The 139,116-nt window shown below is 40.9% G+C and overlaps 3 protein-coding genes, 1 long non-coding RNA gene and 1 other non-coding gene across 6 annotated transcripts; 2 read left to right on the top strand and 3 right to left on the bottom strand.

Moving 5' to 3' along the window:
* Window positions 1–19,631: 19,631 nt before the first annotated feature.
* Window positions 19,632–34,482, bottom strand: LOC124881816 (calmodulin-1). Its single transcript, XM_047387627.1, has 6 exons — window positions 34,353–34,482; window positions 29,150–29,180; window positions 28,277–28,420; window positions 22,704–22,810; window positions 22,075–22,210; window positions 19,632–20,742 (listed from the first exon to the last, which is right to left on the bottom strand). The coding sequence occupies exons 1-6, from the start codon at window positions 34,353–34,355 to the stop codon at window positions 20,714–20,716; spliced, it is 450 nt and encodes a 149-aa protein (XP_047243583.1). The 5' UTR covers window positions 34,356–34,482; the 3' UTR covers window positions 19,632–20,713.
* Window positions 34,483–39,138: 4,656 nt separating this feature from the next.
* Window positions 39,139–49,587, bottom strand: LOC124882358 (26S proteasome regulatory subunit 4). The gene is made up of 11 exons (XM_047388697.1): window positions 49,525–49,587; window positions 48,980–49,033; window positions 47,933–48,029; window positions 47,576–47,700; window positions 47,311–47,496; window positions 47,025–47,153; window positions 45,211–45,307; window positions 43,627–43,816; window positions 40,964–41,115; window positions 40,243–40,397; window positions 39,139–39,484 (listed from the first exon to the last, which is right to left on the bottom strand). The coding sequence occupies exons 1-11, from the start codon at window positions 49,525–49,527 to the stop codon at window positions 39,350–39,352; spliced, it is 1,323 nt and encodes a 440-aa protein (XP_047244653.1). The 5' UTR covers window positions 49,528–49,587; the 3' UTR covers window positions 39,139–39,349.
* A 50-nt stretch (window positions 49,588–49,637) lies between these two features.
* On the top strand, window positions 49,638–49,710 carry trnak-cuu. Its single transcript has one exon. It is a non-coding gene; the product is annotated as a tRNA-Lys (tRNA).
* An 11,948-nt stretch (window positions 49,711–61,658) lies between these two features.
* Window positions 61,659–96,091, bottom strand: kcnk13b (potassium channel, subfamily K, member 13b). Of its 2 annotated transcripts, XM_047387513.1 has the most exons (4): window positions 95,090–96,091; window positions 67,796–68,256; window positions 67,484–67,714; window positions 61,659–62,215 (listed from the first exon to the last, which is right to left on the bottom strand). In XM_047387513.1, exons 1-4 carry the CDS (start codon window positions 95,763–95,765, stop codon window positions 62,060–62,062), a joined length of 1,524 nt encoding a protein of 507 aa, XP_047243469.1. In that variant the 5' UTR covers window positions 95,766–96,091; the 3' UTR covers window positions 61,659–62,059. The 2 variants fall into 2 exon arrangements, with proteins under 2 accessions (XP_047243469.1, XP_047243468.1); XM_047387512.1 differs by having other exon boundaries at window positions 67,484–68,256; window positions 95,090–96,088.
* Window positions 94,804–122,574, top strand: LOC124881753. Its single transcript, XR_007041735.1, has 3 exons — window positions 94,804–94,935; window positions 121,000–121,065; window positions 121,221–122,574. It is a non-coding gene; the product is annotated as an uncharacterized LOC124881753 (long non-coding RNA).
* Window positions 122,575–139,116: the final 16,542 nt, after the last annotated feature.

Here is a 139,116-nt window from a genome sequence, read left to right as displayed (position 1 = left end):
GAAAAAGAAGAGGAAAGACTCACTAATGGAATTCTCCATCATCCAATAATTTCCAGGACCAAATTATTCCTGTAAAACTGTCTCTGCCTCTGGGGTTATTATATTCATGCACAGAGTGATGTAACTATTTCTTATTATGGCATAATAATGGGAGGCGCTTTCAAAAATGGTGGTCGGATTTTCCAGTGGGGTTATTAAGAGGACACCTGCCCTGATTAATATTTAATTGGGTCAGGGCTGATAGAAGCAAATCCAGAAAATTAAAGCCAGCCTCCTGAATTCTGTTGTTTGAGCAAAACAACAAAATATAAGAGGTCAGTTTGGGTTTACAGTAAAACAGAACATTTTTCTATAAATGATTAATCTGACAATTACTTTTGAAGTAACCTTATCCACCTAACCAGTAATTGTAAGAGATGGTGCCAATGAAAAAAAAAATATTTTGCTGAGGATGATCCTAATTGCACTGGTCAACGCTTGATTTTCAATTATCTTTTACCATCAGAGACGGGCAGCTTCCACCACAATCAAATTTACTACAGTCATGATCAGTGACATAAAAAGAAGGAACTGATGTTAAGGAGCAGGCCTGAGTGGTCAGTATCTTACTGTTGTGTACTAAGGCTGCTACATGTACCTTGTCATAAATTTGAAGGTACTTGTAATGCTGCCAATTTAATTCCAAATAACAGCAACTGATGGCAAGATAAGCAAAGTGGGAAGTTTCAGTGGTTCACCAGCTAACTTAGGTTACTTGCTCTGCAATTTTGGAGCACACAAAATAGAGCTATGCCTGGAAACTGCTGCTGGAGTGGCAGCACAAAGATGTTGTTTTTATTCTGTTTTAAACTGGGAAAATTTTGGATAACTTGCCTTTATCCTTTCTCATCCATTATCACACACACACACCAAGGAGATAAAACAGAGGAATTAACAAGAAAAAGAGGATTTATACCATCAACAACATGTATTAACCATGCTAATATGTATCTCTCATATTTACAAAACCTAGACTGCTTCACAATGATGTCCTAGTCCATGGCAGTAAATCTGAACAGTAACTGACAAGTGATTTACTTCTGGGCTGGGTACATTTTGAATGTTGGTTTGCTGCAGCATAGGTTACAAAAGGGTGGCTATTTTGAAGAATCTAAATTATAAAAACATTGAGTTATTTCACACCTTTTGTTTACTATATAATTCTATTTGTGTTCAGTCACAGTTTTGATGCCTTGGTAAGAATCGACAATGTAAATAGTCATGAAAATAAAGAGACCTATTAAGTGAGAAAATGTAGAAATATAGAAAACTAGGGTCCTTCTGGTAATTTATCTGGCTTCGCATTGAAATCGACTTAAATTGTAGAAACTGTCCTACTAAAACAATTTGGCAGTTTTTGAAAATGTAAATTGTTTCCTCAGAACTGGGAAATATAAGCATGTAGCATATTTCTAAAAAAAAAAAAAGTTGCTCAAAAAGAAATTCAGAAAACTTCCAAATCTCACCTTACTTGAACGCGCTTGCCACCATATATGGTAGGGGTGATTAATTGCGACATTCGACTCTCCGTTAGATTTAAACTGAATAGAATTTTAGATATGTGTTAATTCTAGATGTTCTTGTTAATTTTTTTCTGGTGAAAAAAAAACAGCCTTTATATAATAGGAAGAGTAAGATGGTAAATTTTTGTTGTTTTGAAACTCCAACCCCTTGGTATACATTGGTAGTGGTAACTGGCCCATGCCTTCAGCTAAGTATGTTGTTGTGTGCCGTCACCACTATTGACCAGCAGAGAATGTGTTCTTTGTCTGGGTGTTTGCACCTCTTGACCTTCATTTGGTGCTCTCTCTTGTTGCTTTTCTCCCCGTCTAAACATGGGTGTGTAAATATTAGCCTGTAGCTGCTCTGCTCTTATGTTGAACTCTGACAGCAGCGGTGTGAGTTCATCTGTCTACACTCAATAAAAGCGCCTTCATTATTCTCATATCACCCTGGCATACCTGACATTACTGGCAGATGCACCACAGTTGATGGTGTTCAGGTAGACTTACAATACAAAAGGTCAGTACGACCTTGAAAATATAAAGTACAGTTAGCTCAGCAGGCTGAGCCTCTTTGTTCAAAGTCTCTGACCTTTCGTTATGTCTGCTTTGGCTTCAGTTGCCCAAACTGTTGTGCACTGAACACACAGCACCGGCCAGTTTCCCATGATGGCATAACTAAAGTATGCTTTGATACTTTTAAATGGAGGCACTTAACAGGTCTCTGAATACAGTGCAAATTATTCCACAAAAATTCTCAACACAGCACAGCCTCTCTAAATCGTAGTCCTGGTTTGTGTCTTAAGCCCGCTTCTGTTGAGCTCACCCCACCGGTTTTCTAGACGATTTACATCTGTTGACTGAGATGGCCATGAAAGAAGGTTGATTTTGTGTCTGGTAAACTGTGTGTTGATTGGATCATTTGTTTTGGATCAATATTATGCTCAAACACCCAATGACGAAACATTTTCATTATTCAAGCAGCGGCCAGAAGAGTTTGAATAAAACATCCTGGTATTTCAAAGAGTTCACAATTCCCTGTACTGGGTTTAAGGAAAGAAACAGGCCCACAGCACCATAACTAACTAATCATCCTTAGTTTCACACCAAAACCACCTGGAGTGTTTGTTGGCAAGAAGCTCAATCTCAGTCTCATTTGACCAAAGCACACACTTCTAACAAACTTTTATTTCTGAGGGGGACAAAAACAGGTTTTACCCAGCATACCTCGTAAATACCTGGTTGGGATAAACAGTAGACTGCATCTAATTGGACTCCATTTTTAATAAAGACTTGGAGAAGAAGCCAAGAACCCACTCTTTGATGTTATTCACTACTGATAAGAATTACTGGATTTTTGTTTTACCTGTCTTGACATCTCGCTCTCTCTTTGTGGTGGCAGAATAGACTCGGGCCCTCATTCAGCCTCGTTTGTCACATTTCCAGTTGTTTTAAACTTTGTATTATTCCTCTGGCAACAGATATGATCAAGTTTAGGCAAATAGCCATTTTTTGGATTTTATGATCAGCTTACACCTGCCTTAACTACATGTTCTCTTGCCTTTCCCATTTTTAAGTCAAATTTATATCCTAGGGAAACAGGGAGGCATGGATTACTGATTCAGTTACCTATGTTTAATCTGGAATTGTTTGGTCGGCCTGTGGTTTTGTAAGAAGTAACAACTGTTACTTTACCTGGTATATTTTTAACCACTAAATAAATGCAGTCAAATAGGTTCGACTTTTCACATTTTTTCAGTGTGAGTCGATGCTATTGCAATAACAGATGAATGTATCTTTTTATACTTCTTCACCAAGGGTGCCAATATTTGTTGAGTTTGCTGTAACTTTAGAAAGTCCAGTTGCCTTTGAACAGTCTGGGCTATTCCCACTTTGAGTTCTGATGACTACCACTAACAATTACTAACTTTACAGTTAGTATTGTCATAGTAAATGGGGCCAGTAAGAATAATTAAAGTATCAGTTAAAGGTGAAAGATCCAATGACAGTTGTCTATGCCCCCCAGTCTGATAATGTGTGCAGCCAAATTTGTCCTACTACATTCTAGTCAACCAAATTCAAGTTTAAACTTAATTCTTGTTTTTTGTTTGCTCCATTTGATATTTTTTTGTTTTTCAAATGTGATGGTTTCACACTTTTCCAACTTTTGTAACTGTCAATCCATCCATCCATCCATCCATCCATCCATCCATCCATCCATCCATCCATCCATCCACTGACCCACCTGGAGGCAACTGTCCACCTTTTTCCAGTTGGTAACCATGGCCTCAGGATTGGAGGAATGTTTTGAGCATTAAGTCAAAGGTTAAGATTCATTAGCTATTTTTCCAACTTGGCTCACCTTTCCTCATATTAGATTTGAATGGATTTCATTTCCCTTAATTATTTTTCACCTTTTGCAGGAGTACCAATATTTTATCATTTCATCCAATAAATGGACATTTTTCAAAAAAGATCTACTAGCAGTAGGTTTCTTGGTGTTATTAGTGTTAGTGTAAATATATTTTCACCGGTGTTCTAATCTGTCAAATTGTATGAGTTAGTTAGTAAAACAGGGATCAGAACTAACATTAACATCACTGTGCAAAGTTTGCAAATGTTAAACAACTGAATGAGATTTGAGCATTTCCACGATTCTTCAACCCTTTGGAGCACATGTAGAAGCTTGGTCTCTTTTTAAAGGTGACGCTCTGAATATTAAACCTGAGCAGTCAATGCTATTGTAACTGTAACTATTTTGTAGCTATTGAAGTTGGATTACACAAAATGTAACTTTTTTTTCCCTCGTCTGTATTTCTTGTTTCTTTTTTATGTAACTATATGGAGGGCTAAAGATATGGACTCAGAAATCAAGGTATCAAATACAAGTCCTACCTACTAAGTTCAAATTTGGTAACAATAGCAAAACAATTATTCTTGTGTAGAGTTCCTGGCATTTTCCAAAAGGGTCATTTCTCCAAACATTTAACTACAATGAAAACTAGAAACCTGCAAGCAGCTTTGAAGGCCCTCGCACCCATCAGCGCAACTCGGGCTGTTGAGCGACCGCGGGAGCCTGGCATCACCTCATACACGCCACCGACGATGACACTGCTTCACTTCAACACGTCGCCAGTAGATGGCACTTTGAGCAAAATGTCATATGATCTTCGGTCATGCAGAGTTTCAGTCTGGCAAAAAGCATTCAAAATTTGGAGTAAATCGGACCTTCCAGATGGAAGCTGCACTCACTTGTTTGTTTGTGGGTGGGGCTAAAACGACATCATCAATTGACTGTGTCAACATGTCCATCATTAAGTCATGATCATGTATACTACATGTGAAATAGATCCAAGGATGTATGAGGGAGATATAGCCCTTGAAGTGTCCTTGGGGGCGCTGTTGATCCAAATTTAAATGTAATCCAATAGAGCTGTTTGGGGGCTGACAAAGATCAAGCATATTCAGTTTTGAGTGAATCGGACCATGCATGTGTAATTTAGAGCCAAACGTATGGCCGTGGCGTGACATCAGAATTCGCCACGCCATCATATTCACACCCTCCAGCTAAAGCAGTAAGTACTGTCGACTGTCTAAGAGCATCATGTTATCTGTTACTTGGGACAGTTTCACATTGATTAGGTGAAGAACATCAAACATTGAGTCTGTAAAGGAAAACGTGATACTTCCTGTTCTGAGGGGGCGGGGCATCAATGATGTCAGCATCTGATCAGTGAATATTGTTCAGGCCTAGAGGCAGATCAATCCCAGAATGTTTCATGTGTCTGTGACTTTCCTTGTAGGAGCTATGTCAATTTAGTCTTTTATGGCGAGAAGTCATATTTTGAGGCGTGGCCACTCCCACACGCTTTCATGTATCAAAAAGCTTTTGATAACTTTTAATCCCCAATCCCTTAAGAGTATACTGAGTGATTTTGATGTCTGTAAGTCAAAAGCTGTAGGAGGAGTTCGCTCAGATATGCGTGCTAGAAACGGTCAAAACTGGGTCAAAATGGCAACTTCAATCCAAAATGGCCGACTTCCTGTTGGGTTTGGACCAATGCTCCAACAGAGTTTTTTGTAGGTCCTGAGAAGTTACATATGTGTACCAAATTTCAGATTCCTCGGTCAAAGCATGGCTTGGGGCTGATTTTTTCTAATGTTGTAGGGGGCGCTGTGGACGAATTAGGCCACGCCCACCGAATATGTCATCAGATCTCTGTTGGGGACTGGACAAGGATCAATCACATTGAATTTGGTGCAGATCAGATGATCTATGTGGAAATTAGAGCCAAACGTATGGCCATGGCGTGACGTCTGACTTCGCAGTGCCGCCACGGTCACGCCCTTTTATGAAAAGTTACTGTGCTTCAAACAAAGTTAGACCCACTAGTTATCTGTCTTCTGACACAGATTCAAGTTGATTGGGTGAAGAGGGTCAGAGAGGCACCTTTCCAAGTGAAAAAAGTGACTTACGGTTCTGAGGGGGCGTGGCTTTGATGATGTCAGCATATGACCCCATAGGATCGTCGGGAAGCCGAAGGCCCTCCTTCATGCCAACTTTGGTGTGATTTGTATTTTTTTTGGGAACGTTATTGCAATTTTTCACTTTCGGCGCGAACGCCAAGTTCGTGGCCCGGCCACACCCCCTAAACATGGCCAAAAACTCACGATTTTGATAACTTTTAATCCCCCATCCCTTAACTGCATGTTGACCAAATATGAACCCGATAGCTCAAAATCCCTAGGAGGAGTTTGTTAAAGTCCAAGGTGAGTAAAAGTGAAAAACGTGCAAAAATCGGCCTTTGACCCAAAATGGCCGACTTCCTGTGCATTTTAGGGCATACCCCCAAGAGACTTTTTTTCTTGTTTTGAGGTGCTCTAGCATTGTGCCAAATTTCAGATCTCTACGACTTACGGTTCGGGCTATCTCACGTTTGGGGGCGTGGCTAAGTGGTTAGACCACGCCCATTGATGACGACATTAAGGATCAAGAATTTTCGTTGGGGGACAATTTTGGGTAAAAGCGTGTGCATCTAGGGTCTTGGCAAAGTCCCCATATTGCCCCGCAAAGACGCAACGGAAAAAAGAATAAGAATTTGAGCGATTACAATAGGCCCTTGCAGTTTTCCTGCTCAGGCCTAACAAAATCCTGTGCCAATGTTTATGTACATGGGTACAAAACAGTTGGTACACAGTAAGGAAACAGAAGTAAGAAGGCATAATATTGCAACCCTTAGGGGGTTTGAATAGGTCAGGGCTCCGTCTCACTCATTTTGTGGTGGTTTTCAATGTTCTTGGTCCTGTGCAATGATGTGTTTTGTAGGGTTTTTAATATGTTTTAGTCTTACATTTACATTGAGTGCACTTGCTTCCATTAGTTTGAGCAGTTCTTCCAAAGACTCATGGGCACTTGTCAAAATCCTTCTTTTGGCTGAAGTAACTACACTTTTCCAGTTGCCAGTGGACAATCAGCTACAGCAGGCCAGAGAGAGTGGACCACCCACCGCCCACCTGTTGACTGGACCTATAGCTTGCACGGTGAAAAGAAAACTGCTGCTTTTCTGCGGTTTAAGGTACAATTCAGACACACTCTTTTTCCAGCAAGTTGTGATACAGTTCTATGCTATTTAAAACAACATCCAGGGTTTATTGGGCTTCTTATTTATAATAATACACACATTAAACTGAGCTGGTTAATTACTAAAGGAGTATTAACGTCATTTTCACAACGATTCTACAAGAATGTTCTCAGCTTCAACTGCAAACATGACCATCTAGCTCAACTGACAAGCCAGGAAATGAGAGCATTTATCAGAAAAGCAGCCATGAGGCCCATGGTACCTCTGGGGGACCTGCAGGGAAGCACACCTCGGGTGGGAGAATCTGTTAACAGGACAATTATTATAGTAATGCACTTTACAAATCTGGCTAAAATGGATGATAAACTATAGAAAGTCCTGGCCACAGTCAGATAACATTCCTTTATATTTTATTTTAATGCGTCTTGTCACTGTATCTCAGGGATACCACATAGAGCAGATGGTTGCCTACATGTGCCTTGGTCTACAGAAAGGATATCTCAACACAGAATCTTAATTGCATAATTAACTTTATTATTTCCAGATTCAATCCAGCATCAAAGGCAGGCCACATTGATGCTATAGTAAGCTGTGTTTGTATGGCCTGAAGTTTGAGGGTATTATGTGAGAAAGTGTGAAAAACGTTTCAGGTGTATGAAGACTCTAGGAACACACTGTAAGTAGTCAAAACCTGCCAATATATGCTCGCACAATTGAAAGTAATACATTTTCTACAAGTTATTCCTTTAATTCACTCTTGAGTCCACACACAATGTCAAAAAATACAATGCCAATCCCTACAAAATTAGCAAAGCAGTCTGAAAAATGTTCCCATTGATGTTAACCTCTTTTTCTGATTTAATAATTTAGCAAAGCTAAACATAAAATGGCCTGTGCGCTCTTGTTGCTGCCAGGAACGATTTAATTTTCCAAATAACATGTTGTGACAGTCTGGATTATGCTTAGATCCTGTATTAATTCTACACTAAGTGCATATCTGCGCGCCAAGAACGCTGAAACAACCATGCAACTCAGACATTTTTTTTTTTTTTTTTTGGCTGTCACAATCCGCGGGCAACATTTTTTGCTGTGGGGGTAGTAAAAAACAACCACAACAACAAAGAAAAACCTGCTTTCGAGGAGTTGCTCAGAGGCACAGCAGGGAGATATTTGATGGGAATGTAGAGCCTCTGTGTTTGTGTAGTATTTTAGGGGAAAGACGCTGACAGGCAACAGTAGGGGAAAGGCACAGCATTCGTTCCCTGGATGGGTCAGTCAGCCAGCCAAACGTCAGCTGTGATCCAAAGCTGTGTTGACTGACAGAAAGTCAACTGTCAGCAAGTAAAAAAGAAAGGGCTTTGTTCTCCTCAACAGAAAATAAGCCCTGCTGCTCAATGACACTGCCTGGCAGGACTTCAACTCATGACCTGAAGCAGAAATGGGAGTTATAGAGGACCAGCAAAACATAAACTCTGAATTAAAGTACCTTTATATAGTATTCACACTCCTTAAACTTTTTCATATTTTGTCATATAACTAGAAAGTTCCATGTATTTTAATGGGATTTTATGTGCTAAGCCAACACCAATTAATGCATAACTGTGTAGTGGAAGGGAAACCATTCTTGGTTTTAAGAAACCTTTACAAGCAAATTTGCATTCGTGCCTCTGAGTGAATACTTTGTAGAACAATATTTTGCTGCATTTACAGCTGCAGGTCTTTTGGGGATTGGTCTCTACCAGCTCTGCACATCAAGACTATAAACTGTGACTAGCTTTGCTGCCTGAAAAGAATCCCCACAGCATGATGCTGTGGTAATAGTGTGTTCAGGCTGATATAACGCCGAAAGGTTTACCTTTGGTCTTATCTGTCCGTAGCACCTACTTTAGTGTTTTCTGTATTTCCTACCAGGCTTGTTGCAAACCTTAAAACAGCTTCTTATAGCTTTCTTTAACAATATCATTCTTTTTGCCACTCTTACACAAAGACCAGATTTGGGGACTGCATGACTACTACATGTCTTTACAACGTGAGATGTAAAGACATGTGAAATGTGACATGTGAGATGTGAATCTCTGCAGCTCCTCCAGAGTCACCATGAGAAACATGTATTGGTAGATTTGCATTTTTCCCATACCACTTCAAGTTTTGGAAGGTGTGCTTGCCATCAACTCTGACCAACTTCCCTGTTTCTACTAAAGTAAAACATCCCACAGCATGATGCTGCCACTAACTTATGTGGTCAGTGTGCTCAGGTTGATCTGCACTGTTTTTTGCCACAAATAGCATTTTTCCATGTAGGGCACAAAGTTAGGTTTTGCTTTCATCTGACCAGATCACCTTCTTCCACATGACTGGTAAACTTTAAGGAGACTTATTATGGCTTCTTACACTTTCTTTATTGTCACTCTTTCAAAAAGCCACACATGTTGAAAGCACAACTAATAGTTCTTGTATCAACAGATTCTCCCACATGAGCTGTTGATCTCTGCAGCTCCTCCAAGGATACCATGGACCTCTTAGCCACTTCTCTGATTAATGCTCTCTTTGACCAGCTTGTCGGTTAGGGTAGGCAGCCATGCTTTGGTAGTGTGTGATTGTACCATAGACTGAACGGGGCTCCAATAGATGTTCCGAGCTTATTTTGTTTTATAACCTAACCTAGTTTTAAATCTCCCCAAAACGAACTGTCTAATGTGTTCCTTGGTGTTCCTTTTGCTGTTTATTTATTAGTGTTCCCAAACAAAACCTCTGAGGCCTTCACTGAACATCTTCACTGAACATCTGCAGCAATATTACATTTTCTTACCCACAGAGTAACACTCTTTTCATATCAGGTGACTTCTGCAGGCAACTAATTGCACTTGATTTTACTTAGAAGAATCAGATTGAACAAGCTAAATGCAAGTACACACCAAATTTTTGGGATTTTTATTAATTAGAAAATAACAATTAACCTTACAATTTTGTACTACCTTTGTTAGTCTGTCACATAAAATCCTAACAAAGTACATTAAAATTTGAGGTTATTATGAGAAAACCCTTCCTGTGTTTTGCATGAATGGCTTGCTCTGTGAGAGGTACATTTAAGCTCCTTGTATGTTGTTCAGATGGCGGTAATAAATAATTAAGGCAGCATTTTAAGAGCTGATGAATGTGGGTGCGTGCTCCGTTTGTAGAAAGGAGGGTTGTTGTTGGCTCTGATATCATGTCAGACCAGTCTGTCTTCTTCGACTGATGGGGACAAGCTTCGCCATTCTCACTTTTATTTTCAGCTTCTGTTGTAAATTGCGATTACATATTAATAAGGAGTTTATATTATCATATATTATCTTTTAGAATCCTCAAGGTCAACAGCCAGACACCTATGGGGCCTTTAGTAAGGAGTTTCCTTCTCCCTCCCACAGAGCCCCTTATGACCTATCAGGCATAAGGGGAAAGACACTGCTAGGCTTGTCTGCAAAGGTAGCAGTGCCAGTGTATTGGGAAAAAAATACGGGGGGGTTGGGGGTGTCGTCATAGAGAGAAATCCCCAACAGGAGGATCCCAGCTCAGCACTTTCACAGTGTCACACTCCTCCTCCTTCTTCCCGTACTCAGCCTCATTTTCTCTCCCTCCTGTTTCTGAACTGCTTCTTTTTCCTGTGCTTTAGAAGTGCAGTCGGATTGATCTATACATTTGGGATGGCAATACTGCTGGTGAGCCTTAGATGTCTCTTAGCACCATCACCTCCAATTTCGTCCATGCACATATAAGTCGTGTATTTTCATGCTACATTTCCTCTATTTTTTTTTTTTGCATGTATGTGAATGTAGTTTGCCCCATATTTCGCGCTATTGCCTTGGAGCAATAAGTTTTAGGGGTCCTGTTCAGTTATATATGTGATTTTACCTGCAAGAATTCACCCACAAAAATTCACCTGCAAATGTGTTGACCTTGTGGTGGCACATGCCAAAGCAATCAGCACTAGATCGAGTCAAGTGGCTGATAATGCATCTTAACATTGGATGCCACCTGCCAAAAAAAAGTCCAAGAAGAAGAAGAGTCGAGCAGCTTTTAGCCAATCAAATTAAGCTCATTTGATCACATGACTTACCAGTTCGCTTCTGCAGAGGCTCTTCTTTTGACACAGAAGGAAGTGACGAAGCTGACAACCATTGTTTTACAATAATATATTATGTTTGGGGGTATGGCCATGCCAAGAATCCTTTTCCTGTCTTTTGAAAATGGCTGCCATCTCGACAAGCACATTTTATGGAACAAGGAAAAGTAAGTATGCTTTTCATATCTAAAATCTTTTTCAATGTTATACTTTGTTTTTAGTGAGTAAACATCTAAGGAACATTTTGAGTGAGTTTCCAGAGCTCAATTTTATTTTCATGGGCAAAACCACAATTCTTTTCATGTTCATTGTAGTGTACATCAGGACTTACTTCATGTTTGCTTCATATTATTTTAGTAGACAGCTCTATGACAGAGTGTGAGAGGATTTTCAATGGAATCACTGAGGGAGACTCAAACATAGACCTTTCAGAAGAAGAGAGTGAAGAGAGAAAAGCTGAGACAGGAGAGGACGATGCAGATGAGGAGCAAGATGAATTTGACCAAGACGCAGAGCCAGAGGAAGCTGAAAAAGACACAGAGCCAGCTGAAGTGCGCCGTCGTCCATCATGGGACAAAATCAACACCTAGGCTTTTAAATCAAAGCTATTGTTCAAATGAATAAACAACACATGTTCATAACTTAAATCAATCGAGTGTGTTTTGTCTTTCCCCTAGGTTCATGCCTGTATTGGAAGAATGCAGAATTGCAGATGATGGTACTCAAATGAGCCGTAGAGACTGGAGCCCACAGCAGTACTTCCAGCAGTACATTGACCAGAAAATAATTGAGGATCTGTCCTTCTTCACCAACCAACACATGGTACTTGATTCGGGCAGCAGCATGAACACAACACCAGAGGAGATCAGAACCTTTATAGGAATGTCCGTGTACATGGCATGTTTTGGTTAGCCCAGAATTAAAATGTACTAGGCTGGTAAAACAAGAGTCCCACTCATAGCTGACTCCATGCCAAGAAATCATTTCTACTAGATCAGGTCTTCACAGAAAGTGGTCAGTGATCTGGAATTGCCAGAAGAGGAAAAGAAAAAGGATCCCCTCTGAAAAGTCAGACCAGTTCTGGAGAGAGTCATCCAAGATTGCCTCAACCTACCCAGGTCAACAAAGTTCTTTATTGATGAACAGATGGTGCCATTCACCGGCAGGTGTCCAATCCATCAGTTTGCACCTGGAAAATTAAATTCAACAGTATTAAGGGTGTTTGTTCTTTCAACTCCAGACGGCCTAGTTTTGGACTTTGAAATCTATATAGGTAAGAACACCTTTGCAATGTGTTCTTTACCACCCCAACACTTTATATAAAAAAACCAAAACTTTCTTTTTTCCTGGGTCTCAGGAAGATACACAGAAGGCACGATGCTACTGCTATCAAAACAATGACCAGGAGGTCAAATCAACACACAGTAAATTCATTAAATAAAGTTTGTTGTCATTTTAGCGTTATTTGCAGCTTACCACTTTGCTGTGTCCAACGTTTCAAAAAGGGAACAGAGAATAGAGAAACCCGAACGGATTGAAAGATACGACTTAGACAGTATATATTGATATCTACGCTGCACCTGGAGAGACTAAATTCAACTTTTTTGCACGCCTAGAGACTCCAAGTACACAACAAAATGTGTTTAAGGGCTAAATAAAATTGCATATGTCCCCTTTAAACCATTACACTTACTCTAGCATGCCTTACAATGGAAGAGAGGAATTTGTGTCAAACAGAACATTGAATATTGGGTTGTGTTTTTTGTAACTTGTAACCTAATGTTGATGCATGAGTTTTTTATGAATTCTTTTTAAGGTTTACCCATCTTTGTATGAATGCCTTGTAAATATAGGTTCCTTCTTTTGTTGTGATTGACATTGATGCTCAAAGCAAATTTATGCTTGCCTTTGTTAGCCTCATGACTGGCATTGTTCCACTGAAACAATGGCACAGTGTTCTGACGTTTGCCTGTCATACACGTCCCCATTTTATCAGGATGTCGAACTTGACACAACTTGGCTGGGGCACTCCATATTGACTAGAATGAAGATGATCCATCATCTGTCAGATTCTGATAGACGACTTTTGTTTTTTCTATGGGTTGCCCTATGTCACAATGGTGCCCTGGACAGTGAGCCATACAGAAAGCCTGCCACTTCTTCATTTGTCACCACTTGTTCAAAAGAGGCAGATATTGTCCGTACTGACATCTGCTGTCCAAAACAAAAACTGTAGTAAAAATCGGTGGTCTGAAAAAACAGTTTAAAAGGCAATTCGATTCATGGATCTATGCTCGAGCATAACCACCGCTTCATTCATCCACAGAGTCCTTCCTAAGCAATCTGTGAAAAAAATTGTTTCAAATACACCTTTCTGATTTTACCTCCATTATTGAACCAGTTTGAACAGGAAGATCAGACACCTCTCCTGGCCAGATTACGCTATGTTCTGCAGTTGCCTGTCCTTATTCAAAATGCATTTCTCAGTAACTGTCACATGTAGTACTTGTCTACATTTTGGACCAATAGGTTTGATTTGTGGTCAAAAAGAGCAGACAGGTCGGTGAATGGTGGTGCCCTCACAACAGGCACCCGTCGCTGAGTCACGGGGACGCTCAGCTTCTGGCCAGCGCCAGTTAACTGCACTCCTGAGATCAACAGAGAGCAGGCTGTTCTGCCGGGCTGTTATTAAAGAGCTGTTTGTATTGCCTGGTGTTTTTTTCATTAGCAGGAATCTTATATCATCGCCTCTGAATATTGCATGAGGCTTGGAGAAGCTTGGTTGTCGTGGCACCACTGTAATTTTTCACAACAATCAAAGATGGATGAGCCTATTCTTCTAGGTAAATAGAGTGAGGCCTGGCACCAATGAGGAGCGGCTCTGAAGCTGGTGACGCTGACGCACCATAAAGCGGGCTGCAGGCCGAAGAGTGATTGGAATCCATGAAAATACAAAGTGCACCATTAGACAAATAGAGCAGGGCGAGATGAGGGAGCAGAGTAAACGAGAGGGAAAGAGGAAGGGATAGAACAAGAGAGGGAAGCAGAGCAAGGAATGAAGATAAACAGAGCAACAGCAGGCGGATAAAAACACAAACACATGAAAACAAGAGATGGAGCTTTTAAAGGGTGTGTTTGGGAGAGAGCAACGCTACTGTCAATTATTAAAAAGGTAACAAGACTGATTTAAACAGGAGCTTAGCTGAGTTTGTCGGAATGGAGGTGGAGGTGGAGGGAGCCACGCTGCATTGCAGAGTACGAAAAGCAAGACGTGCCAAACTCCCTGCGGTGCCATGCTCTACCACCTCTACAGCTGTCATTAGCGCAACATGGAGAAAACGACTCTCCAAGGTCCATAAGAAGCTGTGAGGCTGCAAGATCATCATGACTTAATCCATACAGGCTAACTACTGTCAGTGTCTCTGAGTCTTTGCTTTTCTTTGGGCATGAATGATGAGGGATAAATACAGAAACAGATCATTTAAAACATGCTTTAAAATATGATAATCATGTCAGGTAAAGTTCTCGTTGCAGAAGCTGAGGTGAAACTAAAAGGTTTTTTGGCAATAAAGATAAACATTTAACACCAAGTCATTGACGGGATTATGTGAGGGCTTGCAACTGTCTTTATTCATTATACAGGCCCTTCTCAAAATATTAGCATATTGTGATAAAGTTCATTATTTTCCATAATGTCATGATGAAAATTTAGCATTCATATATTTTAGATTCATTGCACACTAACTGAAATATTTCAGGTCTTTCATTGTCTTAATACAGATGATTTTGGCATACAGCTCATGAAAACCCAAAATTCCTATCTCACAAAATTAGCATATCATTAAAAGGGTCTCTAAACGAGTTATGAACCTAATCATCTGAATCAACGAGTTAACTCTAAACACCTGCAAAAGATTCCTGAGGTCTTTAAAACTCCCAGCCTGGTTCATCACTCAAAACCCCAATCATGGGTAAGACTGCCGACCTGACTGCTGTCCAGAAGGCCACTATTGACACCCTCAAGCAAGAGGGTAAGACACAGAAAGACATTTCTGAACGAATAGGCTGTTCCCAGAGTGCTGTATCAAGGCACCTCAGTGGGAAGTCTGTGGGAAGGAAAAAGTGTGGCAGAAAACGCTGCACAACGAGAAGAGGTGACCGGACCCTGAGGAAGATTGTGGAGAAGGGCCGATTCCAGACCTTGGGGGACCTGCGGAAGCAGTGGACTGAGTCTGGAGTAGAAACATCCAGAGCCACCATGCACAGGCGTGTGCAGGAAATGGGCTACAGGTGCCGCATTCCCCGGGTCAAGCCACTTTTGAACCAGAAACAGCAGCAGAAGCGCCTGACCTGGGCTACAGAGAAGCAGCACTGGACTGTTGCTCAGTGGTCCAAAGTACTTTTTTCGGATGAAAGCAAATTCTGCATGTCATTCGGAAATCAAGGTGCCAGAGTCTGGAGGAAGACTGGGGAGAAGGAAATGCCAAAATGCCAGAAGTCCAGTGTCAAGTACCCACAGTCAGTGATGGTCTGGGGTGCCATGTCAGCTGCTGGTGTTGGTCCACTGTGTTTTATCAAGGGCAGGGTCAATGCAGCTAGCTATCAGGAGATTTGGGAGCACTTCATGCTTCCATCTGCTGAAAAGCTTTATGGAGATGAAGATTTCATTTTTCAGCACGACCTGGCACCTGCTCACAGTGCCAAAACCACTGGTAAATGGTTTACTGACCATGGTATCACTGTGCTCAATTGGCCTGCCAACTCTCCTGACCTGAACCCCATAGAGAATCTGTGGGATATTGTGAAGAGAACGTTGAGAGACTCAAGACCCAAAACTCTGGATGAGCTAAAGGCCGCTATCGAAGCATCCTGGGCCTCCATAAGACCTCAGCAGTGCCACAGGCTGATTGCCTCCATGCCACGCCGCATTGAAGCAGTCATTTCTGCAAAAGGATTCCCGACCAAGTATTGAGTGCATAACTGTACATGATTATTTGAAGGTTGACGTTTTTTGTATTAAAAACACTTTTCTTTTATTGGTCGGATGAAATATGCTAATTTTGTGAGATAAGAATTTTGGGTTTTCATGAGCTGTTTGCCAAAATCATCCGTATTAAGACAATAAAAGACCTGAAATATTTCAGTTAGTGTGCAATGAATCTAAAATAAATGAATGTTAAATTTTCATCATGACATTATGGAAAATAATGAACTTTATCACAATATGCTAATATTTTGAGAAGGACCTGTAGACTGATTTAGTCATTTAGTCACCTTACAATCAGTAGAAGGAACCAAATGGAAGAAAATCATTTATATTGGGAAAAAAAAAAATAATAATTATGGTTGGCATTTCATTTTAGCCGCCCTGAGTCAATAGGTTGTAGAACCACCTTTCACTGTATTTATAGGAGCAATCCTTTCTTGGTTTATCTCTATCAGCTTTGCACGCCTAGAGTCTGACGTTTTTCCTGTTTTTCTTTGCAAATGAGCTCCATCTCAGCCACTGAGTCTGATTCGGTGGAGAACATTAGTAAATGTCAGGTGTCTCAACTGGATTTAGGTCTGTACTTTGGGCCATTTCAACACGTAGATCTATATCATCCCTTTGAGGCTTGGGATGTGTGTTTAAGGGGAACCTCCACCTAAGTCTCACATCTTCTGCCACCTCCAGCAGTTTTGTTTTTCTGTATTGCTTGTATTTAGCTCCATTCATCTGCCTAAGAACTCTAACCAGCTTCCTTGTCATTGCTGAAGAAAAGCATCCCTTCAGCATTATGCTGCTACCACCATATGTTCCTTCTACACACAGCATTTTGCATGGGGGCCAAATTTAGGTCTAATCAGGCCAGATCACCTCTTCTGCATGTTTATGTGTCCCCTGTGGACAGTGGTAAAGGACTAATTGGACTTCTTATGGCTTTCATTCAGCTTCAACCTTGTTCACTAAATGCATAACTTCTAAAGACACATGGTTGTACTGCATTTTATTTAGCTGCATCAGTGTAAAGCGGACTAATATGAATGCACTCCATGCTTTTTTTTTATTTGTAAAATATTATGTAAGCTGTGTCATTTTCTTTGGTTGGTGGTTCCCTAAAATCCCAATATATTGTGGAAAGGTCCATAAAGTATGAATACCTTTGCACAAAATGTGCTTATTTAACTTTTTGTTCCCCCATCTTGCATATATAATCATGCTGCTAAAAGACTTTTGCAAATCAATTCAGCCCAGTTGTGTTTTGTAGAAAGTGCCAGAAGCGTTCTCGTTTTGATGTGCTGGCTATATCAGATCATCTTTATCTACTGCCTCGGCTTGCTACAGCAACTCAATGCTACACCAACAAACAGGGCTGCGTGGCTCTAACACAAACTACCTGTCTCCTCCTCTTGCACATGTGTACTATGTACATGATACACACTGTGTCATACACAGTCCCACCGTATGTCATCTCCAAAGCGGGCCTGTTCTTTCCAGGGTTGCTGCTACGTGACACCCCCTGCCCGGTCAATCCCTCTCAGGTTCCCGCCTCCGCAGTGTGCTGCTTCATTTACACATGAAATATTGATGTTCTTAATTTAACCCGCAGGGTGCTCAGGTGACGCCTTTTCCCGGGAGCCCGTAGCCTCATCAACCAAACCACACCCGCTCTGAACCGTGATTGGTTGACAGGCTGTGTTTGGGGTTTTTTATGCTTGGCTACTGCTCAGTGTGAGCAGCTCTTTATTGAGCTGGATGGCCCACCTTTTTTTGTACACGTTTTAGCCTGTGATTGTGTTTGTTGGAGCCAACAGGTAACTGTATACTCTATTCTCACTCGAGCCTTAATGTTGCAGAACAAATATCTGAAATGCCTGTAATGTCTTTGCACCTCTTTAAATTGGCATTGTATTCACACTTTAACAGGCTAAGTGGATCCAGTTAAATCAGAATCTTTAGGAGTATAGGTGTGTGTGTGTGTGTGTGGGATAATAATATTGCACGCCACACTTTTCAGTTTTTTATTTGTTAAAAAAGTTTGACACATCCAATAAATTTCATTCCACTTCATGATTGTGTCCCAGTTGTTGATTCTTCACAAAAAATTAGAATTTTATGTCTTTATGTTTGAAGCCTGAAATGTGACAAGAGGTTGAAAAGTTCAAGGGGGCTGAGTACTTTCACAAGGCTCTGTAGTTCCTCAAATACTTCAGAACCTTGTTAGTGACTATTTTAAAAATGAGCAGCATTTTGAGATAGATTAAGATGTGGGTCAATACAGAAACAAGAGGAAATGCATGATTGGTTTCACAGCGCTGAATGTAGGTATCCTGTTAACTTTGCGGAACAATTACAGGTGGTTATCCAACTTGCTAGCAGAATGCTGTTAAACTGGGATTGACTTTATTTCCTAATCTAACTTCCAAGTACTGAGGCAAATGGAATAATCCAGCCGTATGGTCCACACATAACTAATAAAGATGAGTATATTTTATGTGTAACCATCTAAGTTTTTCTACTTGTGTATCTGATCAGCAGGAGTAGCCAGAGGAATGCAGGTTCAGGCCAACCGGTCAGTAAAAAGTGTGCTCGTTGCTATTGGTTCCTCTGGTGCTGCAGGGAGGAGCCAGAAGGAAAGTTTAGAGTGTTAAGTCTTGTCATTCAAATTACAACACCATGGCTGAAATTGCTGGATGACAGCTGAGCGCACTTTCCTTCACTTTGATTCATGCCAGCAAGACTGTCCACAGGGGCTTGTTCAGTCCATTTTAAAAAAGACCTACAGAGATATTGAAGGACCCAAATTTGTTTCCTTGAAAGCAGAACTCCTGTGTGTCTCTTCTTTCTCTCTTAAAGACGTATGTGTAAGTGCTTCCTTCGTGCTGCAAAGTGGGTGAAGAGCCATCCCACACACAAATAACAAAATGATCCAACTCTTTAGGTTTGTAGATGTTTAGGTGTGTTGTGCTCTGCAGACCTTGAAATCAGTGTACAGTGAAGAATGATGGGAAAAAGGAAGTGCAAACCACAGTAGTGCATTGGCCTGGTTTGCCTTACTAGGACAAGCCAACATGGAGTCATCAGCAGAGGCAGGAGGGTTTATTCAAACTCCCACTTGAATCCCCCGCCCCCTTCCTTCAACATCCCAGTTCCACCATGCTCCTGTTGCTTAGCAACCGGCTGGGTCTTCTTAAGAGGAAAGAGAGTTGTCATAGATGTGTGTGTATCCACAGCTGAACGCAAGAACACTCCCTTCCCGCATTTTGACATAGCACAGCTCAACATCACCCAAAGACACGGCACATGGAGCTGATTGGAATTATTTATTGTTGACATTTGTCTAGTCAGTAAACATACAGACTTGTTATGCTGTCTTCATAGATCAGTTTCACAATCAAGCATAAGAAAAATGACATAAGACATGATAAAGTTCATGGTCTTTTATTTGAAAAAAAAAATAAAATAAAATTAAAGACTAGCATGTACAACTTGGAATGAATGTAAACTGAACTCAGATGAACAGTTGCGCAGACCGGTGCGCCGCCAACACAGCGCAGCCCTCACTATGTTCTCGTCTGAGTCGAAAAGACAGAAGAAGAAAAAGTGAAGGCCAGTTATTCTCTCTTGCAAGAAAAGAGGACAGACACTCCATCTCAGCAAAAAAAAAAAAGAAGAAAAAACAAGAAAGCTCACTGTAAGACTCTTAAACTCCTCCCCTCCTTTACAAAGGGAAGGACAAACAACTACTAAGATGGCCGCCCAAATAACATAAAAACAAAAACATGCCGAATGTTTGAAAATGTGTTTTTTTGTACAACTTTTTTCTTTTTATCTAGCATACAATTAAATCCTGTTCCACTTTAATGCTCGAGTCAGAACCTGGTATATTCTCACCTAACAGTACAGGGTTCCTCTGCGAATACAAAAAAAAACCAAGAAGAGGACAGCTTAAAGTGGAATCAGCACGCTCTGGTAGTCCGGAGGAAGGATGGGGACTGGGGGTTCCAGGGGACAAAACGGGGCGGTGGGTTGGTGTTCCGGTCTCAAGCTGCATGCATGAAGAACAGAAAACAGAGAGAGACAGAGAGAGAGAGAAAAAGAGAGCGAAAGAGAGAGAAGAAGAGATAGCCAGCCCAGACGTTCACCACGAGCATATGGAACTGGGAGGAGTTGGCCAAATGCTTTAGATTCGGTCTGAAGGTAGTAGTAACCGGGTTGTTGTTGTTATTATTTTTACTCGTACTGATGCTAAACTGATCTTTTTGGAGGGAGGGAGCAGAATCACTAACCATCATTTTCATGCAGACATTTTTTGTATATTTTTTATAGATTTTTCCTGTGTGGACAGAAGGATATTTTTATTTCAACATTCAATTATTTTCTATACAGAAACAGTATGAATAAATGAACATTTTCTTCCAAGAGGTAAGTAAAACAATTTTGTTTTTTGGTTGTTTTTTTTTTCTTCTTTTTCTTCTAAGAGGGGGCAGGATGGGGCAGGCCAGCTTCACTTTGCAGTCATCATCTGTACAAACTCTGCAGATACACACACGCACACACACACAGAGAGAGAGAGAGAGAGAGAGAGAGAGAGAGGACAATAAGGTCATCAGCTTTACGACTCTGGCACAGCCCGTTGCCACAATATGCAGTCACCTGCTAAATTGTTAAATGCTTTATTAATTTTTTTAATCAAGTGGAGCGAGTTCTGAAGACACATCCTAATTACTGTCCCCTATTCCAAACAGCTTCCATGTTCGTCTCATTACACCACAATGATTGACTAACACTGGGCGTTATGCTACAGCGGGGCGGCAGTGGGATGGCAGGATAGTTCCGCACACGAGCTAAAACAGTGAATACATTCCTCAAGGAAAAGCCATTCTGGGATGCAGCGAGCATGTAGAAGTAGAACTCTTTTCAGCCAGAATATATCAACAGCCTGATATACAAAATGAGCGCAGTCTCTCGTGTAATGTGCCAAGAGGCGCGCAGCAGGGGGAAGGGAGAGACAAAGACTCCCGGCGCTCTGATGATGCACAGCCACGCGACAACATTGCCACATTTTGCCACGTTGCCACAACAAACTCAGGATTTTATGCGACAGACCAACTCAAAGTAGTGCATAGTTGTGGAATGGAAGCAAAATGATGCGAGGATTTAAAAAAATGTCTAACAGATAAAACTCTGTGCTGTGCTCTTGTCTCCGAGCTCTGCCACATCCTCAGATCTTCTGCAGCTTTTAACAGGTTTTCTTCCAGGATTGTTCTCTATTAGCTCCATCTGACTTCCCAACAACTCTGACTAGCTCCCTTTTATCTGCTAAAGAAAAGCATCCCCACAGCATGATAATCCCACCACCATGTTTCAGAGAGGGTCTCGTGGGTATCCTATCTATAGATTCTCCAAACTGATATGGATCTCTGCAGCTCCTCTAGAGTTATCATGGGCCTCTCAGTTGCTTCTTTGATTATTTCTCTCCATGCCTAGCCTTTTGGTTCAGAAGGTTTGCACTTGTGCCACACTCTATTTTGTGGGTGATGGTTCTGTAAGACTTTCAAAGCTTGGGACAACTTGTTGAATTTTCAGTACAAATGCACACCACACTTCTCAAACTTTTTACAAGTATAAAAAAAAACACATTTAAAACCAGTTTCCTCCCAGTTCTCAACTGTGCACTACTTTGTGTTGGTCTATCACATAAACTTCAGTGTATGGTTAGCTCGGCTCGCCCTCGGAGAAACACACAGCTTGGAAAATGCTGCTTTTCGTCTGACCCCTGTTTGGTGGAAGCTTCTGATCAGGCTCACTGACAGCCGAGTAAGTTATGCGTTTCCTTTCCAGCCCTCACTTTCAACGATTCCATACCTTCATAGTTGACCTGTCCGTCTCCGTCAATGTCTGCTTCTCTGATCATCTCGTCCACCTCCTCGTCTGTTAGCTTCTCTCCCAGGTTTGTCATGACGTGACGGAGCTCTGCAGCGCTGATGTAGCCGTTCCCGTCCTGGAAGCACGTGACATGGGTTCAAATGGGAACGTTTCCAAAAGGATGGCAACAACATGCTGTAGTGAGTTCCCACCAGGTAAGGAAAGCCATAACCTAGGACTTATTCTATGATAGGGAGATTTTAAGGCAAATTACTTTCTTATAATTTTTCATGTCCAAGTTGTTTTTTTCTAGAATTCAAAGGTTCTTTTGAGACCTTTTTATGTGAAGTAAAAAGTTTGCAATGAATTTATGACTTATTTCTGCATGTGTCGAAGCAGATGGACGGACAAATAGAGAGGCAGTCTATAACGAATGGATCTGGGGACAGATACATAAACGTTTTTGCCAATTGGCTATGGAAAAAGTCTGGAAATTCAAATATGTTTCCGTACTGTGTTTTCTTTCCTCATACGTACTTGTTCATACTGCGTAGAGACCCTGTGCTTTTTATACATTTAAAACAGTCAAACTTAAGTTCCCCATTTCAGCTCTTGTGGTGCTTCCATACCTTGTCAAATACCCGGAAAGCCTCACGGATCTCCTCCTCGCTGTCTGTGTCCTTCATTTTTCTGGCCATCATGGTCAGGAACTCAGGGAAGTCAATAGTTCCATTACCTGGAAAGGGTGATCAATGAGGCCCATTTAATCATCCAGAACAACAATCAGTTAAAAGCTAACTCTTATAAGCTGAAATAATAATATACCAGGATTTAGCTGATGAAATGCAGCCAACTGAAAACATATTAATTTAGTGCTTCAGCTCTGTTTGTCCTCCTCCTCATCGTATGAGCCATAGCTGTAGATCTGATGACATGTTACAGGCAGTAAGGGCGCAACATGACATGGAGGAGTTGCTGGAAGGATTCACACCTCATTTTGTCAAACAACCACAACATTCAACGTATTTGTGTGATAAACCAACACAAAGTAGTGCATAATTGCAAATTGGAAGGAAAAAAAGATACATGTTATTAAAAAGGTTGTGCAAATAAAAATCTGAAAAGTGTGGTCTGCATTTGTAGAACCCTCCTGTTGCTGTGGTTACAGCTGCAGGTGTAGCCCTTAACATCTACAGAGTAGAAAATAACTCAAGCTAAGTCTGTTGGACGGAGAGCGTCTTAACAACAATTTTTACGTCTTGCCAGATTCTCCGTTGGATCAGACTTTGATCTGAACCATTGCAGCGTAGCTCTGGCTATATGTTTACAGCCCTTAGGGTAAACCTCTGCTCGGGTCTAACAGCTTCTTCTGCACCATTGTCTTTTATATTTAGCTCCATTTATCGCATTATAAACTCTGACCAGCTACTGCGTTGCTGCTGAAGAAAAGCATTTTTACAACATGACGCTGCCACCACCGTGTTTTACCATGAGGCTGGTCTGCATCTACATCTGCATGTAGGCCAATAAGTTCAACTTTGGTCTCATCTGACCAGATCACCTTCTGCCACATGTTTGCTGTGTCCCCTACATGGCTTCTGTCAAACTGGAAAAATATATAAAATAAAAATGAATAGTCCAGCAAGGCCTTGAAGGACTATAGCTAAAGGAGTCCAGGGTCACCCATTCATTATGTAGACATGTAGTAAACTGTGCAGCTTGGCCTTCAATGAATCATAGACTTGTCTCTTCTGGAGGCTCAGAGAGAAACTCTGGGGGGGCATTAGGGCACTTCTAAGCAGATGCTCTTAGATAGTTACACATCCTCAGGTCTTTATGTCCTGCAGCTGTACACTGGCTATCAACGCGACACCCATAACTGAATGACAGGCCGTGTTTCATGTTGCCAACAGCAACTGCTGCGCCGGTTTGTCATACATGTGTTCTGTCGGATCAATATCTGTGTAGCTGTAGTCACAGCAGGATTACACCGAGATCACACTCTCCTGACTGTGGAAGGAGCTCTGTGGTTCATCAGCTCCACGGCGAGGGAGAATCTAACCAAGAGCCTCCTCTTAAGTACACCTGGAACCGTTATGGGACCAAATTTAATAAAAGTTTTTTAAAGAAATACAAAGAAATGTAGGACCACATTTAAATGTCAGGGACAGTAAAGGTGAAGGAGCCCAGGGGATTAGCTTTAGTGGCAGATTAACCCATGAGAGAGCTGTCTTGGAGAGACATTTCAGGAGCCAACAGCAGCGTGGATGTCTGTGTGTGTGTGTATGGAACAAAAAGGGATGCAGTGATGTGATGGGGCAGATGGTGATCTCATGGCCAGGGGCAACAATCTAAAGAGCTGTTATCTAACGCATCAACATCCGCCAGCATTGAAGAAACACACACTGCCACTGGGAAGGGTGGGTGAGGGGATAACAGCAGAAGTTCAACTGGAAAAACAGTCTGAGGGAAGGGGGGCGAACGCTTAGCTGGATCTTCTGCATCGATGAAGAGGGTTAGGAGAAAGGTGGGATGAAGATGGGGAAGAAGGCAGAATCAGAAGAGACACAAAAAGGTGGGAGGGAAAAAAGAGAGAAAAAAGGAGAGGGCGGAAGGAAGTGAGTGGGCGACAGAGAGGGAGATGGAGATGTGAAGAGGAGAGAATATAAGGAGTGAACCGAGTGGGTGATGGTGCGATTACACATAAGAGGTGCTGACGCAAACTATAGATGGTTGAGACTTCTCAGCACACTTGTACGTGTGGTCATCCCCCCTCCCCAATGTGAGTGATGTGCTTGGGGTACAGGCTGTTTTATCTCATCTCACACCTGGGATCACGTTGGAGCAGGTGTGCTCAGCTTTCATTTTTCTGCTTGGCGACACAGAACAGCAATTCAATCTGATACCAGCATTCACATTCTTCCCAGATTACATCTTAGTTTTACAATCAAATTGCAAAGAGACTGTTTCTTTCAGCAGTCCTCTGTCTAGTCAAAGCCGGCCGCCCTCTCTTGCATTCATTGCCATTCTCTGCCTTTATTTACCTTGTTTGGTAAATAAAGCTGATTTTCAATGGGTTAGCTGACATCCAATGGCTGCCGAAGTGGGTACTGGATGTGCAGAGTACAGAGAGGCCTTATGTAACCACTTTTATTTTCCATTACTAGCTTCATTGCCGTCTGACCTAGATTGCATCAGCCAAGGGAGGCAGAGGCAGAACAAGGGGATGTTAGTGATGGGGTGTGTGTATGTGTGTGTGCTGGCTCTTAAATGCAACTTGTGGGGGTGGTGGGATAATCTTTGACTAAAAGGGTAATTGATTTATTCTGATCAATGTGGTCCTGCTACTAAATTCTGTAGGCCGACGAGTACAACATTCCCTACTTTTCTGGACTTCCAGCACAATGCTGGAAGTTGTGATTTCACTGTTTTTGGCACATGGGCTAACTTAGACCACCTCTACTTCAGAGACCCTTGTACCTGCCTGACAGAGACTAGAGTTTCCTACAACAAACGCACATTCTGTAAAGCATAGTTTGTGAGCTTTGGTTTGAAAAACATCTACAATATCACAGGTACAGATAATTGTTTGGCATTTAAACAAGGCCCATTTATTAAAATGAAAATGAATCTTCATTTCAAGGCATGTAAAGTCCAAAAACTTGTGAAATGGCCTTTTTTAAACGGCTGTGCATACAGACCGAAATTTAAAAACCAAAATACTGATTTTTAAAGATTAAAATCAGGCAGGTAAAGCAAGTCATTTATATATAAATTAAGGTAAAAACCTAACTTTTGTCACTCCAGAAAACTTAAGAAGGAACAACCTCTGGAAATTACAGCAGGGAATCTTTAGGAACTTGGTGAATGGATTCGATAATGATTCAAAAGGCTAAGATTTGATTATAATTTTATTGATAGATCGATTGCATCATGTATTCACCATAAACTGTCTAGGGGTTATTCCTCAAAATGAGACAGTAAATTAAACCACCAATCAGGTTCTGACGATTGGTAATTAAGCCAGAATCCTCCAAGCCCGCTTCTTTGTCGGAAAATAGATTTTTTTTTCCAACTCTTATCGAACTATGAACATTTTTCCATAATCAGTTTTCTTTTTTCCTTAACATGGTGGTCTCAACATGAAAGAAAGTGCCCAACGTTCCATGACTCTGTAGCAACCTGGGATAAGGGATTCTCAGGATATGATAACACTGAGTAAAGTTACCACTTATATTATTAATATATTCATACAAGGAATTCAAACAGAAATCTGAAACATAGCCCAAAGGCTTTGGTTCAAACCAGAATAGCCAAGATTATTCCTAATGTTGCATAAACGTTGTAACATATCAAGTTTTATTGTAGTAATTTAGTACGTAGTGAGTTTCATTTTTCTCTGACGTCTGACCTGCTGATTTTGATTATGACCGATTAATCAATTCCAATAAGTAACATCTTTGGTTTAGCATAGGCCAACCACAGCAGGAGTTATTAGTTTTGATGTGCTTAATGAATGGTGGAGGTCCAATTTTTTTCCTATTTGACCTGCTGATCACAGATCAAAGCTGATCTCTCGCCGATCCATAAGTGCATCCATGTCATTTAGAAGCATTTAAGTAAAAGCGCTAACTGCTACAGTGCCAATAAAAAAGAGAAACCGTTCCGACCGTTCTGAGTCTTTGACACAATGCTTGTTCTGAAAACTCCACCTGCTCATCCATATCAGTGACACTGTCGACTCTGATGGAGCTGAACGCGCAGTGACTAAACTGCTGACACAGAGGGGTACGTCATCCGACGATAAAGCTGGCCAGCCAGTTGGCGTGCACAGTCGGCGAACAGTTGGCAGAGAAATGCAGGGAGATAGGCAACAACACAGCTGATGTGTTTGGAGGCAGGACAATAATGGATGCCTCTGCTAATCCCCTGCTGTCTGTAACGGGGGGTTCTGAACACCGAAGTCACGCAATGACAGAAAATCACAGCCGTATACCCCGACAACAACTCAAATTAATTCCAAAATCTAGAAAGGTTTTGAGCGCTACGTATTTGAAAAGAAAAATGGGTTGCCATTGTGCACTTTCCGCAGCCCTGCAGCAGTCGCCAGTCATTTTGAAGATTAAAAAGCATATTAACCTAAATTTTAAAATCCCTCCACCTCTCCTGTTAAATGTGAGTAAATTTGGGGGATTTGCCAGCATATGAGCCGGAGCAGACCACTCATTATGTTTCCTGTGATACATTTGGGTCCACTGAACATGACCCACACAAATGAACTAAACCTCACAGTTTCATAACACAGAACATTCCTTCAGCATATGTGGTGTACGGGCTGTTGGGAGTACATGGGCTGCCTTTAGTGGCACTCCCTAGGAATGTTTGTAGTAATTACTTCCCAGGCAATTGTGAGCAAATGAACTGAACCAGGAACAAGCTTTTGTGGCTACTTTTGCTGAGTTCAAGTTGCCTCAGGATTCAGAACTTGGATCTAGGAATGTCAAAAGTCGAGCGGACTACACCAGTTCATATAGTCATATAGACCAGGCTAGCTTCTTTTAGTGTGTATTATCCTGCATTTTATTCTATCAAACACTAGCAACATGTTCATTAAAGGAGGTTGCATAGTACTGTTTGTGTTGCCGTTACTTTTTATATGCAAGGCAGCCATGTTGAATTGTGATGTTGGGATTGATGGGAAATGCAGGCAAAATTCACTTTGTTCATTTTTACGGCTCCAAAGTTAGAATTTTCAAATAGTGAGCCAAAGGATCAGAATGTTTTTGGTTTGTTTTGAATAATATACCACAACGCAGTGGAAAATCCCCAGTCTCCTTGAAATCCTGCTTTAAAAATTAAGAGATTTGTCAATTAATTAAGAGCACGGGATCAGCCAGTTTTCCTATGATTCGTTCCGGGCAGTGATCAGCAGGTCCTTTCTTTCTATTTGTTGAATGCATCATAACTAAGAACTCCCACTGTTTTCAGCCTATAAAGGCATCAACAGCATCCACTTTTTGAACCTGATAACAGTAGTATTGTCATTTCTTTGTTTTCTGTTGGATTCCAAACATTTATCTCCATCACAGACTCTGCAGCAACCTGAAAAGCTTGACCGGTCCAATTAAGATGTTTGTCAAGTTGACTGTAAAGTTTCAGAACAGTAATGATTATTCCAATAAAACAAGCATGTCATACTGACCGTCAGCATCCACCTCATTGATCATGTCCTGCAGCTCAGCCTCTGTGGGGTTCTGACCCAGCGACCTCATGACGGTGCCCAGCTCTTTGGTGGTAATGGTTCCGTCGCCATCCTTGTCAAATAAGGAGAAAGCCTCCTTGAACTCTGCAGGATTGAACGGAACATTTAGGAGTTAGGCTGCTGCGGCTGGACCAACCCAGACAGGTCATATCGGAGCTGTTTCATGGCTAATAGATTTCCGATTAGGTTCGTCTGGCACACTGTGGCAAATCTGATGAGCTTAGACATTTCACAGAAATCCAGCTCGTGTGTCAACAGAACGAATGTTTAAATAAAAAAGAAAATATATGCATCAGTTTTACAAGCAGAGTTCTTCGCTGCAGAACTATGGAGAGAAGTGAAGAGGCAATATGGAGCTTTAGCCTTGGGGTTTTAGCACTAGCTAATTAACCACAGAGGGGGTTTGGTTGTAAAGAAACCAGAGCTTCCAGTTTTACACTAAAGCATCACGTAGTGTTTTTATGACGAGAACATAAAGGTACCTCTGTGTTTGAAACTAATCAGAAGCATGGATGGAAAACTGTCTATTAAGTGACTTTGTAGGTTGCAGTCCTGACTCATAACTGCTGTGAATACTTCATCCCCTTATGTCCTGCTCATTTTCAACAGCTAATGATCTGCCAAGGGAAGTGAGGGCTGCTGCCAAATCCTTCAACGTTCCGCTTCCCTTCATGTGACGTGGAAGCAGCCAGAACGGCTGCTTGACTTTATTGAATAATGCAAGGCTGGATTTAATCCACTGAGAGCCAGAAAACAGCATTACAAGGAGAAAAGTTTGTTTTGAGGTTACTGGATGTGGAGGGCGGCTCTTACCTGCAATCTGCTCCTCTGTTAGTTGGTCAGCCTGTCGTTGGTGGGAGGGAAAAAAACATACAGGTTACTCAACAAGGAAAGCATTTCAGATATCAGAGTTTCCTTATGACATTACCCATGATGCCCCACCCTTCTCGGCTCCACACTGGCCTTGAAGTTTACGGCTTAACTGCAATCACCTCTAAGGATGTGGAAAACATACCAAAGCAACGCTCACAGCCAACAGCTTCATCCTGACTTAAAAAAATACCAGTTATAGGTGCTGCGGGGCTTAGTGGTTAGAGTGGATGTCCCATATTCAGAGGCTATTCTCGCACAGCCACCTGGGGTTTGACTCCGGACCTCAGGACGTTTGCAAAACTGTTTCACGTATCACTACAAAACTGAACACCTTTTGGGCTGTTCTGGTCTCATATTTAGTGCAGATTTAGAGCAACATTTAGTCAGACAAACTGCTCATAACTTGCCATAAGGTAATACAGTTTTAAAACTGCATCACCTTGATAATACTGATAGGTGGCACTCCTGTAGCAACCATACCAGGACAGTTTGTGTTTTCACCAAACATTTCCAAGCAGCCTGATTTGTCTCGCTTGATAGCGAGGGAACAGTATAGAAGCCTTCTTTCAACCAGCTGACCAGCAGTGCACATCAACAAGTGGGGGAGGGGGAGTGCTGTGTTCATTTTTCTCGACACATCTAGAAGAAAAAAAAAAAAAAAACTTCCTCCAGCACATCTTTGAAGGAGTTTAAACTCGGTGGAACTGTATGACAGATATCTTTACTGGGATTGGGAAGAATTGGTTGGAGTCCAGTTTGTCTCCATTGCGATAAAATAATGTATGATGGACGAAGATCTGTTATCAGCCTTGGCTTGCCATGATAGTAAGAGCTTATCAAAACAGTTGGCTTGTTTGAAAGATTAAAAAAAACCTCGTCAAAAGCAGTGCTTGAACTTTGCCTCCAAGCAACGCAATCGCAGCATGCAAAAAAAAAAACAAAAAGCAGGTTACAACACTTAAGTGACTGTAATAAAACGGGTTAAGGTGTTGCCTTCAGACCAATCTAAAAAAAAGCCAACCTGCTGGACTGGTTTGGTCAGCCTGCCCACCAGACTACCTTGAGCTTAGTCATGGCAGATGCACGTAAGCTTTAAATGGTTGCAAAGAAAGTACCTCGCCCTTTTTAAACCTCAACATAAGAAAGCCATAAAGTGTGGAGACACAGCTACTGGTATAAATGACTGTTTCCTTCCTGTCATAAAAAAATGAAGGTATTTTTATTATCATGGTTAACAGACGAGCCTGACATCAGTGTACTTGGCAGTAAAGGGGGAACACACACAGAGCAACCAGGCACACATGCTCCCTCTCTCTCCTACACACAGAAATGGCGATCTTCCTCCACACCAATACTTTCCATACCCTTGTTTCCTGTGAACAAGGGTTCACAGGAAACGCTGGTACAAACCCGTAACGTTTGAACCGGCGTTCTCGTTTGAAAGCAGTGAACAAGTCATCCCTGAGTCCTGTGACTCTTGGAGACCTGAACCTCATTATGAGCGCAGTGTTTGGAGGTGAGGCCAGTCCATTTTGGAAATTAACTCAGCAAATTGAATTTGTTGCATAAGGGTTAGATTAGTTTAGGCTGGATTGGCATTTAGCAGACCACCACATGACAGCAATGCAGGCTGACCTTTTGCTCCTCTCAAACAGAGAGGCTTCTCCTCATGGACTAAGCAGCAGCAGGAGCTGCAGGTATCGATTGGGATTCGTGGAAGTTTTGCATAATTAGATGACCTGATTTAATAATCTGCACAACACATAACAATGGGAGTGTTTCCTCCCTCTCCATGCACCTCAGAACAGCCAAAATGAGCGATGATTTCATCTCTGGCGTTCTCCTTCTACCTGCCTCCTGTCAACGTTGTGTTGTCTCACTCCTGCTGGCTCCTTCAGCCCGTCCCTGCTGTCTCTCTAAGCCAAACAGGGTGTGGGGTTTGGTGACTCAGTGCTATGGAGCCTCTCATGGCTTTGACCCAAGTTGCTGAGGGCTTCTGGTGCCACAGCAACACCAGGACTATTTTCTTCCTCCGTCTGATCTTTCCCCATTGTGTGGCGGCTCTTGCTGTTCGGAGGAAACTCCCTGTGATTCACCGTCTTTAGCGTCTTATGGGCAGCGCTGTCGGTCTGAATAACAACTTGTAGGGTAACAGGAATCTGTGCGTGTGTTTGTGGATGCTGACATGAGTGGGTCAACCACATTCACCGTTGCCAAGGCAGCAGGCCACAACACTCCCAGCAGAACTGCGGCAGGCAGGAACCAGTTCCATGAGCCAATCAAAAACAGGCATGTTGGTTGCTGGTATCAAGATTGTTCAAGGTTTAAAAATCACTAAGATCTTCCATCATTCCATCCTTATGCTTTAATCCCTTTTACAGAGATGCCAAAGGAAGTGGTGGAGTGACCAGAGTTTTGTAGCATACAGTGATGCCCCCTCCCCCACCAGTTGCTGCACAAGGCTGGTCAGCTGGCAGAAAGAAGGCGACAACAAGTTTTTTTCCTGATATTTTCCACTGTTTGGAATAATTCAGGTCATGAAACTGGTGGCATGCAAGCTAAAAGCAGTATGTCTGTTAGACAGCTGACTCCAGGCACAACCACAGCAGATAGCCCAAATAATTAACAGTTTGTTAAAGACAGAACCAACTTCTGGCAGGTAAACAGACGTCAGTCAGCATCTTTAATACCTATTAGACATCGTGCTGAAGGGCACCGGGACAAAAACTGATGCTGCAGAACAGAACAGGCTCAGAAAGGGGCCTTGCATTATCGGCAGCCAAACTGGTGTGGGTTGTTTAATAGAAAGTAAGCAAATAGTACTTCAAAATATACTGCTGCATTTTAAGGCGTTTATTCGTCAGTGTGACGAAGTGCGATCTGTGACAGGTCAAATTTCCAGTTTTATCCGAAGCATCCAAAATCAGAACTGCTGTCGTTTACATCTCTAAACACATCAACCAAGATTTACTGTCATGGACTTTTTTTGCGGGTCAGACCTTAAAGAAAACCAAGAATCGGTACGGTCCCGGAAAAGTCTGACTGGTGCACCTCTAAAAACAAGACTATCCATCATGGATCTTCCCTGTTTTTTTATCTACTGCTGAGGTGCCCGACCAGTCTGTCGAGCTCAATCTCTACAGCCAATGTAGTAAAGCTGTACAAGCAGCCATCACTCTGACAGATCGGTGTGACGTGTTGAAGCATTCAGAAGAAAAACAAAGACACAGTGTGGCACAGTGTGTGTGTGGGGGGTTGGTTCATTGCCCCAACAGTGCAATGAATGCCTCTTCTCTTTTGGGTTGGACAAAAGACAGCGAGGCCTCAGACTCAAGCAGCATCAGAGGGAGAGGTGGGGTGTAAACAACGCCACGCTCCTAATGAGCAGCGACAGGGCCAACGCACCAAATGGCTTGTGGCAGCAGGTGATGGGGTCCTCAACCATGCTGCAGACGGGACATAATCCCTCCGAGACGCAGGGAACGTGTTGGACACAGCTAGGTGTTACCACCAAACGCATCAATTATTCACCACAGTATATCACTTGTGTTGCGAGTTACTAAACATGCATCAGCAAAAAAACAAAAAAAGTGGAGCAGGAACAAGACAGGGTCTCTGCACACTTATTCAATACTTCCATCAGGGTGGTGGGGGGGTTTCCACCTGAGCGGGCCCAGTGCCGCCAGACAAGGGGCTTATGGTTGTGGATGAAACTTTTCACAGATGCCGATGGCCAGGCGAGCTCCACAAGAATCCCGCGTTACACTCCGACGACTGCAGCATGATGCAACGTGAAACTGAATGGGAGCTTGATACCATATGTGGGATATCTGATCGCAGCAGACGGGTGGCGGTGGGGGGTGCGGTTGAATGGTTTACAGCTTCTGGACGCCTTCACGCTAAAAGGCTTCTGAGGAATATTCAGATCATTTGCAGTTGGTGGCTTGTTCCTATGCTGCAGATGTCAATCTGAGGTTGGCTTACAGTAATGGGCTCCAAAAATGAATTTTGCGAGTCACCGAGGCCTAAAGAGGTGACTGGAAAGTAAGCTGCAACAGAGTGACATGCAGAATACATAATTATATCAACTGTACAGCAGGGTGTCGGCCAGGTCATTTCCATGTCACACTGCTGGTTGTAGGCGTGAAGAAGAAGAAGAAAAAAGTCGAATAAACTTGTTTATGTCTGTAGTCTATATTTTTATACAGTGGACAGAGAGCTTCTTGGACACGTCCCACAGGTGCCACATTTGCATAACATCGACAAATTTGCAAAGAAGCAACCAAATCAGCAGGCAGGCATAACCCAACCAGATAACCCAGAGCCTACCTACGATAAAAGCCTCGCAGAGCTGCAGGAGAGGCGGAACCGCGTCCGATAGCTCCTCTGTCTGAGCTCCAACAGCCCCCCAATGGCGATGTGACCTCGCGATTACGGAGTATGGTCAATTTCCGTTGCGGAACACGGACGAGAACAGCAGCGGTTTCAGGAGCGGCGCGGCGCGGCGAAGCTAGGCGGCGGCGCGATGGTGCAACCCCGAAAAAAGCGGAAAACCCATGACTTTCATCATCCTGACTGTGCTGTTAGCGTGAGAACGAGGAAAAGAGAACATATTGATCAGTATGCATCCCTGCGAAGGAAAAATACCAGCGTGTGGCTTTGATACGTCGTCCCAACACGAAGGCGCGTTGTAAAAACAAAAAAAGCACCCTATCGCACTTATACCAGGATATTTATCCCGTAATAACCCAGAATAGCCTGCTGGTTGCCCTGACACCCCCAAATGTCGTCCAAGTTTTAATTCGAGCTGCGGCAAGCAGCTAATTGCGCAGTTATGAAGAATACAGAGTCAACATATGAAAATGAGCACATTTCCAAACATAAGCCCGCTAAGAAAAGGAAAAATGGCGCATTTTATGGCTTCCCCTTGAATAGGGTAAAACACAAAATGAGCCTCCTCGGTGTTTTCCGCCAACCTTACGCATACGAGTAGCTCATTTTAGGAATCAATGAGTGAACAGCAAATACAGAAACAGAATATCAAGAAGGCTCCAGTCTGTTAGGACTTCCAACACAGGCGTCCCAACAAATAAAACCGTCTTTTCCCCTCACTTATTAGAAAGAATAATTGGCTAATACGTACCATCGTGGATGGGGTTGTGTGCTTGTTGGTCTGTGGAGGCAGAGGCTCGTTCCTTAGACGGAGTTCCACTGGCGGCTCTGGAGTGTGTATATTGGCCGTGGCCAGAATGGGGAGGTGGTAGGAGGGTGGAGGGTTGGTTGTCTTTGTGTATCCCTCCGCCACGCTTGCACTTATCACTCACTTCCTTATTGCAATTCAGGGCCGTTTGCGACAGCGCGGCCCTCCAGCAGCCAACACGTCCGCAGTGCACAGAAGAGGAGCATCCTGCTCATTTTGACTCGCGATCAATCATTGATGATGTGCACAGTGTCTCCCTGATGATCATGGAAAAAGTAGAGCATATAATAATAGATTTTACAATAAATGTGAATTGAGATTAGGGATAAAACACAATATTTACTGTGGTCGGCCATATGCTTTACCTCATTAACACAATAGTAGATTTGATATGAATCCATTTCAAACCAGTGCGAGGTTTGTTTTTTCTGTGCGTCTTGACACTGCATAAGTTAAACATGAATATAGGTTATTTTAGTGCATATTTTTTTATGTACTGACTTTTATTTTCTTATTGATAATAACTGACATTGATTGTTGTCAATGTCAGTTGATTGTTTGGAAATTTTCAGTAAACATGCATAGGGTAATTGTGATAAATAATTAAGTTTGAATAGCCAAAACCTTTATCTGTTGTCCATTAGTTTGTCTATATGGCTAATAACAATTTGTTTACATCCGGAATTACTATTATGATTAAACTTTGTGGATTTTTCATAATAACATCTAAGATTACAACATCATAATTTACTATCAGTTTACTGAGGACATGTTTAAGTTGTCTTATTTCTGTAGCGGTTTTCAAATTGATAGGTTTAGACAGAAAATATAGGCTGTACCTTTAAATGAAAAAACATAAATTCCTGCCATTTAATTAAATGATGAGATTTACACTCAAATACAAATTCTGCGCTTCTGAAAATTAAAAAAAAAGGTCAGAAACTGCGATCTTCCGTTAACCAAGTACGTTTTGCATCGTTATTCTAGAAGTTACAATTTCTTGAAAGAAGGCACTAGGTTCTAGCCGCGGAAGGATACTGTAAATCTAGGAAGCGCGTTTGACATAGGAGAATTTGCGGCGCCTGTATGTGAGGGTCTTTCTGATTGGCCAGCGCAGACCTGCAATATTATACTCTTTGTCCCGGACGCATCGATTGGCTACACGGGACCTGCATTGCACCAGGCAGTAGTAGATAATAGAAACGTAATAAATACAAATACTCAACTCTTTAGGTGGAAAACAAAACATATTCACTGCTTAATTTCTTACGTTTTAACGGCATCCATGATTGCTTGTAGTACGAAAATATTTTTTTAATGGAGTCGGATGGAAATGCGACAGGTCTTCACAGTGTTTGACAGGTTCGTTGTGCGCACATTCACAGTTGACTGGCGAGGCTACGTGAAACGGGCTATAAACCACGGCAGGGCTGTTGGTAGCTTAGCGGTACTCAAAACCGAACCTTCTGGAAATGGCAATTCTCAAATCTCCGAAATAACACGTTGTAACCTGGATTGTTAGGGTGATGATGCAGAAGAGGGCAAAGTAATGTCTACAGACGGTCCGCAACTGCCTGTTTGTGACAAGAGCGCCACCTAGCGGACGAACAGAGAATTTATGGAAGGTTTATAGCGTTTACAACGAATTGGGGTTCTACAGTAGTTCTAGTCTTTTATGGACCTTGAGAAACATTAATAAATAAGCAACAAGGAACGAAAAAGGTTTCTATTACATCCCAGAGATAATGTATCTTTATGTATCTCATGTCTTTATAACCGTACAACATTTATTTGTGTGTTGCAAAAGTATTCGTTACCTGTGAACTATTTACACAAACCTCAGTGTATTGTATTGGTATTTTATGTGATAGACCAGCAGAAAAAGTAGTGCTTTTGGGAAAGTGGAAGCAACATACCACATGATTTTCAAAATGTTTACGAGTAAAAATATGAAAAGTGCGCTTTTTTATTCAGGCAGAGTCAAGTACAGAACCACCTTCTACTGAAGTTACATCTGTATAGCCTTTGGAGTATGTTTGTGCACGCTTTGCACATCTAAAGACTGACATTTCAGCACATTTATTTTTGAAAAATAGCTCAAGCTCAGCCAGACTAGATGAAGAGTGTCTGTGAACATACATTTTTAAACCTTGCGACGAATTCTCGTTTGGATTTGGGTCTGAACTTTGACTGGGCCATGCTAACACACAAAAATGCTGTGATCTAAATCATTTAGCTCCATCAATTGTCCCATAAATTTTAACTAGCTTTCCTGTCCCCGCTGAAGTAAAGCATGCCCAAAGCATGATGCTGCCACCACCAATCACTGTGGGGATGGTGTGTTCAGGGTGAGATGCAGTTTAGGTTTTCTTTCACCCATGTAGGCTAAAAAGCTCATTTTTGTGGTCTCATCAGAACAGAGCACCTTGCTCCAGATGTTTGCCATCTTCCTTACATGACTTGTGATAAACCTTAAATGGGATATTGTTCGATAGCCTAACGGTGCTTTAAACCTCTTCACAACTGTCTCCCTGGCCTGTCTGCTGTGTTTACCAGTCTTCATGATGCTGTTTGTTCATTAACGTTCTCTAACAAACCTCTGAGGCTTTCACAGAACAGCTGCATTTTCCACTGGGATTCAGTTCCTCACAGGAGGACTCTATTTATAAGCCCACTTCTGAAGAACTTTATATGTGGGTAAAGCGGGCTTAATACAAATACATGATATGCTTTTTAGGGTTTTTTATTTGAAAAGAAATTCCTTTTTACCAGTTACCAGACCTGATAGGAAGCCAGAGACATGGCGGCTCGCTGCTTCCCATCAGGCCGGGTAACTCCACCTCATGTTAGGGATTTTCTCTTTAATCTTCTGGAAACTAATTAAGACTGCTTGCTGAAATTGTTTTGCTTTGTTTAACATGCTTTCTTGCTGCTCCACAGATTTGGAACCACAAACCCTGTTAATAATTTCCCAGTGGTGTTTAACTACACACGTTTCATTGAATTAAGCCTTGATTTGATCACATTGCCACTTTTCTTTCCTCAGAATCTGGCCCGAGTTTAAAAAGCCTCAACTGGAAATCAGTTTCCTTGATGAGATTTAGTCGGGCGTGGAGAATGCCTGAGTCTGCTGAGAATTTGTGAAGCAAATAATTGAGATTTTGTTTATTCTAACTAATTCAAATAAAGACCGATTTGGGAACTGATCTGGGACGTACTCGCAGCGTGTGCTGACAGGAGTGATTTAAAAGCCAAAATTTTCCTCGAGTTGTAAGGACAAATGCCTCATTGGAACCAAAACACATCTTCACGAAGTCCTTGCAGCCGCTGTGGTGCAACACGCTATCCCTTTTCAAAGAGTGGCCTGCAGTGCAGCAGCTCAATCCTCACTCGAGCCCACAGCTGGCCCTGCAACCTGGCCCGATGCTTGCTGCATGGGGCCACTTTCTGCTGAGCTCTGAGTTCCACATGGTTCCACATCAGGAGGCATTAAATCAACACTGCAGCTCTCTGCATGTCAGACTGCAGCCACTGCAGCTTAGCTGGACTTACTGACTTCAGGCACTCATCTGCTGATATGCTTACAACAGTGTGCAAAAATGGAAACGTGCACCGAAATTTTGCGATATCCTCTTTTTCAGAGAAGCAACCCCTGTAAACACTTGAAGAAAAGAATGATTGCTTTGACATAATGCAGCTCTTGAAAGTGGTCCCTGAATGAAAGGCTGCAGTTAAGGGTTCTTAATTATGTGCATCTGTGCTGTCATCAAATCTATGGCCGTAATATGAAATATTCCAGAAATTAGATGAGTGTTTCTGTTAGGGCAAGGCATCGAAGGTTCTGCTATGGGTCTCTTTTATTGTAGCAAATATGCCAAACTATTTAGACTAAACTGGTCACATTTAACAGACTCTGTGGACTAAAGAGTGTTTGCACCCCTTACATTGTTCCATATTTTTGTCAGCATGTAACCACGAACGTGTATTGAACGTGTTTTAATGGGATCTCAGGTGACACCCAACACATAGCAGGGCATCATTAAATGGAAGGAAAATAATACACAGTTCGAAACATGGAGGTGGCAGCATCATGCTGTGAGGAGGTATTTCTTCAGCAGGGATAGGGAAGCTGGTCAGAGTGGATTTGAAAGTGGCGGAAGGTAATATACTGGGCCACACAGGAAGAAAACACGTTAGAGGCTTAAGGCTGGAGCAGAAGTTCAGGACCTTAAATACACCAGAGCTACAATGGGATGGTTTAGATCAAACCATATTCGTGCAGTAGAATGGCCCAGTCAAAGTCTAGAGCTAAATGTAATTGAGAATCTATGGAAAGCCTTGAAATTTGATGCTCACAGATGCTGGTAACTGCATTGGAAAGTGGTTCCACACTAACTCAAGGAGGCTGATTAATGCATGCCACCCCTTTCAGGCTCCTTGTTAAAAAAAAAAAAGAGACCATGTAATATTTGCCTTCCACTTCATAATTACACGCTACTTTGTTTATTACATAAAAGTCCAATAAAATACATTGTGGTTTGAATGTGACAAATATGTGGAAAAGTTCAAGGGAAGTGAATTCTTGACTATTTTTGAAAGTTGAGGGTATCATAATGATGCAGTCGTCCATATGCAGAACTCCAGCAGGAAGTAAGCGTCACCAGATGGTGCTGCGAGCTTAAGTGCTCCTGCGAATAAAGCTGTTAAAAGTGATGACTAACACCCCATGCCTGGTTCTATTTATCACTTTTATTAACTGTTTTAACACATAACGGTAACAGGGAAGTGGGATGGAGCAAGACATGACATGCACAAAATATATATCAAAGCTCTCGCTGAGGAGCCAATTTAGCTGCTGTCACTCTTCCACACGCTGATAAATGGAGAAGGGTTGGGTGGGGGATGGGTGGTGGGGAGAGAAAAAAAAAAAGGTTTGAGTGTTAAAGGTAAAGGCCCTCCGGTGTACCCTCCTGCTTCTTGTACAGGACGTTCTCCTTAGACTTTTTGAAGTCTTCATTGGTGACTTTCATGCGGCGCTCTCGTAGCGCCATGAGGCCTGCTTCTGTGCAGATGGCCTGGAGGATAATTGAGAAAAGAGAAGAAATGTCAAACTTATTATTTATTTTTCTTACACCTAGGTAGAAAAGGTGTACTGCATAAGCTGGAAACGGAGGCAGATGAGTGTGGCACTGTAAATCAAGTGGGCGCCAGACACAACAATGTTCAGCCCTGTGTGATTAGCTTCCCTGTTCAACGAGGGAAACTGGCAAAATATGTCAGAAATCTTTAGGTGGAATTCTGCCATATTCCACAAGAGGGCAGCAAAGCTAAAGCAGTGACCTAGAGTCCACTGAATAGATGCTGTTGAATGAAAAGCTCACTTCACTTAATTAACCGCTGACATAAATTATTTACAAAGCCACCCTTACAACTACCAGCAAGCGCAAATACATTAAAAAGACCAGAAAAAGGTTCCAGTAAATACACAACCAAGTAGTAGCGCTAATATGTTAACCATATTAAAAATTGAAGCTGGGCCCTCTGTAGTGCCTTGAATAAGTATTCACACCCGATGGACTTTCAATTCGCATGTCTTTTTATTTAGGGATTATTGAGTAAAGGGCAGAGAACACAAATGCATGCCACATTTGTCTTTTCATTGGTAGAATATTTTTGAGAAACGTACATCCTCCTCTTTTTACCTGATAAGTATGCACTAACTTGTGTTGGTCTTTTAATTGGCAGCAGTACAACAAGACCAAAGTGTATGCTGAGAGTTGAGTTTAGCATGTGAGGCCTTTGTATTCATTTCAAATCTTTGAGATCTTCTCACCTTAATGTCTGCTCCCGATAAATCATCTTTTGCCAAAATGAGGTCATCCAGGGTGACGTCGTCCGCCACCGTCATCCGGCTGGTGTGGATCTGGAAGATTCTTCTTTTAGTCTTCTCGTCCGGCAGAGGAAACTCGATCTTTCGGTCGATTCTACCTGTGGAGGGCAAAAGGAGACAAAAACAAAAATATCAGATTACTAACATCTTTGTACATGATGCATCTACTAGCTTTGGTGCCACTCAGTCTTTTGGAATTAAATAGATTGCACACATTATTCAAGGAAACCTTTGAGAAGGCAGGTTTTCCAGCTCTTGTGGGATGTTATTCTTAATAGAAAGAAGGAATCTGAGGTGAGCTGCTTTCTTGACAAGAGTGCTTAAAAACAAAGGAAAATATATATACTTCCTTCTCTAAAGAAAAGTACCCACAAAAAGAACTAGAACTGTTGATAATGTCAAATGAATGTAATTTCGGCTACACGTGACAATCCTTGTTTAAAGAGCAGTGCCTAAAGGGAACAGCATTATAATTCACATCCGAAAGCAGAAAAAAAAAAAAAAAAAAGACTTGACATTTCAATTTCCCCCTCACTGCCATGACTCAGCAGAACGAAGCCATTTCCTGAGTGCCAGACAGATTTACAGTACTGCAGATATGAGGGTGCACAGAGAATCTGAGCCAAATCCAGGCAGCATCAAAGCAAATCGGATAGCGACTGACCCGGTCTGATGAGGGCCGGGTCCAGCGTTTCTATCCGATTGGTGGCCATGATCACTTTCACGTCTCCCCGCGAATCGAAGCCATCCAGCTGGTTGAGCAGCTCCAGCATGGTCCTCTGGATCTCCCTTTCGCCACCTGAGTTTGAGTCGTACCTACACAACACACACAGGAAGTACAGTTTACTATACACAAGATTCAATATTCTGTTGAGGTCAGAAACAACTAGGCACGCGAGTCACTTTGTAGCAATATTTACTGATTATTAAAAAGCTCAAAAATATTTAGTCATTTTTGGAACATAGGCAGACAGGAAATGGGGTGAAGAGAGAGAGAAGACATGCAGCACAGGTCGCCGTGAACGGGACTCGAACCAGAGGACAGCTGTATCACGGGCTAAAGCCTCTCTATTAATGGGTCGTGCAGTTAGAATTTGCTAACTTCTTCACTGAAAAAACCCAAAAGATCAGAGGGGCAGTCAGTACATCCACATCATCTACAGTACCAAAGTTGTCTCCAACTAGAACTGATTTTGACAAAATTTCCCAATTTCACCAAATAAACTACAAAATCTTAGAAGAAATTGTACAGCAACTAAGCTCTTCTTCCTGCTGTCTCGATGTTTTATCCACAGCTTTCCTTAAGAAAGCTTTGCCTGTAATAACATCGGATTTAACTCAAATAATAAACATGTCCCTTTTGTCAGGTGTTTTCCCCCAGGCCCTAAAAACAGCAATTATCAAACCTCTATTGAAAAAGAGCAACTTGGACAAGCTGCTACTACAGAACTACAGGCCTATATCAAACCTCCCCTTCATCAGTAAGATTATTGAAAAAGCTGTGTTTCAGCAGTTAAACAACTTCCTAACAATGACCAACCGCTTCGATGTCTTCCAGTCAGGCTTTCTGCTCACCACAGTACAGAGATCGCTTTTGTCAAGGTGTTCAATGACATCTGTATAAATGCAGACTGTGGAAGAACCACAGTGCTGGTATTATTGGACCTTAGTGCAGCATTCGACACTGTTGATCACTCCATTTTATTAGAGCGCCTGGAAAACTGGGTCGTCCTTTCTGGTACAGCACTCAACTGGTTTAAATCCTACTTGAAGGACAGGGTTTTTTTTGTGTCAGTAGGTAACTTTACATCAGAGACCACAAAAATCACAAGTGGCGTTCCCCAAGGGTCCATCTTAGGGCCCCTCCTATTCAATATCTACATGCTCCCCCTAACTCAGATTTTAATAAACAACAACGTAAGTTATCATAACTATGCAGACGACACACAGCTATACGTTACGATGTCACCAGGTGACCATGAACCCATTCAAGCGCTGGGTAAATGCTTAGAAGAAATCAATGCATGGATGGGCCAAAATTTTCTTCAGCTGAATCAAAACAAAACTGAAGTAATAATCTTTGGACCAAAGGAAGAGTGTTCAAAAGTTAGCACACAGCTTTAGTTAATACAGCTAGAAACCACCAGTCAGGCTCGAAATCTGGGTGTAGTGATGGACTCAGACCTGAACCTTCAGAGACACATAAAGGTAGTAACAAGGTCGGCCTTCTATCACCTAAAGAACATCTCCAGGATTAAAGGACTAATGTCTCAGCAGGACCTTGAAAAACTAATTCATGCGTTCATCTTTAGTAGAATTGATTACTGCAACGGTGTCTTCACAGGTCTGCCTAAAAAGTCAGACAGCTGCAGTTGATCCAGAACGCTGCTGCCCGCGTCCTCACTATAACTAAGAAAGTGGAGCACATCGGCCCAGTTCTAAAGTCCCTACACTGGCTCCCTGTTGCTCAGAGAATAGACTTTAAAATACTTATTTTAGTCTATAAATCACTGAATGGCTTAGCACCAAAATACATTACAGACTTGTTGTCAGTGGATCAACCACCCAGACCTCTCAGGTTTTCTGGCTCAAATCTACTCTGCAGAACCAGAACCAGAACCAAAATGGAGAAGCAGCTTTTAGTTCTTATGCTCCACTAATCTGGAATAAGCTGCCAGAAAACTGTAAAAGCGCCGAAACCCTAAGATGCTTTAAATCAAGATAAAAAACTTATTTGTTTAGAGTGGCCTTTGACTGTGCCATTTAGGCATGATTAGTTGCATATTCAGTCCAGTTTTCCTTTCATTTTCTTATCCATCATTCTATTCTCTTTATTTTATTTTATTAAATTACCTCTGTTGTTAGATTTTCTGTATCATTGTAATGTTTTCCAGATGTACAGCGCCTTGAGTGCCTTGTTGCTGAAAAGCGCTATATAAATAAACTTGACTTGACTATGAGAAACCGTCAATATTCTGCCCCTTTCAGCTGCCTTCTGCACCTCTATATCTACTCAAGACAAGTACTTACATTATACATGATCCAAGAGAACTGAGGCCACAAAACTGAGAGTCTGAATGGGATACTAAAGTTTTGAGCAGATGTTGCATTCTACATTAAAATTTTTTCAACAAGACTATGAAAAAAATGCAGTATATCACCTTGTCCTGTAAAGAATTAGCTAGAAATACAACATTGGTGTCATCACAGCTCGTGATGACACCAATCCAGCACCTTGGCATCAGCGTTCAACTCAACACTGCAGGTGATTCATTATCCCTGCTCTGATGCTCTCCATCTCCAAGTCTGAGTCAGAACTCTGTGTACCTCTTAGTGCCGATGGCATCGATCTCGTCGATGAACACGATGGATGGAGCATGCTCCTCCGCCACCCTGAAGAGCTCTCGCACCAGCTTGGGTCCGTCTCCGAGGTACTTCTGGATCAGCTCCGAGCCCACCACACGCAGGAATGTGGCTGACGTCTGATTGGCCACGGCCTTGGCAAGTAGAGTCTTCCCTGGGATACGCAGGACAGAGATTTTAAACACTGACTCCCTTTCCCAAAAGATTGCTCACTCCTTCAACCTTTTCATTCTGTCACATTACAGCCATAAACCTCAATGCGTCTTATTGGGACTGTACGGCACACCTGCAAACTTAACAGCTGAGAAACACGGTAGTGGCAGAATCATGCTTTTCTTTAGCATATTGATGGGAGCCGATGATGGGATGGATGGAGCCAAATACAGAACAATCATGGTAGAGACCTGCAGCTGTAAATGCAGCAAAAGGCGGTTCTATAAAGTATTGACTCAAGGATGGAATACAAATGTGCCCCTCGTCTTTTTCATTTGTATATGTATAAAAAAAAAAAAATGCATAGCCTTTGTTCCACTTTGCAGTTATACAGTACTGTGTAGGACTACTACATACAAAACCATTCAAATACATTAAAGTTTGTGGTTCAAATACTTTTACAAGAAACTATTAATATACATTGAGTTAGGCTGCATAGTTTTATCAATACGCGGCTAAAACGGCTTGCAACACTTAAAGATCAGCTCTTAAAGAAGCTGCTTTAATGTGAAATCCACCATGTTATCACACAGTAAAGCATGTCACCACTGGCATCTTTAAGGATTACAAAAGTTACTCTTAAGGTGGCACCTCTAGAAACATTTATTTTAATTAATAAATCACATATTCAGACCTTCATCAAAATATCAAAAGTTACATTTTTCTGTTGTTGCTTCTTGTTGAAAATGTGTTTTCAGTCAATCACTGTGCGTGCTGTGATCTGCAAACCTGCAGGGGGCTGATAACACTGCAGCCTTTCATGTTGCAGTGCCCTTTAAAAAGGTCCCAATGATGGGATTCATTAGTCAGGCCAAAACCTTTATCTGGAAACACCATTTGATGAAAAAGAAAGTTAACTCTTGCAAGGGGTGGCCAACTCCAGTCCTTAAGAGTCAGGGTCCTACGTGTGTTAGATGGGTTCCTGCTCCAACAACACTGCTGAATTAATGGCTGCATCAACTCTTCAGCATGTAATAAAGCTCTGATGAGGCTTCATAATGACCCATCCTTTTGATACTGCTGTGTTAAACCAGGGGATCATATAAAACATGCAAGGAACCAGCTTGGCCACCCATGATTACTATTGTGACCGTTTTTACTCAAAGTAACAAGTTTAGAAAATCATTCAAGGCTTTATTACTCAAGAGGCCAAGAGACCTTGCTTTATAGGGTTATATTTAAATCAGTCACAATGTATAATAAATAAAAGAATCTGGACTGATATTCAGATACAGAATGGTGAAGTAAATGCTTCTTCAAACCATGGTGTGCTGGTTGGTTGTGCCAACAACAACAAAAATCACTTCCGTTAAGGTTACAGTTTTTGGAACTAACCTGTTCCAGGAGGCCCATATAAGATGACTCCTTTGGGAGGCTTAATGCCCATCTCCTCGTAGTATTCAGGATGTGTGAGCGGCAACTCCACAGACTCCTAACAGCAGCCGCAGGAGAGCGTAAAGTCAAGTCAGTTTCATTTACAGAGCACATTTCATACAAAACTAAATATATGGAAAAAAATTTATTAAAAACAACGAGTCCAGCAAATCTATAGCATCCAAAGTATACACGGAAAGAAATGGGAAAAACATATATAAATTAAACATAACGAGGAAAATAAAATTTTCCAAACAAAATACATAAGCCTGGCTAAAAGATTCAGAAAATATGTTTGAGTTTTTTTTTAAAGCAATATACTGTAGAGATAAGTTCACAAGTCATTTGAAGGTCAAGTCCAAGTCAAATCTCAAGTCTTTCACTCCAAGTCAATTCTCTAATGACTGAAATAAACATTTTCTTTTCAAATCCATGACATGTAGCGCACCTCGAACACTGCATCGCTGTAGGTTAGGAATCAAAACATGAACAGTTGATAATTATCTTTCAGTTTTCTTACATTTGTCTTTGTAATATCTACATTAACACCTGTTTATACCTGTCTTCATATTGTCCACTCCTTCATTATTCTAAACAGGGTTTGGAGGGTTTTCTTCTCCTCACTCTGAGCTGGAGAATAATAAATATTAGCAAAACCATTTTCTAAATCCACATTCAAAACCTTTCTTCTAAACAGTAAACAGAAGTTCAAATTTAAGATATAAATTACAACATAATGAACGAGACAAAGTGTAATGAGTGTTTAACTTCCAGATAAACAGAACAGGAAGTGCTTTAATTTTGAAAACATTTAGCTCAAGTGTCCTTGTAATGACGCAGCTAGCTTTGCAGCCAGAAAATGTCAAAGGTAAATTAGGTTTATTTTGTTCTGAAATGATCCAAAGTCATTTCATACAGTGATCATTTGCAGAGACATTCATGTGGTCATTATTACGAAGCTACAGCTAACATGAACGGATTGTTATGAGCCATTAACATCCCATAATTAAGCTCATCCTTTCACAGTAAAGCAGGTGCAGCAGCTGGAGTCTGTAGCTCACTTACTGGCTTCATTTCACTCTTCATTACAGGAGATGAGAACTGCTAATTTGATTTAAATTTCAGAACAGGAAGTCTTTAGGGCTACAGTCTGGGTTGAGTCCGAATGCTTCGTTTTTAGCAGTTAAGTGAGTCTGAGCCTCAAACTCCAGTCACCATCTCTGCCCTGTTTCTGACCAGACGTCTTCTGGGACAATTCCAGAGAACAAGACCTTAATGCTTTAAAGAACCAGGAGTTGATCTACAGCGGATTCTGGGTACAACAAGAACACACTGACCCAACAGACATTACAGGTCTTTTTGGACTGTATTCAGTGAGCATCTCAGAAACATAAAAAAGGGGCCAGGTCCATTTAAAGCTTTAAAAACAATAAGTAGTATTTTAAATTACAATAATTCTCTGTTTAACTGGAACAATTTGGCTCCAGTTAAACATTCCATCAAGCCAAGTCTCAGTAAACTGAATGCAGTCATGCTTATGAAATGTTATGCTATCATTTAAGATAAAGCTTTTGTTACTAAGCCATCGAACAATAAGAGTAGAATCAGGATAAGCTAAATGCTACAAACTGAATTCAATATCAACATAGCAGTTTTGTTTCTTTTCCGTTTAAATGCAGGGAGTCTACCAAAAGGCTTCAACAGGAAGTAACAATAAAACTTATTTTAACCTATTATTGCACAGAAGTATTTCAGTTTCATTTGTCACGATGCACCTTAATCTCCTGGATCTGATTGTCCAGTCCGCCTATATCAGCGTAGGTTTCTTGGGGAGCTTTTTCCACTTTCATCACTGTCACTAAGGGGTCCGTGTCATCCATCAGTACCCCAATCACAGCATGAACCTGCAATCAAACACAAAGGAAGTCTATTTCTACACTAAGTTGGAAACATGGATCTTTTTTTTTTTTTACTTAAAAGTCCAGCAATGGTGTAGCTGAGCCAGAAACACTGTTTTTAGGTACTTCATTATTTCTAATTGAAGGTTTGCCCACACTTTACCTTGTGGTTGAGCAGAACAGAGCAGCCTGGCTCCAGAAGATCTTTGTCCACGAAGGACAGGATGCTGACGTAATGCTCTGATCCCACCGACGTGGAAACAATAGCGTGGTTGTCGTCTATGATTTCTTCCAGAGTGCCTACTGACATGGGGGTTCCTCGCAGGTCGTCCACCTTTGACCTTTCCTCCTGTTAAAGTAAAAAGGAAACATTTACACACATATCGCCAGAAGGCGGAGAGCGACCGAGTATCAGAATCAAGGCGAACCTCCTGTTTCTCTTCTAGAGGCTTCATCTGCTCCTGGTTCCTGATGAACTCCTCCTCCATCAGCAGGTAGTCTTTGATCCGTTCCTGCTTCAGCAGCTTCAAACGGCACTGAGTGTGAGGTGTGACTGAAAAACAGACAGGCCTGCTATATGTAAACTGTACATAAAACAGATAAGTTCAAATAATTAAGTGCAGCTCCTCCCCTTTACATGGCTGGATAGTTTGGAATTCATTGTCCCAATTAACCTCACCTGCAGGATTTCTACCGTTCCAAAGCTGATGAGAGGTTTTTATACAGAAAATGAAAAAGGGACATATTGCCAGATAAGGAACTGTTTAGGTTTTTCACTTCTTTACCAAGTGGAAGTTTGCTAGCAGCATCGGGGCCCTTTGTCTTCTTCTTCTTCTTGCCCACTCTGGTGGGAATGGGAGGTTCATACTTCTTCTTCTTATCCTTGAAATAGGAAAGATGGACGATGAACATAAAAAAAGAACAATGTTAAGACTTGCCAAAAAGCAAATAGTACTAAACTCTGAAGCAGTCATGTCTTAATTGAAACCTCACAAGAAGTTGAAACTCTTCACAAGACTTTCATAAATCTTTATTTATGAAGGGGGGCAGGGGTGTTTATCCACTGTGAGGCACTGCAACCACTTTTGTAGTACCAGTACAATGATCAAGACTCTATATAGAAGGTTCTGTTTATTCTGCACCTTTTGCAATGAATATCCTGCTGAAAGACTGGAAATCAACAGCCCTTATATCTTTGAGCTTTTAAATCGATGCTGAGGAGATTTGAGCTTAATGCCATTATATTTACACGTTTTTCTTAGTTTTGTCCTTAAATATATTTCGTATTCTTATAGAGGTTCAAATTTAAAAAAATGGTATCGCTGTGCTCGACTGGCCAGCAAAGTGTTATGGAGTACACATAATGCACATTACATGCAGATACTTTTCTGAGGGCCCAAATCTGTGTATTGTGTTGGCTTTGGGTAATATTCTGTTTCCATTTTTTGTGAAAGTCTATTTTTAGGTTTTCATTAGCTATAAGCCATCAAATTAACAGAATTAAACTGCTGAAATTTATCAAAGTGTTTGTCAGGAATCCTAACAATATACGAGTTCCATTCTTTTAATTAAATAGCAGAAATGAATTTACTTTGAAAATATTTTAATTTAGGCATCTGTAATATTCTGCCAGTCTGATAACTATTTTAGTGACAATTTACTTAAAAATATTATACAAAATTAAAATCTTTATTAATTAAAATTCTCAATTTTTTTTTACAAACTGTGTTCTAACCATAACTGTGACGTCAAACTATCAGAACTGGCAATTAATTTAACGTGTTTTGTTTTCAGCTGTATTGCTGCTCCTAAAGCTGGTGGCAAACAGTCACCTTGTCGTCCTTCTTGCCTCCTCCTGGACCGTGGCCTCCACTCTGACTTTGACCCTAGGAACACAAACAGGTTTCAGTAAAAACAATAAATGAGATAAGACAGAATCCTCACGATAGTATTTGTTTTTTTTCCACAAACATGGTTTTCCGAGCTCGTCGCCAAGTCGACAGGCGATCCTTTAGCTTTTCATTTGTAAAATCGAACTATAAAAATATCAGAGACACCCACTGAAAAGAAAATGTATAAAGATAGAAACAGAAGAACAGCCTACGGCTGTATTCCCAAAAAGAATAACTTGGTAAATGAAAGAAGAAACACGAACACTGGTAGCTGAGAATAAGCTAATGTTGCTAGCTTTAGGCTAAAGGATCGTAAGCTGCCTTTAACCTGTCTTGCTACTTTGCAAATATAACACAGAACCAGAAATGGCTACTACGCGCTGTAATTTGTGATGCTATTAGTGGAACCATATTCATGAAAATGAGCTCTAATTAAAAAAAATGATATATTTATTACACGCAGTAAAAATTGCTTGCTCACTTACCATCGCTACTGGTCGACTGAATGTGACGTCACGTCATACGGCAACAATATAGGGCACAAAAGCACAGTGGCGCATGGTCGCTTGATTTTTTGCTTATGACATATAAGCTCGCAGCCCGGCTAGCTCAGTCGGTAGAGCATGAGACTCTTAATCTCAGGGTCGTGGGTTCGAGCCCCACGTTGGGCGCAGTTTTTATTTTTCCTTCTCTTCATTAGTCAGTCGTGACGGAATTGACTGGTTGAGACGACAGCTTACAAACAGCTACCAGGATAAAAAAATATGCAACTATACACCAATCATTGTTTAAGTCCATAGCATGGTTGGCCAGACAGCAATAGTGAAACTTCTCTTTTTAAATATAATAGTAATTATTAATACATTTGTTGGATTCCCACTTATGTGTACCACCACACAGGCTCTGAAGTTTTAATCCAATTCAAAATGAGATGTTTCCATTATTTTATACAATCACAACCTTTAATCTAGTTTTTGCATCGCAGATATTTTCCAGTTTAAACCAGATGTAAACATAAACTATATAAGACATTCCTTCTGACTATTTAACATTAATCGTACTAAAACTTTCTTGTTTTAGGTCAGGGCACATTACTAAAAGGATTCCCTTTTTATAAATTACCAAAATAATTTAATAATAGTTTGATTTGAATGTGCTCTCTTTGTACTAACAACCCAGTTCTGAATCCTAAGTAAAGAACCTCCAGACATCCAAATCCAGAGCATGTGAGAATGTGTGTCTTTCCTTAAATATTAATTGTAAATTTTATAAGAAATCCCCTCTTCTTCTTTTTGTGCGGAGTTGCTAAGAACTCAATGGGTAGGCGTAACATTTCTTCATAACTCATTTTATTCCGACAACCCATGAAGCTTTTCTAACATTTATAGTAGCTACTGGTAACCAGCTACACTTATAAACGTACCTTAAAGTAACCAAAATTAAAATCCTGTTTAAGCGGCGGAGGGGAAAGTGTGCTGGCGTGCTGGTAAAGCTCCGCAAAAGAGGACTTCGCACACCACTGCCTTCAATCCACCTGGCAAATGTCCGCTCTCTCAACAACAAGATGGACGAGCTGCTTCTTCTCACCGGTAAAAACACGGACCTCCGCGGATTAGCGGTTCTCTGCTTCACCGAGACATGGCTGAGTGAAAACATCCTGGACCGCGCACTGCTGATGCCGGACTTCCAGCTGCTCAGAGCGGATCGCAGCGCGGAGCTATCGGGGAAGAGGCGAGGAGGCGGAATCTGCTTTTATATAAATGAAGGTTGGTGCAGAGACGTAAAAGTGCTGGGAAAAACATGTAGCCCGGATCTGGAGTCATTTTCCATAATCTGTAAACTGTTTTATTCACAGAGAGAATTTTCCTCGTTTATAATAATCGGCTCATATTTTCCACTGCATGGCTGCACTTCTGCCGCGGAAAAACATCTCGCTGAGCTGATTACAGACTTGGAGAAAAAACACACGAAAAAACACACGGACTCTTTCATCATAATACTGGGAGATTTTAACAGAGAAAACCTCTCCAATGAACTCCCCAAATACAGACAGCATATTAAGTGTCCCACCAGAGACAAAAACACACTGGACCATTGTTACACAGCTTTAAAGGACTCATATCATGCTGTTACCAGGGCTGCTCTGGGTTTTTCGGATCATTCTCTTATCCACCTCATCCCAACCTAAAGACAGAGACTAAGAGCTTCCAAACCCAAGGTTCACACTGTTAAGAAGTGGACTGAGGAATCAAAGCAGATGCTACAGTCCTGCTTTGAATGCACAGACTGGACTGTTTTTGAAACTTCAGCCACTGACTTAAACCAACTAACTGATGTGGTGACATCATACATCAGTTTCTGTGAGGACATGTGTACACATGCAGACCAAGACCTTCTGCACCTTTGGGAACAATAAGCCACGGTTTACTCCACACCTCGGGAATCTGCGCAGGGAAAAGGAAGAAGCTCACAGCAGTGGAGATTGGGCGCGGTACAGGCAGACCAGGAACAGACTAACAAAAGAGATCAAAGCAGCTAAGAGAAGCTACAGTGAGAAGCTGAAGAACAGCCTTTCTACTGGTGACACTTACTTCAGCTGTATAGACTGGTCTGAGAAACCTGACTGCCTACAAGAGCCCCCCCACCCATCGTGAACAGAGTCGTCTCCTGGCCAACTGTCTGAATGGCTTCTACTGCAGACATGACAGGAAGCCGTTCACGCCTCAAATCATCTCCTCCACATCCCATTCAGGAACAAGTTCTTCCCACAAAGCTACCAACCCCCTACCTTCAGATCCTCTGCCTGCACGAAAGATCTCCGACGAAGATGTCAACAGGCTCTTTCAGCGCATGAAAACAAAGAAAGCTGGAGGACCTGATAACGTCTCCCCATCATGTCTGAAAGCCTGCGCACATCAACTCGCTCCGCTCTTCACAAGGATCTTCAACAAGTCACAGGAGAAATGTGAGGTCCCCTCCTGCCTCAAACGATCCACCATCATCCCGGTTCCCAAGAAACCCACCATCGTAGGATTAAATGACTACAGACCTGTAGCCCTGACGTCTGTGGTCATGAAATCCTTTGAGCGGCTGGTGTTGAAGCACCTGAAATACATCACAGGCCCCCTGCTGGACCCCCTGCAGTTTGCTTACCGAGCAAACAGGTCGGCAGATGATGCTGTTAACTTAGGTCTACACTTCATCCTGCAACACCTCGACCACCCAGGGACGTACGCCAGGATCCTGTTTGTAGACTTCAGCTCGGCCTTCAACACCATCATACCAGACATCCTCCACCAGAAGCTCACACAGCTCAACGTCCCATTCTCCACCTGTCAGTGGATAAACAGCTTCCTGATGGACCGACAGCAGCAGGTGAGACTGGGGAGCATCTTCTCCTGATCCAGATCAATAAGTACTGGTGCCCCCCAGGGGTGTGTTCTATCCCCACTCCTCTTCTCTCTGTACACAAATGACTGCACCTCATCGGACTCGTCCGTGAAACTCCTTAAGTTTGCAGACAACACCACTGTCATTGGACTGGTCCAGGACGGTGATGAGTCTGCATACAGACAGCAAGTGAATCGGCTGGTACACTGGTGCGGTCAGAACTACCTTGAACTCAACCCACTCAAGACTGTGGAAATGGTGGTGGACTTTCAGAGAACACCACCCCCATACACCCCCCTCACCATCCTCAACAACACTGTATCGGCCACTTCAGGTTCTTAGGAACCACCATCTCTGAGGACCTGAGATGGTCTTCACACATAGACGCTGTTCAAAAGAAGGCCCGGCAGAGACTGTACTTCCTGCGGCAACTCGAGAATTTCAACCTTCCACAGGAGCTGCTGGTCATCTTCTACACTGCCATCATTCAGTCTGTCCTGTCTTCATCCAGCTCAGTGTGGTTTGGCTCATCAACAAAACAGGACAGGTCCAGACTGCAACGAATAATCAGGACTGCAGAGAGAATAATCAGAGCTGACCTTCCCTCCATCCAGGACTTATACAGGTCTAGGGTCAGGAAAAGAGCTGCTAAAATCTCTGCAGACCCCACACACCCTGCACATAAACTGTTTAGAGTTTTACCTTCAGGCCGCCGCTACAGAACATTGTTCGCCAAAACCAGCCGCCACAGAGACAGTTTCTTCCCCCAGGCTGTTTCTCTGTTGAACATTCAATAGAGTACAGAACAACAGCATACAGATGTTGCAAATGCACCTTTTTATTATATATGTGTATATTGTACATTGTATATATGTATATTCTGTAATGCAAAAATAAAACCAAAGAGCAAAGTGTACCGGAGTCAAATTCCTTGTTTGTATGTACGAACTTGGCAATAAAGCTGATTCTGATTCTGATTCTGATAGCGGGCCATGGGGAAGCTGGTGCCTATCTCCAGCAGTCTATGGGAGGGAGGTGGCGTACACCCTGGACAGGTCCCCAGTATAATAAAGTTTTTTTAGATTAACTAAATGAAAATAATAAGAAATCATTCAATGTTGAGGAGAAAATAATGCAAACCATTTATTTATTTTCTGTACCCGCTTTGTCATTGCTGGGCTAGTGCCTGGTTTTAGTGGTCAGTGGGTGACAAAATATTCAATCAGAGTCAACTGATGAAATAATTGGCCCAAAATGTCACAATCAGTACTTTGTTGCAGCTCCTCTGGCTTTTCTAACAGTTTGACATCTAGAAAACATGGACTTCACTCATTCTTTTAAATTCCTACCATGTGAGGAGGCAAAATGTTCGGAGTTCTCTAACTTTTTAGAACAAATACCAACTTATTTAGCACGAATCTTTACAAGTATTTAATGTACTTTCACTGCATTTTAAAACAGTATGAAAACAGGAGTTGGACTTTTCCATATTTATTCTGCTTTTCTACAAAAGAATGAAACAAAAAAGCATTTTAATCGATTATCACAGCATGTTTTAAATAAGATTTTCTAAGTTCCAAGCTGGAAAAATAAGCAGTGGGCAACCAATAAAGTCAGAATTCCAAGAGGTAAAGAAGGATTTTCAGACCAACCCTAACTAAAAATAGGGCTGCTGTGTGTTTGAAATCTTGTTATAGCTGCTGTAATAAATGAGCTGTTTACACTTCTTGCAATGTGCATCTCATTAAAGGTTCACACATGGAACAGCGATCTAAACTATAGCTAATTTGATTCATATTTACCTTGTAAATACTTTACTACAGTGTATGCATGCAGGGGCGTGATCATATGTCTGTTTTTTATTTGTTTTAATTTATTTATTGATATAGTGATCAATTTTTGCTCAGCTGTAGTAGGATGACATCATCATATCACCTTTTTATTTTACAGTCTCCCTGTAAGGCAATCTAACACTGTTTCTTATTGCTAATGAGGCAAACAGTGATACAGTTAATCAGCAGTGCAATAATGCAACACATGGCTGCTTGTTAAAACCCGATTATGACTTACCATGTGTTGTAAAGAATGTTAGCATTGGTGAAAACAGCAGTGCTGCACAGCATCTGGGGACTCAGCTATAACATGCTGAAACATCATTGTGTGTATTTGATTTTTCTCCTTAGCACAGGCTAACTTCACTCTGCATATGACTGTGTTGGAGCATTTGTCACAGTCTTGATTTACTTGCTTGTTTCCTGATAAGCCTGCACTGTCACACTTATGCACATAACGCAACAACATTTTCTACCCATTCTAATTAAATGTTTCTGCAGAAGTACCTTTCGTGCACAGTATGTTGAGTAAAACCAGGACCGGTTTTAGGCATGTATATACGAGGGGGCAGACAGAAATGTGAAGGGGGCATCATGCGTGCACATTATGTTCCAGCATGTTTAATGTTGTTTTTGATCAGTGTTTTTTCTTTATGGAATCGGGGTAAACTGTGTAGTGATGTGAAATTTGTCAGACTGGACTGGTTTCCCCCAAGTTGGGCTTCTTTTGAACATGTTTGGCTGGAAAAAAAATAGCTTCGGGCGGGATGTTATAGAGGGTTTAGAGGGTTTTTAGTAATTATTCATGAGAAACTTCAATGAAAATAGAATGTGTGGCAGAAAAGTAAAAACCTACACATCTCAAAATCTCAAAATGTTGAGTCTTTTTACTCATATCAATAGTTCATTTATTTTGAAAAAGAGAATCTGTTGAACTTGACATCATCAATCACTGATGGTCATTGGTTAATCAACTATCACTGTGAAATTATTTTGGTCAGTTGTAAACTCTCAATATGCTGTTCAGAGTTCATCTAATATACACTGAGGTGCAGCCTTAAAAGGGGGAAATACAAAAGATATCCAAAAAGCTAAAACCAGACCAGCACCATATGCCAAATCTATCTGGTGCTGGTCAAAACATGCACAGACATTTTTGGAAGCAGGTGCTCAAGCCAAGAAAAGGGCACCCATTGGCAAATTTATTTATAAAATTCAGATTAAAAAACAGAATGTATTTATGCGGTTTTAACCTTTTTTTCTTGGCATCATGCTGCAAAATCTGTAAATGAAATAAGTCAATGTTCTGCTATGCATCGTCATCAAAAGAGACTCATTGAATCAGCTGAGAAAACAGTATACATTTTTTAACTGTTTTATGACAGAGTTGAAACATTACACTAATAATAAACCATTACCAATATCGATATAACTCACCACACTGTCGTGTAGCTCAACATAAGACCTGCCTTTCATTTCAAATCACCAACTTACTTTAGGTAGTTAATGTTAACACTGAGTCTATTATTAAGCTAATCAAACAGACAGCTCAGTAACATTTTCTTATCTAAGCATCTTTTTTGTTTGCGGCTCTATATCATAGAGCATTATATTTAGCCTTCAACATATATCAGCCTGTATTGTTAACCACCAAGCAAAATGATTCCTCAACTGTTGAAGTAGAAATGTTTGCATGGAAAGAGCTCCTTGAGCAAAAGTGACTCACAGAATAGAGTTTCGGCCAGCATGCTGTTATCATAAAATACTGTATGTTTGTTTCTATTTTTAACGCTTTATTGTGGGAGTTACAAGACATTCAAAAAAATGATTGTGGTCATGCTTTTTTTTTTTCTTCTTCAGATTTTAACATCAAAATAATTGCCCCTGCGTAAAGCCGACCTGGAATAAAACACAATCTTAATACACCTAACGTATTTCATTGGGTTTTTATGCGATAGACCAACACAATGTAGTCAAGAACTGTGCAGGGATGGATAAAGCTGTGGAAACGTTTAAAACAAGGTTAGGTTATAAAACAACATCTCAAGCTTTGAACATCTCTCTGCCCACTGTTAAGTCCATGTTTTGAAAGCAGACTATTGCACAGCTTCAAACCTACCATCACATGCCTGTCCACCTTTACTGACAGGGAGAGAATTAATCATTGAACATGCAAGGTAACTCTGGAGGAACTGCAGAGATTTACAGCTCGGGTGGGTGAGTCTGTCAACAGGACTATGGTCTTTGTGGAAGAGTGACAGGAAGAAAACAATTTTCTCAGAAATGCAGTTTCAATGCATTCTGTGAAGATTTGACAAAATAAAAAAAAACGTTAAGGTATCTACAAGCTTGGAGTGTGTGTTTGTGTTTCAGCCCAGCATAATGGATGCAGTCTTGGAATCTGCAACTCTCCGGCTGTTATCACGACTCAGATTGGAGCCTCAACAAAGAGTCTTTGTATGTCAGTCCGAGTCTCTGCTGTTTCACATGCATACATGTATTTGTACACGCACAGACAAAAAAAAGGATCTCACAGCACACAGGCACTGGTTTAATCTATTATTATCCGTGTTGGCACTGCTTTTCTGAAAGATCCTCCGTGTGAGAGAGTTTGTCACCATAGTGAAAAGTGGAGCTTTCAGAATTAAAGTCATTTCGAGTGTTTTGTGTCATTGTGTTAATAATGCGCCTTGCTGAAAATGTAATCAAATGTTTCTATATTTGCAGTAAGAGAAAATATATGCTTTAAAACTTTACTTGAATAAAGACGGATTCATGTTGTCAGCTTTTGACAGCATCTTAAAGACAGGTGGAGTTCATTGTAGTGTTGTCTTACCTCCATTATTTCCATGGAAAGGTCTGCAGCTCTTGTTGTTTTGTATCAGAATAACGACCTATGCTGGAAATTGCTGCTGCTAAGAATACTGCACCTGAAAGAACAGTTTCCAAGGCGAGAGGTTCAGTTGCAGCAAAGAAGGCTTTAGGACAGGGGTGTCCCAAGTGTGGCCTGTGGGCCATTTGTGGTCATTGGAAGGATTTTGTGTCCCCTCCACACCCCAATTTAAGGATGGTGCAAATTTGGCCCTCCAACACAGCCATTAGGTTCGAGTAAGTAAACAATAAATTTAAAGTTGTGCACAAATCATTTAAGTTGTATGCTGTATGAACAATCCACCCTAAATAAGACCTTAAGAAAGAAAGACATTGATGAAGTTACAGCTTTAACCGCCTAATGATACTCTGAACATCCAGTCTCAATATATATCCACATCTAGTTCGAGAATCATTTGGATAGATTTGAGGCCAATATAAGAACAAAATAATTTAGTTAGTTTTATTTAATGTCCCACCATCTGCTTCTGTCCCCTTCGGTCAAGGTTTAGCTGAAAAAGTAAGAGGTGGAGCGTGGAAGATTGTTACCCAGTAATTTCAGTATCCTCACAGATGCATATCGGAAAAGGAAGACACTATCTCTACCTACACCATCTCTTTCAAGCCTCATAGTGTCAGCAGCTCAGTTTCCATTTTTGCTGTCAGTGACTCTACTGACATGTTATTAACATTCTCATCATTGCACTTTCTGCTGCTTTCCACACTTACTGTGAAACCACTGAAAAAAAAGAGGAAAAAACCAGACTAAACGGATAATAAGCTCTGCTTGTTTCACTCAATTTATGCTGGTATCACGAACCTGCCAGTCTGGACCACAACAGGGAGTGAAAATGTCCACTGGTTTGCATTTGCACGCCGATAATGTGCTTTACACCCAAAGCAAAAATCCTTCTGCTGGATGGAATATATTTTAGCATTGTAACAAAAATAATGTGCAGGTTTTCAGGTTTCAAACTTGAAGGGCTTGGACAGAAGGTGATGTAAGGTGAGATAAAGGAACTTTTGCACCTCACATGGCTGCTATTAATTCTCTCATAGCTCTAGTTATAATGAAACATTTCACAAATGCCTGCCATTTATATTAAACTGGATAAAACAAACATTGGGCAGAAAAGATTACCTCAATTGTCATCAGTCTAATAGACTGGTTGGTGTATGAAACAACAAACACAGGAGCTCTAGCTGCCTTTTGTTCAAGCACTTAGGATTTTTCTTATGATGCTTTTGGAGAGGTTTTGTCATCTCTCTGTGGTGAGAATGAATGACAACAAAGACTATTAGATGGAGTGCAAAATCAACCTTCAACATTTGTGTGAGAAGAATTTTTGTTGATGATATACACTACTCTAGGGTTCGAGGCCTCAGTTCTATAGTTTTACAGATCTGGACATAACTGAAACTATCCGGTATTTACCAGCTTCTAAAATGACTTAAATCCAGTCTCAAGTATATATAAATATGCAATAGAATGCATCATTTCATCCAAATACTTTTGGAGTATTATTTTAACTGAAAAAGAATGTGAATAAGAATACAAGTTTCTGCTTAGTTTTTCTGTCAGGTGTAACTTGCACCACTTGCTCCTTTTCCATAGAAATAAGTCTGCAAGTAGAAAGAAAAAAAGAAGAAAAAAGGGAAAAGCTGTATTCCCTGTTTTAAATGATTGGAAAAGATAAGACACTTAAGATTAAGCTTTTCTCCTTTATTCGTATCTGTTCTTATTTTAAATATATTACACAAAATGATTGTGTATTTGTCATTTCTTTAATGTTATTAGGATAACAGCACTGTAAATTAATCATCAAACACAGACCCCATATCACCTTAACTGTCTCCTTTCAAAGCAGAGAAGCAACAGCTCTACTTCGAGCTTCCCCAGGATGACAAAGCTCCTCACGCTGTCTCTAAGGATAAGTCCAGCCACTCAACAAAGGAAGCTAATTTACTCTGCTTGCATCCTGGAGCTTCTTCTTTTAGGGATGATCCATATCTCATAACCGTAGGTGAGAGAAATGTTGACAGGTCGGTTAATCAAGAGCCTATATTTTTCCTCACCATTTTTCCTACCTTCACTCATAAACAATACACTGAGATTTCTCCGCTTGAGGCAAAAACTGACCCCTACTTTGAGAGAGCAGTTTACCATCTTTAGTTTAGAGGAACTGACTCTCATTCCACCTACTTCTCTCTCTGCTGCAAACTGCCCCAGTGCCCAGTGAGGATCGTGGCTTAAAGAAGCTAGCAGAATGACACCCTCTGCTAAAAGCAAAGATGAGACCCTGAGGTACACAAACAAGACCACCTGTGCTATTCTGTGCATGAACATCAACAATCTGGAGCCCTGGCCAAAACAAGTGAAGGTTTGTACCAAGAATGCAACACAGCTCTTGCTTTGTTTATAAAAGGACCAGATAGCCCATTAAAACATCCCTGGGCAACCTCCACAAAATGCCTTGAGGAACCAAGGGTGGAACTTCCATGTTATTGTTGGGGCTGACAATAAACAGAGAGATTTCTCAAGAGCAATTTTTTGGGGAGACACCAGATGTACAGGAAAATGTACTGTTGTAAAATGTAAATATGGAACCTTATCAGTACTGCATTCAGTATACTTAATAATTAGTAATTAGCTTAGATGAAATGGCAATACCAAATGTACATAATCATATTTATAGCCATTTTAATTATTACAATACACCACTCAAAAAACTGCAAATCACCAGAGGCTAATTATTACCTTCTGAATCAGAATTAGCAAATATCCAAACAAGTTATTCAGCCATAGTCAAAAATTGTTTGGACATTTTGTGTGTTTTTGCTTTTTTTTTTGCTCTCTTTCTTTCTCTACCCGCTGTCGCTTGCTCTGCTCTTTCCTTTCTCTCCTTTCAGTTTCAGCTTTCTTACACCGAGCTCGGCCCCTCCATCCCTCCATCCAACCCTTCTGACTCAAACTCTTCTCAGAAACTCAAGACACTTTGAAAAGGTTTCACTTAGAAGGTTAAATATTATAGAAATATTGTTATTTTCAACAAAAAGCTCAAATATAAAAGAAAAAGTTGCAGGTTTTGCTAGTTTTGATTTTTATGGCATTACACAGCAGTCTGTCACGAGACTCAATCGAAGTAATGAGGTGAATAAAATGAGGTCAGATGTTAATGCGTTTCATTCTATTGAGAAGTGGAAGTAAAGGCAATATCTGACATGTCCTTTGTTTTACTTACCGGAGGTCAGTCATCTGTGCTTTAAAAGTTAATTTATTTCACTAACTCAACTCATTAAGTAAAACACGTTACATAGTCTATTTACGCAAAAACCCGATGTTTTAAAGCCTCTATTTCCGTTAATTATGATGATTTCCCACTTACAGCTAAAGAAAACAAGTCATTTAAGATTAGAATATTACATCAGAACAATAAAAAAACATTTTTAATGCAGAAACATGGGCTTAATGAAAAGTATGTTTAATACCTGCTTATGGGTTGTTATTTTAGAAAGGTCCATTTAATCTGACAAGATATTGTTATTTATTGAATATGACTGTAGACACAAATACTCTGCTTCTCAGATGGCACTGCTGTGTATGTTTGTGGACAATGGACCAAACCATTCATCAACTCTGACCAGCTGGGTATAAATGCATCATTTTGCCAAGATAACTGGCCTTTTTTGTTTTTATATTGTTTAAAAAATATTGGGTCCTCAAATGATTTATTGGGTGGGGGGGTGTCTATTTTTTTTCCCCAAATTGGGGGGTCCACACCCCTCTGTCCCAATCGTGATTTCCACCTGTGGGGGACAAATGGCTTAGCCTCATTCAAAAATCACATGTGAATTGGACATCTAAACTCCCAAGGCCTCCTCAGCAACTCGGCATGGGCAAAGATCTGTTCCACAGCTAGGACAAAAGCAACACTACTCCTCCTGTGTCAATAAAAGCCTCAATTTCAAAACTCTAGAGTAAACATTTCAATTGAAATTTGGTCTGAAACCTTGATAGCTGGAGCATAAGAATATATTTTCTTAAAAACTGGGATCATCACCTCCATTTGTCAATCAACAGCTGCTGTTCCAGTTCTATAGGCAATATTAAAGAGGCAAAATAGCCCCACATAGCCTTCAGCATATTGCCTGCATATGCCTGAAATGCAGAGAAACGTGGGAAGAAACATCTTGATTAAACTCATTATTAGTTCCCAGTGGTTCTGTCTGTATTACTGTTGACTGAACTGTAATCATTTTAGTAATGAGGCATAAACCTTAATATGGGATTATTTTGCTGTTTTTACATTTTTGAAAAATATTATTTCAGTTGGTATATAAGGAATTCTTCCACCAGACCTAAAGTTTGATAGATTTTTTTAAGGTTAATAAAATAATTACTTATATGCATCAAAATAGTTTGACAGAGCTGAGCAATGCTATACTTGGTATCAGAAACGTAGGAATCCTTCCCACTTCCTAAACACCTGACCATATTTTACATGGTGAACACTGTTAGACACAGACCCAGGAGACGTTAGCTTTATTTAAGCTTTTATCTCTGATTTCTACACTGTACAGTCACAGCTGTGATACGGACTTGGATCGAGTCATAGAGCAACAATACTGTTGAGGATTGCAGATGAGAAGAAGTTGCATTTAGGTGAGAAGAAGCTCGGAAACGAGGCTCTAGGCAGGCCTTTTATTTATCACCATGGAAACTGGGTTCATCACCAGGGAACATTCCAGCACTCTGGTCCCGGATGAAAGATTTCAGCAAACAGTCATAGAGTCATCTTCCTGAAAGGAAAGCAGACTGAGATGGATTCATAGCGGCTGGGGTTGGGGGTCAGTCTCAGTATCAGTTAGCCCACACTCGCCTCAAACTCTTCCTCATCTGTCTTCTGCATCTTTTAAAATCTGCCCCCTATCTGTCCATGCTGGTCTCTGCCAGCCGGTTGTTCATGATGCCCAGGGCACCCACCCCTCCCGAGAAACCGTTCTGATGCGAGCAGGAGCCTGACTGCCGTGGGTGTCCGACGGCCATCTCTGAGAGCTGCTTCTGCATGATGGCCAAGTTCACCTGTGGAGAGAGAAAGGCGTTAGCACATGAGGAAGGTTTGCCCCCTATATTTGGAAGGTTGGCATAATCCATCTTCTTAAACCTGCAAAGGTAGATGAAAACAAAGTGTTGGCAGCTAGCACATCTTGTTTTCACGGCAGAGATTTAAAGCAAGTAGAGAAAATCTTTCCTTTCCTTAAGTGTGATGATTTAACTAGAAAGAAAAGTGACAAATACTGAACAAGTTTGACTGAAGAGAACCAGATGTTACAACAGAACAACCTTTTCCTGTCATTTCCCAGTCCGTGGAGATTCAGGTAGGAAAGAACACGGCAGCTATTTGTCTTCTACAATTATGCAAGGTCTCCACATGGGAAAAATCTCTACCACCTGACATTTATTTATTTTGCAAGGTTAAAAAAAATATTGCAAGGAGCAGCATACCATTGGTTGCAGACACTCATGCTCTCTTTGGAATTTCAATAAAATGATGACTGAAGTATATAATTTGACTTTTTTTTTCTTTTTGTTGCAAAGTTTAGAGTCTGTCTAGACTTCTTTATTAGCTCGTCTTTCTGTTAATTAAACCAGAAGGTTAGATTTAGTGAGGTATAAATGCACTGCCTGTGACAGTATATATACTCATTGGGTATTAATACTCAAGGAGTATTTTCACATTCTATCTCCACAAATTTTAGTGTATTTTAATGTGACATTATCTGATAGACCAACAAACAATAGTGCATAATTGTGCAGTGGAAGCTAAATGATCCAGGTGATTTTTAATAATACAAATCTGAAACGTGTGGGCTGCATTTGTTTTTAACAAAATTCTTTGCAGCTAATTGCTTTCAGAAGCTATGAGCTAATATAAAAGAATAATAAACTAAGTTGCCACCTAGAAAACATAAACAATGATCAGAAACAAGACCCAAAACAAAACAAACATGAAATTATGACACATGGTGCATTTTTGTTCTGTTACATCTGTAAGATTTTCCATTGTTTGGATAGTTTCCTTGCATTCTTGTTCAGCTCCATTCGTGTTTTAGTTACCACCTGTCCACCTGTGCCATGCACTATATATACTCTTCCGTTGTGTTTGCTCCTCGCTGGTTTATATTGCCATGTTCATGCCAAGTGTGTCCACACCTATGCTTGCTTCTGTTTGCCTTTCGCCTTTTTGTCAACCTTTCGTTTTTTTCTTTTTACTTATCAAACTTCTCAACTCACAGTGTTGCCTCTCCCTGCCTGTCTGCATTTGGGTTCTACTCCAGAGCCTTTCTGACATCATGAAGACCAAGCAACACAGCAGACAGGTCAGAGATAAAGTTATGGAGAAGTTTAAAATAGTGTTATGCTATAGAATAATATTCCAAGCTTTGAACATCTCACAGAGCTCTGTTCAATCCATTATCTGAAAATAGAAAAAAGTAAGGCACAACTGCAAACCTACCAATAGCAGCCTAACTAAAGTGGCAGGCCAAGCAAGGAGAGCATTAATCAGGGAAGCTGTCATGAGTCCCATGGTAACTCTGGAAGAGATTAATGACATGAGTCAAAGTAATCTGGGCGAGTTACTTTGGAGGGAACAAAGAGTGAATATCTCAGGCTCTACAGGTGCAATGTTGATAGAGACTAAGCCTGAACAATTGCTAGCTGCACTTGCAGCAAAAGATCTGGGGTAGTAATATGACAAAATGTGGAAATGGTCTGGGTTAGTAAGTATACTTCTGCAAAGCTCAAGTGCATGTAATGGAAACTCTTGCTGACTGCATGTAGACTGACTGCTAAATTGAAAGACAACACACTCAAGAAAGCAATGTCCCATACATTGAAGTGTTGAAAAAACAATATCAGTGAATGAAAATAATCTTTGCAAGCCCAGTTCTGGCCCTTCCTTCTTCCTGAGTGCATGTACATGTACTCTTACATCCAAGGACAGAATATATATTATTTGCCTCCAGGTATATGTTGAATCTAATCACACTGCAGCCTTAAGGGCCTCCTGTCTCCTCTAAAAATGCAGAGTATATCTACTCTAATGACCTAACACTGGCACCTCTCAATATAATGCAAGAGATTGGAGTCAGAGTGACACCTAGTTTACACAATAAACCAGCAAACAACTACTCTAGGCACATATTCTTCTATAACACCTGCATCACATCAGAACGTTTAATATATCAATACATACATAAAAGTAATATACTCGTATTTTATGTCATTAAGCACCACAAGGAAAATTTTACAGAAGTATCGGCCACCTTTTTTACTTCTTAAAATATTACCTAGTCAGTGTATGTGGATGTATAATATTCGTCTAAAATAGCAATATAAGAACAAACTCAGAAACACTCATTAATTGTTGCAGGGGCTGGTATGGAATTCTGGCAGCATGACAGCTCTCAAACCAGAGAAACAGTGTGATGGAACATTGCTTTAAAACCAAAACTTTAAAAAAGTGCAGTATTTGTTGAACCCACAAACCAGCCTATGCCTGGCGCGGAAGTGCAGTTTTTATCAAAGCTGGTTAAACTGGAAGAAGTCAATATGGTCCATCTTTGACTTCCAGTACTTCACTAGTTTTCCTCTCATTCTTACAAGATAACTAATGAATATGAATGTAGCACATGTATTAACTTATTGTAAGGCCTAAGCACCACAGCATGTGGGATAAATTGCAACTCGTTTGCTGTAATTTATACTCTAAAAGGCTGCGTAAGCAGAAGGCCGATTTCAAAGTTATCCAGAACTGTCTTTCCCTATATCTGTTTAACTATTTGTATATTTATATGGAAAATGTTGCTAAATGAACCTTTAATGTCCACTAACAAATTGTGGCACAGTGAATATACAGTAGAAATCAGATGTTTACATACACTGTAATAAAAGAAACATTAGCTTTTTCTCACTGGCTGACTTTATTTTAGACTAAGCTTTTGGTGTTTTATCTGAGATGAAGACTAACAGAAGCATTTCTATTTGCTAAAACCCAGAACATTTTTTTTCAGAATGTTTTGTGCTTTCTTCAAACTCAGAAGTTTACACACATTTCCTTAGAGTTGGTAGAATCGCCTTTACGCTGTATGATTTGGTTCAGACGTTTAGGGTATCTTTCCAGAAGGATGCTTGCAAGTTTAAGTTTGCTTGAATCTTGGCCTATTTCTCCTGACAGAACTGGTGTAACTGATTCAGGTTTTCTGGGCTGTGTTGCTCATATACATCTTTTCAGCACTGCTCACACATTTTCTATAGGCCTGAGTTTAGAGCTTGTGTTGGACACTGCAAAATATTGACTTGTTCAACCATTTTTTAACTATTTAGGTGGCATGCTTTCAATTACTGTCCATTAGGGAGACCCATTTGTGCCCATGCTTAACGTCCTGGCTAATGTCTTCAGATATTGCTTTAATATTTGCACATAATTGTCTTTTCTCATGATGTCATGTATTCTATGTAATGAACCAGTTCCTCCTGCAGCAGAACACTCCCACATCATGATGCTCCTACCCTGTAATTTACAGTTGGTGTTCCTCCAAATGTAAAACTGATCATTATGCACAAACACTTTAATCTCTGTTTCAAGACCACAGAATGTGTCACTAAATATTAATGTCTTTATCACAGTTTTGCATTTACAAACTTTAATCTGGCTTTATGTTGCGTTTGTAGTAATGGATTCTTCCTCTCTCAGCGGCCTTTCAGCCCATGTCGGTTCATGACTTGATTCATTGTGGATAATGATGCTCTCTTCTCAGCCTCAGCCAAGGTCAACAAAGTATTTTGCTTTTGTTCTGGGGTTGACCAAGACACCTTCTTCTCTGGGACACAGAGGCAGTCTTCCTGAACAGTATAATGGCTGGACATTCCTATGGTGTTTATACTTGCATATAACTATCTGAACAGATATAGATGGCTTTTCTGGAAATTGTACCCAGACCTGTGAAGGTCCATGAATTCTTGTCCTGACAATTTGGCTGATTTCTCATGATTTTCCCATGAGGTCAAACAAACAAGCAGCGTGTTTTAGGTGTTCCCCTGTGTTTCCATTTAACTACAATTTACTTAATTAACCAATCAGGAGCTTAGAATGCCATGACATCATCATTTGGGCTGTCCCATATTGTTCAAAGGCATAGTTTTATGCTTTTGAGTACTAAAAAAACTCTCTAAATCTAAATCTCTCTCATTATTATATTTAGCAAATAGAAATTATTTTGGTAATCCTAGAATACCGAAAACAGGAAAACTTTCATCTGACTTGTAGTCAGACACAGTCTTTTAACAGTGTGTAAACACCTTGTTAAAGCGTTTTTTAGCCTAATATTACAGCTTTTAATGTGAAGTCAGAGTAGGTTAATGTTCATATCCCTGAGAATTCCTCAGAATTAAACTAAAGAACCACAGCATTGCAGTAGGTCCAAACCAAAGGTGTTGGTCCAAAAGAGCCTCTCAATGCTCAGATTGCTCGTCACGGTTCTCATCAATCATGTTTTTTAAATCACTGTGTTGCAAATTGTTTTCAGGGATGGGTTGGCAGTGTGTTCGGTGTGTCTAAAATGAGTCTATTCACACAGTTTAAAAAACATAATAAGATAAAATATAATAAGAAAAGCAACAGCTTTAATGAGACCAGATTTATTTCTGTGTGGGAGGCGGGCTGGTATGAGCAGACTTTAATCCCTTCCCGCTAAGCGGGGTTTTGTTTATCAGAAGCAATTACCTACAGTTTTGCAGAAAAGGTGCTTCTCCTCTATAGTTAAATTAAAGCTGGGGTGACATTCAAATATTATCTCACATTTCCCTATAATAAGAGATAATTGTATTAGAGTTAAACTTTAATTTGTAAATAAGCTAGAGACGACAAATTCAGCTAAAATGCTAACAACAAACACATTAATTTTCTCAGTCTGATGCTAATGCGCTAACATTTAGTGTCAAAAAGTCTTGGGTTGCCTTGCTGCTTCAGGACCTCTACTATTTGCTGTAATTGATGGAGTCATGAATTTCTGCTCTCTACCAGTAAATCTTGAAGGAGAATGTATGGCTATACAATTGTGAAATTTAGCTCAAGTTCACTGGGGTTACGTAGGATGACAATGATTCGAAACACACCAGTAAGTCCACCCTCTAAATATCTAAAATAAAACAAAATGAAAGCTTTCAAATTAAATTAAATTACTGTTCAAATGTGCCACATAGCTGACTTCTAATTACTGTGATTCCATTAGGGGGCGAACTGTAAGACTGGGTGTCGAACAAGCTGTTCCTGAATGAAGATCTCACCTTGTTGGCTGCTAAGAAGTCTCTCATGGAGATCATTTCCCCAGACATTCTGCGGCCTGGGTCAGTCTCACTCTCGTTGATGGCATCTGTTTCAATGGAAGGGTCCCTGCGGGCACGGAGATGGCCTGGGGCAACCACGTTACGACGAGGATGCCGGTGTGGGTGAGGACCCCTCCTGGGAAAGCAGCAGCGGCAGGGGGCTTCCAACCTCCTGAGCAGCCAGTTGAGGACCTGCTTAATTACAATGGAGATGACGTTGAAGAGGGAGTAGATGCAGCACACGCCGGTGAGGATAAAGAAGAAGTTTCCAACCCGGTACGCAGCTGTAGCGTGACCCTCGTAGGAGATTCTCTGACTGCTGACCATGTCCCCAAACCCAATGGTGCTGAAGGCCACAAAGCAGAAGTAGAGTGAGTCCAGGTAGCCCCAGCCTTCAGCTGCAGAGTACATCAGCGAGGCGCAACAGGACACCAAGATTGCTGCTGCTCCAAGGATAAACATGACGCAATAAACCGAGGGTTTCCAGCCGGCAAGCTCCTCTCGTTTTCCTATGCAGCCGGCCTCGGCTCCCTCAGACACTCGGCGTCCGTTCTGCGGCAGCACCACCTTCTTGCGTCGTCGTTCATGAAAGGACTTGAGGACAAAGGCAATAACAGTGATGACACGCTCCAAAAAGAGGTTGAAGAAGAGGATGGTGGCGGCACAACCCAGTAATCCGTAAAACATCAGGAATATTTTTCCTCCAATGGTGGCAGGAGTGGTCATCCCAAACCCTGGCAAACACACAGAGATACTCAGCAGTGAGTGCTAATCGGGACTACAAGGATAGTACTGCTATCGTAGTGTGGTTAGGATTAGTAGCTTAATTTGAATGTTGAATGTTCTCCACAGAATACATAAAATACTACATGAAAGGGTAGAACAGAAGTAACATCACTGTCTCTAGATAAACACACGCTACATTTTCTTTGACGTACTGTATGCTCTTGCAAATGAATTGCTGTGTTCTATAGGAAATAGATTGATTAGTTGCACAGCAGATGAATAACCACTCCCCAATGATCTATCATTTGAAATAAACTAAACATCAAATCTCTTGGCAATTAAAATGGAAAAGTAGGTATCATTTCGTCCTCTAAGTTTAAATTGGATGCCTCCCTTTAGCGGGTTGCCATTACTGTTATATTTGTCTTTTCTTCCTCAATGTTTCAGATGGCCAGGAGAAGTCCCTAATGTCATACAGTCCAAGCTCACCTCTGTAATGCGTCCTAACATTGCAGAATTCCTTATTTTGATTGTTTGTTACCCCATTGATGATTTTTTCCCCATTAATTTAAAGGCTCAGTCTTGCAGAACCTAACAAAAAAATTCCAAACCCCTTGCACAGATGTTTGTGTATTTTATTAAAATGTTATTTGACAGGGCAACTGAAGTGGCCCAATTAGTAAATTGAGTCCACTTGTTTAATCTTAGTAGTAGCTATGTTTTTCACGGTAACTGTGGAGGAGATGCGGAGGAGATACAGAGATCCATAGCTCAGGTAGGAGAATTTGCCAATGGTTCAGCTATTAGTTGTGTACTTTACAAATCTGACCTTTATGGACAAGAGACAAGAAGGAAGAGATTGTTGAAGGAAAGCTCAAAGAAGGCTAACCATAGGGGACACTGCTAACATGTGGAAGAGGATGCTCTGGTTAGGTGAGGCCAAAAGAGACATTTTGACCTGTATTCAAAAAGCTGTATGTGGCATAAAATAAACACTGCAGAATACCCTGAACACACAATCCCCACCATAAAAACAGGGGGTGGCAGCATCATGATAGGTGGACGCTTTTCTTCAACTGGGATAGAGATGCTGGTCAAAGCTAAGGGGAGGACGGATTTAGCTAAACACATGCCATTCATGGAAGAAAATAGAGGGTGCAAATAGTTAAGACTGGGCCCAAGGTTTACCATCCACCAGGACAACATACAGCCAGAGGTACAATTAAATAGTTTAGATCAAAGCCTATTCTGGTGTTAGAATGGCCAACTTAAAGTCCAGGGCCCATATTCACAAAGACTAATAGTAGCTCCTGGTGATGTCAAAAGATTTTTCTAAGAATGTTCCCTCGGTAAGATAAAAGTTATTCACAAGGCGTCTTAGGCCTTAAGAGAGCTGCTATTGTGAGGAAATGTTAAGAGTAGCTAGTAGGACTTTTAGTGAGCTTAAGAGTGTCTTAAGCATAGAATGGCAGAAAGACCAAGAAACAGAAAAGATACTCCTGACCTTTCACAGCTGAGCAAAAGAACAGATAAACCTTTATAAAAATGATACAAATATTAATATAGAGATAAGATTAACTTTATCACCCCCCCAGGGGGAAATTAAATAGTTTCAGTGGCAGGACAAATTAAAGGAGCACCTCTGATAAGGTAATTATAGGAAGGATAAATAAATATAGAAACAATAATGAACAACAATGAATAAAAAGTGACAAAAATAATATAGTACAGAATTATTTGAATATTTACAAACTGTATATATATATATATATATATATATATATATATATATATATATACATATATATATATATATATATATATATATACACACATAAATACAAACTCTAGGCAACAGTACAATAATCTAAGCACTATATACATAGAGGGAAGATGTAAATTGTACATGATGGTGTCAGCAGCCTAAGCCTTAATGGTCATCTACAATGCTCCCCATCCGTGGAGAAGTTCTCTGGTGTTCTGCTGTCTCCTCTCTAGCTTCTGAATGCAGCAGATACCAGAGCTGCTCACATTCCAGGCGGGTTCTGAAAGCAGAGGGAACGACCCATTGATCTGCTTGGGAATGCCTGTTTGTTCCCACATTGATCCCGGTACCAAATCTACCTTTCAACGCTCCTCTCTTCTCTTCTACCAGCAGGCTCTGCCCCTCTCAATTCGGTTTTGTCCCCCTCTTTTTCTCAGTTTTGTTTTGGTCGTTTTACCAAACTAAACCTCATTATACAAGAAGGCAATTACAGTAAAATGCTGAATTTCAATAATAATATAAAATGTATTAATATGAAATGGATGCAGTATGAAAATGACTAGCATGACGAGTAAACATAATAAAAAGCAAATCAAAATAATGACAAGCATGTAAATGAGCTATGTTCAAACAAGTTGATGTGACAATTAATTTAATACTGCTAACTTTTATCATCATGATTTACACATTTCAGTATAAATTCTATCATCGGTTTATTTCTCTCCATTGATTACTAGGAGCACTTTTACTTTTTTTTTTTTTTTTTTTGGTTCTTTGCAACAACCAATCACAGCTCTTAGACAGTGTCACACCTGGCCACGGGGTCAACCACACCTTCTCACTAAGATAGGAATTTCTGTTGTCTCCTTGCTCAGAGTAGCTCTGAGCAGAGAACTGAATCAATCGCTGAGATTCCTTCTCAATAATTTTTGGGCTAAGATAGGAGTTCTCTGAGAGGACTGTGAGAATCTTGAATATGTGAATACGGGCCCTGATCTATTTTAAACTCAGCCTTGAAAATGTATGTTGAACGATGCTTTCAACCATAGTGAGTTTGATCTACAGTATATTGGAAAGAAGAATGTGTACAAATTTCAGTTTCTGGATGTGCAAAGCTGATAGAAACATACTATAAAGACTGATAGCTCTCCTTTCAGTTACAGGAGGTTCTACAAAGTATTTACTCAACAGGGCTGGATAAATATGCAATAAAATACATTGAAGTATGTATTTGTAAAGTGGCAGAGTGTAAAAAGGCAAAAAAAAAAAAGAAAAATGAAATTACCACTGTTTCTGTCTCCCTTATGTTTCTCTTGTGACCTGGGAGTTGAGCAAAAAGGAAGTCAAAGTGAAACATCACTGCAGAAAATCAGAATGATCTCCCTTTCCCCCCTTACACTGAACAATAACAACTAATGAAGTGCAGCAGTTCTCTGGAAATACAGAATTCGGAACATTAATGAAAATCTTTACATCATATCAATTTAATGAGTAATTTTTACAGTTCTTGCCATCTGATACATGTCTTCATTTCAACAGGTACAGTAGTTGTAAATGCATGGGACAAGAATGGTCTTTTTTGCCAGAAAAAGGAAGTTAAAACTTTGAGCTTTTTTCTCATTATTTAGATGGAAAATAAAAGCTTCAGCCTGACTAATTGACTGCAATACACAGTGGTTTCTTGAGGAGCATTTGATTGCCTCTTCATTTAAATTGGTTGTTAAGGTGCTAAATGAGCCAGAGTTTTTCCCTCAAACACGACAATAAAGCCAAATAAGCTGGATTTTATGGATTTTTTTTTCTTCTCTTCATATTTCTTAACATCATTTAGATATGACGTTATATGGTACTCGTACTCGTCGTCTTCTGCTTATCCGGGAACGGGTCGCGGGGGCTGCCGACTCAGCAGAGACACCCAAACGTCCCTCTCCCCAGACACCTCCTCCAGCTCCTCCAAGAGGAGCCCAAGGCGTTCCCAGGCCAGCCAAGAGACATAGTCCCTCCAGCGTGTCCTGGGCCGTCCCCTGTGCCTCCTCCCGGTGGGACGTGCCTGGAACACCTCCCGAGGAAGGCGTCCAGGAGGAATCCAGTATAGATGCCCAAGTCACTTCAACTGGTTCCTCTCGATGTGGAGGAGCAGCGGCTCTACTCCGAGCCCCTTCCGGATGGCCGACCTCCTCACCCCATCTCTAAGGGAGTGCCCGGCCACCCTACAGAGGAAGCTCATTTCAGCCGCTTGTATCTGGGATCTCGTTCTTTCGGTCATAACCCAAAGTTCATGGCCATAGGTGAGGGTAGGAACGTAGACCGATCGGTAAATCGAGAGCTTCGCTTTTCGGCTCAGATCTCTCTTTACCACAATGGACCGGCACAGTGCCCCCATTACTGCGGCAGCCACACCGATCCATCTGTCAATCTCCCGCTCCATTCTTCCCTCACTCGTGCACAAGACCCTGAGATACTTGAACTCCTCCACTTGAGGCACGAACTCCCCTCCAACCTGAAGAGGACAAGCCACCCTTTTCCGATCGAGTACCATGGCCTCTGACTTGGAGGAGCTGATCTTCATCCCAGCCACTTCGCACTCGGCTGCGAACCGCCCCAGCGCATGCTGTAGGTCTTGGCTAGAGGGGGCCAGACCCCCTCCGGCCCTTGGCTGCACCTAGAAATCCTGTCTATAAAAGTTGTGAACAGGACCGGTGACAAAGGACAGCCGGAGTCCAACATGCACCGGGAACAGGTCCGACTTAATGCCGGCAATGCGGTCCAAACTCCTGCTCCGCTTGTACAGGGACCGGATGGCCCCTAATAAAGGGCCCCCGATTCCATACTCCTGAAGCACCCCCCACAGGGCATCACGAGGGACACAGTCGAATGCTTTCTCCAGGTCCACAAAACACATGTGGACCGGTTGGGCAAACTCCCATGAACCCTCAAGTACCCTGTAGAGGGTATAGAGCTGGTCCAGTGTTCCACGGCCGGACGAAAACCACACTGCTCCTCCTGAAGCCGTGGTTCGACTATCAACCAGACTCTCCTCTCCAATACTCTTATCAGGGAGGCTGAGGAGTGTGATCCCCCTGTAGTTGGAACACACCCTCCGGTCACCCTTCTTATGAAGGGGGACCACCACCCCAGTCTGCCAGTCCAGAGGCACTGTCCCCGACCGCCATGCAATGTTGAAGAGGCGTATCATCCATGACAGCCCCACAACATCCAGAGATTTGAGGTACTCAGGGCGGATCTCATCCATCCCCGAAGCCCTGCCACCGCGGAGCTTTTTAACCACCTCGGTGACTTCAGCCTGGGTGATGAAAGAGTCCAACCCCGTTCCCGGCCTCTGTTTCCACCAGGGAATGCGTGATGGCAGGATTGAGGAGATCCTCAAAGTACTCCTTCGTTATATGGTATTTGACCAATTTAATAAAGTACAATAGTAACAATAATGATATTTAGAATTGTCAGGATGAAATGAAGTAGTGAATGTAGCTGGTATTAAGGAGGGTCTCTGAGCTGTGCTACTGTCCTGACTTCCCTTCTAAATGCAACATATGATCTGAAAGATGAACCATTAGGCTCATTTCAACCCTCAGACCTGACTTTTATTCAGGCAACTATAAAATAGCTATAGCTATATAATGTAAGACTTCCATGCAGCTTCCTGAGGTAATGTACTATTTGAAAACCAAGCTTCATCTGATTGGCCGGTTAAACGTCTGAATGGGCAGTAGGAAAAAAGCATCGGAATTGGTAAGTGGGTTGCAAAAACACAGATTTTAGGAGAAACATTTTTAGCATAATCAGAACTAAACCAACCAGATTTCATGGAAGTAGACTTGAGTATATCTATGCCATTTCTTAATCACATTGACATAGCACACTGCTTACTGCAGAGATCTTCAGGCCATGCATCCCACATGCATTGTGCATCACCTGCAATATGGACAGTTGAGGCAACATTTTAAAGTCCAGAGCACAAAACTATTGAATCTGAGACCTTGGACTACATAAAGTGAAATGTGTTATAATTATGTTATTGGGTGAATACACTCACTGACCACTTTATTAGGAACACCTAATTGCTCCATAACAAAAATATAAAATCAGCCAGTCACATGGCAGCAGGTTAAATCATTTAGGCATCTAGATGTGGTGAAGAAATCTTCATTTTAAAATGAGCATTAGTATCAGGAGTAAATGGGATTTAAGTGACTTTGAAGATGGCATATTTGTTTTGTCAGAAAGGCTGGTGTAATGGGACTGCAGATCTACTGCTGGTAACCGGGATCTCGTTCTTTCGGTCATAACCAAAAGTTCATGGCCATATGTCAGGGTAGGAACGTAGACCGACCGGTAAATTGAGAGCTTTGCTTTTCGGCTCAGCTCTCTCTTCACCACAACGGACCTGCATTACTGCGGCAGCTGCACCAATCTGTCTGTCGATCTCCCACTCCATTCTCCCCATACTCTGGCAAGCCATCCTTTTCCAGACGAGAACCATGGCCTCGGATGTGTAGGAGCTGATCTGCATCCCAGCTGCTTCACACTTGGCTGCGAACCGCCCCAGTGCATACTGTAGGTCTTGGCTAGAGGGGGCCAGCAGGACCACGTCATCTGCAAAAAGAAGAGACCCCCTCTTGTCCTTGGCTGCACCTAGAAACCCTGTTCATCAAAGTTATGAACAATAAAAGGTATGAACATTGAAAGCCAGTGACAAAGGGCAGCCCCACCGGGAACAGGTCCGACTTAGGGCTGGCAATGCGGACCAAACTCCTGCTCCTGTCAACCATGACAGACCCACAACATCCAGAGATTTAAGGTACTCAGGGCGGATCTCATCCATCCCCAAAGCCCTGCCACCTGCAGCTTTTTAACCATCTTGGTGACTTCATCCTGGTTGATGAAAGAATCCAACCCCGAGTCCCCAGCCTCTGCTTCCATCAGGGAATGCATGTCCCCAGTCGAGTTCAACATCTACCCACTCCCACTGTAAACAGTGTTGGCGAAGCACTGCTTCCCCCTCCTGAGGCGCCTGACGGTTTGCCAGAATCGCTTCAAGGCCAACCAGTAGTCCTTCTCCATGGCCTCACCGAACTCCTTCCAGGCCCGAGTCTTCTTTCCTCTGCCACAGCCCGGGCTGCGGCACGCTCAGCCTCATGGTACCTGTCAGCCGCCACAGGAGTCCCACAAGCCAACCACAGCCGATAGGACTCATTCTTTAGCTTGACAGCATCCCTTACTGCCGGTGTCCACGACCGGGTTTGGGAAATGCCACTGCGACAGGCACCGCAGACCTTACGGCCACAGCTATGGGTGGCCGCGTCGACAATAGACATGGAGAGCATGGTCCACTCAGACTCTATGTCTCCAACCTTCCCCAGAATCTACTCACAGCTCTCCTGGAGGTGGGAGTTAAATACATTCCTGGCCGAGGGCTCCGCCAGACATTCCCAGCAGACCCTCACTATACGCTTGGGCCTGCCAAGTCTGTCCGGCTTTCTCCTCTTCCAGCGGACCCAACTCACTACCAGGTGGTGATCAGTGGACAGCTCAGCCCCTCTCTTCACCTGAGTGTCCAAAACATGCAGCCGAAGGTCTGAAGACACGATAACAAAGTCGATCATCGACCTCCTGCCTAGGGTATCCTGGTGCCAAGTGCACTGATGAACACCCTTATGCTTGAACATGATGTTCATTATGGACAATCCGTGACTAGCAAAGAAGTCCAATAATGAAACACCACTTGGATTCAGATCGGGGAGGCCATTCCTCCCAATCACGCCTCTCCAGGTGTCAATGTCGTTTCCCACATGGGCGTTGAAATCCCCCAGCAGAATAACGGAGTCCCCGGGCGGGGCACTATGCAGCACCCCCGACAGGGACGCCATGAAGGCCGGGTACTCCGCACCACCGCTTGGCCCGTAGGCCGAAAGACAGTCAGAGACCTGTCCCCAACCCGAAGACGCAGGGATGTGACCCTCTCATACACCGGGGTAAAAATTACAGATACAATTTTTATAAAAATTAGTGTGCTTGAGCTGATTTGTCCCTACATCTCTTTATCATTGGCTGTCAGCAACAAGTGTCTGCAGTCGGGTCGGTAATCAGTTTACATCCAGATTTGTAAAAAAAAAAAATAAGAAGAAGAAAAACAGACCTTGGAGAAGTTGTCTGGTGTCAGATTGGGTTGGTTCTCACACATTTGCAGACCACAGTCTTCACCCCCTCTCACACTAGCAGATTTTTGGGCTAACATGCCCTGCTGACTGAACGCAACTTCTTTTTGCAACAGGGAATTTGGCGTGAAATTGTGCAGGGTGTCCCCAGCTTAAGAGAATTGGACCTCAGAACCTATTTATAACCTAGGACAACAGGAAGTCATGACAAACAAAAAGGTCTTACACACTGTGATTAACTTAAAAAATAAGAGTTTAAATTTGAAAATACTTAAGATTCATTGTATGGCAACCATTAAAGCTGCCAATAAGTACGACACTGGGGATTTTCCAACTTAAAGTGGAACTTAATCTGACATAAAAGCATACCACTGCCCCCAGACAGATGGGGTGTAGTCAGGAGGTCAATGGAAAGTGGCAGCTCTGACATATTGAAACAAGCAGATTGACGCTGGTAGTTTTGCCACTGATAGATCTTTTAATGGAGGAAGATTTTTAAAACCCCCCTTCATCACAACAGGTTAAAGGAGGCTTTGTGGAACCCAGCGTGCCCAAGTTCTTTAAAATGATGGTTTTAAGCATTATAGATGATCTTTAAGAAAAAGATGAAACCAAAAATTGGCTAATTTCTATGTTTTTGTGAATTGTGCTTTACATGAGGACAATAACATGATTAGACTGCTTTGTGTAGGAAAAAGAAACAGCAGCGCCTTAGATCCTTGTCAACTGATTACTCACCTAAAATGTATTTACCATTTTCTCAAAGGCTCTTGTTTTCATTATTTTAATCCGCACAAAAAAGGTTTTAAAATAGCACGAAGTAAATAGACTTGTATTACTCGTGGTTGCAGCAATAGCCTCTGTAGAGCTGATCCGTTTCCTATTTGATACATGTGATTTCATAGACCAATGTGTTTATTATAAGGTTTGAAATTAAAACATTTAATTGTCATAGATTATTTATGATGATTGATTTTAAAAGTATCTGAATTTTATATCTGAATTTTAAAATAAAGCAGTGAAAAAGGGATGTTCATGAAAAAAGTGGGATTTTTACTAGACACAGTCTTACTCTAACATGTATAATTTGCAGCAAACAACTTTGACTGTGGAATCCCAAGCTGCACTGTTATATCACCACCTTAAAAGTTTAAAAAATAAAGAAGAGGTCGCTCACAGGCTGTGAAAGCATGGAGCTCACACTCAATGTTTGCTAATGAGAAAAAGTCATTTGAACATTTTCAATTGACTTCTATTTTTAACAATTTATGATGACTTGGGTGCTTTATTTTTATTATCTACACAGATGAATTCCATGATGGAGCTCTACAGTAGCGCAGTGGTTAGCACTGTTGCCTTGGAGCTACAAAACCCTGGCTGGGATCTTTTCCCTGTGCATGCGTGGGTTCTCTCTGTGTACTTTGGCTTCCTCCTACTGTCCAAAACCATGATTGTAAGGTTTATTGGACTGATTGTGTGTGTGTGTGTGTGTGTGTGTGTGTGTGTGTGTGTGTGTGTGTGTGTGTGCGTGTGTGTGTTTGGTTGTCTGGCGACCTGTCCCGGGAGTACCCTGCATCTCGCCCGGTGACCGCTCCAGATAGGTATCAACCCCCACGACCCAGAAAGAATAAGCGAGTATACTGTAAATGATGAATGGATGAAATCCATGCCACCCCAGCAGCAGAACTAAATTGGCAGTAAATGGGATTACATTATATCCATTAAAATCTAAAAAGATTGAGAGTAAATGCATCCGCATTATTAGATGCCTCCAAAACAGGTATGTACTGTGAAAGTGCACGCACTAATGATACTGTCACAATGCCACACTCTGGTACTCTATAACACATCTACCTATTGTGATGGACACAGTGATTGAGGTTCTAGTCTGACTGTGTATTTTGGAAAGGCTTAATCAAACTTACATAAAATGAGAGTGATATGTGGGATTAAAGTGTAGAAGGAATAATGCATAAAATTTACCATTCTTGAATTACATAACAGCTGAGCTGAGATTAATGATTTGCCTGTCATTTGTAATTCCAGAGATGGTGTCTTTCTGCTGTGAAATATGGAGCACTTTATTACTTACACTATTTGAAAAACTTTGTCCCTACGCAGACATTTTGCTCTCTGTGTTCACACACAGAACAACAATGTTCCCTTTCAGTCGATTCACTCAGTACAACACATGAGTATGGGATATCACGCCCTGCGTGTCCTGGCTGAAGCCACATCTGATCATGCCTCCTAGGCAAATGATGTGATGACGACAGGTGACAGGCCCTGCCTGCACAATATACCTGTCCATCGTCGTTGTCATTACTCAGTTCTTACGCTCTTTACCTTGCTAAGAACACCTCTTTGAGTCAGGCTAGCTAGCTGCTGCTGGTTAGCTCTGTGTCTCTTTCTAAAGACTACTTGGAACTAGTTCAACTGCTTTTGTTGGAGTTAGTCACTGCTGCCAGTTCGGTCTGGCTTTCGTGGTTCGGGATGAGCACAAAGCTAACGCAAGTGAAGCAGAAGTCTTCTATTCGTCCCTGTCCTCAGGGGTGCGGCCTCTCGCTTCATGAGAAGGACCAGCATGAGGCTTGTCCCGGATTGTTCACGCTCGCAGAGCATTGGCGGAGCCCAAAGCATGTGCGTTCTGTCACCAGCTTCGTCGCTTGACCCTGGAGAGGCTGGTTGAATTCCTCGAGAAGGTGCTGGGAGAGGCTGCTGTCTCAAGGTGAGACCCACTGCTCTCCGAGGCGGGAAACCCAGTTTCGTCCGATTCTGACGAGGACAGCTTTTCGGTCAAAGTCCCCGTTTCCAGCTGGGCAGACCATATGGAGTATGTTGATGGGTTAGCCGATAATGTAGGTACTCGATCTCAGCTTCAACACGTCATTTTTCTCTCTTTGCCGCCGTGCAACTGATACCCTAGACGTGGAATGGCCCTCCCCACCTGCTGCGGAGAAGCCATCGCGATTCGCTGGGTTTTACCTCCCCTTGGAGCCGGCCGCAGTCGAGCACCATCTACCCATGTTCCTAGACTTTGTCTCTGAGTTGACGTCTTCATGGAACAAACCACTGTCCACCCGTGGCACAGTGCCGGGTTATGGACAGTATCTGGACCTGGAAGGAGCCGAAAAAGCTGGACTGGTGAATATTCCACCAATGGAACCGTATTTGGCAGCATATCTGGCCCCGTCCCAAAATCATGGTGTGGGTGGTCCAATATCGCTTCCGTCTAAGCACTGTAGGTTCTCCGCTGCTCCATTGGAGAAAATCTACAGGGCTCATGCGGCCACTGCTTGTGTACTGAGCTCCATTATCATGCTGCAAACATCACAAGCTATGCGCTTGGCAGAGCTTGGAGCCGCAACACCACCGAAGAGCTCTTTGATGCCACTCTTGAATGAGGTGAGAATCACCGCTGACTACATCCTCCGTGTATCCCGCTGTGCAGCTCTGTCACTGGGCAGGGGGATGGCATCAACTTTGCGCAAAGGCACCTGTGGCTGACCCTCTCTGACATCCTGGATAGAGATAGAGCCGTCTACCTGGATGAACCGGTGGTAGCCGATGGGCTGTTTGGGCAATGTCTCGACGCAATACAGGCGAAATTCAAGCTGAGGAAAAAGTAGACCGAAGCACTGCGCAGTATCATCCCCAGGCGAGATGTGAGACCCAAATCCAGCTCGGGCACTCGCAAACCAGCTGTACCGCCACCCACACCAAAGAGGATGACGCGGCCTGTGAGCTTGAGCCCTCAGACGGCACAGTCACAGAACCACGGCCAAGCTCCCTGAAAGACGGCCTGGAGCAGGGGTCCTCCTCCGGGGCTCCAGAGAGGCTCAACGTCCCTTAAGAAGAAGAAACAGTCCTCCTAACTGTGGGACTCGAGATTCAGGAGTTTCGGGAGCAGGGAGACATGTTTGCCAGTTTTCGGCGGGTGCCGTCCAAAAGATGTTTTGCTGGTGTTGTTCGGGATCCCAGTCCCAGGAGGCGCTGCGGTTCCCCCACACAGTCTCCCAACCACAATTTCCCCACAAATGTATTTGCACTAAAAGCCCCCAGTTTGGGTGCGTTGAATGTGTTTCTGAGCACTGCAGTTGTTCCAAATGTTTGTATGGATGCTCCAAATGTTTAAATAAAGACAGTTTTTTCTATGAAAAAAAGTCAAAATCAAAGGGCTGCAGGCGACAGCCAAATGAGGCTGCACCTCTCTCGCACGTCAGGAGAGGGCAGCACCGTCAACCAACAGTGCCGCAGGCCAGTTGCCTGGCTGCACATCTCCATATGTGGCACGCATGCACACTCCAACCTTGGGTGGAGAGGACCGTTGCAATGGGTTACCGTTTACAGTTTCGCCGGAGACCACCCCGCATTGTTGGCGTGGTAAACATGGCGGTAGTGGCCCAAGCAGCAGAGGTTCTGAGAGAGGAGATAAATACACTGTTGGGAAAAGGAGCTATCCGTGCGGTTCCCGAGTCGGACATGAACACAGGTTGGTACAGCCGTTATTTTGTTGTTCCAAAAAATGGGGGCGGGCTTCGTCCAATCCTGGACTTGAGAGTTCTGAACAAATATCTCCGAACATACAAGTTCAAAATGTTAACACTCAAGCAGCTTCTGAGTGCTATCAGCCCGGGCGATTGGTTTGCCACGATCAACCTGACAGACACTTACTTTCACGTAGCGATACACCCGGACCACAGACAGTTTCTGAGATTCGCCTTTGAGGGCAGGGCATACGAGTACCTTGTACTGCCTTTCGGTCTGTCTCTAGCGCCTTGCACTTTTACAAAATGTATAGAGGCAGCGCTAGCACTTCTCAGAGAAACAGGTGTCCACCTTTTAACTTATCTGGATGACTGGGCTTTAATAGCCAGTTCCAGAGAGCAGGTGACAGTGCAGCTGTCTCGGGTTCTGTCACACATTCAGGCCCTAGGATTTTTGGTCTATTCTCAGAAAAGCTCGTTGATCCCAAGTCAGCAATTTTCATTTCTCGGTCTGGAAATATGCTCCCTTACAAGCAGGGCACGTCTTTCCGACCACAGAGTGGCCGCGTTTTACCGCTGCCTCGCTCAGTTTCAGTTGAGACACAAACTGTGTTTCCAGACTATCTAAACAACTGATGGGAATGATGGCATCTATGATTGCAGTAGTACCACTCGGTCTACTGAAGATGCGCCCGTTCCAGCGGTGGACCTCTCAACGGTTGTGTGCATAGCGTCGCCGAGGCAGAAAGCTAACGATAACCACTGCCTGTATGTCGGCTCTCAGCCCTTGGCGGGAACCAGGACTGTTGTGACGAGGTTTGCCAATAGGGAGAGTAACCTTTCGCAAGGTGGTATCCATGGATGCCTCCCTGAGGGGGTGGGGGGCTTTGTGCGATGGCGTGGCGGTGAGTGGGGTTTGGACACCAGTACAATCCAAAATCTATTTCATCCACACCCAGAGCTGTGGAAGCTGCATGCTTATCTGGTGAGAGGTCCAGCTTATTAGCCAAAGGCCTCCCCCCTGATGTGGTGGCAACAATCCAGAATGCAAGAGCATCCTCCACTAGAGGCTTATACGCTTATAAATGGCGGGCTTTTGAGCAGTGGTGTGAGGACAAGCACATCGTTCCATTTCAGTGCTCAATGGTGGAAGTTTTAACATTTTTGCAGGATCTGCTGGATAAATGTCTTTCCTTTTCCACAATTAAGGTCTACTTGGCTGCCATTTCTGCCTGCCATATTGGTTTTAATGGAGTCACACCAGGTGCTCATCCTCTGGCTGTACGCTTCTTAAAGGGGGTTCGTACACTCAGACCTGTGATTAAACCCAGTTTTCCTTCCTGGGATCTCACATTGGTACTAGAAGCTCTTTGTGACCCTCCATTTGAACCTTTGGAGTCAGTAGATGTGAAGTTCCTTTCATGTAAGGTTGCTCTGCTTCTTGCTCTGACAACTGCAAAGCGGGTTGGAGACCTCCATGCTTTGTCTGTAAATCCTACCAGCATACACTTTTCACCTGATGGTTCCAAGGTCACCTTGTGACCTAATGCAGCTTATCTTCCTAAGGTTATACCTTCGGACTACAGCTTCATGACTATGGAGCTTTCTAGTTTTTGTCCACCTCCTTTTGCATCTGAGGAACAAAGGAGGTTACACTTCCGGTGCCCTTTACGTGCACTGCGCAGTTACATTGACCGTACTCAGACTGTGAGGTTATGTGATCAACTGTTTGTGTGTATTGCTAAACCAGAAAGGGGGAAAGCTTTGTCCAGACAAAGATTCTCTCACTGGATTGTGGAGGCTATTTCTCTAGCTTACAGCAACAGGGGTCTCCCAATGCCACGTGGTGTGAGGGCTCACTCCACCAAGGGCATAGGGACCTCCTGGGCCCTATTTAGAGGGGTGCCTATGAGTGACATTTGTGCTGCAGCCAGCTGGTCTTCGCTGCACACATTTGTAAAGTTGTATTGTTTGGATGTGACAACCCCTTCTGTGGCTCACTGTGTTCTTTCTGCTGGGTCTGAAGTGCTGCGCTAGTATGCAGTGCATGATCCAGCTTTGATGGCTGTTCTGCGGGGCGTTTATATATGTCCCATACTCATGTGTTGTACTGAGTGAATCGACTGAAAGGGAACGTAAAGTTATGCATATAACTACTGTTCCCTGAAGGAGAGTAACGAAGTACAACACATTGCTGCCCCGCTGCTCAGCTGGGCTCGGTGAATAGCGGCTATCGAACTGAGTAATGACGACGATGACGGACAGGTATATAGTGCAGGCGGGGCCTGTCACCTGTCATCATCACATAATTTGCCTAGGAGGCGTGATTAGAGATGGCTTCAGCCAGGACACGCAGGGCATGATATCCCATACTCATGTGTTGTACTTCGTTACTCTCCTTCAGGGAACAGTAGTTATATGCATAACTTTACGTTTTTCTTTACTGGGTACTGCTGGCAAGAAAATTCCCAAGGCACTTTGCCATTTTGTCACATTACAACCTTAAAGTGTCTGTGACACGCTTTTCCCACAAATGCAGAAATTGAAAAAAAAAAACCATGTTAACATTAAAGACATTGGGCAGTAATTTACATGATAATATGAATAAAGATGCCATAAAACACAATTATGACACAAAATAAGCATATTTTGATGTTGAATTTTGCAACTCCAAACTTGCCTGGAAATTACGTCTAGGGGGAGGTCTCCAGTCATTCATTGTGTTAGCGTCAATGATGCACTGTTTAGGTAGAAGCAAAGTTGCATTGCGTTAATATGGTGAAACGGTTAATATGGTGGTGGCAGCAATACTACGACAGCAGCCGTTAGTCTGCACTACTTTCCTGCAGTGAAGAGGATCAGAGCTGCCTGGATCAGGGCTAGAAAACCGATGAGAGACAGAAGGGTTGGTCCCATTAAGCACAGTCAGTTGTGATCGGAGAACTTTTCAGCCAAATGCTTGTAACAAGAAACCTCTGAATTCACAGGAGAAATTATGTCAGGGGTCGGGATGTCTTAGAGACCAAGGAGAATGTTGAAGCAGATGCTATAGCCACGCTGTTCAAAACATCTGATGAGAAAAGATCGCCAAAGAAAAGGTTGTTGTTGCTGTTGCTAAATGGATCAAGGCTCAGCAGGTAAGAACACTTCCTTGTTTTAAAGGTACATTTAGATATTGACAGTTATTGTTCATAACAATAACAAATTTAAGTCTGAAATTATTATTTTTATTATTAATAATAATCATCTGAAATTATTATTATTATTAAAATAAGATAAATTACCCACGCATACAATATATTTAAATAAATGATATTCTAATATAAAGTTAATGACACCAGGTATTGTCTTTAGATCTTGAATCATTTCTTGTGTCTGCTGCTACTACTCCATGCTGCTCAGCTTTGCCTCCGGTTGTTTCACTTAGTGCAGTATTTACTGTAACCCTATATTTACACTGTGTCTGCTCCTGTCCAGTCAAGTCCCGCAGTAGCTCTAAGAACCATACGCAGATCGCACAATAAAAGCCAGTGATAAATGCGGAAGTCCAAAACAACTCATTCTCTGGAAGTTTAACCAGTTAAATTGCTTCCCTTTTTGTTTTATGCATCCACATATTTTTATGTGTTTTGTTCTACAATGGGTGAGTTCACTGAGAGCAGATAAGCTATATTTGTTGCTTAATTCAGTGCATTTAATGTTTAATTGCTCGGTTTATAATACGTTAGTTAACCCAGTAACTGATCTAATTGATCTAATATAAACAACTGCTATATACACGTGTATATATAAATATATGTGTGTATTTATTGATATAGCGAGACATTTTTAAAATGTACCATAAGCCATATACAGTGCATTACACACATATTGGCCAAATAAGGCCAAATTTGAACTTTTTGTCCTACATACAAAACCCATCGTGTAGCAGAAAACTAATACTGCTCATCACAATGAACACACAATGAAAAATAGTGATGGCAACATCATGGTGTGGGGATGCTTTTCTGAAGCAAGGACAGAAGCTTGTAAGAGCTGACACAACATGCAAGGAGCTGAATACAGGGCAACCATGAAGAAAACTATTTAGCCAGTGCTATAATGGTTTGTTTAGAACAATTAATGTGCTATGATAACCTAGTCAAAAACTAGACCTAAATCTATCTGCTAATCTGTGTCAAGCCTTAAATATTGCTATTTACAGACACTCTTCATCTAATTTGAGTGAATTTGAGCCTATTTGCAAATCATGCCAGGCAAAACAAATCTCCAGATGTGCCAAGCTGGTAGAGACATATCCCTAAAGATCTGTAGTTGAAAATTGAACTAAAGATGGATCTACAAAATATTGACTCAGGGGGGTTTTCTTGGTTGGACAGCTCTGAAATGCTTTTGTGCTTTGTCCTCTTATACTGACACAAGGGAACCCAGGACTCTCACGGAGACAGACGGTTATGAGCATTTTGAACAAGTACATTGTTTTTCCTTTGTGTGCCTCTCTTCATCTCTTGAAGGGAATTTCATGCATTGACAGAATTGAGAGGGTGCAATTTTTTCTTCATTTTGAGTTTTAAAGCAGGAGGAAATTTGGACTTTGGATAAGTTTGTGTTGGTGTTTGCAAAAGAATGAAAATTGTGAAAGAATATAACACATAGGACCAGGTACATACTAAGAAAACAGATAAATCAAGGTAAAAACAGCTGATTCAGGAAAAAATTGTCAGTATTTTAAAATGAAAATGATCGAACAGAGAAAGTGTACTAGTTACAAACCTCTGAATACTATACTATACTATACTATACTATACTATACTATACTGTGCTATGCTATGCTATGCTATGCTATGCTACACTACGCTACGCTACATCATGCTGTAGTATGCTATGCTAGTATAACAATTATTTTAGTAATCTATTCTATCGCTTATTCTGGTGATAACTCATTAAAATCATTAAAAGGTTAGAAATTGTCACATTCTCCAGTACACCCTGGACAGGTCTCCAGTCTATCGCAGGGCAACACACAAACAACCATGCACTCACTCATTCACACACCTAAGGGCAATTTAGGGAGACCAATTAACCTAACAGGCATGTCTCTGGACTGTGGGAGAAAGCCGGAGTACCCGGTTAGAACCTGCGCATGCAGTTGGAGAAATGCAAACTCCATGCTGAAAGGCCCCTGACCGGGAATCAAACCCAAGACCTTCTTGCTGCAAGGCAACAGTTGCTGCAGCAACAGTGCTACCAACCGCGCCACTGTGCAGTCCCTGCTTCTGCACAGTTTGGTTCAAATGCTGCTTCTCATTCTCTTCATCATTCTCTTCATCGCTTATACTGGAGTGTGAAGAACACATCTAAATGGTGATAAATCAGGCAGCACTGTTTTACTGGCTTGGCTTGTGCTGCATTGGGGTGCTCATTTTCACCTGCATTTTTCTGTCTCATTTCCATTTTGACATCAAGTACTATTATCTGTACCAGGCTTTGGATCTTAAAGGCTTCATTAGGGGGCAGGAAACTGGGATCTAATGCAGCAGTAAGCAGGACAGTCTTTGGGTATTGAGGCTGACATATAGTCCCTTCCATCTTGTTGTGATCTGTTTTGTCACATCAATTTGTTATAACTGGACAGGTGCTCAAAAGCCTGGGTCTGCATTGACTTGTTGAGGCCTTGCATGTGCTGTGAAAGTGCAGAGAGGGTAATGTATTCTTGCCCACTCAGAAACATTGCTGCAATTCAAATGATTCAAGAGCCTTGCTTAGCTCCTCAGTATCATTCCACAGGTCAGGCTTAAGATCAATGAAAGGTTTTCCTCTTGGTTCCAATGCCTGGTCAGAAATGGGGCAGCAATTGGCTATGTTTGCTCCAACAGCTTGGACAGTATGTGGAAAGTTCTGTTCCAATGAGTACTTACGTCTAGCACAAGCATGTGTGATGTTATGCCCATTTCCTACTGCTTATCCTTAAGCTTTGTACAAGCAAGCACACTTAAAAAACAAAAAACAAAAAAAACATTCAACAAAGCATCTTGCAGCAACCACACACTTAGAGGTAGTCTCGTTTCTCTTCAGAGCGTTCTGTAGTACCAAGTTCAGGGTGTACTCTGCACACCACACTGATGTCCACTTATGCTTCTCTGCCAAAATATTCACTGCTGCAACATTCATACCATTATCATGGATGACAGCTTTGACTTTCTCTGGTGGAATGTCAAACTTTTGTAAGAATTATGATTATTGATTAATTCATATTTATCAACAATTATAATTTAAAATCATAATAAAAAAAAAAAAGATTTCTTAACCAAGAACCATTACTTACGAATAGAAATCAGAGAGGTCCTCTGGTGTTGTGGTTATGGGCTCAAACCTCTTTAATATTTACCATTAGCTATTAATAATTAATAATTGATAAATTATTAACCAAAACCACAAAATGTCACTGTTTATTCAACTGCTTCACCGAAGGTGGGGGAACTTCGACCTTGTTTTGACAGATAAATCACTCTTGCATGAAATAAACACAAATGCTTCTCTTAATTATATATATGAAGATTTATTGAAGCCAAATAATTCTGATATACCATTATTCTGGTCCAAAAACCTTCACTTAACTAACAAGCCCTATTCTACACAAAGGGGATAAAAATTACTACCTAACAATAATAATAAAAGAAAAATATATATGCATTCAGTCTCTATGAAGATCAAACCAGCAGTTTTATGGACAAAATGTGTAATTTGGTGTAAATGGAAAGATAAGTCCTCCAGGTGTGCCGATGTCTCGATTGCAGTGATCATCTGATAAAACAGTGGGGCCACGCCCCTTTGGCCTCTGGCAGCTGATCGCCCCAAATCTTGAACAAAGAGTCATAAAACTCTGAGGCGGGAACTCAGTGGAAAAACTCCAGTAATAAAACTGAAACAAAGAAGTGGTCAGACCACGAGGCCCAGACCGCAGTTGCTTTGAATGAAAATCTTTTAAAAGTCCAACTTCTAACTCCTGGCTGATTTGGGATCAGCCGGACAAAAACATGAACCACGCACGGTTCAGCAGCGCTTGCGCAGCAAATCTAAACACAGCTCAGCGTAAAACACTTCAATCAGTATTGCATGCAACAAGTTGATACCTTGGATTAACTACTGGTGATTCTAAATCACCTTAACTATCATCCTGCCCAGACTTCTAAATGCACCTATCCGGTTTAATATGAAAAGAACGAAATTACTTTGACGTTGATTTCTTCTCTCTACCAGTTGAGGATGGATCAGGTCTGAAGAAAAATGAGGGGGGAGGGATCACGCGTCCATGATCACCTCAAGAAAAGAAAAAAAAACGGTAAACTTCCCATCCGTCCAGGAGGGGAAAATATGAAGAACTGTTTAGTCGACTGAATCAACAGGGAGGAAACTCATCTCCTTGGAAATAAAACCTCTGTGGGTTTTTCACCTGTGCCAGGTGTCGGCGTGGTCTTCAATCGGTGTATGAATCTTTTGACCTTTTTGTATCAGACAGATTTCCAGCTTTCAAGCTCTTCCGGGAATGGCCTTGTGGAGAAAAACTTTGCCTGCAAGCTTTTGTCTCTCCAGAAATGTGCCTCCGTTGCGTCGTCCCGTGAGACAAGCTGGAAATGGCAACGACACTTTATTTTTGGTGGATTTATAATCCCAGTGACGTCGAACATGGTGAAGTCCTCTGTACGAAGAAGTCCAAGGTATGACTGCGATTTACTGGAAAGGAGTATAATTGATTATTTGTTTACTCATTCTTAGACCTTAATATCATATTTAAAGTGCATAACACTGGCTGATGTACATTTATTTAATATTGTGAAGGGGTTGAGGTTGCATTAATTACAAGCCCTCTGTTTATGAATGATTTTTTGCCATTACAGAAAAAACTAAATGCTGTATATTATTTTTACTGACCGGTAAACTGAATGTGATCTTTTATAATGTCAATAATAAGTGAAAAGGTTTGAGTTTAGACATATGGCTATAGACAATTAAGTTTTGTTGAGTATGGTTAAATTATTGTAAATAGTAAAAGATCATTTATATTTTAATTAAGACTGTTTTATTATGTACTGTAGTTGCAGTGCTCTTGGTTCCCATTTTAGGCAACCAAAGTATTTTAATTTTGACTGTTAGCTATAAAAAAATACACTTTTGCATCGCATGGTCTATTTTCCATTCTGTTAAAAATGATTCCACACTTTTGACATTTTCTGTCATTTTCAGGGAGCTTCCTTTTGCCTCTTGCTGTCTCCCTCCATAGCCGATAATAGCACTTGGCATTCATGTAGCAGGCTTTCATTAGCAGAAGTGAGAGCGTGGTGCTACGCAAATATCCAGTACGCTGAATAGTTAAACAGAATTTAACAAAACCTCAAAGCAGATAATTTGCCTCAAACAGTTTTAGCTTTAACTTGTCTTGTACAGTGTACTTGAGTGTTATGAAAGGCACTTTTAAATTAAATGTATTATTATTGGCTGTGAGAGGGGAAATACTCTCCCCCTTGCTGTACAAGACTGATGTAAAAGGACAAACATGGACAGAAACATATTAATGAAAAAAGAAAAATGTTGACAAAAAGACATGATATAAATACATAAAGGATGAAGAAGAATATTTTAATAATACAGCACTATACTATGCTGTACTATTCTATCTATCATATGCTGTGTTATACTATACTATACTATACTATACTATACTATGCTATGCTATGCTATACTATACTATATTATATTGTTTTGTACTGTTCTAAACTTTAGTGTATAAAGCTATACTATGATATGCAATACTATACTGTACAACTCTATGCTAAACAGTACTATGCCGTGTAGTCATCTGTTGTACTGTGCTTTACTGTATTATACTTTTCTATACTAAAATAAAATATAATATCATATCATCACACATATGTTGAGAAAACTCACCTCAGAGTGTTTATACTACAAAAGTAAATGGTTCAATTTTTATTAAATGAAAACAGTCGATTAAATTTACTGCACTTCAATTAATTAAAACTCAAAGCAACTATAGTCAATCAACATCAGTACTGCCTGTAAACATCACAAGAATACAATGAAAATATGGTTTTATAAAGTGCAATATTATAAACTTGACTGCTAATGAGGAAAAATGAAGCACAAAACTTTGTTTTCATGACACTAATGTTATCATATACTGTATTGAAATATACATTATACATTAAACATACTTTACTGAGCTGACAGCCTTACAGTCAGCTGTGAATGCTGTATAACATAGAAAACTATTTTAAAGTTGTTCATGATTTCTCTGATATTTAATGTGTTAAATGTCTTGTTCCATAAGACTCCTAAAAAATCCTTGGGATTTTCTTAGGGATTTCAAGTTACGAAGAGCTCAAATATTATCTCATATCCTTTCTGATTCCCATTGTTCGACCTGGTAGCTAAAAGTGGTATTCTCCACACATACTCATTTGACGGAATGCCAGGAGCTCCTGTAGAGCTGAAGCGCCAAAACATACCGGCTCTCTCTGGTAGTCTTTTATAAAGTAAATGAAATAAGTAAAATTCTACTTTTAACCCAAAGTTGCAAAACTTAGATGAAAATCAGAAATACATTCTCTAGGAAGGCAGTTCTCTTTTTACCTGCATTTATTTCTGTTTAATACAAAATATGTTTCTGGAATACTTTTAGGTATTTTGTTTTCGTTTTCTTCCCTAAGACTTTGTTGCCAAGCAATGTAGATATATACAGCTTCGACTAATTACCATACTGTTTATATTTCATGCAGTAAGGAGGACTGGTAGGGCCCCACATACTGTAACAGACTGATGGATATCACATCAGTCCATATTCTCCTTGATTCTAGTGTCCCTGCAGAAATTGGTCAGTTCTTTTTAAACAGTAAATGTTTCATTCGGTTCCCTTTTATAAACTCAGAATACAAAGGCTTTCATGTTTCTTCATATGTGTACCTAATTATAGATCTTTGTGACTGTGTTGAATACAAACACTAGCATGGGAGTATAGATGTGCATTTACCTGCCTTGATTATTTGCAGAAAAGATGAAATAACTTGAAAACAAGGCTTTGATTCTGCCCTGAGTCTGCATCTGTCTGTCAACCCCATTCATTTTTTACAGAACCAATATTTTTCACAAATCACTGGATGGTAAACAGCCATACAAAGTGCTAAACATTCTGTTTTCAGGTTGTTTGGGCCCATCTTCGCCGCAATCCTTCTTTATTTAGAAACAAGTCATTCAAATTTACACGTGGTTTAGCTGTCGGAGCGCTAATGCCCATACTAGTAATGGTACTTATTGTCCACTGCTGCTGTGTGGTGAGAAGAGATAGCATTCTGCACTGGAGGGCTTTTATGACCTCCTCTTATATCTCCCAGGAGAGTTGACCAACACACTTCGTGGAAATAAAGAAAAGAAATAGTATTCTTTAATGAATACCTAAAAAAAAACTTTATTTAGTGAATTCTGCTTTTTCAATGTCATGTTGAAAATGTTTGTCTTTTTCAAAACTAAAAATTCAGAATGAGCAAGGAGTGTTTTAACTCAATGCAGCTTTCCATTACCAAATAACCAAACTATTTTACAAATCAGAATCTGAACAGTGTGGCATGCATTTGAATCCCTTTTGCAGCTTCTAACAGGGTTTATTCTATTCATCTTCCAAAACAACCCTGACCTGCTTACCTGTCCCTGCTGAAAAAAAGCCTCCTCATAGCATGATACAGCCACCACCATGTTTCAGCATAAGGATTGTGTGTTTAGGGTGATGTGCAATGTTAGTTTTCTGCTACACATAGAGTTCTGCACTTAGTTATATTTTGGTCTAACCAGAGCACCCTGCGTGGGTTGTCAGAAACTGCTAACTTCTTGAGGCTTCTTATATCTGTATACCCATGGCATTCAAATCATTATATTATAGCCTGTGTTTGGACAACAGTTTAGGATGTGGCATCCAAGTCTTCATCTGTCATACTGCCGAACAAGTCAGATATCCTACAAAGAATTATCCCCTGAAGCATCTTTAAAATTTTTTTTTTGAAAGCCTTCAATTTAAAAACTCAAATTATTGGCTTTTTTATATTTCAGTTTTGTCTTAAATTTGTGTCCCTAAAGCCGACTGTATACACTAATATGAAAAAAAAAAAAACACACAGGCCCTGTTAGCTTGCACAATCTGTGCACATTTCTTCACATATGTTAATATGTACAACATTGGTGATGACTTAAAAAGTCTCAGAACAATTATTTTATGCCTATAGTACAAAGCTGCTAAATCTGTATATAGATTGCTGAGACTAAGGAGATGGGTGCGGTGGAAGGGCCCACTCTTTAGCTTTGTTGGGCTGTAAAAGGTTGGTAAACTAGCCTGAAAAAGTGGCTACATCCAGGTATAAAAACAAGCTTTCCTGCAGGGAACGGTGATTATTTATTCATGAGCAAAGTCAGCGCTATGTGTGTACAATAGAGACTGAGAGAAGTATCACAAAAAAGCTCAGTGAAATAGTTTCCTCTTTCTGTCATACCCAGTTAAGAACATATAATACTGACATATTTTACACAATTTCCAGCAATCATTTATGCCGATTAACACCGTTAGCATGGCTAACTGTAACATCAGCCTCTCTGTGTAATTTCTACATTGTAAATATTGCGCCAAAGTCTTCCAACTGGCCGCAACCTCACTAAACCTTTTTCTGTGGCAAAAAAAGGTTAAAAGTTCAAAAAAATAAAATAAAGGAACTTTCTGTTATATGCTCCTTGTTGCTCCTCTGTAGAGCTCCAAAATTTTAACCTGTTATTATTACTGTAACAATTTAATAGCTTCCCCTACTCTAAATGTTTTCCACAAAATACATTTAAAAACATTTAAATTGTGCCTTCACTTTTTCAACACTAAAATATGTGCTACGAAGCTAATCCTAAGCAGCAGATACCAGATTGTCCTCTGACGTCTGTATGTTTTACCTTTAAATAATGTGCTAAATGTATGTTATACTAGACCTTTCTATTCATACATATGAAACATTCATATATATGAAACATTCCATATAGAATTTGTGATATTATTATGAAGTGTGCGACAATGCTTTGACTGAGTGCTTAACATTCAGAGTAAAATCAGTCAAGATAAGACCTGCAGGAACACAAGCCCAGGGTGAGCAGATTGGTAGATGGATCAGTGGTCTCACCCAGACATTTGATTCCAAAAACATGGGACATCTATCAGACATTGGAGACATAAGTATCTGATACCAATTGAGACCACCTATTAACCCGCACCAAGCCTTAGAGACCTTCCAATATGAGGAGCAGTGCTATACCAATAGCAAAATAAAATTCCAGAACTTTGGTCGAAACCAATGCTGGAGATCTCCAAACTCACCCAGTCCAGTACAGCAGTTAGCACCCTCCAAATTCTGCAAAACCACTTGGTCATTATCTACGTTGATGTTTGCAACAAACTGAAGAATCCTCTCGGTTACACAGTCAACATGATAAATAATCATGACTGACAGTGTTATCTTTTGACAAGTCTACAACTTCTACCCCCTTTGTTTCAACTACAGGCATGCATAAAAAGCTTAAAGAGAGATAACAATTTATTTCCAATTAGTTTATTAATTACTGAATGAATGAATGAACATGGGGTTGTGGCACATGACCTCTACAAAATAAAAGTTATGTCACTTACACTCCAAAAGAGACTGCTTAATCACATGCCAATGGGGAGTCCGCAGCTCCTGTGTTGGGTGTCATGGAAATAATGTAAGAGGAATACACAGTGGCTGGCTAATGACATTTAGGTTAGTCTGCAGTTCACAGCTGCACATTCAGCGCCAAATTAAAGAGCTCTTTTACCGTTTTTGAAGGATTATGGTTTGTATGTGATTATATCTTGTTTAAAATCTAAAATGTTTCAATTTGTCAAACCTTAGCTAGATTATTCTTAACAGAGATTATTTAAACTGTTAACAGTATGACAAAAATGAAACCATTTTTTCTATTTGTGGGAAAAAAAAGGCATTTTTACTATTCTTTTGCAAGGCAAGGTGGATTATACAAACCTGAAGTGAATTATTTTGGCACCACATCTTTGTCATATCCACGGTGGTTTGTGTACAGGCTGTGTTTGTGTGCTGTGTTCTCTCTGTGCAGGGTGTGAATGGCAGGTGCTACTGCACAGGTGTTGCTCATCTAAGAGCAATTAGTGGGGCTACTTATGGAGTGGAAACCAGACGTCAGCTCGTTTTCTCACTTGGTGTGGTAACAGCTAGACTGCTGCTTCTCTCCAGTCTTGCTTCCAAGCAGTTTTTCTGATCTCCTTGATTTTCTCCCCCTGCCTTGCAGATCACCCTTCGCTGAAGGAAGTTGTGGAACCTTTCTGGTCTCCGCTTTCACTCGTGTCATGTTCAGAGGAGTTTAGGACACCTCAGCCCTGAGCCTCCTCTCTGCTTCCAACTCCAAGCCCAGCTTCTCAGGAGCCACCTGAGAACCACCCGTCAACCTGCCTGTCCACCCTCCACCGTTAAAACTCTCCAACCATAGTGGAGTTTCCTGGAAGAGAAGAAACAAAGCACTTCATCCTCCGAAAACTGTTTACAGCCTGTCGGCCTCAAGCCACCGTGGAGAAGGACTTATTTCCCCCTGGTCTTGCCAAGAACCCCACCCCTGTAAGTCAGCATCTAAAGAACGCATTCAATTTCTGTTTCCACCCAGAGTGTTTACCAGCTTCTGTCTTTCTCCTTCAAGGAGACCCCATGTTTGTCCACCAGTTCCAGTCCGACCTTTATCTGTGTTTCTAAATAAACTGTTAAAACGCTGTCTTTGTCCTCGTGGTTGTGTATCTCGGAGTCTAAGAACCCCATTAACCAATCTTGTGATTGGTGAGAACATTTTATGACCCAAGTAATTCTGCAAAAAAAAATTTTTTTCGTCTGTTTGGTAATAGCAGAGTTTTTGTCATACATGGCCTAAGCATCAAATGTTCTGTCGCGCTTACTGACACTAACCATTAATTTGCTTCAGTTGAGGAGGAATGGAGGGAGAAACATGAGAGGTTGTGACAAGGGATCGATGGGGAGCTCTGGAGTGCTTTCTCATATCAAATTCTAGACAGGTTTTCTTTCTCTGTTGGTGGCTTTAAGCGGATTCAATATAAACAGAAGTGAAAGAGAAACAATTTTTTTTCACCATTTTTACTTTAGAGGAGTGGAGACATTTGCGCTTGGGGTAAGTTTATCGTGTTTATAATAGAAGTAAAATGGTGAAAAAAGTTAAAGAAAATATTTGCCCAACGTGGGTTCACTCAAATTGTATTTAATGCTCTCAAACTGAAAAGAGTGCTGTGAGAGAAAATGTATTTTACAGTTACAGTAAACCTCACCGATTGTTGACACCACAGTCCCCACGAAGTAAAAAGCTCCTGTAAAGTCCCACCGGGGTCTGATCGTGTCAACGCGGATCCCCGCTACGTTCGCCTCCTCGTAATTCTTCAGGAAGTTCCTCAGGTCCTTCTTGCTCAGGTTGTACTTCTGGGAGAAGTGCTCGAACCTCTGCGCCCATCGCTCCTTCGCCTCCCGCTCCTTGGGCTGCTCTAGCGCCGAGAAAACGGCGGCCCCGCAGAGCAGGTAGAGGACAATGAAGAGCGCCAGCAGCAGGAACCGTGCGTTGTCCTCGTTGATGGGACCGGAGGAGCCGCAGCAGCAGCCGCTCCTACATGCCATTATGCTGCCGTTCTCTCTGCGACGCAGCGGCAGCTGTGAGGGACCTGTGGCAGACGAAAAAGTCCGCCACCGTTGACTTTCATTGTGTTTAACGCAGCCCAGTTTCGTGGAAAAAGTCCAAAGTGTTAAAAAAAGATCTTTAAGCAGTTCCAGTGGCAGGATCTTACAGTGGATTGGGAAAATATCAGAAGATATGAAGGAAACAATCGCGGCAACCTGTAGGTGCAGCACGTCGTGCAGATGTGCTCTTTTACTGATGCGTCTCCAAAGCACTCCCCGCCCCGGAGCGCGTCTTTTACGCACCAGAGTCTGATCACCAGTATCACTGCTCAACATACGCCTAAGAAGCAGATAATGAGTCTGAACATAACCCCCGTCATGTTCGACCCGATCCAAACTTTGGAGGTTTGATTCTGACAATATAGAGCGTGTTTGAAATGGTGAGATCAATAACACTTGACCTTTACGGAGCTCTGATGGGGGAGCCACGCTCCTGCCCGTCTTTACCCGGAGACCGTGTGAGCAAATGTCACAGCGGAAATAAATTATTCAGGATCAGAAAGGCACCCAAAGCGCTATTTCAGGAAACATGGAAAATTTGACTAAACAATGAGGAGTCAACAGACCCATGGACAGAACCACAAGTCATACATTTGTCTTTACTTCGCCTCACTGCATGTTAACAAGAATTGTTGTCTTTATTGGGATTGTAATGAGAGACCAACATAAAGTAGGACATAACGGAAACCACATGGTTTTCACACACACACACACACACACACATTTATATATATATTTATTTATTTATTTATTTTTTACAAAGAAAAATCTTAGAGCCACAACTGGATTTTAGTCAGACTGGATTTAGAGCATTCGAGAACTGCAATTTTTACCTTTTGCAACAGTTTCTCAATTATATTTTGATCTGGACTTTGGCTAGGCCGTTCCAACAGATGAATAAGTTCTGATCTACACCATTTCATAATATCTTGTCACTTTCTTTTTGTTTTTATTGTGAACCTTTAGTTATGTTCTGCTTTACTTCCTTGTATTCTTTTTGTGTTCCTTGTAGTGTTTGCTTATCAAGTAGACATTTCCCCTCCAATGCTCCACTCATGCTCCCCACACAGCTGCAATGCATTCTGTTTATTAGACTCCCCTGTGTTGCATTCCAAAATTCCTCTTCCCAGCAAATAAGCATCTCCTTTGTTTGGTCCTTCTTCTGCCATGCCAGGTGCCATTCACCACTGTTACCAGTTTTCTTCTCATCACTTCCCTTCTTTCCTTCTGCATGCTGTGAATTTTTGTTATTGATTAAATTAGCATTTTAATGACTTCGCCTGTGTCCTGCCTGTATTTGGGTCCTCCACCTGAACCACTAATCCCCCTCTGCAGTTTGTTAAGAGTCACAATTTGGTGGCTGCTATAATTGATGTTCTCGTCTGACATTCAAGTTTGTAACCTAACCCTGCTTTAAACCTCTCCCCATTTTCCCTCATTGACCTGTCTGGTGTGTTCCTTTGTCTTCATAATGCTCTAATAAACCTCTGAAGCCTTTACAGAACAGCTGACTTTATATGAATTATATGCAATCATAGATTACAATAAACACAGGTGATCTGTATTTATTGATTAGGTAATTTCTAAGGGGAATGGGTTGTACTGGATGCACGCAACGCATTGCAGTGGTTTTTGTAAAAAAAAGTATTCTACTTCTGTATGTATGTGCTACTTTGTGCTGTTCTATCACAACAATTGGCAACAAAATATATTACAGTTTGAGGTTCTAACGTGGAAAAAAATGGGAAAAAGCACAAGGGGTAGGAATACTATTCAAAGGGACTCTAAATGATCAAAATCTATTAGATTTTTTTAGAAGGTTTGCTTATAATTTCTGAATTATTGAAAGATATTTGTACAGTTCAAGACTTTTGTGCATTTTGACTTTTCAGGTAAATGTACAGTATTGGTTTTAATAAATTGAGTAACTTTGACAGAGGCAATTTGACATAGATTAATGATGAACCTAAGGCCTATAATGGATATCGACACTATATGTGTTTCCATGGTAATTAGGACGTTAAGACATTTTGTAACCACAGCAACAGGTCTGGTGTAATTTTGTTTGTGTTTGTCTTTTGTTCATAAAGCATTTAGATTAAATCTGAAAGTGCATGAGCCTTTGCTTTTTAAGTAGATGTGATGAGACCATCAGCTGGCTCAGAAATTACCATGTCCCCTGGCAAGGTCAGCGGCAATCGTCGTCAGGCTCTGGAAGAGGGCACTTTGCATCATTTTACTCCTGTTTACCAGCACCATCATTAAGCCCATGCTCTAATCATTCTCTCACACACACCGCAACCACTTACATCACATTTCTGTAGCAGGGCTCTAACTTAAGCTCTTGGGTCTATGAGCTTTCATACAAATGAAACATCCTCAAGCAGCATTTCCACCATCTTGAGCATAATTGTTGCGCTTATCATGACCTTTGAAATCCCCTTGGGTGGTGAGAAGAAACTGGATTTTTTTTGATGATGGAGTCCGGCCAGCAACTCCGAGGAGTTTGAAAATTTATCCCAAAGAACAAGGCCTGTTCTGCACTTCAGCCGCATTACCCTGAAAAAACAACCAAGGCACACGTTTGACTGACTTAAAAATATGCTTGCTTAAAATTGATCTTGTTAAGTTGTTTGCTGAATAAACCTAAACTTTAATGCATATCTTATTTAACTAAATACAATTAATTTGATGGTTTGCTAAATAATTAGGTCAATTTCTTTCACAGTAACAAATGTTTTTAGCAAATCTATCTACTCTTTTGGCAAAGCAAACGGTTCTTACAAATAAATCACAAGTATTTTTGTGGTTCCACTTCTCTTTCTTAGTTGATCAGTGTTCAGCAAGTTTTAACTAGTAATCTATAACTTTCATTTTCGTTGTGGTATAAATAGGACATGACACAACATTATCTCTCTTAGCCACTCTTGGCAATGGTATATTTAATCTGTCAGCTTTATCGACCAGAGGGTAGGGCCAAACACTGCTCAGATGAAGAAAATTAATCTGAGGAACTTGCTGTGTAGGTTCACCAGTTAGGTGTTAGATGTCTGTTGAGCCACAGGGACAGTTCTGATTATTTCATGGTTCTTTGTTGTAGAGGCCCCATGGATTAATGACATAAGTGCGGAAAATATTCTATATGCCTTTAACCTACGATGACTTCATTAATTTTTGTAAATATTTTTAATACATTTTGACACGTTTATTTATTTTCAACTTTATTTAAATTTCCTGTATGAAAAATATACAAAACTATGTAAAATATGTAGGGATTTTGGCCATTTTTAGGCCTTGACAACAGTAACATTAAAGCCTGTGATCCTTCATATAAAAATACACCAAAAACCCAGATGTTTAGTGCTTGTTGCATAATACGGACAACAGATCAGGAACCTTTCTTGTTTTAGCGCGCAGTGGGACCCTTTTATTTCCTAAGTTAGCATGCAAGGTGGTTAGTAAAGGTCTGACAATAATGCCATGAAAGCAGGCTGTTGTTTTCATTGACTGGTTGCCAAGGTAACGCAGAAAATAGGAAGCAAAGGCTTTCAAAAAGTTTGGCTGAAAAAATGCTGTGGGCATTAGTAAAGCATTTAATTTTAAAAAATGGTTCAGGACTTTTAAAGTGAGGTCCTGTTAAATGGCTGTAAGCTGTTAATATCTTTTCTTAAGTAATTAACTGTCTTGGGGTCTTCATTTAGTATAAATCCAGACCACTCCTGTCATAAAACAACTCCAGGCTCAAACATTTCATAGCGTTTGATGTGAATACTTTTCTCTGAACCTTTAAAACATTGTTATGTTATGTTATGAACACTGTACAGTTAATGTCAGAGAAGCTGATGATTAAGAACAAGGGAAATGGCGGTTGGAGGCAGTGCACCACCAATGATCTTCCTGTATGAAACAGATATTGAGAAGAGAAAATGTAAAGCCTCTCCGAATTCTTGAACTAGCCATAAGCTTTAGCCTTTGAATCAGTTTTAAAAGGAATACTGCCCCAGTGGATCAGAACAGTACTAAGGAGTTGCCGACTCCCCAAAGAGAAACATTTGAATTTATGTTAAGAAAATATGAGGCTAAAAGCATTGAGTGCATTCATTAATTTCGGTCCAACTTTACTTTTCTTTTCTTTTACTTTATCATGCTACTGCAATGTACTTTTTTCATCGTGTAAAGCACTTTCAATTGTCTTGTGGCTAAAGTGTGCTACAGAAATATTCTTGCCTTGCCTTGAGTTCAACTGATTTGGATTTGCACTAAATGAAGATTCCTAGAGAGATATTTCCTGCAGGTAATAATCTGACCATAATCTTTTGACATAGCCTCACTCCGGAAACCCTGAACAACATACCTTGCACTCCAACCATATTTTCCTTATCCTCACTAAAGTAACAGCTGTATTTTTTGTTGCAAGTTGACAAAGGTCAAGCAATAGAACCAGAAACAGAAAAAAATCATTGTTTCCTATAAAAAAGGAACTATAACAATATAAAAAAATATAAAAATACTGAATACACCCAGTTATAAAAGTCATGAAGTATCTCGTAAGTCACTGGAAACTGAAAAGACTCTGGATTCATTAACTTTTTGCAGTTGTAAAAAAGAAAGTAGATAATTGCACCAAGAGCTCAGTTAGGCCAGGTTCAGACGACAGATCATATCAGCTGCTTTGTTGGTTTTTCAAATTTACACAAGCTTACAGTTTAAAAAAATATAGCTAAAACAAATCTTGTTACTTTTCACTTCATTGTACATGCAGCTGCCATGTTTGTTTTAGTATGGTCCCTCTTTGCTCCTTCAAACTGAAGTGCTCTTATGTTTAAATATGTTAGAGAGCATCATTTTATCTTATGATAAATGTTCATTTTAAGTACACATTGAACTGTTTGTATCAAGAAAACACAGAAAACACACAAATGGTGAACTCTCACATTTATTAAAAATACTAAAAATACCTGCTATTAACCATAAGAGGTTATGGACTTATCTACAATATAGTAGTCAATAGAGAGTTTAAACTGCTTATTCTGCTATTGTATAATGGAAAATCTAATGACTTCACAGGTCAGTAATTTGTTTTTGTTTTGAGTGGAAAAGAGCAAAGCAATTTAAATCTTATTTCATTTCAGCTAAATCACAAGATTAAATTGAACTTTGGTAAATACAGTCACAGTGCATGTTTCTCACTATCAATCTTAATGGGAGAGGAGATATCTTTCCTCGCAGCACGGGGTAACCATAGTAACAGGAAACTAGGTTACAAAGTATTGTATGTAAACAACAGAAAAGTGCAAAGAGGCGTGCAATGCACAATGTCAGAGCATGCAATATTCTATCAGGAACATATTCATGAGAAGGTCTTTATCAGGACCTGTGTCCTGAGGTGGGGCTTTGCCTCGTTTTCTGCCTGACTGCGTGCCAGCTGAAACATGGAAAAACCTGTAACCACTGTAATCTAGACAAACGTGTTCATTTAAAGCCTGTAGTAGATATTAGTAGTAGTAGATATGCATTGAGATATTGTCTTGTCAGTGGAACTGGTTGATTTTCAGCTCCATTGTCTCAGTCTGTTGGAAAGCCCAATAGTAAATGCACCATACTGTACCAAAATGCTTCCAGGTAGTACTGGCAAAATCCCTTTTCAGTGTAGACACTGTAACTGAGAAGAGAAAACCTAAAAATTGTCATTTTCCTTAATGAGTGAAGTTTTTAAAAATAAAGTCTGAGAATGTACAAAATGTCTTAGTTATTTAGAAGGGAACTTTATTTGCTACCACGAATCAACATGTCTGCAGATCATTTAAGCTGCATCATGCAGCAAGCAAGAGGAAGCCTGTCAGCAGATAAAAGGAAGGCTAAATGCAGTCAAATTTGACTTGAAAAAAATTGTACAACCTAAACATAAATGTCCCCATAAAGGTTTGGATGTTTTTATTCATGCAAACCTTTATTAGATCAGGCCATATGTGGACAGCTTAAAATGTGAAATCAACAATCATTTTGTTTAGGTTTTGAAACAGTAAAGGCCTTTGTACATGTTGTATCCTTCTTGCACAAAGACTTTTTACACCTGATGCCCTTCCTAATGAAACCAAGATTTGAACCCATTTCCCCCAGATTAAAGATGTGGATTTAGCCCACAACACCACCACAGAGGGCCAAAAATGGTTTAAACATTTGGTGTAACTTTATTGGACAGCATTGGTCAGCAGACTGAGCCTAGGGGTGTGTGCGGAAATGATTCCCCCCCCTTTTGATATTTGCTGGGAGTTTTAATTTGCTTAGAAGCCAACGCTTGTTCCTCTTTACCCTTTTAAATGTAAATGGCTAAACGTGTTCTTCTACAAAGTGGCTATGTCAATGCTTCCTTATTCAATGTGTTGCTGTGAAATCAGCAGACTTTATTGCTATCTGAAGACGCACAGAGGTGGGATTAGTTTGGAGCCAATTAGTTGCTCCAGGCATTACCGCTGCTTTCTGTTAGTGTCACAGAGAAGTGTGTTGTGTGTTTATCAAAGTGAGCTTGTGCTTTTGAGAGGGTGCGTGAAAGAGAGACTGAGTGTGTGCAAGTTTGGATTTAAGTGAGAGTGTGATAAGCTTTTATATCCAGAGCCTTTGATGCTTCCAGCTATTGTTCTGAATATGTTAAGAATATATATATCTGTGACACATTAGTGACCAAAGACAGTGGAGACAAATCTTGAGTCCAATATATTTGGCCAGAGGAGGGATAATGAGCTTGTTCTATTTGAAGAGGAGTGGTCGGCCACAGAGACAGAAGAACCTTTGCTGTCAAAACTAAATCAGAGCGACATCTACTTCATTTTGACGTCATTTCATTTTTTATTTGACTTCACCTGAAAAACTATTTTCACCTAGAAAACTATTTAGTGATGGGTAACCATTAATAATGTTTTATTTGCCATTTCTATGAGAGAATGTTAGAGCAATCCTTATGTTTTAGGTTGAGAAGAGAAGAGAAGAGAAGACAAGACTTTGGCTTACAAACATACTAGACAAAGAAAGATCAAGCCCAAACGGAGATAAAACACTAGGTTAAAAAGCACGGCAAATGACCATAAAATGGTCAAGTGAAGTGAAGTCATATAACAGTTTATTTTATTACTGCTGGCTGTTTGCTTTAGTGAATTATGAATACCTAAAGCATTTGGGATAAAATACTTTCTGAACAAACCTTTAACCAGAAGGGCTCTGTAGCGCCTCCAAGACTGACTTGGAAGAGGATGAGGACTGTTGCTGACAATTCTCATCCTCAGCTTTCTTCCTCTTTCTGTCAGTGTAAAGGTGGGTCCGATTTTTTGGGGAGCTTTTCCCACTATTTCGCTTTCCATTCTCACAATCCTGTTCAATATGTCCCTGTACTTACCCTTTAGGAACCTGAAGCAAGCATTGAATTATTAATCCACTGTCAACTACTTGGTCTGTTGGATCATCTATTTGAGTTTGTACTGAAATAACATGTTTTTTTCCTTTAGGATTTATTTGACTTTGTTGTTTCCCATGTATTTTAGCATTAAACATTATTAACCGTAGCATCCTAATTCATAGAATACATAATTTCATTGGGAACAAAAGTACAAATTTGAACTGGTCCATCATCCACTGCTAGTGGTAGATATAGCAGCAAAGTTCATGTTATTCTCTCATCAGATTCTGTTGACCAACATATTTCTCAGATCACATTGACATTAGGGAACCATGCAACGTCTCTGCTCCGCAACCGCTGTCTTTTTTAAATTGGCACACTCATAGTAGCCCTAGTTGTTCATTGTGGTTGTGCATATTAACACCTCCTAATGTGGATCATGGGGGTAATATTGGTGGAGTTATATCAGCCTCCCCTCCATTCCCCATACAGATCACAGAATGAAAGCATGATCTGAAAAAGCCTTTACTGTACATTAGTTTAGATGTAAGAGTCTGCCACCCTCCATGTTCAGGGACTAATCTTGAAATTCAGCTATTTTAATCTCGTCTTTATTTAACTTGTTCTTGGAATTAGCTTTATTCCCATTTTAAGGCTTTTAAATGTTTGTTATTAGGGTGCCTCCGTATTAATTTTTAATTTTAGTATTATTGTTAAACCTTTATTTCAAAAGGTTAAATGTTTGAGTACCAGTTCTCATTTACAACAATGACACAGGCATACCTTCTATGTTTTTCATTTAGTTTTTTGTTTCCTTTTGTATAAATTTGAACTATTTTACCTGATTATTATTTTACTTTTATACTTTGGATTGTTTTACTATAAGTCTCTGTGAATAAACCAGGGTTTGCTTGAGCTTGAAATGCTCAATGTAAAGCAGTGATATTTTTGGTTTTATGTTAAAATTGCCTGCTCTAGGGTAGCTAGTTAGATTAGAGATGCCGTAGTTGCACTTTTGTTTGGCTTTGTTTTGAATATAGCTTATTGGAGACTGAAAAAAGACAGAGATTTGTGTCCGTTTCCAACTGGCTGTTTCACAAGGACTAATTGTAAAATAATTTTTGGTTTTGGCTGAATAGACAAACCTTTCATTCACCTACCTCTGCCCTGAAGTCGACCACATCCCAACAATGAGCTGTGCTTTTAAACAAAGTCAGAAAAGAAATATCAGGCCAAGCAGCTCCACTGGTTAAAATGGAGCACTGCTTGTGTCACCCCAACTTTACATCTACTCACCAACTCTGTCACTACCTACCTTGGCAGCTCAGAGGGTTCAACATGTTGTGCATTCAGGGATGTTACTCCTCATACATTGGTTGTAAAATGAGGTTGTTTGGGTTTCTGCTGCCTTTTTATCACCTTATACGAATGTGTCTAGTTTCCTCCATTAACAACCAAAGATATTTAAGTCCACGTAAGTACCACCATTTGGAGATTTCCTATTTTTTGGTGTATTTTCTGTAAACCTGAGAGGCAGTTGTGAGAAAATTCCAGTACATCAGCAGTTTTTGAAATGCTCAGACGAGCCAGAGTTTAAACGAGAGCTTAAACTTCAGCAAATCATCTTTAGCGCGTCCAGAGACCTAATGCAATCACTGCAGCGCAACTGGCTGATTAGCTCTTTGTTTTAAAAAGCAATTGAAAGAGTTCACCTGAAGAAATGGCCAGTTATTGTACAAAATTTAACCTGACCTTGGAGACATGTCTGCTTTCATACTCTTTTAGCGGTCGGTTGGACCTTAAAATATAGCTATTCTCAAAATGCTCAGGACTCCACAAGTCACAAGGATGGTTGAGCTCAACATGGTATAATATGAACTTAAGAGAGTCGAGACAGGATAATCTTCACTTGTGTCTTAGCAAAAAAAGAAAATCATGTACTTTGACAGAAAAAAAACGTTTAACTCAAGGACATACTAGTGTGACACATTAATGTGTGTTCACATTTTGTTTTGGTTATGGTTACAAAGGGAAAAACATTTCATTTTTTATTTTTAGGATTTTTAGTTGAAGCATATTTATCCTCCACCCCTACAGGGGATGTGTGATGAGACAGTATAGAGGAAGCTCAGACCCTCTTCTGCAATATGGCAGGAGCAGGGCAAAGATAAACTTTACTTTGCCTGTCTCATCATTTTCCTGTGTTTACAGGAACATTTAATCTACTCAACACACTCAAACCTTGGTGTGTTACACTAGTACTAGCACCAATTACTCTTAAGTCTAAAATTATTCATACCCCTAGCAGATTTGGGTTTATAAATAAACTTTTTAATTTCACCAATTTCACCAATTTCACCAACACATCTTGGAATGGCCCAGTAAGAATCCAAATAGGGATTTTTTAAGATACACACGTGGACAAAATTGTTGGTACCGCTCGGTTAATGAAAGAAAAACCCACAATGGTCACAGAAATAACTTGAATCTGACAAAGGTAATAATGAATAAAAATTCTATGAAAATGTACAAATGAAAGTCAGACATTGCTTTTCAAACATGCTTCAACAGAATTATTTCAAAAAATAAACTCATGAAACAGGCCTGGACAAAAATGATGGTACCCCTTAACTTAATATTTTGTTGCAAAACCTTTTATGGCAATCACTGCAATCAAACGATTCCTATAACTGTCATTGACACTTCTGCACCTCCGAGCAGGTATTCTCGCCCACTCCTCATGAGCAAACTGCTCCAGTTGTCTCAGGTTTGAAGGGTGCCTTTTCCAGACGGCATGTTTCAGCTCCTTCCAAAGATGCTCAATAGGATTTAGGTCAGAGCTCATAGAAAGCTACTTCAGAATAGTCCAATGTTTTTCTCTTAGCCATTCTTGGGTGTTTTTAGCTGTGTGTTTTGGTCATTATCCTGTTGCAAGACCCATGACCTGTGACAGAGACCAAGCTTTCTGACACTGGGCAGCACATTTCTGTCTAGAATCCCTTGATTGTTTTGAGATTTCATTATACCTTCACAGATTCAAGACACCCTGTGCCAGATGCAGCAAAGCAGCCCCAGAACATAACAGAGCCTCCTTCATGTTTCACAGTAGGGACAGTGTTCTTTTCTTCATATGCTTCATTTTTCTGTCTGCAAACATAGAGCTAATGTGCCTTGCCAAAAAGACCAATTTTTGTCTCATCTGTTCATAGAACATTCTCCCAGAAGCTTTGCGGCTTGTCAACATGTAGTTTGGCAAATTCCAGTCTGGCTTTTTTATGATTTTTATGATTTTTTTATGATTCATGGGTCATCTCCCATTAAGTCCACTTTGCTTCAAACAATGTTGGATGGTGCGATCTGACACTGATGTTCCTTGAGCTTGAAGTTCACCTTTAATCTCTTTAGAGGTTTTTCTGGGCTCTTTTGTTACCATTGGTGTTATCCGTCTCTTTGTTTTGTCATCAACTTTCCTCCTGCGGCCACATCCAGTCCCATGGATCTTAAATTTCTGAAAAATATGTGCAACTGTAGTCACAGGAACGTGAAGCTGCTTGGAGATGATCTTATAAAATATATAAATATATAATTTCTAATCTCCTGAGACAACTCTTTCCTTTGCTTCCTCTGGTCCATGTTGAGTGTGGTACACACCATGTCACCAAACAGCACAGTGACTACCTGTAGCCCTATATATAGGCCCACTGACTGATTACAAGAATGTAGACACCTGTGATGCTAATTAATGGACACACCTTGATTCAACATGTTGCTTTGGTCACAATATTTTCAGGGGTACCATCTTTTTTGTCCAGGCCTAAATCCTATTGAGCATCTTTGGAAGGAGCTGAAACATGCCGTCTGGAAAAGGCACCCTTCAAACCTGAGACTACTGGAGCAGTTTGCTCATGAGGAGAGGGCCAGAATACCTGCTGGGAGGTGTAGAAGTCTCATTGACAGTTATAGGAATCGTTTGATTGCAGTGATTGCCATAAAAGGTTGTAAAACAAAATATTAAGTTAAGGGGTACCATCATTTTTGTCCAGGCCTGTTTCATGAGTTTATTTTTTGAAATAATTCTGTTGAAGCATGTTTGAAAAGCAATGTCTGACTTTCATTTGTTCATTTGCATAGAATTTTTATTCATTATTAACTCTGTCAGATTCAAGTTATTTCTGTGACCATTGTGGGTTTTTCTTTCATCAACCGAGGGGTACCAACAATTATGTCCACGTGTGTAGATAAAGATTAGGTGGGAACCAGTGGGAACCAATGGGAACATGCAAAAAGCTGATCAGTAAGTATACCAAGGGTTTGACTGCTGTAATGCCAATAAAGATTTTTCCTTGGGTTATAAATTATAAATTATTTCCGACATTACATTTCCTTGAACATTGTTTTATTATCTTCTGAGAGATGCCTGTTTCATTTGCTCTCAGAAACAAACTTATTGGTTGAAGGAAATTAATATTAAATCTTAATCTGGCAGGGGTTTGAATAATTTTTATCTTCACTGTAGCAGCCTTGCAGAAAAAAATATGTCAAATGTCAGTCATGCTGGCCAAGTTGAAAATGACCCCTCTTCAGTCATCTCTTGAGCAATCAGTGCATTCCTACTTATAGAGATCCTACAGAGACATTTCTAATACAGAGGCATCCTGAAAAAATAGCTCTAAGGAGCAGCTACTAACAGAGTGAAACTGTTAAACAGTTCAGTGCTGCTAATTAGCAGATGTTTGCATGCTTTACTTTTTGATGTTGATGCTGCATGATTTGATTTGGACTGATGTTACAGTTTTGAAAACCAGCAGTGAGTGCCTTATGAACATGAGCCTCAGCATGAAGATGCACCATAGGACTCCAGAGTAAATCTTCAGAAACCTTTGCACTTACAGTTTTAATCTTCTTACCATGTATGCTTACGGAAACTGCTGCAGATGGTTCACTGCTAATTGCTCATCTGTCCCTATTAAGTAAGCTTTATTTTCCCCTGTCAGTGAAAACACATGCAAATTCTTCCTTTCCAATCGTTGAACACCATGTCAGTTGTGCCAGTTTTTCAGATTTGAGCAATTTTCAGTTTCCAAGAATTTCCCTTGTGGTCTCCGGCATTGCTGCTTCTGTCCTGCTGATTACGTTGGGGAAGATTTGATTGTAGCTGCTTCTCATTGAGGACACTAACACATGTGAGATGCGTGATCTACATGTGGCACTATTATTGACAGGCTTGTCTTCAAACTGGGAGGAGTCACTCACACAATTCATTATAAGCTGATATGCATATAATAGAGCAATTACTCTATGCTAATTTTGTGTTTTTGTGTGACGGCAACTGTGTTCAGAGTACATCTGATGAGAAGGACTCGACACCGCTGAATGAGAGATTCACATTTAGAGCAATGAAGGCTTTCACTGCACCTTTCTGCACTGCTTTCTTTCTCAGTTTTTGTCTGGTTTTATATTCTGCTTATTAATAACATCTAATCCAGATGTGAAGCATCTCAGAGTCTGAATGCAACTGCAATAAAGCAGAATGCTTTAGTGTTTCATTCTACTTTCTAACCTATTGCTATTACTGGCACTCTAGCTTGACCTTCAGAATCATGCTCCTCCTTATTGAACACTGGCAGAGAAAACTCCCTCTTCTACATGCTTAGTATTTATTTTTGCTATAGTATCTCAGACACACTTGACCATGAGTTCCTGCACATTCACAGAAGGACCTGCCAATGCTAGCAGTACCCCTCTGCTTAATTAATTTGCGATTATACATAATTAGTGGATACATTACTACATTATCACATTAAGTTAAAAACATTCAGAACTGTTTATTTCTATTTCGTAATACCAGCAGTAGTTGTAAAGGCTTAAATGTCATTACACCACAGAAAGAGTGCAGTAAAATATCTTTCACTGATTTACAGCTCAATAATTCTGCCCATTTTACTGTATTTTAACACGTTTTTATTGCATATACATGTTTCATTGGTTAAAAAACTATCCCACATAATTCAAAGAGCAGGAGTCTTTTCTTTCTTCTGTGCCTTTGAATAAAATCTAATATGAAAAAGAAATCCCAGAAGACCCCATACAGTGTTTTGTTGCAATGTCATAGTGAGGATGACTGGTTGCCATGGCTACTTCCTGTGGCTGGCCCTTTCATCTGTCAGCAAGCTTTCCCTGTGTATGTTTGTACCACAGTGGCCACTTTGGTAAACCAGTCAGAGCTGTACAATGACACTGATGCTTTTGTCTTTCATACAGTGGTGCCACCTTTCCTGGGAGACATCAATACTCAACCAAGGCACGGCCTTTTAATCAGTTGTATGTGTGTAATGCAAACAGTCAAGCACTCCTTAGAAATTGAAAAATAAAAGAGGTTCTTTTCATCTTGGATTTAGTGAGAACAGTCAAACAAGTTTAGAACATCAACATATTGTTTTGTTGTTCATCACAAGTCACAAAGAAATTAGAATTATGATGTGAACAGCATAGTTGACCTTGATACACCGCCGACTACCGGATATGGATATGAGTAGTGGGTGATCCAAGCATCAGGATTGTCTTCTTGTAAGGAATGTCCTACTGAATAATGTTGACACCAGTGCAGAGATTGCACGGACCTGGCAACAGGTGGTTGGCGCAGTAAGGTAAAGACCGATCAAAGACATAGAAATGTATCAGACTGCAAGGACTTATTTTGGTCACAGTCCACTTCTATTGAGGTTTTCAGCCTTTAAGAACGCACCTGAGGATTTTGAAACAAAGCGAACTCACTGGGTTTAATGATTTTTTAATTTAATGTAAAGAAAAGCAACCAAATATCATGATGCTGCCCCTATCGTGTTTGACGTGTTTGGAGTTTTTTGATGATGCTCAGTCGTTATACCAAATATACCTTTTGATAATGGCCTTGTGACAAGAAAGAGAGCAAAGAAGCTCATTTATCTATCAGACTCTCTGGACATCTCTTGCCCACAATCCTCTTTGGCAGAGTTTCTGTCAGATTAGGTTTAGAACTCTGGCCAGGCGACTTTCTTTTTCTCCTTAGGATGCCATTCCTTTGTTGATTAGGATGCATGTTTGGACTTATTGTGGCACTGAAAAATTTGATCCCTCTTAAATTTTCCAGCAGACCAGAGAAGATTCAGGATCAAAACTGACTGGTCTTTGGGACTTTGCATAATTTGATCCAAATTGACAAAAACTAGATTTCTATCAGGGGAAAAGTAACCCCATAGCATGATACTGCCAATGTCCCTCATGGTGTAGCAGGGTAAGTCCTAGTCTATTATATGGGGGACTGGATTCCAGGTTGCGTCAGGAAAGGCAAGTTGTACTGACATGCTGTGATTATCCCCGAATAAGGGAGCAGCCAAAAACACTCCTGCTCCATAGAATGATTCAGCCACCACCATGTTTTAGTGTGGGCATGGTGTTCTTTTAGTGATGGGAAGTGTTGTTTGAAACGCTGTGTCAATTTTATTTTGGCCTTCACACAGAACGTCATAAGAATGAACTGCTTCATTTTAGCTTCAAAACAAAGGCCTTGAACATAGGCAGTGGGAGAAAATATACTTTTTGTGAGCTGAAGTTATTTTGTGATGAATTAGAAAGAGCCAATAATTCTAAATTTAGCAAAGATAGTGAGAAACAGAGCATCATGGACCCTGATTTGAGAAGCCCACCAGTGAGAGACCTGCATTTATATGTGCACATGAAATGCACTGGTGCACATTTGATTATTGTAAAAAAAAAAAAGGCTTATGTTTTCTGTTGTACAACCATTTGTCAGGATCTGGAGTCATCTGCTGCCTGCTACTAACACTATCCCAACACTAGGTGCCGCCAGCAGGAGAATGCCTGAGACGACAGGTGTGGCGCATTGATTCATCAGCTGGGAGGCATAAAGAGGATGGATTGCCAGCATTTCGTTGCCTGAGTGTTTTGCCCTCTGTGGTGCGATCTCTGGCTGACCTGATCCAGACCTCCGTTTGTGGTGCGGACTCCTTCCTGAATAAGGACTGAACATGGCAGACTGTGCTCCTCTCCTGACGCGGTTCCTCTCCCTGGTGGGTTTCACGATTTCCCCATGATGGGTATTAGGCCCGCCGCTTCCCGTTAGTCCTGACCGTGCTTTCAATAAACATCTCTAACTGATCTTGTTCTCTGAGTGTCTCTGCATGTAGGTTAAGTCGGCAGTTAAAATCATGACACCATTAGTGTTGTAAATATGGCAAATGTTATATTAGAGACCACTGCACAGCCAAATGAGAAATAAGACAGGCAGAATGCCTTGAGGAAAGGGATTCAGAGTTAATTACAGTGATTGCATGTGTTTATTACTGGTCAGTTGAACAAAAAATCCAAACTTATGTATAGAATTTACTAAATTCATGCTTTAATTTTGTTTTTAAATATTTTAAACCCAAAATCTAAAAGATATAAACTGAGCTCATCTTCATTTGGACTCTGCTTGGAGACAGTCTGAGCCTCATTTTCAAGTGCCTGTAGTTTAAAATATGAAGAGCTAAATGCTAATGATGGCAGAAAGTCTTGGCAAGTGAGCACCAGAGAGCAGGATTTAAAGGAAAGCTGATGAGCCGGAGCCTGTTCTGAGCCCAGCTCTGCCTCCTACTAATGTTCTTCAAAGAACATTACTGATATCCTATGTTTGTAACGTAAGAAAATATTTTATGTGAACATATGTTTTACAAGATAGAGACCCATAATAATGGGTCGGGTCTCTATCAGCTGAACCTCAAGTGGGAGAATACATTAACAAAGAAAACAATCAACAATTCTCCAACAGATTACATGAAATGAAGTCCCCAAAGAATTCCCATTTGGTTTCTTACATAAACACGCAGACAAATAAACCCGAGGTATAAATTCTGAACACGTCTGAATATTAAATGTGTTGCGTTATAATATGAAAAAAGTGCTTTAAGCAGAGTTAGAAATGCTGCATGCTAAGTTGTAAAGATGGATTTATGAATGATAATTTGGAAAACATATACATGACCTATTAACTAAATGTGAAAATTGACCTTTTCACATTAACTACAAGCCCAACCTTCTATGTAATTCACAAGGATTTTATATCATAGACTAACACAAAGTACTGTATAACTGTGATGTTGAAAAAAATATTCATGGTTTTCAAACTGTTTTGTAAATTAATATCTGAGAAGTGTGGCCTGAGCTGGTTTTCTGCCTCCTTGGATCTATACTTTGAAGACCCATCTTCTGCTGCATGTTATTGCTGCTACTGAGATTTTTGCCCATTCTTTTTTACAAAATAGCTCAGGCTTTGTCAGATTGGATAACCAGCATCTGTGAACATCATTTTTGTCCAATCACATATTCTCAAATGCGTTTAGGTCTGGACCTTGAGTGGGACATTTTAACACATGAATATGCTTCAGTCTAAATCATTCCTATGTAGCTCTTGCTGTATGTTTAGAGTGGACCTACTGGATGGTGAACCCCAGTCATTTTCAGCCTTTCAGTTTTTTTCTTCCACGACTGGTCTCTATTTAGCTCCATCCATCTTGCTATCAGCTCTGATCATCTCTCATATCTAAGCTGAACAAAACAATTCCTCGCAGCATGATGCTACCACCACCATGTTTCATTGTATTGATGGCTTGTTCAGGGCAATGTGTAATGTTAATTTTCTGCTCTACCCAGTATTTTTATACAGTCCAAAAACATCAGTTTTAGTATGTTCTGAGTTGACCAAATGAGCCTAAAACTGTTTCCGTTGTCTCCTACATGGCTTGTGGCAAGCCGCAAATAAGACTTGCTATGGTTTTCTTTTATTACTAGCCTTCTTCTTGCCACTGATCTGCAAAGCCCAGATTCTTGGAGCACATGACATAGCTCAACAGCTCTCCTGTTAGGCTGTGGATCTCTGCAGCTCCTCCTGAGGTACCACTGGCCTTTGGCTGATTCTGTGATGTGAGTTTAACTGGACAATCATGTCTCAAAAAAACTGCAAATGTGCCCTTTTCTAGATGATGTTTTGAGGAGAGCTCTGTGAGATGTTCAAAGCTTAGAATATTATGTTATAACCTAACCCTGCTTTAAACATCTCAACAACTTTCTACCTGACCTGTCTCCTGTGTTTACTAATATATTTCCTAACATACAACTGAGGCCTTCACAAAACAGATGCATTTAATCTGGGATTAAATTACACACAGTTGGGGAGTAGACACCAATTTGCTGCATTCTAAAGCCAACTAGTTGCATTGGCTTTTATAACGGGGCATCAGAGTGAGTGTGGCTGAATTCAAATGCAAAACTGATTTTCAGATTTTTATTTGTAAAAGTCATTTTGCTTCCACTGCACAGTTATGTTCTACCACACTATCACATCTAATAGCAGTAAAACATGCTGGGCTTGTAGCAGGTATGCATACTATTGCAAGGCATCGTCAGGACGACCACAACACCAACTGTAGTTAAAAATGTCAAACCAAAAGGAACAAACGGATGCCATTTCAGATTGGAAAGGCTGTCGGCATCTGGTCTAGAGAATCTGTACACTCTGACCAACTGAACATCGGTACCGTCATTTTTGCTACCTCCATCTGCATTAAAAGCGAAAATCAAGCACTCTGCAACAGCTCTAAATGAACACATCCCTCATTAGGGCGCTCAGGAGCTCAAACCAAACACGAAGCTGTGATAAACCTCATCAGGGACCTGGGGAGCTGAAGGTATTGGACTGATATTGAAAGCAGGGAGTGGTATCACCAACTGTGTATTTTCCTGACAGTTGGATACTTTTCTTTTATTGCTCTCGAGTCACCAATTTACTGCCTGGTAAATGTTTTTGCAGCAGGAGAACAGATGCGACAGGGTTAGAGAAGATTTCAAAATAACTGCTGGGGTTTGGCCACATCACAGTTTACTAACTGCTGGTTAGTATACATTTCAGCTAGTGTTATTGGTAAAGCTGCCAGAAGGGAACTATGTTTAATGTATTTTTGCAGTTAAGGTTGTGACAGTAGGTTATTGAACCCCCAGAGGTCTGCTGAAAACTCAACATTCCTCAATCTGTTTCTGATCTAATCAATACTTATTGTGGTTTTGAGGACAGATTTTTTTCTAGATCTAAAGCCCCAACTTCTTGGAGTCTTGTAGTCTGGTTGCCTGGCAACCAGCAGAGACTTTGGGTTGTGTACTGATAAAACCTACAGGATTAAGCATGCCAGTTCGGAGCTTTGGAGGTTTCTTGAACTTTGGACAGAGTCAGGCTTATTGTGACCGTGCTGTTTGCTGGCTACACAGATTCAAATCTTACACAATGGCTCAGGACACATACTGATCTTCTTAACATTACTCATATATAATACAGATTCAGTTACACACAGATGGGCATATTTTGAGTTTTTGTTTCTGTTAATCTGGATTGCTATGGCTTATTAATACAGAAAATTTGAATGTTAACTGTGGCTCAGTCAGAAGAGTGGTCATCTTGCAATCCGTGGGTTCTGTGTTCAATTCCAGCATCCTCCTGCCACATGTCAATGTGCTCCTGGGCAAGGCACTTAACTTCAAATTGGCTACCGATCTATCTATTGGTTTATGAAGGTGAGTGCGTCTGGGTGACTGTGGCTCTTGAGTAAAACATTTTGAGTGGTCAGTATGTCAGGACAGCCACTATGTAAGTTAATTTTATTTACCTTTACAGACTTATAGCCCACTGAAAAACTATGTCCATGTACTCCTATACTGGGATGCACATGTACCGCAGCTGAAGATATTAGATAACTTCATAACAACTGATCCTGAAAAAAATGCATCCATCTCTATAATACCACTTAGGGGCTTTCAGTTTGTATTGAGGACAGAGAAAGGTTTTGTTTAACATGACGGCAGACGAACGGAGCCTGCAATGCATCTTTCATTTCACAATCCAGCCTGACTCAGACTGTGTCCTTAATTTAATAAAGGTTAAAGGAAATTAATAAAAGCCAGTCATTTTACGTGTCCCCTTGGGAGTTGTGTCTCTAACATGCCATCATAGTAAGGATTAACACTCAAGAACTGCCTGCATATGCATCCAGGAAACATATGGTTAAAATAGCTAAATCTTACCCATGAGATATTGGAACATAAAATTTGATGCATGCATCAGGTAACTGCTAGTGTTTTGCAATGTAAATGGATACCTGAGCTAACATACTGACTGGGAAAATGGATGAAAGTGTGCAGTAGAACAAGGACATTTTAAATATTGATACAGCTAAAACCCATTGCAGTAATCATGAGCTTAAATCATTTCCACATGGGCAAATGATAAACAGTGCACAAACAGCTCCACAACCTTTTGGAAACAATAGCTCAATAAACATTAAGAATTTATAAACTCCTGTAGCCACTAGCTGTGCTGCAGTGCTAACATTAGCTTGTATGTGTCATGACTGTTGGTTTTGAGAAGAACCACTGCAGATCTGCAGTGGTAAAATAGTTTCTTCATAATAAAAGAGGAAACTTACAAATGGTGTGGAACAAGGATAACAAGACATAGAGCACAGGCTGAGAAACAGGCAGACTTAACGGAGAAATGGAGGAGATGGCAACTGATCGGAAGAATCCAGCAGTGATCAGTGAGAAGTCAGGAGCTTAAATGCTGAGGCAGGGGTGGCACATGACAAAGGAACCAGATGGGCAAATCAGAGGAAATTTAGAGCGGCTGAGTCAAAATGAAAGCAGGGAAGCTGAGGGAGGGAGACTTATTCTCAGTAATGGAGCTGAACTGAGAACCCAAACACCCAAGTATCATAACAGTATGTAAGCAAAGATATAACTCTTATGTTACTGTAGCAAGATAATTTAAGCGTGCTCTCAATGAGTACTCATGCCTGTTTTGAATCTGCAGAGCTGTTGCCAGCAAGGGCGCTGTATTTTTTGGGGGGGGCTCTGTCACCTGACTCTATGTTCACTGACAGGTCCCATTTGCTGGTGTCTGTTGTTGCTCGCTGCTTGGTCTGTTGCATGCCCACTATCCCAAAGGCTCCTGTTTGTGCTGGGGTGAAAAGTTCATCACTCCTCCCCAGATGATCATAACACACCAGAAGTGAAATTACTGCCCTGTTGTGTCACCTGTTGCTGCTGGGTTGGGAAGGGTAGAACTCCTCTCCTGGAGGAAGTAATTCCGAGGGCCTGGCTCAGAGCTAAAGATGATGGAGGGTCTCCGGGTCATTGTCCCTCAGTGTTGTGTGTTGTTGGTGCTGGGTTCCCATCACAATTGACTGCATGTTCACGAGTGCCTGGGGTGATTCATTTTTTTTCAAAGGTGAAAGCACTGAATAAACTATTGTATATCCTCGTATTGCGGATTTAGCAGCTCTGTAATAAAAGTCTGTTGTAAAAAGTGCGTTATTTGCTGCTGCAGTACTTTTTCAGGAGGCAATGGTTAGAACTGCTGCCTTGCACGAAGATGGTTTTAGGTTTAAATCCTGGCCTTGGCTCTTTTTGTATGGAATTTGGATCCTGTGCATGAGTTGGTTATCTCCGGGTACTCCAGCTCCCTCCCACAGCCCTAAAACACAACGATTAGGTTAACTGGTAACTCTAAATTGACCTTAGGTAAGAGAGAGTATACACTTCCTTTACCACAATGACTGCTAGAGATAGGTCTTTGGAAGGAAACTAGAAGCCAGAACCAAAGCAGTAGAAGAAAAATAAAGAAAATACAATACAGGGAGCCTCAAGTTGAGATGCAAATCGAAAGCCTTCTCTCAGGGAAAGGTTCCAATAATGCAAAACCTGTAGTATAGGAAGAACAGGGGAGCAAATCTTTTCATTACTTGTAGTCTTGCACAGTGAAAGAAATCTTTATCTTTGTTGCTATTATGTGAAAACATACGTCCATGCTATCTTATCCAGGAGAAACAGTCTTTCAACAAAACTGTTGACTGACAGCTCAGAATGTAATACATCTGTTTACTGCTTCCTCTTTGCCAGAGGCAGAATGGCTTCCTTCAGTGTAACAGGATCCTTGTTTCAACCCGGCCGACTGTTAACAAAAATAATAATAACACTACACTCAGTTGGACCACTGGAGGCATTCACTAAGCTGTTGTAGTGAGCCGTTTCTTGAGTCGAGTGGGTGTCATAAGGAAAAGGTACTTAAGGAAGCATGCTTAGTCTTTTAATCAATGGTGCAGATTGTTTTCAGGCAGTATTTTATCTTGATTTACTATTTCTTTTCATGGTTTTAGGTTTATAATATGTTTTGACATGTTTGTTTGTTTTTTTTACTTTTGTGGCACTAATGGCCTTTATTTCATAGAATGTGGACAGGAAACGTGCAGAGAGGGTGCACCAGTGTTTAGGTTTTAAAAGTTTTGTGGCACATTGTGTATAAAAAAAAAAAAAAAAAGATTGTTGTGCTTTAAGAAAACTTTGCTTCACATTTTGTATCGATCAAAAATAGGGGCAGCAGACTCAGCAGTGACATCCAGACGTCACTCTCCCCTGGGCCTCCTCCCGGTGGGATGTGCCTGGAACACCTCCCAAGGAAGGCGTCCAGAAGGCATCTGGTAGAGATGCCCGGACCACCTCAACTGCCTCCTCTCGATGTGGAGGAACAGCGGCTCTACTCCGAGCCCCTCCCGGATGCCCGAGCTCCTCACCCTATCTCTAAGGGAGTGCCCGGCCACCTTATGGAGGAAGCTCATTTCAGCCGCTTGTATCCGGGATCTCGTTCTTTCGGTCACAATGGACTGGCACAGCACCCCCATTACTGCGGCAGCCGCACAGATCCGTCTGTCGATCTCCCGCTCCATTCTTCCCCCACTCGTGAACAAGACCCCGAGATACTTAAACTCCTCCACTTGAGGCAGGAACTCCCCTCCAACCTGAAGAGGACAAGCCACCCTTTTCCGGTCGAGAACCATGGCCTCGGACTTGGAGGAGCTGATCCTCATCCTAGCCGCTGAACACTCGGCTGTGAACCGCCCCAGCGCATGCTATAGGTCTTGGCTAGAGGGGGCCAGAAGGACCACGTCATCTGCAAAAAGAAGATACGAAATCCACTGGTCCCTAAACCAGACCCCCCTCTGGCCCTTGGCTGCACCTAGAAATCCTGTCCATGAAAGTTATGAACAGGACCGGTGATGAAGGGCAGCCCTGCTGGAGTCCAACATGCACCGGGAACAAGTCCAACTTAGTGCCGGCAATGCGAACCAAACTCCTGCTCTGCTTGTACACAGACCGGATGGCCCCTAGTAAAGGGCCCCCGATTCCATACTTCTGGAGCACCCCCACAGGGCATCACGAGGGACACAGTCAAATGCTTTCTCCAGGTCCAGGGGGGCACCGGTTGGGCAAACTCTTGAGTACCCTGTAGAGGGTATAGAGCTGGTCCAGTGTTCCACGGCCAGGACGAAAACCACACTGCTCTTCCTGAAGCTGAGGTTCGGTTATCGGCCGGACATTAAATGTGCACCTCAACTCTCCTGTTTCCACCAGAACTGTCCGTCGGGAGCTCCACAGGGTCAATATATACGGCCGGGCTGCTATAGCCAAGCCTTTGGTCACTCATGCCAATGCTAAACGTCGGTTTCAATGGTGCAATGAGCGCAAATCTTGGGCTGTGGACAATGTATTGTTCTCTGATAAGTCCACCTTTACTGTTTTTCCCACATCTGGGAGAGTTATGATGTGGAGAAGCCCCAAAGAAGCGTACCACCCAGACTGTTGCATGCCCAGAGTGAAGCATGGGGGTGGATCAGTGGTGGTTTGGGCTGCCATATCATGGCATTCCCTTGGCCCAATACTAGTGCTAGATGGGCATGTCACTGCCAAGGACTACCGAACCATTCTTGAGGACCATGTGCATCCAATGGTTCAAACAACATTGTGTGTGTATCAAGATGACAATGCACCAATACACATAGCAAGACTGGTGAAAGATTGGTTTGATGAACACGAAAGTGAAGTTGAACATCTCCCATGGCCTGCACAGTCACCAGATCTAAATATTATTGAGCCACTTTGGGGTGTTTTGGAGGAGCGAGTCAGGAAACGTTTTCCTCCACCAGTATCACGTAGTGACCTGGCCAATATCCTGCAAGAAGAATGGCTTAAAATCCCTCTGACCACTGTGCAGGACTTGTATATGTCATTCCCAAGACGAATTGACGGTGTATTGGCCGCAAAAGGAGGCCCTACACCATACCAACAAATTATTGTGGTCTAAAACCAGGTGTTTCAGTTTCATTGTCCAACCCCTGTACATACTACCTTGTGTCGGTTTATTAAATAAATATTAAATAAATATGTTGAGGAAAAATAAAATGTTGACAAATATAACACAAACAAAAATGTCCAAGGGACATAAATCTTTCCTCTAAACAACATATATTCCCAGCTAAACAAGATATAAACAATCTCTAGTTGTACATAAAAGTTTCACGTGATGGTCAAAAATAAAATCCTCTCCTTTTTCCTCGAGTCAGTCGACTCAGCAAACAATAAGTGGTCTGGTTCGGACCAGTCCTCCTCTGAAAAGTTGTCCTTCCTTCTGCAGACCAACTAGCCTTGAGAAATGTGAGGTCCCCTCCTGCCTCAAACGATCCACCATCATCCCAGTTCCCAAGAAACCCACCATCGTAGGATTCATCGGAATTGTCCGTGAAACTCCTTAAGTTTGCAGACGACACCACTGTCATTGGACTGATCCAGGATGGTGATGAGTCTGCATACAGACAGCAGGTGGATCGGCTGGTACACTGGTGCGGTCAGAACTACCTTGAACTGAACCCACTCAAGACTGTGGAAATGGTGGTGGACTTTCGGAGAACACCACCCCCATACACCCCCCTCACCATCCTCGACAACACTGTATCGGCCGTGGACCAATTCAGGTTCTTAGGAACCACCATCTCTGAGGACCTGAGATGGTCTTCGCACATAGACACTGTTTGAAAGAAGGCCCAGCAGAGACTGTACTTCCTGAGGCAACTCAAGAAGTTCAACCTTCCACAGGAGCTGTTGGTCATCTTCTACACTGCCATCATTCAGTCTGTCCTGTCTTCATCCATCTCAGTGTGGTTTGGCTCATCCACAAAACAGGACAGGTCCAGACTGCAACGAATAATCAGGACTGCAGAGAGAATAATCAGAGCTGACCTTCCCTCCATCCAGGACTTATACAGGTCTAGGGTCAAGAAAAGAGCTGCCAAAATCTCTACAAGCCCCACACACCCTGCACATAAACTGTTTAGAGTTTTACCTTCAGGCTGCCGCTACAGAGCACTGTTTACTAAAACCAGCCGCCACAGAGACAGTTTCTTCCTCCAGGCTGTTTCTCTGATGAACATTCAACAGAGTACAGAACAACAGCATACAGATGTTGCAAATGCACCTTTTCTATTAGATATGTGTATATTGTACCTTGTAAATTGTAAATTGTATATTCTGTAATGCAAAAACAGAACAAAAGAGCAAGGTGTACCGGAGTCAAATTCCTTGTTTGTATGCACGAACTTGGCAATAAAGCTGATTCTGATTCTGATTCTGATTTTAATGAATGGGTTTTATCAAGCAGCAAGAGAACATTGTGTCCTTAAAGTTTATTTGTTAGAGGCAGGCCAAATGGCCAACCAAAATGTTTGGAGTGGGTTTAACAAGAGCCAAATTGTAATGGATAGACAACTGGGTCAGAGCATCTCCAAAAACTGAAGCTTTTGTGTGGTGTTCCTGATTTGCATTGGTCAGTATTTACCAACACTGATCCGAGGAAGTGAACAAATTGTAAACTGGCTAAAGGGTCATGGGGGGCTATAGCTCACTGATGAACACTGGAAGGGGAGGCTGGCAACAAACAAGCTACTGTAGCTCAATTTGTCAAAGAGGCTAATGCTGGTTCTGCTCATGGATGTGTGGACACAGCCCTTATTTTGTAACAGCCATGGGATAAAACATGGACTGAATTATACACAAACAAAGAGACGGCTAAAAACTCTGAATCCCTAAATACACCATATTAACCTATTTTAGTACAGCCCAGGAAGGAGGAGCCACCCTGGCTCCCTGTGATGTCAGGGAGCCACTAATAAACACTTCTCTCAGCCACGCCTCTTTCTCTTTTACCTTCAGCGCTGCAGCTGATTACATCGGGGAGGAAGCGCGCAAGTCCCAGAATGTGTTTAAATTCGCTGGCAAGTAGGACTCTAAAAAACCTTGGATCCAATGTTGACTATGATCTGATGTTGATATATTTGTCGATTGAAGAACAACCAAAAGTTATGTTATCATCTGCTGTATGTGCATCCAGCAAATCACGGGGTATTATTAATGACAAGCTGTCTTTCTTTCAGAGCTTCTGCAGAGAATAAATATGAGCCAGAGATTCCCTTGGAAGAGAGGAAAAAGCGGTTTTCCCCACTGCCTGAAGAAGAGGGCCTGAAGAAGAGGCAGCTTTGCATGTCTGAAGCGTACAGTCCAAGCAGAGGTTTTGCCCCCTCCTCCACATCTACTGAGAGCAGCCGTCACGGCTTATTTGTTCACTGTCTGGACTTTCTTCAATCCTACCCATCCTGACGCTTCATGTAAGAGGTGGTGTCTGGGCAGACAAAATTAGTTTGGGATGAAACAATCTAAATTTTGTTTATTTCATGGTGTGGTGCTTTTGTTTGTGGAGTTAGACCATTTGAGCTCAGCAGGCTACATTCTAAGCTAGTGGTAATGGCTTATTGAGGTTTTGGTTGTGTTTTAAAGTTATGAAAAACTTTGTTTTATTGAATAGTTTAAACACAGGTCAGCCGTAACACGCTGCCAGCACTCCCTCGCACATTTATATTTATATTCATTGTAGTAAAAGGTACATGTGTGACTTAAAGGAGTGGTGAATTAGCTATAAGCGTCCCTTTTTTTGCTGAAACCGCTAACTGCTAGTGCTAGTGCCAGGAAGGTCAAATATTTATATCCTGCTTTTTGTCATTTTGTGAATCCATAGACTTTCCTCTCCGACATTTTAGTAGTCCGTTACTCCATGTGGTGACTAGTTAAAATAACATTAAGATCAAGTGTCCAAAAGATTACCGATTTCTAATTCAGCAAATAATACTTTCTTAAATACTATTTTACTACAACAATAGTGACTTTCAAACAACATTAAGAATTAATTCTCCAATAATATTATTGATTTCTAATTCGGCAAATAATTCTTGTTAATTATTATTTTATTGAAATAATGTTTTACTTACCCTTCTGACTTGCATTGTGAATTGGTAGTTTAAACACATGTGAATTGTTCTTAATTAGATTAAAACTAATTGACTTAATTAATGCTTGGTTCTTAAGCATTAATATCCACACTGAATTGTCATATCATTGCATAATTTTTATTGGTCCCCTTTTCCCTTTTTTTGTTTATAGCTCATTAGTTTCTTTGCTCTTACAGGTTTGCTTAGTAGTTTAAGTTAAATTTTAATAGCCTAGTTAAAGAGTTTGTTAATTGAAATATTTAACTTTGAATTGTTTTGTTAATATATTCCTATATTTCTGAAATAAGCTGTTGTGAATTTATTCCATATGTGTGCAGCGTTTGCTGTTTTGAAAATGCCAATGCTCGAATCACTCTTTCATCTATTGTTCCATAATACCACACCATATTGGGCTGGTATTCATAGGAGTAACACTACAAGATCAATAAAAAGCTTCTGTTCGTCACTCCTGCTGTCTTTAGTTTGCTTGACTGAAACATAAATTGGCTCAACAGGAGTATTGTGCAGCTTTCAATAAAGTGGACTGTTTTACCAAATCACTGGATGATTGAGAGCTGTGAAACTAGGTGTGGACCTATAGCAAAAAACTGAAAAGAAGCAAAACTGATGGAAGATGAAGAAAAGACAGCTCTGAACAAGATAACAAGTGATTGCAATGGGAGCGAGCATATGAGCAGACATAAATGACTCTCATGCTAGAGAAACGAGCCTGCCTGTGAAGGAGGAAAAATTGCTCTCATTGCTGATAGAGCTGTGTTGGTGTGAGTGTGAAAGTGTATGATTGCACTGTTTAATGCAGCTCAAATTCCATTCACAAGTGCTATTTTCATCTTCTCATCCCTCTAAAGGCTCTGCTCCTAAAGGACCCCAGATGTAGGCCATGCATATCTTGACAACTGTGTTACTGTGCCATTGCTTTTTTTAGGCTCTCACCTTGGCTGCCAAATTAATGTCTTCTTGTGACATTGTGAAAAAAATGTGAAAACGGTGATTGGCCTGTGAATTCTGGAGTGTCATAGAACATCTTTTAAGCTTTAAAAAGTCATAGGCAGCCATGACAGACTTAATGCTGATTTAACATCTTGTAAATAAATGTATAGATAAATTGTGATGTGAAGGTAGTCAGCTGAAGGCTTACAAGTTGTGAATATTTGTATAAATAGCAGCTCCTTTAAATGACTTGAATTTCCATAACTCATTTGATTGTATTATTTTTATTATAACTTCCTGGTGCTGGAATCTCTTAATTTCATGGGTTTTTACCACTAGTTGAAGTTACCACTCTGGACAGGACCAAGATGCAGGCTGTGGAAAGTTGCACCAGCTAGGTGCAAGATGCTGGGAGGTAAAGGGTACATGGAACGCCATTGCCAGGTAGCAAGAAAATGAACAGGAACAGCTATGCCGAATATGGGCTAGATGTCCCCCAGTCAAAGTGGGAAACACCATTGAGACTGATGGAGAACAAGGGCTTAGATCCTGTGGGACTTCCAGATCCATACTGATAAACTGGTGATAGTTAGCCAACTGGATATTATAGTGGTGGACAAAGCCAAAGTGTTCAGTAGGGATAAATGTGGTGATCCCAAGCAACAAGAACACAGGAGGCTTGACAGATACTAATGGCTCAAAGAGGGGATAGAGAAGTTGTTCGGAGTCAAGGCTTCAGTGGAGGCAGCGGTCATTGGTGCACTTGGAGCTGTAACCTGCAAACTGTGTGGTTACAGATGAACCCAGGAACAACCTCTGAGGTCTCTGTCTGGAAGGCTGCAGTCCTAGAAACAGCTGAGATACTGTACAGGTCCAAGGGACCCAGCTGGAGCATTTTCTTTACACACGGCTTTGCACAAAAGACATAAAAATTAATCAACATGGCTTCTAGTGTTTGACAATCCGAATGCTCGGAAAATAGCCTGCAAAGTACCAAGCGAACGAGTAGCTTACTGAACAACCATGGTTCTTCAGATTGACTCTGCAAGGTCCATCTTCTTTAGTGGGCAAAATATTTCTGAGGATTTGTACTTCTGTCTGACCAATGAATCAAACAAAGATTTGAGACAGAGTGCGGATTTTGCCGTAATATCCAGCCAATTAGAAAAATTGTATTTTAAACATATAACCACTCTGAAGGTTAAAAGCAGCTTTATATTTAGAATTTTCATGAATTTTTTTAACTTAAGGAATTCTTCAACATTTTAATTAAAATTAAATAAAAAGTTGACCTTCATGACCTTGTGTTGTGTCATATAACAGCAGCAACATCTGGCTCTATCATGATCCGCACCTGTTTGTGCTTTGCTAATTGTACCCACCTGTTTTCCATGAAGTTATTTTTATCTCACTTGTATTTAGCTTCATGGCTTTTGTTCCTTGTTTGTTGGATTCTCTGTTACCTCTGTTCATGTCCTGGTTCTATCATCTATCTACAAGTTCTTCATTGGTTTCATTAAATATCCGTTTATCACTATATGTCTGCCAATGTCCTGCTGCCCCTTTGGTCCTTCACAAACTCAAGTTATAACAGGCTCAATCAATTAGAATTTCTAATTGGTGCCATGGTAGGGCTGCCTCCGTACTACTCTTACTAGTACTTTTTGTGTACTCTGTCAATTAGCCACAAAGCGAGGTAGTTACAGCCCATCTCGGTTGACATTTGCAAGTTTTTGTTTTTTTGAACGTGTCCTGTACAGCAGAGTAACACTCTTGTTGTCTTAGTGCCAAGAAAAGGCCAACAGTGAACATAACCACAAGTGGAGCTTTACCGCTAACACTATCATGCTCCACCTGATATATATTATTATGTATATTTATTAAGAATTGCTTTGGGAATATTTCAATTACACAGAGATGGAAATGAAAAGGAACAGAGACGTCTCTTTCTTGCCTGATCCAGGAGACATTTGCAACGTTTGGATAGTATTGTAGCTCAGGTATGTGCAACCAGCTGGTGAGGTTTTATTTAAGGCATTGAGACTGCAGCAAAGTGTGTCACTGATATCATTTCTTGCCATTAACAGAAACTGAATGGGTTGTGTTGATACCACATACCAATGTGGAGACAGAATCCTTCACTGAACTTCAGCCAAGGGTAGTTTTTTCAGTAACTGTGATTAATGAATGTAGACCGTGATGAATATATGGACCGCGATGAATTCTACTGCATGCCTCATTTGATTTTACAATGTTGGATTGATTTCTGAAGCTCATACGTACAGGTCCTTCTCAAAATATTAGCATATTGTGATAAAGTCCATTATTTTCCATAATGTCATGATGAAAATTTAACATTCATATATTTTAGATTCATTGCACACTAACTGAAATATTTCAGGTCTTTTATTGTCTTAATATGGATGATTTTGGCATACAGCTCATGAAAACCCAAAATTCCTATCTCACAAAATTAGCATATTTCATCCAACCAATAAAAGAAAAGTGTTTTTAATACAAAAAACGTCAACCTTCAAATAATCATGTACAGTTATGCACTCAATACTTGGTCGGGAATCCTTTGGCAGAAATGACTGCTTCAATGCGGCGTGGCATGGAGGCAATCAGCCTGTGGCACTGCTGATGTCTTATGGAGGCCCAGGATGCTTTGAATGCGGCCTTTAGCTCATCCAGAGTGTTGGGTCTTGAGTCTCTCAACGTTCTCTTCACAATATCCCACAGATTCTCTTTGGGGTTCAGGTCAGGAGAGTTGGCAGGCCAATTGAGCACAGTGATACCATGGTCAGTAAACCATTTACCAGTGGTTTTGGCACTGTGAGCAGGTGCCAGGTCGTGCTGAACAATGAAATCTTCATCTCCATAAAGCTTTTCAGCAGATGGAAGCATGAAGTGCTCCAAAATCTCCTGATAGCTAGCTGCATTGACCCTGCCCTTGATAAAACACAGTGGACCAACACCAGCAGCTGACACGGCACCCCAGACCATCACTGACTGTGGGTACTTGACACTGGACTTCTGGCATTTTGGCATTTCCTTCTCCCCAGTCTTCCTCCAGACTCTGGCACCTTGATTTCCGAATGACATGCAGAATTTGCTCTCATCCGAAAAAAGTACTTTGGACCACTGAGCAACAGTCCAGTGCTGCTTCTCTGTAGCCCAGGTCAGGCGCTTCTGCCACTGTTTCTGGTTCAAAAGTGGCTTGACCTGGGGAATGAGGCACCTGTAGCCCATTTCCTGCACACGCCTGTGCACGGTGGCTCTGGATGTTTCTACTCCAGACTCAGTCCACTGCTTCCGCAGGTCCCCCAAGGTCTGGAATCGGCCCTTCTCCACAATCCTCCTCAGGGTCGGGTCACCTCTTCTCGTTGTGCAGCGTTTTCTGCCACACTTTTTCCTTCCCACAGACTTCCCACTGAGGTGCCTTGATACAGCACTCTGGGAACAGCCTATTCGTTCAGAAATTTCTTTCTGTGTCGTACCCTCTTGCTTGAGGGTGTCAATAGTGGCCTTCTGGACAGTAGTCAGGTCGGCAGTCTTACCCATGATTGGGGTTTTGAGTGATGAACCAGGCTGGGAGTTTTAAAGGCCTCAGGAATCTTTTGCAGGTGTTTAGAGTTAACTCGTTGATTCAGATGATTAGGTTCATAGCTCGTTTAGAGACCCTTTTAATGATATGCTAATTTGGTGAGATAGGAATTTTGGGTTTTCATGAGCTGTATGCCACAATCATCCGTATTAAGACAAGAAAAGACCTGAAATATTTCAGTTAGTGTGCAATGAATCTAAAATATATGAATGTTAAATTTTCATCATGACATTATGGAAAATAATGAACTTTATCACAATATGCTAATATTTTGAGAAGGACCTGTATGTGGGATATGGGTTGATTGGTGATTTAGAAATGACTATGAGAATAAAGGCTGAACAACCTGCAGCAAAGTAAAATATATCAGAGGTCCTTTAAAAAAATTATCCTGAAGCAAAGAAATCGGAATTAAAGAAGAGAAAAAGCAATAACGACCATAACACTTTCAATCTGTTTTAGAAAAGCTTTTCCAAAATGAGTTGTTAAACATGCTAGGATTCAGAATTTAAAAGGTCAGTGTTTTATAATTAAAGAACACATGTTCTGTCTTTGAACACAGCCAACCACCTACCCATTTTCTGGCTCCATACACAACGAATGATGGCATTCAAGCTGAAAAGGTCACATTGTACAGTCAAATTTCTCACTAGATATCAGATTTCAAATTATCATTTTAAATTACAATACCTTCCTAAAATATATTTATGTTACAGATAATAGATTTAGTTTGAGTTTCAAAACTGGTTTTGGTGCCCTACATCCACTATTTCTACAGCTTGAGTCAGCAATTGACTTTAGCTTGATTGAGACTAACAATAACAGTGAGTTACAGCTCCTAATAGACTAATTAGTTTAGAGAGAATATACCCCACTCTAGCAGCTTATTAAAGGTTGTTGAACTAAATGAACAATGAATGAACAATAGAGAACAGAGTCATCTTCTATGAGTCAGATGATTAGTCAGTGTCTCTGACGAGGACAATAAATGATAATATGATGCAGTAATCGGGTTGAAAGTAAAACAAGGCCTCTGATTTGAGCTGTAAAGCGCATTCTGCATCTGGTTGCTCTGTGAATGTCAGGCTTCTTTTCATGTCCTTGGCTTGTTAGATTGATGATTGTTTTGAGCGGACAGCAGGACTATGGTCATGTACAGGTCCTTCTCAAAATATTAGCATATTGTGATAAAGTTCATTATTTTCCATAATGTCATGATGAAAATTTAACATTCATATATTTTAGATTCATTGCACACTAACTGAAATATTTCAGGTCTTTTCTTGTCTTAATACGGATGATTTTGGCATACAGCTCATGAAAACCCAAAATTCCTATCTCACAAAATTAGCATATTTCATCCGACCAATAAAAGAAAAGTGTTTTTAATACAAAAAACGTCAACCTTCAAATAATCATGTACAGTTATGCACTCAATACTTGGTCGGGAATCCTTTTGCATAAATGACTGCTTCAATGCAGCGTGGCATGGAGGCAATCAGCCTGTGGCACTGCTGAGGTCTTATGGAGGCCCAGGATGCTTCGATAGCAGCCTTTAGTTCATCCAGAGTGTTGGGCCTTGAGTCTCTCAACGTTCTCTTCACAATATCCCACAGATTCTCTATGGGGTTCAGGTCAGGAGAGTTGGCAGGCAAATTGAGCACAGTGATACCACGGTCAGTAAACCATTTACCAGTGGTTTTGGCACTGTGAGCAGGTGCCAGGTCGTGCTGAAAAATGAAATCTTCATCTCCATAAAGCTTTTCAGCAGATGGAAGCATGAAGTGCTCCAAAATCTCCTGATAGCTAGCTGCATTGACCCTGCCCTTGATAAAACACAGTGGACCAACACCAGCAGCTGACACGACACCCCAGACCATCACTGACTGTGGGTACTTGACACTGGACTTCTGGCATTTTGGCTTTTCCTTCTCCCCAGTCTTCCTCCAGACTCTGGCACCTTGATTTCTGAATGACATGCAGAATTTGCTTTCATCCGAAAAAAGTACTTTGGACCACTGAGCAACAGTCCAGTGCTGCTTCTCTGTAGCCCAGGTCAGGCGCTTCTGCTGCTGTTTCTGGTTCAAAAGTGGCCGGACCCGGGGAATGCGGCACCTGTAGCCCATTTCCTGCACACGCCTGTGCACGGTGGCTCTGGATGTTTCTACTCCAGACTTGGCCCACTGCTTCCGCAGGTCCCCCAAGGTCTGGAATCGGCCCTTCTCCACAATCTCCCTCAGGGTCCGGTCACCTCTTCTCGTTGTGCAGCGTTTTCTGCCACACTTTTTCCTTCCCACAGACTTCCCACTGAGGTGCCTTGATACAGCACTCTGGGAACAGCCTATTCGTTCAGAAATTTCTTTCTGTGTCTTACCCTCTTGCTTGAGGGTGTCAATAGTGGCCTTCTAGACTGCAGTCAGGTCGGCAGTCTTACCTATGATTGGGGTTTTGAGTGATGAACCAGGCTGGGAGTTTTAAAGGCCTCAGGAATCTTTTGCAGGTGTTTAGAGTTAACTCGTTGATTCAGATGATTAGGTTCATAGCTCGTTTAGAGACCCTTTTAATGATATGCTAATTTTGTGAGATAGGAATTTTGGGTTTTCATGAGCTGTATGCCAAAATCATCCGTATTAAGACAATAAAAGACCTGAAATATTTCAGTTAGTGTGCAATGAATCTAAAATATATGAATGTTAAATTTTCATCATGACATTATGGAAAATAATGAACTTTATCACAATATGCTAATATTTTGAGAAGAACCTGTATGCTGGTCTGTCTTCTGCATTTCTCTTGAAGGACTTGGAATCAGTCCACTGTTGGCTGGCCTCCTGCTACCCTAAACTGAACAAAATTGGCACAGAAAATTGATGGATTCACAGAAGTACACCCACTCCAAATAATCATCACGTTTTTTTCTAGGTTTAGTTTCTAAGAAGAGCCTCTTTCACTTCCAGTAATAATGTTATTCTATTTATGAAAAAATACTGCACAATTATAATGAAAAATGTCTGTATACCCCTGTCACACTGTTTCATATCTGCCTTAAAATTTGATGGCGTAGGAAGATACACTGCCTTAGGTAAGAAACATTCCAGCATAGCCGTCCTGCAACAGCTAAGCTGGTCTGCCACAGATTTTTCTGAGATGTTGAAACATTTTGCAGCTCTCACATGCCATGTATCCTGCACCACTGTTACAGCATTGCTGCTTAAAAATCCCAGCTATCACCCAGCAGTAACATTATTTAACTTTACATAAAACTATGCAAACTTTGTCTACGCTGATAAAGATTTATTTACCTTGGGATGCCAGATGCTTCTAACTGAAGGCGGCAGTCAGTTGATCCTTAAAGGGTTAGTTTGGCATTTTCTGAAGAGAGGTTTTAAGAAGTTATTATCAGTATCAGTTCCTTCACCTGTAATAGAAAGACGACCTTGCCACCACGAGGTTGTTAGAAAAGTAAATTTGTCCTCAGGGTGATGGAGGTTAAAAAATGATTAAGAAATACATTTTAGTAATCTGACTATTTAGCTGGATTTTCTGATTAGCTGATTGGGAGTCCATGCGGATCACTTTCAGAGACCTTCACAGCTGACACAAAATTCTAAAATTTACTCCGTCTTTGGCACAACCAGTGCTGACCGACAAATACATATAGAAACACAGACATTGTTCAGTTTAACTTCCATGAACCAAAATTACCAACAGCCTTTTATCAAATTCTGGACTGTTTATATCTGACTTTAAAGTTGTATCCCATGTGAAGATTTTTAGTTTAGGTTCTCCTAAAATCTGCTTAAACCGATGATATATATCTGATTAGCTCCACTCTGAGGATTTATTTAATTTCCAAGAAAATCACAGCAATATGACAGGAACTATAACCCATAATAACTTGAGGAACCTCTTTTCAAATAGGAAAAATAGGAACTAACCCTTCAAATAAGAGAAATAAATGGTAAAGTAACAGCAAAAGTATCGTATCCTGTCCAGACGCAGTTGAACAATAGGAATTCCACAGCTGAAAACAAAAACGAGACAAATGCTTCAAAAACGTGTTTCACAAAATCTGCTTAATTTCTTCACATACAGACATGGCCAACTTGTGTGTTTCAAGACATCAACATAGGAAAGATTGGAAAGAGTGTGACAGCAACTTCTGTAAACTGGAGAGTAGGTAATATTCAAATAATTATACAGTTTGATTCAAATAAAAAGTCACCAACCAAGAAAAAAAATTATTAACACAACTGTCCGTAATTGTTCTCTTTTACCTGTTAGCAGATCATTCTTACATGATGGTAAATCATTTAGGACAGTGGTGTCTGAAATGTGTGTCGTGTGAGCCAACTACTAGGAGCCCAAAGAAATATAAAAACAAAAACTAAATACACCAAAAATTAAACAGTGATTTTTTTTTTGACTGCTGAACAATAAACTAAGCATGCTATAATTTAATTAGACGAACAAAATGGTCAGACTTTTGTTGGAAAAGTAATCTTGGCCTCTGGAGCTGGTGGTGTCGGTGTGGCTGGGTTGGGGCTGCTCGGTACTCTGTGTCTTGCTCTGTGCCTGTTTGGCCTGGGGGCTGCTGCCCCTTGGGCCTTGCTGGGGACCTACTTCTGTGCTGGGCGTTTGGCTGGCCTGGGGTAATGGTTTATGTCTGACTGCCCAGGACTGCTGCGGTTATCTGAAGCCAGGTCTACCTGCACTATGTTGCTCTTAGCTGCTGTAGATTGCAGGCCTTCTACCGTTCTTGCCGCACTTATGAATGTACACTTCCAGGTGACAAACTCTCACACACACCCACTCAACACAAACACACTTATTTCTTCACATACTGTATGTGTCAAGGAGAGGTGGTTTCTCTTTCCTTTAATAACAAAACTGATAACTTACAAAGGTGTGCATAGGACACAGAATATAGGTGATGAGATAGACATGAAACGGGCAAGCAAACAGTAGAATCAAGTAATCGGCGTGAGCAAGCAGAGAGCTTATATATGCGGGGAAAAGCGAGGAGAAAGGCATGGCTAGCAGGTAAGAGTAATCAGGTGAGACCAATGGAGAGAGAGATGAGGAAGGAGAGAAAATGGGCAGGAGCAGACAGAGAGGAACACAGAAACACTGGAAGGAATCCAACAGAAATCTAAATGTACGGAAACACCAGAATAAATGTAAAAATAAGTAACTATAGAACATAAACAACAGGGAAGAAACACAGATCAAATAGGAAACTGAAACACCTACAGATCGTGACATTATGCCCACCCACCATCACACACTCACAAATACAGTACAAACACTCACACACCAGCTCACAATTATTTAAAGTGGTTCAAGTTCATACCAATACAGGCTACTGTAACATCAATGTGGTCTCCCTATTTTGATGCTGGATTGAATCTTAAATTAATAAAGTTAATCACACAATTAGGAAATGTCAGGGTTTGGACATTTTGGACTTTGTTTGTGGTTTTGTGTTTTGTTTACTTTTAGCTAGATGTTTCTTATTTGTGTTTTGTATTTGTTGTTTGTGGTTTCTGTTTTCTGACAGTTTCGGTTTTCTTCTGACCCCAGTGTGTTCTCTCGCTCCTAGTTCCCTTGGTGATGCTTTCCTGTTTATTTTCATAGAATGGTTTCCTTATTATTATTATTGCTGGGACCCACAGCCATGGATTAAAAGACGTGGAGATGCAGAAGGTTGTTGTTGTGGATCTCATCCGTTTTTCTCCAGATGAGCGGGATGCTTTAAATCAGTTTGACCTTGCTGCATGTGATAAAAAGATTAAAGAATTACTTGACCTAATTGAAAATCCAACTAGAGAGATTCTGATTTCAGATGTTGTTGGTAGGCTTACCTTGTTTTATCAGCAGAAATCACAACTGGAAGCTAAAAGATATTTTCAGTTACAGACTAACCCCCAGATGGCCCTTCAAAGAGAGAATGCTGCAAAGCTTGAGCTCTCAAAAGCAGAGGAGAGAGCTGAGAGAGCTGAAGCAAAGTTAATGGACCTGAAGGCAGTTGAGCTCAAGAAAGCTTCATCCCAAAAGGGGGACAGACCCCCACCTCTCATGTACCTGATTTGCATTTTCACTCACAGCACCCACAGCAGGGGGCAGACTCAGACAGCAGGCATCCAGCACATACAGTCTCCCACAGTCTCTTACTTCCACAGACCTTAACAGAAATGTTGGAAGTCAGATGGTCTCCAGTGGTGTCCTGCCAAATCTCATTGCAGTGAACAACCACCAAGATGATCAAGTGCCGGACTCAGCGTGCACAAGTCGTCCAATTGGGTGGAAGGCCCACCCAATCTGCACCCCTCTCCCTTCTGACTCTGTGTCAACCCCTAGGGACCAGGAGAGACGCACATGTTTCTCAGATGACTCAATCCAACCTGATCCACCACCACTTGCACGAGTCCATTCATTAGAAAGCTCTCATTTAAATCATGAGAAAACATGTTTCCTTCCCCAGAGGTTAGATCATTATCTTCCACAATTTCATAAACCTAACCAGCATGACTTCTCAGATGGACGTGGTCCACCTTGGGAGCATGGTGTCCGTTTCAAACAGCTTGAATCCCTTGCTAAGGACATACAAGTTTTTGATTCAGGTAGCCAGCAGTCAAATATTGAGACTTACCTGCTTGAGGTTGAACATTGTCTTCTTGATTTGCGTTTTCCTTCTGATCGTGAGAAGCTGAGGCTTATTTGGAAAACAACAGCTAAGAGTGTTCATGTGTTCATAAAGACTCTTCCTCCAGAAATTAGTGACAGTTATCTAGCTTTCTGTCAGGCTCTTAGAGAGGAGTATTATGTTTACAGAGATGAAGCCGCTGCCACTATTAATGCTTTGACAGTTTTGCAAAAACAAGACGAACCTCCCCAAGAATATTTCCACGGTTTAAAGACTGCTTATTTTCAGGGATGTTATGCTCCAGGTCTTGAAGAAGACCACACTTTTAAGTAGTTGTTTCTTCACAACCTCCAAGTTAGCGTGCAGTATGAAGTGACTATGCATTGCATAACAGAGAATCTCTCCATGCAAGAGACTCGTAGATATGCTCAGGTTGTGTGGGAAACACGTGTCCGTTCAGACAGAGTAGGAAAAGGCAAAGTTAGAGTGTTAAACATTCAAACTGAGAACAGGCCTAAGAAGAAACGCAAAATCAGTCCCCAAGTGATGCAACAGAACCAGGGGGTGGTAACTGGCGCCAAGCAGTCAGTTAAAAGACAAACACCTTTTCACAGTGCAACATCAAACTGTAAGGTTGGTGGTAAAGAGTGGAGCCACTCCAAAGATGTCATCACAAAGGAGGAGTTTGAGATGATCTGCAGGTGTGTTATAACTGAGGTAACGGCGTTCCTAAAATACATGGCAAGCCGTTGCAGTCTAGAATCAACCCTGTAAAATGCATCAAACAAGGTATGAAGATGGTAAATAATTTCCAACACCCTATGTTCTGTTTTAATCTTTTTCTTTCGTACGGTTTTGAACTTCAAAAATTAAGGTTTAAAAGCAGTATTATTATGGTGTGAAAATTATTACATGACTTTGTTTTTGTTTTTTTTCCTCTTTAAAACATTTTATTAGTGTTAGTCTCTGACCAAACTTGCCTCACTCCTGTCCAAACGCTAACCTCTGAACCAAAATGAACTGTTGAACTCTGCCTACCTGCAGGAACCCAGTGACTCTTTTCACATGGCTGAGGACCGATGTTTAGCGCCAAAGACTGTGAACTTCATTTCATTCTTCGGAACTAAAGGGGGGATGTTGGGACCCAGCCATGGATTAAAACATCAAGATGCGGTACAGACTTTTCTGGAACTTTCAAAATAAATTGCATTTAACCTACTTCCAGCACATTTGGAAAAGGGGGGGTAACGGCGGACTTCCCATGATGCCACTGGCCGTATAAAACCCCCACCTTTCAAATGGTCCGATTTCTTCTACGCGGGTCACACAGGGACCTGGACAGAGAGACCCAGCATGCTAATGTCTCTTTGCTGGCAACAGACATAACTCTTCAACTGCATCCGAGAGTGTCATAAGATCACGCGATCATATGCACAAGTTAAGTACGAATGAATCACTGTTTGTGTACCCGGTATTCATTCATAAAAAGGGGTAATTAAGGTATAAGCATTGCTTGACTTTCTCTCTGAGGCCTGCAGAAGCAAACTGTGTTCCAGAGAAGCCCCTGCAGAGACGCAGTCTCTGCAAAGCCGAGTGGAGCAGTTTCCCAGTCTGAAAGGAGGACAACAGGAGCCGCATCACCGTGGTTATGGTAATGTGCAGTTTGGTGGCCCGACAGAACGAGCCACTCCCCACAGCTAAGGAGGTTAGCTGTAGCTAACCGTTTGTTGACTGTGGACGTTTCTTCAAACTTCGCCGCCCTGGAGAGCTTTTTCTCAGCACGGTTCAGAGGTTAGGGGTTTGGGCAGAGAAAGATTTAGAATGAAATGATCTAAACATTTTTCATTTTATGAATTATGGTTTTGTTTGTGTGAAACTCAGCTATCTTGGTGCTAGCAGGCTATCTGCAGCACACGTGCTCAGTTTTGTGTTCTGTGTTTGTGTGTTTTTAAAGTTAAGACAAACTTTACTTGAAGGGTGATTTTAAACACAGAAGACTGATCATAACGTGCCGTCCACGCTTATGCATTTTCACCCTTTTATTTGACGGTATTTGTAAAGGTGTGCGTTTGATTCTGATGCTAAGCTATCAGCTTCTTTTGTTAGCTTTAACAGCTAACAGCTAAGAACACGTGCTTCCCTGCTAAGGAATATTTACCCAGAAAGGTTGTTAGCTTTTAATCTAGTAAATAATAGTTCCCTAAACATTATTTTACTAAATCTGATAACTAAGTAAACACCATTAAGCCCCATTTCACCTGAAAGATTTGGCTCTTTTCCAAAATATTTCCTTAAATATTTTACCATTTCCTTAATAATATTTCTTTAAATATTATTTTAATAAATAAAGGCAGCTAATGAGACACCATTGAGAATTAGTCATCCATAAGGTTGGTTTTATTCAGCAGATGATTATTTAAAACATTACTTTATTAAAATAATATTTTACCTGATCTTGCATTGTGAATGGTTGTCTAAAGGTATGCTGATTATTGCCTAAGTTGGTTCCAAGACTAACTTAACTTCATTTCCAGATTCTTCAAGATAATCCTTGGTTCCCAAACATAAACATTGCATGGTAATGTTGCATCACTCTTTTGGTCATAATTTCCAATCACCTTTAATCAACTTGTTTATATTGTACATAGCCCATTAGTCTTTGTTATTCTTTAATTCTGCTTGGTAGTTTAGTTGGATTGTTTTAGCATAGTAAAGAGTTTGTTGATTGATATATGTTTGACTTTCAGTTGACTTATTTTTGTTAATAAATTCTTGTATTTTAAGAAATTGTGTGAATTCATTCCATGTCTGTGCAGAGTTTTTGCTGTTCAATAATGTCAGAGCTTGGCTCCTTTTGATTTTGTCCTAATACCACCGCCTTACTAGGCTGGTATTCACAGACTATTATTTGATAAAATATTAAAATATTAATATTAAATATTAAATAATATTTTCAGATTCATAGTCACAACATTATTATTATTATTATTATTATCATTATTATTATTACAGTTCCCTTGCACTCTCTTATTTATTAGTTTCTTTTCTGTTACTCCTCTCGTCATTAGTTTTCCTCTTTTAGTTATTTATTACTCGTTTTTAGTTCCCTTTATTCTCCAGTTTCTCTTAGCTTTGTTCCTCTAGTTCATCTTTATTCTCCAGTCCCTCCTTTATAGGTTAGCTTTAGTTATTGTTTACTTTTATTCTAGTCCTCGTTTCTCTGCTTCATTCTCAGTTTGTTCTATCAGTGTTGATTTAGGTTGTAGTTGGGGTTTCCTTGTGGTTTCTATTTTGCTAAGTTCTTAGGATGTTGTGTTCCCTCTAGTTTCTCAGTTTCCTTTAGTTCATGTTTATTCTTGATTCCGATGCTTTATTTATCTTGGTCTATGGTTTAATTTTGATCTGCTCACTGCCTTGTTATTTAGTCCCTTTCCTCATGCTTTAGTTTTATTAGGTTCACCTGCTCCCTCTGCCTCCCTGCTTCCATGTCTCACCTGTGTCTGTTTTCCCTGTTAACCTGCCCTATTCTTTCATGTATACCTATGTCTGTATTTAAGTTCGTCTTTGTCCTTTGTTCCACGCGGTGTCGTCATGTCTTTTTGCATGTCTCTTTGATGACTCTTTCGGAAATTAGTCCTTGCTTCTGACCTTGTTATGTTCTGTTCCTGTTTGAAGACTCCTGGTGATCAGGATTATTTTGTAACTCTGCGCCTCGCCTGCAAGTAAGCAGACACTTTAAATCAAAGAAGGAGTTTTTCTACTGACACTGTTTTCTCTATGCTTGTCTGCCTTTGGTCCACCACACAAACTGCAACCATGACAGGAAACTGTCTGGAGATATCATTTTTGTAGAGCAAAGCTGCCTTGGCACATGTAGACAACCATCTGGAATGCCTAAAACACCAGGAAAGGACAAGTTAAAATAAACAAAAAGAAAAAATATCTGTAAATCATTGTAGATCCAAAACATAAAATGCACTTTTATTTTAATAAAACAAAGGCACACTGTTTACAAATTTCTTTTGGGCTTGATTGAAAATAATATTAGAAAGAATTTAATCTATTCTCAGGAATAAGAACAGGTCACTCTTTCTTTGAAAAGATTTACTGTGTTCAGCCATGTTTAATATATTAATAAAAAGCAGATTTGGGTTAATCTGTTTTTGAGTAACAGTCACTGAATTGATGTGGTCCTATACAATGAAATTAAAGAGAAGGCTAAAAGTGTGGTTATTAAAGACGAAGACATTGTGTTATTCCTCACATTTTCACTGTAAGATTTTAATTTGACACTAATTCTGCCTTCATTAAAAATTAAAAGTCTCTCTGCATCAATCGCTTGTGTTGGCGGACCATATTTGCATCATTCTTGAATGGCAGCCAGGGGCCGCAGAAAATCCATCTAGGGACTGCAAATGGCCCCCAGGCCACACACTCTGATTTAGAAAATTCAGTGGTCCACGACTGAAAACTGGATAGTCTCTTTCTATGATCCTAAACAATAAATAAACAAATAAACAAAGTGAGAATGTTTTTTTTTTTTAAGAATAGAATGGCTATTCATTTACTAATTCCTTGTAAAAGAAGCAAAAAACATCAAAGAAAAGATAAAAAAAAACCAAAACTGCTAAAAAAACAAGTTGCCTTATTGCACTACACGTTGATGTTCGGTTGATGCAGTGGAACATATTTCTATGCAGAAGGCTGGGGTTAACAAAATGAGATGTGGCTGTTAATGTAGTCAGAGGCTGCTGTAATATCTATTAAACTGATGATAGGGTGTGTGTCAAGAGCGAACCTTAGAAGAAATCTGCCTTTTTTTACTTTTGAGGATTTATTCTCAAATCCTTTAGTACATTTTACACACAGCTCCAAACAGCGGAAGGGACTAAGGTGTGATAAGAGTGGCAATCATGGCTGAAAAGAGTGTTTTAAGAATGTCCCTAACAGTAAGTTGATATTAAAACACTGCTAAAAGGTAAGTTATGTGAAGAGACATAAAATTAATCCCAAAGCTGTCCCTAGTTTAGCATTTTTCTTTATTTTAGATAGTAGGTTTGCTTTTGTTTACAAGTAGCAATAAACCTATACTGCCTGAAAAACCTTAAATAGATGTTAAGTCCAATTGTTCAAGGTTTGTCAGGCAGTTTTGTACAGTAAGAGCAAGACTGACTGTCTTATTCTCTGTGAATCAGCACAAAAGAAGCACTAGTATAGGTTACTGTTGCCATCAAGTGGAGAAACATGCACAGTACACAGACTGAAGGCTTTAAGAATGATAATCTTTCTTAATCATATTTAATATGAGTTTTTATATTAAAGTCCCATCATTATTTGAAAGATAATAAATTGTCTTTATGTGTATCATTACTTTCAGTCAGAAGCAATTGATATTTTCTTAGGCTTCTCAGGCTTTTTGTGAGGCTTTTTGATTGTTATTCCAATATTTCTGATGATGAGAAAATAAAAATTTTTTTTACGTGTATCTTAATAATGTGTGTCCAAGCCCAAGTTCTTTTTCCACTTTAGACTTTTTCCAGGGGATGAGCTGAATGTGGAATTTTACTGTTTATAATGTCTGTTATCAGTTGATGGTGGGAAATAGGATCATAAAGAAAGGTTTTAAGAGCTGCACAGGGATAGTTGTGTTTTGCAAATTGCTTGATTTTACACAAAAATCATACAAGAGTCAGGAATATGTTGAGCTTTACTTGTGTTAATATTTTGAACACTGTTCTTTAACTGTTTTACATCTTGCCTTGTGTGTTCGCATCATGAAAATGGGTTTTATATGGATTATAATG

This window comes from Girardinichthys multiradiatus, chromosome 15 (assembly GCF_021462225.1).
Source record: "Girardinichthys multiradiatus isolate DD_20200921_A chromosome 15, DD_fGirMul_XY1, whole genome shotgun sequence".
Classification (NCBI taxonomy): domain Eukaryota; kingdom Metazoa; phylum Chordata; class Actinopteri; order Cyprinodontiformes; family Goodeidae; genus Girardinichthys; species Girardinichthys multiradiatus.
The sequence above is the reverse complement of the archived record's forward strand: the minus strand, read 5'-3'. Positions and strand labels throughout refer to the sequence as shown.

Coding starts and splice junctions, on each gene's coding strand:
- LOC124881816 (XM_047387627.1), bottom strand. Junction 28,421..29,149: donor AACAGAGGAGCAGATTGCAG/GTAAGAGCCGCC, acceptor TCAATCCTGCAG/AGTTCAAGGAGGCTTTCTCC. Junction 22,211..22,703: donor CTTTCCGGGTATTTGACAAG/GTATGGAAGCAC, acceptor ACGTGCTTCCAG/GACGGGAACGGCTACATCAG.
- LOC124882358 (XM_047388697.1), bottom strand. Junction 47,154..47,310: donor CTGTTCTGCTCAACCACAAG/GTAAAGTGTGGG, acceptor GTTTGATTGCAG/GTTCATGCTGTGATTGGGGT. Junction 41,116..43,626: donor GATGCCATCGGCACTAAGAG/GTACACAGAGTT, acceptor TGTGTTGTGTAG/GTACGACTCAAACTCAGGTG.
- kcnk13b (XM_047387512.1), bottom strand. CDS start 95,765: ATGTTGAGCAGTGATACTGGTGATCAGACTCTGGTGCGTAAAAGACGC. Junction 68,257..95,089: donor GACTGTGGTGTCAACAATCG/GTGAGGTTTACT, acceptor TGTGTTTGCCAG/GGTTTGGGATGACCACTCCT. Junction 62,216..67,483: donor ACTTCTTAGCAGCCAACAAG/GTGAGATCTTCA, acceptor CTCTCTCCACAG/GTGAACTTGGCCATCATGCA.